This window comes from Salvelinus alpinus, chromosome 18 (genome assembly GCF_045679555.1).
Source record: "Salvelinus alpinus chromosome 18, SLU_Salpinus.1, whole genome shotgun sequence".
Lineage (NCBI taxonomy): Eukaryota > Metazoa > Chordata > Actinopteri > Salmoniformes > Salmonidae > Salvelinus > Salvelinus alpinus.
Window position 1 is genome coordinate 27,737,266 of NC_092103.1, and position 112,940 is coordinate 27,850,205.

Here is a 112,940-nt window from a genome sequence, read left to right on the forward strand (position 1 = left end):
TTTTTTGTGCTGATCTTCCTAACATGTGACCACAATCACTCCTTCATGGGCCGTGGCTAAAGAAGACTATTAGAAACATGATCATGATGTCTATTTGGAAGAGCACAAGAAATACTAGAAGGTTGATGACCGACACAGTGCAAAAATGGTTTGGGAACTTTCTTTCTTTACTTGTGTTTGTTCCAGCAGGAAGTGGATACGGGCTCCATAGCTGACATGCTGAGAGCCACAGCTGAGCAGGCCATGACACAGACTGGCTTTGTGTTTGATGAGACCACAGGGATGTACTACGACCACAGCACTGGCTTTTACTACGACTCGGTACTAAACCACCCACACACAATAACTATGTCATTATTTAACACTCTTTTTAATTGCGTCACTGTCTCCCTCCCCTAGGCCAGTCAGTTGTACTATGATAACAACACAGGGATGTACTACTACTACGATGCAGAGAGTGGCAAGTACCAGTTCCACTCCAGGATAGAGGTTCCTACTGTACAGCCTGTCTCAGAGACCAGCCAGGTGAAAAAGAGCCAAGACAAGAAAGGAAGGAAGTGGAAGAAAGTTCCAGAGAGAACCGCCCGTCAGGATGATAAGGTAGGTGACCGTACCAGAGATGAACCAGAAACACTACAAGAGAATTACAGCAAATTCATTTTTTAAAATAATGATTAAGAAGGGTTTAATTGATATGTTTTAACTAGCTAAACATTTCTCATTGTTGTATACAACTGACCTGTTATCCTTACTGTTTTTGATTTGTGCTGAGACATGAGGCTCCTGAAGCATCTCACCTTCAGTAGTTTAGAGATTGTAATGGACTTCTTAGGATCCATTTTAACCATGATCTATGTGGTCTCAGTTGTCAAATACTTGCAGGGGTGATTTTAGACTTTCTGCAGCAGCTATAGTTTTGTTTTTTTCTGCTGTAGAGTCAGATACATTTTTGTCAAGTACAGGGTTTTGGCTATTGCTTGCAGCTGCTGTTTAGTTGACTGAATGCTATTCCTCTGGTCATAGGTAGAAGACGTGACTAACTCACTGGCTAACATGAAGATTTCCTATTTCTGGAACTCAGCTTCCCGTAGAGGTACACGTCTCACACAGATACTTAGAACAATTCTTTAACAGCAGAAAGACCCCCATGCAGACATGAGGTATAGCCAACACAGCTTTGGTTAAAAAAAAAGGTCAGGTTTCAGAGCTCAGGGATTTGGCAGCTTAGTCTAGTCAAGAGTACGTTTTTGAGGATCACTTTCATTGTATTGCAGCTTGAGTCAATAAATTGACTTTGCTGTGATGCAGTACAGGCCTACTGTCTTTGAGAACTGAGACCCATATCCAAAAAGGACCCCAAAACAATACAGGGAGGTTTTGATGCAGAGAGCTCACTGTCCAAATTCCTAGAAAGCCTCTTATGTCCCGTGTCTGCCAAGGGAGTTCTCTGGAGATGCTTCAGGTGCATCCTCCCCTCTGATTTATTGCCTGTCTGCCGACAGGGCCTTGTAAAAGAGGAGCTGGACCTTGATGAGTGGGTGGAGCGGCGAATCCCCAAGAGGGGTGCAGGCTCGCGCAGGCAGAGGGGCCGATCTCTTACTCCAGATGCTCCTCTGCAAAAAAAAATCTCCTTGAAGACTCGCCAGGCGAAGAGCGCCGAACGCTCGTTGAAGAGGAAGAAGAGGAAAGGCGGTTTGCACTCCGATGATGCGAGCAGCTCGAGGAGGAGGAGGAGAAGAAGAAGGCTAAATCAGATAAACTCATCAAGAAAAAGAAGGCTAAAGCAGCGTCTGCGTCGCGGAGTGATGACTCGAGTGGGAACAATGATCCTGAGGAGGGGGAGATCACGGAGTCGGAGGGAGAATGGAAGTCTACCTCTTCCTCCCCTCCTCCCACCAAATACAGCTCAGAGTCAGAGATAGAGAGTCAGGAAGGTGAGAGGCGAGGACGGACACAGTTTAGAGTTATTCAGCCTGTCAGCTTTCTATGCACTTTTCGCTGGGGTTTCTTTAAAGGTGAAGGCAGAATGAAACAAAGCACTGTGTCAAAAGTCTAACATCACCTGATATTTGTTCATCTGTTTTCCTAAATGTTTCCTGTAGTTAAAATATTGCTCAGCAGAATTGCCATGTCAGTGAATGTGATATTGTGTGTATGCGTGTCCCCAGTTGCTGAGAAGGTGTGGCCGCCCTGTGTGAGGGTGACAGTGGTCAGATCTCCAGTGTTACAGACAGGAACACTTTTCATCATCACAGCTGACTCTCCAGCCACCATTGGCAGGTCAGTACAGCGCTGTAGACTCTGCTTTGTTTCGATTGAATGGCCCATGCGTGGTCAGTTTGTCTATTTAACCACCAGGGGGAATGAGAGCTCAGATCATTATTTCTGAAATGGAAGTTTAAACTACCTGTGGCATTTTGAGGTACTGTTTTAACATAAGTCTATCTTTTCAGGGAGAAGGATATGAACCATGCCATTAGTATATCTGAAATGGGAGTCAGTAAGGTATGACAACTTATTTAATTTATTTGTTGGATTCTGCTACATGCATTAGTAGTCTGCAGGCCATCAAATTAAATCTTAATGGTATTGATGGGTTCTATATATTTTATTTAAATCCCAGCTCCATGCAGAGGTGTACTTTGACCAGGACCAACAGTGCTACATGCTAGTGGACCAGGGAAGCCAGAACGGAACTGTCCTCAATGGCAACCGAATCCTACAGGTGGGTCAGACACGCACTCACTCACACACACACACACACACACACCTTGGTTGGAAAGTGAAGTAGTAACAGTATTGTTTTCCCTCCCATCAGCCCAACGCTAAGTGTGACCCTTGCCCTCTGACCCATGGGGATGAGGTGAAGATGGGAGAGACTGTTCTGTCCTTCCACATCCACGCAGGGACAGACACCTGTGACGGCTGTGAACCTGGACAGGTTATGGCTCACCTCAGCAAACACCAGAGGAACCAACCACTACAGACCGGTAGAGAACAACCTGATTAATTTGCGGACACTAATGTGTTGCATCCGTCTTTGTACATTGTCTGTATAAGACCGAACACTAATGCAATGCTCACACACCTCGCTACCCATGCCACACACACGGCCCAGTCTCTAACTAGCCAGATGTGTTGTTCCTCAGGTCCAGCTCCAACCAAAGAGGACAAGGAGCTGCTCCGACAGAAAGAACTGAAACAGATGAAGGTTAAATATGGCCTGAAGGTAAGTGACTGGTTCTCCACCACCACTACAACTTCATCTGTTGTCCCCGTCTGCTGTTTTATTACTGTTGAATAAGGTCCATTGGTAATCCTTTGTTGGAAATGTACTTGTCAATCAGATCTCCACCTAACATCTCTGTGTATACAAAGATGTTATCTGCCAGAAGTTTTCATCCAATTAAACTGTTCTGTTTTTGCTCAAGCAAGTCTTGTTGAAATGTAAGTTGCTGAGCAGTCCCATAGTTTACCTTCTTTCCTTATCGCTAACAGCAGTGAGTATATTACTTTGTTTAGTAAGTGTCTCCTTTGTCTCCCTCTGTCCCAACAGAGCGCTGAGTATGAGGAGGATAAAGCCCTGAGGAACCCCAGGTATGTGGACCGGGCCGAGTCTCGCCGTCAGACCGTGGGCAGCGAGGGAGTCTTTCAACGGGATGACGCACCCGCCTCTGTACACGTGTACGTAGCCATCTGATTGGTTGAGTCATTGCAAGTGTGTGTGTGCCACGTATGCAATGTATGTAGTAAGAACTAGTGGTTCCCACATCCTAGACTGATCTGAAGTTGTCTTGTCTCTTTTTGTACTTGTTTCCCTCCTTGTCCAGTGAGATCAGTGAAGTCAACAAGGGAAGGAAGATGTTGGAGAAGATGGGCTGGAAGAAAGGAGAAGGCCTGGGCAAAGATGGAGCTGGAATGAAAGACCCGGTAATCTTAACATTTCCCCCTTTCTATTGGGGTTCTCCTAGTATTCCCAGTTTTCAGAGATGGGAGTTTTTCTACAGTTTTTAACTAGGGATTAATGAATAGCTATAGTTTTAAATTGACCGAACCTCAAACCAGTATCCTCCACCTGTTGTGATTTCATCCCAGTTCTTTCTCACTTTACTCACACATCTGATCTGATGTTTCCTACCGTTCTGGTTTTCCCGTAGATCCAGTTGAAGATCCGGAAGTCCCAGTCAGGCTTTGGGGCAGGAGCTGCTGTGTCGGTGGACGAGGCTGGGTCTCTGAGTAGGACCAAGACCCAGAGGAACTGGGAGAAGGCCAGGGAGCGGTTTAATGACACATGCCAGACAGAGACACCCACAGTCAAGAAGGAGCAGAGCCCAGCACCCAAACCTTGGGTTAAAGGAGAAGTGGCTGAGTGACATCCAATGTTTCTATTCTATATCTCAGAAAGGCCAGTCGCCCAATCCACCATGGAGAAGTGGGTAATTGACTGCAGACAGAAACACAGGGTGGTCTAATTGCATTATCTTTACTGACTGAATCCACTTCTTGGAATGAGGATGGAGTGGAGTGAGTATGGTGCTGGTACTCAGATTTTATTCCAACCTGCAATAAAGTGGCATAGCACCATCTGTCCAGTCATTCAGAACTGTGCAGTGTGAACATTAAATGTGTGGGGATTTTATTTTCTCTTTATTTAACTAGGCAAGTCCGTTAAGAACAAATTCTTAATTTCAATGACTGCCTAGGAACGGTGGGTTAAAGGCCTTGTTCAGAACGACAGCTGTTTACCTTGTCAGCTCGGGGATTCAATCTTGCAACCTTTCGATTACTAGTCAAACGCTCTAACCACTAGGCTACCTGCTGCCCAAGAGAGGGATGGGGCAGAAGCAGAATTGGGTTCGGCACAATTTTTTAAAATTGTATTACATTTTTTAATATGCTAAAGAAAGTTGTTCCTGCAAATGTGTGACATGTCTTACTCTTGAAGAAAAACGAATGTAAAGCAACAACAGTTTTTGGAGCAGCCTGTGATATCCACCGAAACTTTTGTCTGCAGTACAAAATGTCATTATTTTAGGCCTTTATTTAATTTGACATGACAATAAATTTAAAAAAGTGAATCAACTCCTTATTTCAGGGGTTGAAGAGCATGCTAGCTAGATAACTAATATAAAAGCACGTGCACTTTTCCATGGCCATAACAAGCACCAACTTCAAATCCGGCGGCACTAGGACTGCATGGACGTACTTCGGTTGCACGCCTAGAAGCGGACCCGAAAAAGTTCCTCTGAAGTTTAACTGACTTCAAAATCGGTAATTTCTCGGGTCCCCGGCCATCCATTCCTCAACTCGATGGAGACAACGACCGAGAACCGCGGATGCAGTTTCGCGCTTTTCTAGACCGAAATTAATAATCCCAACGTTTTACCACTCGCAAAGAACATAACCCAGGTTCAAGAAATGAGTCGGATTTCGACAGTAGAAAGTGAATTGTCCAATGGACCACAAAAGGTAAGGCAACTTGAGTTATTAATGATGAAGAGAACACTATGTAGTACAAGTACACTATTCCAACACTACAACTTGATTAGGCCATTTTTATCATGCGACTTCAACCCATGACTAGGGATTTTTATACAGGCCTACCACGAATTGCCCTTGATAAGAAACTTGGCTGATATGACCTAGACATTAATTTGGTGACTATGTATAGTATTTTATCTAATGTTATTTAGCCTATTTTACTATAGGCATCCATATGCATAATTTACATAGACAAAGCTCCATATGACTGGACTGACGAATTAATCTGTCATGATGGGAAGAATTGTTCCCCTTGGCCTGATTTGGTGTTATACACTGTAGCCTATGAGAAGTGTTTTGCAGGAGATTGCAGCTGAACTAATTATTGGTGCAGAGAGGGGACCCTTAGGCTTGAAGATTATAGGGTGGCTTGAAGTTAAATGCCCCCCATGGTTAAACGCCCCCCTCCTGTAATTCTCACAGAAACCACTTTGTCACCCAAGAAAATGTCAACACTTTCACTGGATTGCTCAACAAAAAATGTAATCTGTCTCATCTCAACTCTTTAAATCAGTCCAACAAAACGATTGTGCTACATTGATCTATATACAGTACCAGTCAAAAGGTTGGACACACCTACTCATTCAAGGATAATCAACACTATGAAATAACACATATGGAATCATGTAGTAACCAAAAAGTGTTAATATTTTATATTTGAGATTCTTCAAAGTAGCCACCTTGATGACAGCATTGCACACTCTTGGCACTTGCCTAGTTAAATAAAGGTAAAATGTTTTTTACCTCAACCAGCTTCATGAGGTAGTCACCTGGAATGCATTTCACTTAACAGGTGTTCCTGTTTAAAAGTTAATTTGTGGAATTTATTTTCTTAATGCGTTTGAGCCAATCAGTTGTGTTGTGACAAGGTAGGGGTGGTATACATTAGATAGCCCTATTTGGTAAAAGACCAAGTCCATATTATGGCAAGAACAGCTCAAATAAGCAAAGTGAAATGACAGTCCAAAACATGAAGGTCAGTCAATCTGGAAAATTTCAAGAACTTTGAAAGTTTCTTCAAGTGCAGTTGCAAAAACCATCAAGTGCTATGATGAAACTGACTCTCATGAGGACCGTCATAGGAAAGGTTGACCCAGAATTACCTCTGCTACTGAGGATAAGTTCATTAGAGTTACCAGCCTCAGAAATTGCAGCACAAATAAATGCTTCACAGAGTTCAAGTAACAGACATCTCAACATCAACTGTTCAGATGAGACTGTGTGAATCAGGCCTTCATGGTCAAATTGCTGCAAAGAAACCACTACTAAAGGACACCAATAAGAAGAAGAGACTTGCTTGGACCAAGAAACACGAGCAATCGACATTAGATCGGTGGAAATTTGTCCTTTGGTCTGGAGTCCAAATTGGAGATTTTTGGTTCCTACCGCCGTGTCTTTGTGAAATGCGGTGTGGGTGAACGGATGATCTCTGCATGTGTATTTCCCACCGTAAAGCATGGAGGGGGAAGTGTTATGGTGTGGGGGTCATTTGCTGGTGACACTGTCCGTGAATTATTTAGAATTCAAGGCACACTTAACCAGCATTGCTACCACACCATTCTGCAGTGATATGCCATCTCATGTGGTTTGTGCTTAGTGGGACTATCATTTGTTTTTCAACAAGACAATGACCCAAAACACCTCCAGGCTGTGTAAGGGCTGTTTTACCAAGAAGGGGGAGTGATGGAGTGCTGCATTAGATGACCTGGCCACAATCCCCCGACCTCAACCAAATTGAGATGGTTTGGGATGAGTCGTATCGCAGAGTGAAGGAAAAGCAGCCAACAAGTGCTCAGCATATGTGGGAACTCCTTCAAGAGTCGTACCACAGTCGTATTGTTGGAAAAGCATTCTAGGTGAAGCTGGTTGAGAGAATTCCAAGAGTGTGCAAAGCTGTCATCATGGCAAAAGGTGGCTATTTGAAGAATCTCAAATATATTTTGATTTGTTAACACTGTTTGGTTTTTCATAGTTTTGATGTCCTCACCATTATTCTACAATGTAGAAAATTGTAAAAATAAAGAAAAACCCTTGAATGAGTAGGTGTTCTAAAACGTTTAACTGGTAGTGTATATATAATCTAATGAAGTTAGATCTTTAACCTTTTTTTCTACTTAAACCAGTAGGGGAGCCTAAAGATAAATAGTCAACTTTATTAGAAATAAATTGTAATCACTTTTTAATAAAGTAGTAACATTTAAAGTGAGTATGTTTGGTGCAAAGCGGGCAAAATGCCCCAGGTCAATCAATGCAAGTCAATTATTAAAATCATCTATAAGTAACTTCTTTGAGTTACACAATTTTGAGATACTTTAGGATGATTTGGACAGGAAGGGCGAAAATAAAAATATATTAATAGTGAGATGTGCAATGTCATTCTATTCCGATGTTTGATTTATTTCAAATAAGATACTAAGACTTTAGCTTTTAAGAGTAAATAACTAAAAAATGCCACAATAAAACATATATAATGGATTTTGACACACTAATCTTCGGGGGGCATTTTTACCCATATAGGGGGGTGTTTTTCCCCCTTTTTAAAGTTTTTGTTTTTATTGAATAACAAAAAACAAAATATTCTGCCCTCTTATTTCCCTTCAAAATGTGTTTGTCTAAGGATAGCCAGATGCACATATCTAAATCTTACCAAATGTAGCTTATTTCTGTCAGAAAATAGACATTTCTCTTAAGGGGGGCGTTTTCCCACCAAGTTACCCTATGGTTGTATCATAATAAGGACATATTTTATGGTCTTTATGGGTGGATGTAACCCCACTGTTACACTTTATAATCTGGATATAATCAGATCATATGACACTATTTGTTTCTAATCAGATTAAGGGAATCATGCAGTGTTTCCCCACTGTGCCAAGAATTTGATTGTTTTGTCCTTGGTATTGTTTGATTTACAGTAGGTCTAAGCTAGTTGCCAGGCAATACGCACTTCTTGGCTCAAAAACAGCAGAGTTGTTTCCTTTCCCTGAACACAAATCAAGTGTGCAAGATGTCGCCAGAGGGGATGGCTGCCGTCTTATCGGCTCTTAACCAACCATGATATTTTGTTTGTTTTTTCGCCTTGTTCGTAACTTGTTTTGTACATAATGTTGTTGCTACCGTCTCTCATGACCGAAAGAGCTTCTGGACAACAAAACTGTGATTACTCACCTCTGATTAGACAAATCATTTTTCTTCCATGAGTCGGACGGGAAGGAGATACTAAGGACACTCAACCATGCCCAGATCCTCAGCATTCGCTGTAGAAGGAAACAGAGATTTTGCGGGTACCATGTGAGGGTACCATGTGAGGATCAGGTAACGAGTGTCTATTCTGCCTTTGCCTTCTGTCCTGCTAGCTAACGTTCAATCGCTGGAAAACAAATGGGATGAACTGAAAGCACGTATATCCTACCAACGGGACATTAAAAACTGTAATATCTTATGTTTCGTGGCTGAACAATGACATTAAGAACATACAGCTGGCAGGATATACACTCTATCGGCAGGATAGAACAGAAGCCTCTGGTAAGACACGGGGTGGGGGCCTATGCATATAATTAAACAACAGCTGGTGCACGATATCTAAGGAAGTCTCAAGGTTTTGCTCGCCTGAGGTAGAGTATCTCATGATAAGCTGTAGACCACACTATCTACCAAGAGAGTTTTCATCTGTATTTTTCGTAGCTGTCTACATACCACCACAGACCGATCCTGACACTAAAACCACACTCAATGAGCTGTATACTGCCATAAGCAAACAGGAAAACGCTCATCCAGAGGCGGTGCTCCTAGTGGCCGGGGACTTTAAAGCAGGGAAACTTAAATCAGTTTAACATAATTTTTATCAGCATGTTAAATGTGCAACCAGAGGGAAAAAAACTCTAGACCACCTTTACTCCACACACAGAGACGCATACAAAGCTCTCCCTCTCCCTCCATTTGGCAAATCTGACCATGATTCTATCCTCCTGATTCTTGCTTACAAGCAAAGATTAAAGCAGGAAGCACCAGTGACTCGGTCTATAAAAAAAGTGGTCAGATGAAGCAGATGCTAAGCTACAGGACTGTTTTGCTAGCACAGACTGGAATATGTTCCGGGATTCATCCGATGACATTGAGGAGTACACCACATCAGTCAATGGCTTAATCAATAAGTGCATTGATGACGTCGTCCCCACAGTGACTGTACGTACATAGCCCAACCAGAAGCCATGGATTATAGACAACATTTGCACTGAGCTAAAGGTTATAGTTGCCGCTTTCAAGGAGGACTCTAACCCGGAAGCTTATAAGAAATCCCGCTATGCCCTCCGACGAACCATCAAACAGGCAAAGCGTCAATACAGGACTAAGATCAAATTGTACTACACTGGCTCCAACGCTCATCGGACGTGGCAGGGCTTGCAATCTATTACAGACTACAAAGGGAAGCACAGGCGAGAGCTGCCCAGTGACACGAGCATACCAGACGAGCTAAATAACTTCTATGCTCGCTTCGAGGCAAGTAACACTGAAACATGCATGAGAGCACCCGCTGTTCCGGACGACTGTATGATCATGCTTTCCGTAGCCGATGTGAGTAAGACCTTTAAACAGGTCAACATTCACAAGACCGGAGGACCAGACGGATTACCAGAACGTGTACTCCGAGCATGCACTGACCAACTGGCAAGTGTCTTTACTGACATTTTCAACCTCTCCCTGTCTGAGTCTGTAATACCAACATGGTTCAAGCAAACCACCATAGTCCCTGTGGCCAAGAACACTAAGGTAACCTGCTTAAATGACTACCGACACGTAGCACTCACGTCTGTAGCCATGAAGTGCTTTGAAAAGCTGGTATTGGCTCACATCAACACCATTATCCCAGAAACCCTAGACCCACTCTAATTTGCATACCGAACCAACAGATCCACAGATGATGCCATCTCTATTGCACTCCACACTGCCCTTTCACACCTGGACAAAAGGAACACCCATGTGAGAATGCTATTCATTGACTACAGCTCAGCGTTCAACACCATAGTGCCCTCAAAGCTCATCACTAAGCTAAGGACCCTGGGACTAAACACCTGGACTTCCATGACGGGCCGTCCCCAGGTGGTAAGGGTAGGTAACAACACATCCGCCACGCTGATCCTCAACACAGGGGCCCCTCAGGGATCCATGCTCAGTCCCTCCTGTACTCCCTGTTCACTCATGACTGCACGGCCAGACACGACTCCAACACCATCCTTAAGTTTGCTGATGACACAACAGTAGTAGGCCTGATCACCGACAACGATGAGACAGCCTATAGGGAAGAGGTCAGAAACCTGGCCATGTGGTGCAAGGACAACAACCTCTCCCTCAATGTGATCAAGACGAAGGAAATGATTGTGGACTACAGGAAAAGGAGGACCGAGCACGCCCCCATTCTCATCGACGGGGCTGTAGTGGAACAGGTTGAGAGCTTCAAGTTCCTTGTCGTCCACATCACCAACAAGCTAACATGGTCCAAGCACACCAAGACAGTCGTGAAGAGGGCACGACAAAACCTATTCCCCCTCAGGAGACTGAAAAGATTTGGCATTGGTCCTCAGATCCTCAAAAGTTTCTACAGCTACACCATCGAGAGCATCCTGATGGGTAACATCACTGCCTGGTATGGCAACTGCTCTGCCTTCGAGAGCAAGGCACTACAGAGGGTAGTGCGAACGGCCCAGTACATCACTGGGGCCAAGCTTCCTGCCATCCAGGACCTCTATACCAGGCGGTGTCAGACGAAGGTCCTAAAAATGGTAAAAAACTCCAGCCACCCTGGTCATAGACTGTTCTCTCTGCTACCGCACAGCAAGTGGTACCGTAGCACTAAGTCTAGGTCCAAGAGGCTTCTTAACAGCTTCTACCCCCAAGCCATAAGACTTCTGAACATCTAGTCAAATGGCTACCCAGACTATTTGCATTGCCCCCCCCCCCCCCCCTTGCCACCTTTTTACACCACTACTACTCTCTGTTGTCAGTTATGCATAGTCACTTTAATAACTCACACACATTTGTGGCCTGCTGGAGGTCATTTTGCAGTGCTCTGGCAGTGCTCCTCCTTGCACAAAGGCGGAGGTAGCGGTCCTGCTGCTGGGTTGTTGCCCTCCTACGGCCTCCTCCACGTCTCCTGATGTACTGGCCTGTCTCCTGGTAGCGCCTCCATGCTCTGGACACTACGCTGACAGACACAGCAAACCTTCTTGCCACAGCTCGCATTGATGTGCCATCCTGGATGAGCTGCACTACCTGAGCCACTTGTGTGGGTTGTAGACTCCGTCTCATGCTACCACTAGAGTGAAAGCACCGGCAGCATTCAAAAGTGACCAAAACATCAGCCAGGAAGCATAGGAACTGAGAAGTGGTCTGTGGTCACCACCTGCAGAACCACTCCTTTATTGGGGGTGTCTTGCTAATTGCCTATAATTTCCACCTTTTGTCTATTCCATTTGCACAACAGCATGTGAAATTTATTGTCAATCAGTGTTGCTTCCTAAGTCGACAGTTTGATTTCACAGAAGTGTGATTGACTTGGAGTTACATTGTGTTGTTTAAGTGTTCCCTTTATTTTTTTGAGCAGTGTATTTTGATTTGTTTAACACTTTTTTACATGATTCCATGTGTGTTTTATTTCATAGTTTTGATGTCTTCACTATTATTCTACAATGTAGAAAATAATAAAAATAAAGAAAAGCCCTTGAACGAGTAAGTGTGTCCAAACTTTTGACTAGAAGTATTTGATACACTGCCGATTTTGCAGGTTTTCCTACTTACAAAGCATGTAGAAGTCTGTAATTTTTATCATAGGTACACTTCAACTGTGAGAGACGGAATCTAAAACAAAAATCCAGAAAATCACATTGTATGATTTATTGCATGACATAAGTATTTGATACATCAGAAAAGCAGAACTTAATATTTGGTACAGAAACCTTTGTTTGCAATTACAGAGATCATACATTTCCTGTAGTTCTTGACCAGGTTTGCACATACTGCAGCAGGGATTTTGGCCCACTCCTCCATACAGACCTTCTCCAGATCGGTTTCGGGGCTGTCGCTGGGCAATACGGACTTTCAGCTCCCTCCAAAGATTTTCTATTGGGTTCAGGTCTGGAGACTGGCTAGGCCACTCCAGGACCTTGAGATGCTTCTTACGGAGCCATTCCTTAGTTGCCCTGGCTGTGTGTTTCGGGTCGTTGTCATGCTGGAAGACCCAGCCACGACCCATCTTCAATGCTCTTACTGAGGGAAGGAGGTTGTTGGCCAAGATCTCGCGATACATGGCCCCATCCATACTCCCCTCAATACGGTGCAGTCGTCCTGTCCCCTTTGCAGAAAAGCATCCCCAAAGAATGATGTTTCCACCTCCATGCTTCACGGTTGGGATGGTGTTCTTGGGGTTGTACTCATCCTTCTTCTTCCTCCAAACACGGCGAGTGGAGTTTAGACCAAAAAGCTCTATTTTTGTCTCATCAGACCACATGACCTTCTCCCATTCCTCCTCTGGATCATCCAGATGGTCATTGGCAAACTTCAGACGGGCCTGGACATGCGCTGGCTTGAGCAGGGGGACCTTGCGTGCGCTGCAGGATTTTAATCCATGACGGCGTAGTGTGTTACTAATGGTTTTCTTTGAGACTGTGGTCCCAGCTCTCTTCAGGTCATTGACCAGGTCCTGCCGTGTAGTTCTGGGCTGATCCCTCACCTTCCTCATGATCATTGATGCCCCACGAGGTGAGATCTTGCATGGAGCCCCAGACCGAGGGTGATTGACCGTCATCTTCAACTTCTTCCATAATAATTGCGCCAACAGTTGTTGCTATTGGGATGTCCTGTAGCCCATCCCAGCCTTGTGCAGGTCTACAATTTTAACCCTGATGTCCTTACACAGCTCTCTGGTCTTGGCCATTGTGGAGAGGTTGGAGTCTGTTTGATTGAGTGTGTGGACAGGTGTCTTTTATACAGGTAACGAGTTCAAACAGGTGCAGTTAATACAGGTAATGAGTGGAGAACAGGAGGGCTTCTTAAAGAAAAACTAATAGGTCTGTGAGAGCCGGAATTCTTACTGGTTGGTAGGTGATCAAATACTTATGTCATGCAATAAAATGCTAATTAATTACTTAAAAATCATACAATGTGATTTTCTGGATTTTTGTTTTAGATTCCGTCTCTCACAGTTGAAGTGTACCTATGATAAAAAATTACAGACCTCTACATGCTTTGTAAGTAGGAGAACCTGCAAAATAGGCAGTGTATCAAATACTTGTTCTCCCCACTGTATATATACACACAACCGTTCAAAAGTTTGGGATTTGGGAAGTTTGGGAAAGTTTGGGATCACTTATCACTTCTTTTTGAAAGAAAAGCACATATCTTGCCCATTAAAATAACATCAAATTGATCAGAAATAAAGTGTAGACATTGTTAATACAGTCTCAATGTCAACCATCAAGAGGTGACTCCGGGATGCTGGCCTTCTAGGCGGAGTTGCACAGAAAAAGCCATATGTTAGACTGGCCAATAAAAGAAAAGATTAAGATGGCCAAAAGACTTGTGAGGCGTCTGTTTCTCAAACTAGACACTAATGTACTTGTCCTCTTGCTCAGTTGTGCACCGGGGTCTCCCGCTCCTCTTTCTATTCTGGTTAGAGACAGTTTGCGCTGTTCTGTGAAGGGAGTAGGACACAGCGTTGTATGACATCTTCAGTTTCTTGGCAATTTCTTGCATGGAATAGCCTTCATTTCTCAGAACAAGAATAGACTGACGAGTTTCAGAAGAAAGGTCTTTGTTTCTGGCCATTTTGAGCCTGCAATCGAGCCCACAAATGCTGATGCTCCAGATACTCAACTAATCCAAAGAAGGCCAATTGTATTGCTTCTTCAATCAGAACAACAGTTTTTAGCTGTGCTAACATAATTGCAAAAGGTTTTCTAATGATCAATTAGCCTTTTAAAATGATTAACTTGGATTAGCTAACAACGTGCCATTGGAACACAGGAGTGATGGTTGCTGATAATGGGCCTCTGTACGCCTATGTAAATATTCCATTAAAAATCAGACGTTTCCAGCTACAACAGTCATTTCGTCAACTTGCACACTATGTCCTTCTCATCAGAGTGCTGCAGGTTGTGTGTGTGTGTGTCTTGACCAATCAGATTCACGGAAATCACAGGTTGCCCAGGTCGGGCATGTCTATAGAGAGCAGAGCACGCTCGCCACTTTCCTCCGATATTCTTTTAGCAAAAGGGAAAAGAACTCACTCCGGACAGACAAAGCAAAAACTCTTTACAGAAAGACATGCTGTATCAGTCTGATCAACTGTAGAACTAGCCTCTATGCGCCCTGTCCCATCTGGCTACGGAAACGAAGCGGTAACGTTATGTATTTATAGCCAATTTGTTTGTTTTAAGAGAAAATGTGAATGTGATCAAATTTGGTTTATATTCAAACTTCGGTTGGCTAGGCTACCTAGGCCTTTTTAAATCAAAATAATTGACTGGAATTAATCAAATCAACAAATAGTGATGACATGGGCAAGACCAGCGCTCTCCGACCCTGTTCCTGGAGAGCTACCGTCCTGTAGGTTTTCACTCCGACCCTGTTCCTGGAGAGCTACCGTCCTGTAGGTTTTCACTCCGACCCTGTTCCTGGAGAGCTACCGTCCTGTAGGTTTTCACTCCGACCCTGTTCCTGGAGAGCTACCGTCCTGTAGGTTTTCACTCCGACCCTGTTCCTGGAGAGCTACCGTCCTGTAGGTTTTCACTCCGACCCTGTTCCTGGAGAGCTACCGTCCTGTAGGTTTTCACTCCGACCCTGTTCCTGGAGAGCTACCGTCCTGTAGGTTTTCACTCCGACCCTGTTCCTGGAGAGCTACCGTCCTGTAGGTTTTCATTCCGACCCTGTTCCTGGAGAGCTACCGTCCTGTAGGTTTTCACTCCGACCTTGTTCCTGGAGAGCTACCGTCCTGTAGGTTTTCACTCCGACCTTGTTCCTGGAGAGCTACCGTCCTGTAGGTTTTCATTCCAACCTTGTTCCTGGAGAGCTACCGTCCTGTAGGTTTTCATTCCAACCTTGTTCCTGGAGAGCTACCGTCCTGTAGGTTTTCATTTCAACCTTGTTCCTGGAGAGCTACCGTCCTGTAGGTTTTCATTCCAACCTTGTTCCTGGAGAGCTACGGTCCTGTAGGTTTTCATTTCAACCCTAATCTAGTGCAGCTGATTCTAATAATTAGCTGGTTGATCAGGTTAGTTACAACTGGGGTTGGAGCAAAAACCTACAGGAGGGTAGCTCACCAGGAACAGGGTTGGAGAACCCTGGGCTAGACTGTGTTAATGTGCCTGTAACGTTTTAATTATATATGTGCTGTATACAGCCTGCACATGGCTGGAATTTAAGGATTTTGGGCACATTTCCATTACTGGGCCTTATGATGCAACCCTGCATAAAGCACGCTCAGCCCTGTTAGTTATATTGTCTTCTATTGTCTTGTCTGTGTAACATAAACCCCCCTGTTAGTCTAGTTTTATATGAACAAATACAAGGTTGCTGCAGTTTGACAGGGTTTTCATCCTCCCTATAGGGCCAGGAATTTTTCCAGGAGTTGAAAACTTTGTTACCTGAGTTGAAAAACTCTGTTCTCATCATAACACATATACAACCGTTTTGCAACTGATTAATCAATAGGTTAACCCTGATTAACCCTACACAGAGATTGACTTTAAAGTCTGAAAGGCACTTACCCATCGGCCAAGTCAGCAGTATTTTTGCGTTGGCCGAAGATTATGGTCACTTGCCCGAAAATTTGAAAATATTTGTTTACATGCAGAAATGCCATAACTTTTCGGTCGCATAATTAAACAGGGAGGAAGCAGACAAAACAGTTTTACTGGCCTGCTACATTGGACGCATAACTTTTGCAGAGTGAGATATTCCTATTCATTTCAACAAAACCTGGGGATACCTTGTTGTTACCCACATAAGGGGGAAGTTAGCGTAGCTAGGAGAAATAGTGTATCTCGGACGGAGCAATAGGATAAAGTGTCCTGCACTCTGCTCGCCCTGACCAAAAGTTACACTTCCAGTGTAGCAATTATTTTGCGACGCCCCTACTGGGATTCTTTGCAGTTTGGTTGTTTTCAGTTTTAACAAATCTCCTGCTTAATGGGACAACCACAGAGCAGGCTCAACTTGCCAGGCTGCCATAAATGCCATAAATCTTTCACTTAAACAATGGGGATGAACCAGAAAGATTAGTTTTAGGCTTCACCTACTAGAATGTCTTACAAACATTTCATTTTAACAATGTAACACTAAAACTAGTGGCAACTGAGCTGCCAACAACGTTAAGGAGACAAAATCTTAACTTTGAAGATTGTCCAGGATAATAATTCATGAGTACAATATTACTTTTTCAAGACATGATTTTGAAGCTTCAAATGCTTTATCTTTTTTTTCCAAATTATTAAATGACAACAAAACATTAACAGATGTTTAACTTTTTTACAATGATAAAGCCAGTTCAAAGATCTGTAAGGTATTTGTTATTCTTCTAAATCTAGGGAAATATAGCATTTTATTTCACATTATCAAAAAATTACCAGCAATGACTGCTAATGTTAGCAGTAGCACTTATACGAACTTATACATGGCAGTGTTGGGCCAGTAACCGAAAGGTTGCTGGATTGAATCCCCGAGCTGACAAGGTAAAAATCTGTCGTTCTGCCCCTGAACAAGGCAGTTAACCCACTGTTCCCCTGTAGGCTGTCATTGTAAGTAAGAATTTGTTCTTAACTGACTTGCCTAGTTAAATATATACACAACTTCAGCCCAGGGTTCAATGCCATCCACCAATCCATCATGCTAATGTCTCTGACCTGAGTCAAATAAAATGTTCATCATCACATGCTTTGTAAACAACAGGTGGGGACAAACAGTGAAATGCTTACTTACACGGGCCTGTCATGCCACATAATGTCTTCCGGCCAAAAAGTGTCACCCTCTGCGTCACAATGGGATTCGATAAACTGTTAGCGTCCGATGCTATATCAACGTGAGAACATTTTATGGTTTAGTGCAGTGTTATATATGGGAGATATGTACTTTTCAACACTTTTGGAAGGTATAGCCTACCTCACGCTGATCCCTCTCCGACTCAGAGCACAGAATATCAGACTGATCCGAACTCACTGGTTCTGGTGTATGGGATACCTCCTGGGGGGCTCGGCCAGTCGAAGGTCCTAAAGTCATTTGGAGAGGTAAATTGAAGAGGTACATTTTTATAAGCTCAGCATAACTACCAGTTCTTGCTTTCTCAAATGTCAACCAAAGCTTAAGCTTAACATACTTTGTCTATTGAGCTTCACTGAAGTGTACGGTGTCAGGGCTTTCAGTGGTCGATCGTCCAACTGCTCCAACTGGAGAAGATTGTTGGCTTCCACCAAGGTAACCCTAGGAAGACAGAACAATATCAGTGTTAGGGAAACTAAAACTAGCTTCAGGTTATTTTCTGTGAAAATGCAAATAGTTATTATATGAGATGTTTTATATTCACCTTAACAGATGGTGACCCCAGCTAGGAGCAGCGTGGTTTCCCAGGTCTCGTCTTCCTTTCGTCCTTCTTGCAAACCAAGTAATTTGCCCGGGTGTCGTAGCACATGGTCCCCTTCGTGATTCTGCTCCGGTAGCTCTCCTTCTGTTTCTCCTGCGCCTTTTCAATGTTCAGTCTCAACTTGATTGATAACAGGAATAAATGCAATTATATTTCATATTACAAATACATTTCTTAAATATCTCTGGGAGGGCCAGAAAATAAATTAAGAGCAGACAATAATTTTTACCTGGTCAAAAACCTCCACATCCTTCTCAGTCCATACTTCAACTTCCACCACATCAGGTGGGGTTTCCGTGATCTGAAAGTACGTGTCAGGACCCGGTGCGAGAAACAGTCACTAATAATCGTCAGAACCCAGAAGATGAGGCAGACACAGCAGTACTAGCGATAGTGGTTTAATAAAGAACAAAATCTCCAGGCAAAGAAACTAAAACCACAATGTCCAAAAATCAAGCCAAAAGGCACAAAAATGGAAATCCTCCAAAATACTAAAGAAACTCCACAAAGTGGTAAAAAACAGCAGGGAAAAACAAACCTCAAAAGACTACTCAAATAATACACAAAACTAAACCAGAGAACCTCTGGAAAATCCAACAAGAGAAAACACTGAATAAAACAAGGCTTGGGCTGGGGCTGGGTGCTAACTTACAAACACAGAGCAAGGAACTAAGGAACACACAGGGATTAAATACTAACAAGGGAATGACCTACAGGTGCAAACAATAATTGGAGCAAGAAAAACAAAAGGTACAAAAAAGGTGCAATGGGGACATCTAGTGACCAAAAACCCGAACAGTCTTGGCCAAAACCTGACAGTACGTTATATATTAATATCAATAGACAAACACCACTAAGTCAATCTTGGGTGAACCGTGGGTTGAAGATGTCCATCATCGCCTTGGAGGTGGCCTCGTCAGTCTCGTCCTTGATGGGTATCATACAAAAAAAAAATATATTTTTTGTTCCAAGCACCCTTTTTAATGGGTTACAGAAGGGAATTTAGAGTTAAGCACGTAGTCTTCATTTACTGACCTTAATGGGTATTGCCTCCACCCACTTGGTAAACTGATCAGTCGCCATCAGAAACCAGCTGTTGCCATTCCTGGATTTCGTGAAGGGTCCGATGAGGTCCACCCCTAACATTCAAAGTGGTCCGATGAGCTCCACCCCTAACATTTGAAGTGGTCCGATGAGGTCCACCCCTAACATTTAAAGTGGTCCGATGAGGTCCACCCCTAACATTCAAAGTGGTCTGATGAGGTCTACCCCAAACATTTAAAGTGGTCCGATGAGCTCCACCCTTAACATTCAAAGTGGTCCGATGAGCTCCACCCCTAACATTTGAAGTGGTCCGATGAGGTCCACCCCAAACATTTAAAGTGTTAGAGAGAAGATTACTTTATTCTTACCCGTATCTGTGTCATACAGTATACAGATTTTCATATTTGTAAGAATACTGACACACATTCTATAATATTGAACTCTGCTGTGGTCAAGTAAAGCAAACATTGCAAAATAACTTTCTCTGTTTCTCTCTCTCCATCTTTCACCATTTCTTCCTCTCCCCCCTCTCTCTCTGTCTAGCAAAGACACCTAGTTAAGGGCATTTGGAAATCCCATTATTTCTTATACCTATCCATTTGATTGATCAGGATTAAGTTATAGCTAGATACCTCAATATGACAGACAACTACAACACTGGAGGCTGCTGAGGGGAGGACGGCTCATAATAATGGCTGGAATGGATTCGATGGAATGGTATCAACCACATGGAAACCACGTGTTTGATTCCAGACATTATGAGCCATTTATGCAATAACCATTGGCATTTCAAAATCATTATACACAGTACAATGATCAAGTACACCGTTTTGTTTTGATGCTACCTTACATCCACTGAAACACCAACAATGGTTTTTACAAGACAAACCCCCCTCCCCCCACCAATATTCAGATTGAAGAAGTACTTTTAAATTAAATCAAATCAAATTGCATTTGTCACATGCGCCGAATACAACAGGTGTAGTAGACCTTACCGTGAAATGCTTGCTTACAAGCCCTTAACCAACAATGCAGTTCAAGAAATACAGTTTAGAAGATATTTACTAAATAAACTAAAGTAAAAAATAAAAAGTAACACAAGAGAATTAGTGTTTCAGAGTACTTCCATTCTGTTTTGAAATACATTCAGTGTATTTTAACACTTACATTGGGTTTATATTCAAACACCAGATATCAGTGTATGTGTACTACACTACATGGCTATACTATTTTAACAGTGTACAGTTTTGTTGTTTTCAGTAAAATAAACTCACCTGGGGCAACTTTAGAGCAGGCTCAACTCACCCGACTGCTCAGTGCAATTGCCCCAGGCAATAGGGCAACCCTTAAGGTCCCTGTTACAACTAGGTTCCAGAGTTTTACCTGGTTACCATTAGGATGCCACCTCTGATGAGATGTGTGTGATGTCTGACGTGTGTGCGGACTATGCACACACACACACACACACACACACAATCTCTTACAACCATATCTCTCTCTTTCTCTCTCTGTCTCTCTCTGTCTCTCTCTCACACACAGACATACACACGCACACACCGTTTTTTAATCAAATTATTTGTCTATCGTCTCTTGTCTGTGTTTGTGTATAATTGCAGTGGCACGTGAAATAGCCAAATTGATGAATAGCCTCTTAGATAGATTGTCAGATAATAGATAATGTCTCTAGTTGACATAGGCTCAATCTTCAAATTTGGAAATGATTTGGATCCATTCACACCGCCAGGAAATGCGAGGAGGAAACTGCTGACCAGTGGTGACCAACTGCGATGAGCCCTGGATTGGATGACAGCAGCCTACGATGATGTGTGGATGAGAGAGAGAGAGAGACCTCAGACAATAAAATGCGATGGCCAGATGAAGAGGAAATGAGCCAGTGTGATCCAGCGATTTCACGCGGCGTTTTTTTAATCCAATCAATATGATGATGAAAAGGATAAGGAGAAGAATAGCGTCTTTGTTACGCCACCAACATAAGGATAGCCTGATGGTTGCAAATGGTTACGTTCGCACAGCCTGGGCTATATAGGCTAGAGAAGATCATATCATTAATCGACATTATTGCGAGCCATGAAATGACATAACGTCTAGGCCTGTATGCTGTAATACATAATAACGTCAATGATGATAATTTTTCACTAAATGGACTGGATTTGAACGCTGCAGCACTAGGGAATATCACAGAGGAAATTACATTCAACTCCAAATAACGGATGGAGGAGCGCATGCATTAATTAATTAACGGAGCCGAGAAGCTCAGCGGCGATATTAAAGAGATGAAACACCTTTCGTTCTCTCTTGATGTACTCAACCGGCCAACGAGGGAGAGGTGAGAGACAACAAGGAGCAGCCGATGATCGGAGAGAACAGCGGCCACAGCGCAGCGGCAGGCATCCGGGACAGTGATAACTCAGAGAGAGCGCTGTTTACTGTCATCTGAGATCTGGCTCCGGACCAGCGGTGAGGCATGGGCTGCGCTCCCAGCATCCACGTCTCCCAGAGCGGCGTGATCTACTGCCGAGACTCGGACGAGTCCAACTCTCCGCACCAGACCACCACTATATCCCAGGGCACCGCGGCCACCCTCCATGGGCTGTTCATTAAGACGGACGCGGCCGACACCATCCCCTCGGTAATCACTTACCAGACCAGGCAGTCCCGGAACAAATCTCACGGAGAGAGGAGAGAGAACAGCGGGGGACACATCTGCATCGAGGCCGAGACACAGACCAGTCACACCAGTGTCAAGGTAGATAGGGGTTTGCTTTTTCACAATCACAAGGAATGAATGAAGCTATTCAGAAGGCCATTATATTCTAGTATCTTATCAAGTATCTGCTTTAAAACCAATTATACACGAATCTCATTCTGTCTTGCATGGGGGATAGCTAGTCTGATATCATTCATGAATAATGTGATTGTTTTGTGTTCATGGAATTTCTTATGATTGTTTGTGATCCATCAGCGTGTTGAGGTAGAAAGATATAAATATCGTGCGCATATCCTAGGTAGCTGGAATGATTAATCATACATTCATAGAAGATAGGGATGGAAGTTCTCATCTGGTGACATTTGTCATCTGGTGTCATAAACACAACTTTCTTTTTGAAGGGTTGGGGTTAGGGTGAGTGAGTGAGTGAGTGAATGAGTGAATGAGTGAGTGAGTGAGTGAGTGAGTGAGTGAGTGAGTGAGTTAGCGAGCGAGTGAGTGAGTGAGCGAGAGTAGCACCATGGTGAAAGTGTAGTCCAAGATAATTAACTTTATAATTTAACTTATAAGAGCTCATTGTTCAAAATAGTTTAGTGACACTTGTACCATCTGGGTCTCAGTCATGCATCATAAAGCACTTTGGGTTGCTGATAAGAACTATGTGACAAATGTACAAATGTATAGGTGTACATACAGCGCTATACAAATAAACAGTGATTGACTAATTGATAAATACAGACAGACCGACCGATTCATTGACTGACTGACTAACAGACTGATATTGTTCATCTCTAATGGCATCAGTTTGAGACAGTGCTATGTAGGCCATATGACAGAGAGGTCCCAAACCTCACACAGTAACATCCCACTATGGCCTAATAACTTAATGGCCTTTATATAACTGTATCATGAGTTGAGGAGAGATGAGGGAGAGGGATAGAGATGTAAGAATGTGGTCTATCTTCCTCTCTCTTTCTCTTTCTCTCTCTCTCTCTCTCTCACACTCTCTTCCTCTCTCACACTTTCTCTCTCTCTTCCTCTCTCTCTTCCTCTCTGTCTCTCTCTCGCTCTCTCGCTCTCTCTTTCTTGATCTCTCTCTCTCTGTCTTCTTGGGATGAGAATGTATCATTGATACTATTGGTCACCAAAACCCGGCTGTGTGTGTCTGTGTCTTGTTGTGTTGCTACAGTGGTTGTTTACCCAGGCGGACAGGGCAGAGCAGGGTTGTGATGTGAACAGTGTGAACAGTCACATGTGAGAGGGCTGATCATGTTGCCCTGTACTCTGTACACTCTCTCCTCCAGGGCTTCTCACACAGCCTGTGTCGTCAGGCCATCTGGCAGTCTTTTTTGTTGCAGGCCAGCACTAACAAACCTAATTCAAGGAAAACGCTGATTAGTTATTTTTTTTAACAGGTGCTGTAGCTCGTGTGTACACAGTGTGTAACACATTTTTGTTTACTTTTCTTAATATCTGCATAAGTAATGACTCTTGGTCTTTTGGGTCATGACCTCTGTCACAAGTACAACATATCACTAACACAAACCCTCCATAGAACTCAGCTAGATCCCCATCACTTTCCCGACACTCTCATTAACTTTTTCATGAATTACTTGTTTTTTTTGTTGTTGCTTTAAAGCATGTTGAGATTATTTATGTAATGAAAAGTGCTATGTAAGTTGAATAAATAATGATGTATTATTATTCATTCAAGAGGCTTTGCAATCCGAACATATAAGCAACTGTTAGAGAGAGGCCAAATTAACATGGTAATCATTCTAGTGTGGACATAGTTGTCATTGTCCACCGGTCAGACTCAGAGGCATGTCATGTGCATCTGCACTTGGAGAGAGACCGTTCCATTCTAGCTTAGTTTCCAGAAGGCTGTTAGATGGAATACCATTACTAGTCATTAGTTGCACTGGAAGCAGAGGGCTTTTTCTCTGAGCAGAAAGCAGAGAGCACCAATGACATGGCATTGATTGGTGCATTTAACCCATTTAAACCTAGACTCGTGTCATGACTCAATGTAGAAGAAGACAAAGAGATTCTTCTGCACGCACGCACGCACACACACACACACACACACACACACACACACACACACACACACACACACACACACACACACACACACACACACACACACACACACACACACACACACACACACACACACACATCCACACGCACCCACACCCAGACACTGGTCACCCCAGTCACAGGGTCTTGTGAACAGAGTGAACAAAGACTAGAACTTCTGAGAAGCTAATTTTATGGGGGGCCCTTCTGGACAAAGTCTACCAACTATATGAAGGCCATTAAATTAGGCCTATTATGAAATAGATGTCCTTTAAGGGGGGTTCAAAGAAATTAAGTTCAATGACCTATACAGAAAAGCAAATCATGTTTATTTATTGGGGTCATATGTGTCATAGAGCAGAGAGTTAGTTGTTTTTTGTGCACTCGAGCTCAGTGCTTCGGCTCCTTCTAACCATCTGGGGAGAGGTTGAGAGGTGGAAAGAAGTGTGCTTGTTGGTATTAAGCTTTAGGTGAAAGATAAACACACACTAATATTCATCTATAGGACTGCTATGGTGATAAGGGTGTGTGTCCGTGCATAGATTTTGTTTGTGTGTGTGTGTGATTTGGTTTTACTATCCTTGTGGGGACCAGAAGTCCTCACAAAGATATTAAAACAAGTAATATTTGGACAAGTGGGGACATTTTGCCGCTCCCCGCAAAGAAAAAGGCTATTTTAGGCTTAGGGGTTAGGTTTAAGGTTAGGGTACAAATTAAGGTTAGGGTTAGAATTAAGGTTATGGTTAGGAGTTAGGGTTGGGTTTGGGGTTAATGTTAAGGTTAGGTTAAGGGTTAGGAGTTAGGGTTAGGTTTGGGGTTAAGGTTAGGATAAGTGTTAGGAGTTAGGTTTAGAGTTTGGGGTTAAGGTTAAGGTTAGGTTAGGTTAAGGGTTAGGGTTAGGAGTTAGGTTTGGGGTTAAGGTTGGGTTAGGGTTAGGAGTTAGGGTTAGGTTTGGGGTTAAGGTTAAGGTTAAGGGTTAGGGTTAGGTTTGGGGTTAAGGTTATGGTTAAGGGTTAGGGTTAGGAGTCAGGGAAAATATGATTTTGAATGGGAATACATTTTTAGGTCCTCACAAGTATAGTAAAACAAACGTGTGTGTGTGTGTGTGCATGCGTCACGTGCGTGTGTGTGCATGTGTTTGTGTGTGCGTGTTAAAATGCCCTCACCCAACAGTAGCAGCAGTCAGATGATTCTGAGTATAACTGGTTGTTCTTTATGGGACAAGACTGTGGAAAATTACTCTGCTGTGTTTAGGGAATTAACCCTCATTGTATTCCCAGTTCCTGGTTCCTCTGCTACTTCACTTCTGTGAATTACTGGTACAATTTATAAACGTTCTTGGTCTCTAATGCTTAATTCATATCGTGGTCTCATTAGATCTTACTACATGTTGATAAGTGTCTTGTATCATGCAGACCATGTAGAGTGTTATCTAAGTCTGTCCAGACCGTGCTTCCCCATGTTAGATCACACTGCATGGTAAGAAGACATTGTATAATGTTACTTCCATAATGGCTCACAGTCAGTAAGTCCCTCAAAGTCTGTTCATCATGATGAAGAACATGAACTGATAATAAGAGACTTTTAATCATATTAGAGTCAAATAGAGATATTCAGTGGTTCATTTCAACATGTGGTGAGAAAAAAGGACATTTTACGAACCAGTTGTTAACATTGTTACAGAAGCGTATTCTCTGCTTTACAGAAGCCTAAGATATTGGTAATATATTTCTATGGAAATGGAAGGTATGGTTGGTTGGTAGCTGATACAGTAGTTAGAGCAGGTAAACCCATAATGAGCAGTATGTATGTAAGTTACTCACTGAGTCTCACTGCATTTGTTTTATGTTGTTCAACTGAATGTTGTCCTGAATGCAGAAAGAGAGAGATGTGTACCTGTTGTTTTGACATGTTATATGTGACCTAGGTATCCCCGTTTCCCTTGACCCTGTTGTACTGCTTATGGACACACACACACACACATACACACACACGTGTACACACACACGTGTACACACACACACACACACACACACACACACACACACACACACACACACACACACACACACACACACACACACACACACACACACACACACACACACACACACACATACACACACACACACACACACACACCCACAGGTAGATGGTACTCTTGTGTTCTCTGTTACAGTATGTACCTGGCCTCTTCTACATTCAGGACAGACGGACAGACAGACGGACAGACAGACAGACAGACAGACAGACAGACAGACAGACAGACAGACAGACAGACAGACAGACAGACAGACAGGCAGGCAGGCAGGCAGGCAGGCAGACAGGTCTCAGCTACCAGGTGGTCTGATGAAAGGCTTTTTTGAAGTGGAAAGGATGCAAGTTTTTTTTGTTTTTGTGTGAGAGAGTGTGTGTGCATGTGTCGTGTAATGTATATGTATGTGTGTTAAGGGGTTAGCTAATGTATCTGAGAGCTTTCAGGGCGCCATAGTCTTTTATCTGAGCCAGAGCTGCAGCATACACAGACACACACACACACACAGCACTGTGGAAGAACATAGGCTAGTGTTAGCTTTGGTGCATACTGAGAGAGGGGAAATGATTGGACACTACATGAAAAGAGAGAGACCGAGAGAGAGGTAAAAAAAAATGACAGGAATGGAAAGAGAGGGAGACATAGAGAGAAGGGAGGGAGAGAGCGAGAGAAGGGAGGGAGGGAGGGAGAGAGAGAGAAGGGAGGGAGAGAGAGAGTGAGAAAGATTTTTTTTAAAGAGAGGTCGTAGAGAGTTTTATGCTCTAAGCCGTCACTGCTTCAGGCTCTCTATACACCCATCTTTGCCCCTCTCCGTCCTGCTACACCTACATAGTTCAGGGACCAGAGGAGGCACAGCGACAGAGACGGGGACAGCGACAGGGACAGAGATGGGGACGAGCACAGAGACAGGCACGGAGACGGGCACAGGGACAGAGACAGCGACAGGGACAGAGACAGGGACAGGGCACAGAGACCTAATGAGCTCATTGTTGGTAATAATCACCATACAACATTGGCCATACATCAGATCCTAACTAACGTCCAACAAACACAAACAACCCCTCATCGATCTGATGTGACCGCAGCAAACCAGAGCTGGCCTCAATCAACTCTGTAAGGGGGGCCAAGAGGGACAATTAACTCACAGCTAGTGAGTCATTGAGCTGTGATGATGATGACATAAGCAGTTAATGACTGATGTCCAAAGAGGCACAGAGACAGATATGGGTCATTTTGACATTCTGCATATGTAGAGACTTGTCAACTTGATCATATTGGGTGAGGTATTGGTGTGAGATGTCATTGCCTGTGATGTGATGTACTGTAGTGTACATGTCATTTTTGAAGCTGCGTTAGCTACAGTCTATCAACAGTGTTAGTACTGCTCCTCCACATGGCATTACTGACATACACCTGTCTGTCTGCATCCAGCCAGTAGAGCCCTTAATACTCTGTAAATAGGCTTGTAATGGATCTGCTCTTGCTGCGTCACTAATATGTTGTGTGCGTGTACGTGTGTGTGTGTCTGAGTGTGGAACGTCCTAAGCCGCTCCGTTAGTCAACAGTTCAGTAGCCAGAAATCCTTCCTGCTAGGTGATACAGTAACAGGGTTCAGTAAGCTAAAGAAGGTTTTCCCGGGAGTGTGGAGCTTTTGTCTTTTCCTGAGGAATACCTGCCTATGGACTTACCTACAGTATGGAGTATTAATTCTTTGAGAGCATCAGAGAGAGAGAGAGGAGGAAAAGCAGTAGCGAGAGAGAGGTGCAGGGCATGTATGGTACTCGAAGGAGAGGGTCAAATGGTAAGCAGTGCTCTGTTTCTCTGTTTTCTACATTTCAGTTTTTACTTCTGCTCTCTCTTTGTTTACTCTTGCTGTTCATTGTTTTGTTGTTTTGTTTGAACATGAACTCATTCTCTCTCTCTGGTTGTGTTCCAGGTATCAGCCACAGAAGAGTGTATAGGACCTATGAGACTGACCCAAGAACCTATTCAGGTAAAACTGCACTCTACATTGTATTTCTCCTGATAACAGCATGCTCCAGTTTAGTGCCCACTCTCTGTCAATTATCAGGAGTCTGCTGTATTTTGTTATGCATTCAGTGAAGTTACATGTTCAGGGGTAGAGCCCATCGTGGGCAGTTTCTCTCTTCTTCAAGCTACAAGAGGCATTGGAGTGGTGGCCATTTTGAATGGCACGGAACAGGATGTGATTAGAAAGCCTAATCAGAGTAATTTGCTATAATGACTTTTGGGTCCTGTAAATTTTAATTTAAATTTCAGTCGTTTGGCATGCTGTTGCTCAGAGCTGCTTACAACCAGTCATTGTTAGTGTTCATAATCCCAGAATAAAGCAAATGCATAAAACAAGCAGACCTGGGTTCAAATAATGTTACTTTCACATACATTTCGTATTAAGTATTCAGATATTTTTTATATGAAAACACAAGTTGTTGAATATTGGAATGTATTTAGAAATACGCTTGGAAAGTATTGGCATGTATATGAAAATACTCAAATACACTCCTATGCATTTAATAACCCAGGTATTTGAAATAATTTTTGAAATAAGTAGTTGAAAATACTTTGAAATAGTAGGCTATTTATAGGAAATTATTTGAAAATACTTCCAATAGAAGTAGTTGATTCCGACCACATTATTTGAAAATAGTCAAATATACAGAAAAAAAGAATTTAAATAACACATAATCAAATACATATATTTGAAGCCAGGTCTGTAAACAAGTCCCACTGGGCACCCACTGGTTAAATCAACGTGTGAAATAGACGTTGAATTGTCGTCTGTGCCCAGTGGAGTATCTCTATCTACATAAAATGTGACTGTGTCTGTATCTCTATGGGATGTGATTTAGCTGTATCTGAATGGGATGTGATCTATCATTGCATGATGTTTTTAGGGACACACCACATGACACAACATGGCATAAGGACAGCGCATTTATATAACACTTTGAACCTAATAGAAGTGTGTGGGTGGAGGTTCTTGTGTCCAGGCCTTGTGTAGAGAGCTGAGACAGGTTTTAGTTGTACAGTGACCAGCTGCTAGCTGGGGTTAATGATGTGGTTGGGGCATGTGTGTCCTGTGGATTGGGATTAAGGCAGTGTGAGCCTTTTAGAAGGCCAGATTAGCTCCCAGGCTCCTTACAGTGTTGTGTAACTAAGGAAAGGGAGAGTTAGTTACTCAAGGTCAGGGGTGTGTTCTGTTTGTTGTGGAACAGTTCATCTAGACATAGGTCTCTGTATTTTGCCTTCTCTGTCATTGCACTTGGTTGAGAAATGGAATAGTCCCAAAAGTGCAAACCTCGCCCACCATCTGGCCGGCTTAATCCAACACTCAAAGTATTTGAAAGAAAGGTCATACTGAAATGCTCTACCCTGCATCCATTCCTCTTTATTGTGCCAAGTAAAACCTCATCCATCCCTACAGCCCTCATTCAAACCTCATATCCAGCCCTCGTCCATTCTTCTTTATCAGGCTGTGTAAGAGCCTCTGCAGGAGGCCCCATACAGCCCTCAACACACGCTCCATAAAAACATTGAACTACTCTCCTAAAGCAGTAGAGGGCACACACACGAAGAGTCACGCACACACACAGACACACGCAAGGGAGCACACGCACACACACAGTCACACACTTTACTGTACTCCCTCCTCCCTTTTTACCTCCCTCCCATTAGAACAGACAGAGAAAAAGAGAGAGAAAAGAGAGATGAAAAGAGAAAGAGAAAAACGCTCTGGAAGAGAGTTCCATGCTAAAAGTTTCCTCCTGACGTTGACCATTTCCTCTGAGCCCTGGAAAGACTGTAACTCCAAATCGATTTATCTCTGGCTCCTTCATTTCTGCACACTGTCACAGTACTTCACCTATATCAGAGAAATGATTTACCAGAGGGCTCAGAGGGTGTACTGTAGTTGACTATAGGCTGTATAAGACAGTAGCCCGTCATTTCCCAAACCATTGGTCGCAACACCATACGGGGTTGCCTTATTTGAAAATGGGATCAGAAGAGAATCTCTGAAAAAAATGACAATAATTGCGCTTGGTTCATAGAACCGTGGTTACATCAGTAACCTCCAATAGCCGGTAGATGCGGTTGTAATTAACAGTGGTTTCTCTTTTATTCCTACAAATGTGGCTCTTCTGAATGGTTTAACTTTTTACTGCAGTTGGTTAAATCAGGGTCACACAGAGTGATTCTTGGTAGTCTTAAACAAATCTACTTTGAAACAAAAGTATATACCTCACACACACGGTTATGGGCTTAAAAAGAAGAAGAGACCTATACCATGTCAGATATAGAGTTGAAATGTACTTTGAGTTTGTATCCCAATATTACACTTTATACTGTACATCACAGAAGACTGAAATATAATACAACCGTTTGACATATAAACACCAGATTTTCAGAGTACATTTAAATAAAATGTTTATTAATTATGAAATTATGAAAAATATGAATAACATTCCACCCATGAGGCCACTAGGTAATTTGACTGCAAAAAAGGGCTACGCTACAACATATTATGACCCCATCACTGAAAAGATAAGACTCTCAGGAACACGTGTCTCTTCTGTTTCCCTCTACAATGACCACAAGCTGTTCAAGACTCATTAGAACAGAGTGGACAGGATCAGCCACTAAATCAGAGGGGGAAAAGAAAATCATCAATGATGACACTGAAGATCATACAAAATGATTGCCTGATGATCTTCTGAACTTCCCAATACCTTTCTGATGCATTTCAGTTAATTCAAACCATACTTCCTTCAGATTGAATACTGTCAAACGTACTGTCAGGCTGATTTGTAATAGACTGTCATAGCCCTAAAGTAAACATTGGCCTTTGATTACATCACTATTTTTACATGGTGGGGTCGCACATTTTTTTAAATCAAAATGGCCAACACATTTGGGACCACTGCAGTAGTGCTCTTACTTTGGACTGGGAATTTAAGAAACCATATCGAGAAACACAGCCACCACTTGAAAACACAGGAGAAGCATTTACATCGTGTTTTGGAGGTGAGGAGTAAACCATGCCTATTAGGAATGATCCATTGATGGATCCATCAGATTGATGACTTGAAAATGAGATGGAGACGTAGTAGGTCACTATAAAGTAGAATCTTAATTTGAGCCAGTTTGCTACAGTAGGAAAATAATCCTGCAGCAACAGGAAATGTGAATTATTGTGTGGATTATAATTAATGGACATTTTTGTATGCCTTGGTTCTACACCAAGAGGAGTCACACTAGCAAGACTTGGTCTAAAGCCAGTAAGCTAGATGTTGCCTACCCCTCTCTCTCTCTCTCTCTCTCTCTCTCTCTCTCTCTCGCTCTCGCTCTCGCTCTCTCTCCAGGAGCCTCAGCCTCCTGTCTGTCTGTTCCGTATGTTCATCCCTCTATCTGTCTGGCCATGGTTGTGCAGAGATGGAGGCTTAACCTCTGAACTGTGATTGGCTGAGTCAGCGTGGTAGAACAGTTAGGAGTAGAGGCCCATCTCTCTGCCTGTCCTGCCCTGAGTGTAACAGTGTATAACAGTGTGTCCTCTTTAGCTTAGTTGATAGAGAGCATTCCCGCTATGTTCGATTCCAGGGAAAGTCCATAAGTAAAATATATACATGCATGACTGTAAGTCACTTAGGGTAAAAGCTTCTGCTAAATGACATATAAACTCAGCAAAAAAAGAAACGTCCCTTTTTCAGGACCCTGTCTTTCAAAGATAATTTGTAAAAATCAAAATAACTTCACAGATCTTCATTGTAAAGGGTTTAAACACTGTTTCCCATGCTTGTTCAATGAACCATAAACAATTAATGAACATGCAGCTGTGGAACGGTCATTAAGACACTAACAGCTTACAGACGGTAGGATATTAAGGTCACAGTTATGAAAACCTAGGACACTAAAGAGGCCTTTCTACTGACTCTGAAAAACACCAAAAGAAAGATGCCCAGGGTCCCTGCTCATCTGCGTGAACGTGCCTTAGGCATGCTGCAAGGAGGCATGAGGACTGCAGATATGGCCAGGGCAATAAATTGGAATGTCCGTACTGTGAGACGCCTAAGACAGTGCTACAGGGAGACAGGACGGACAGCTGATCGTCCTCGCAGTGGCAGACCACGTGTAACAACACCTGCACAGGATCGGTACATCCGAACATCACACCTGGGGGACAGGTACAGGATGGCAACAACAACTGCCCGAGTTACACCAGGAACGCATAATCCCTCCATCAGTGCTCAGACTGTCCGCAATAGGCTGAGAGAGGCTGGACTGAGGGCTTGTAGGCCTGATGTAAGGCAGGTCCTCACCAGACATCACCGGCAACAATGTCGCCTATGGGCGAAAACCCACCGTCGCTGGACCAGACAGGACTGGCAAAAAGTGCTCTTCTCTGACGAGTAGCGGTTTTGTCTCACAAACAGGAGTGATGGTTGGATTCGTGTTTATCGTCGAAGGAATGAGCGTTACACATAGGCCTGTACTCTGGAGCGGGATCGATTTGGAGGTGGAGGGTCCGTCATGGTCTGGGGCGGTGTTTCACAGCATCATCGGACTGAGCTTGTTGTCATTGCAGGCAATCTCAACGCTGTGCGTTACAGGGAAGACATCCTCCTCCCTCATGTGGTACCCTTCCTGCAGGCTCATCCTGACATGGCCCTCCAGCATGAGAATGCCACCAGCCATACTACTCGTTCTGTGCGTGATTTCCTGCAAGACAGGAATGTCAGTGTTCTGCCATGGCCAGCGAAGAGCCCAGATATCAATCCCATTGAGCACGTCTGGGACCTGTTGGATCGGAGGGTAAGGGCTAGGGCCATTCCCCCCAGAAATGTCTGGGATCTTCCAGGTTCCTTGGTGGAAGAGTGGGGTAACATTTCACCACAAGAACTGGCAAATCTGGTGCAGTCCATGAGGAGGAGATACACTGCAGTATTTAATGTAGCTGATGGCCACACCAGATATTGACTGTTACTTTTGATTTTGATCCCCCCCTTTGTTCAGGGACACATTATTCCATTTATGTTGGTCACATGTCTGTGGAACTTGTTCAGTTTATGTCTCAGTTGTTGAATCTTGTTATGTTCATACAAATATTTACACATGTTATGTTTGCTGAAAATAAACACAGTTGACAGTGAGAGGATGTTTCTTTTTTTTGCTGAGTTTATTATTATTATATGTAAACCACTTAGGGAAACCACTGTGACTAATCAATATTATGTGGTTGTACATACACACTACTTAGCACTTGTATGATAAAGGTCATCTTGAACAACATCCACTTTGGAGGCAGTGGGATCAGGTATGTCACGTACTGTATGTGCCTGTGTTGCCAAGCGTGCAACACACACAGAGCCGTGCGTACGTGTGGCGACCCCTGTCTGGCCCGTGTGCGGGTGCAGGGCAGGTCGGCATCAGGTCTGTGTGTGTGTGTGTGTGTGTGTGTGTGTGTGTGTGTGTGTGTGTGTGTGTGTGTGTGTGTGTGTGTGTGTGTGTGTGTGTGTGTGTGTGTGTGTGTGTGTGTGTGTGTGTGTGGAATGTCACACGGCAGCTCCATGGTTACACAGAGCAGAACCATGGTTCCACAGCCCTGGTCGGGATCAAACGGTGTAGACCTTTCACAGCCTCCTACCAATGCCAGCTTCTTGTTCTCCCGCTCTCATCTTCCTTTCGTCTCCTCCATCCTTTGCTCCCTTCTTTTCTTCATGCCCCTGCCAGTCTGTCCTGTCAGCAGCAGCGCATGACTGGCGAGACGGCTCCCTTTAATCCCTTCTCCTCTCTTCTTGCTCTCCCTGTCTCTGTTTCTCTTTATATATCTCTGAGCTGTGTAAACAAGTCCATCCATTCTTCTGTCTTGTCTCTTACTGCTCTTCTAAGTATAGGTAAAGCTTCCATACAAGATGAAGACCAACAGGTTGGTGTATATAGTTCAGGCCAAACACCTGTTGGTGTGAAATACAGCTCTCATCAATCATCAATAAACTATCATCTACCTGGCTCCTGGGTACTCTTCGTAAGGAACAATAGCAGGCTTTCATTGGACGAGGAAATTCCTGGGAAAGTGGTGTGAAGCTGTGTCGCTGAACTATTAAGTGCTGTACCATATATCAGCACTTAACAAGCACTGATAAGCTTATTAGTCTACCGGTCCTAGCTTCATGTTTGTATAATCAGCAATGTTTTGTCAGCAAGCTACCTTTATCAGGTAAGAGATATTTCATACCATCTGCGCTCTCTCTCTCTTTTTCTTTCTCTCTCTCTCTCTCTCTCTCTCTCTCTCTCTCTCTCTCTCTCTCTCTCTCTCTCTCTCTCTCTCTCTCTCTCTCTCTCTCTCTCTCTCTCTCTCTCTCTCTCTCTCTCTCTCTCTCTCTCTCTCTCTCTCTCTCTCTCTCTCTCTCTCTCTCTCTCTCGCTCTCAATTCAATTTAAGGGCTTTATTGGCATGGGAAACATATGTTAACATTGCCAAAGCAAGTGAAATAGATAAACAAAAGTGAGATAAACAATAAAAATGAACAGTAAACATTACACTCACAGAATTTCCAAAATAATAAAGACATTTCAAATAAATAAACATATATATGGGTTGTATTTACAATGGTCACAAATCTTGCTGCTGTGATGGCACACTGTGGTATTTCACCCAGTAGATATGGGAGTTTATCAAAATTGGGTTTGTTTCTAATTCTTTGTGGATCTGTGTAATCTAAGGGAAATATGTGTCTCTAATACAGTCATACATTGGGCAGGAGGTTAGGAAGTGCAGCTCAGTTTCCACCTCATTTTGAGGGCAGTGTGCAAATATCCTGTCTTCTCTTGAGAGCCAGGTCTGCCTATGGCGACCTTTCTTAATAGCAAGGCTATGCTCACTGAGTCTGTACATAGTCAAAGCTTTCCTTAAGTTTGTGTCAGTCACAGTGGTCAGGTATTCTGTGTACTCTCTGTTTAGGGTCAAATAACATTCTAGTTCAGTTTTTTTTTGGTTAATTCTTTCCAATGTGTCAAGTAGTTAGTTATCTTTTTGTTTTCTCATGATTTGGTTTTGTCTAATTGTGTTGCTGTCCTGGGGCTCTGTGGGGTCTGTTTGTGTCTGTGAACAGAAGCCCAGGACCAGCTTGCTCAGGGGACTCTTCTCCAGGTTCATCTCTCTCTCTCTCTCTCTCTCTCTCTCTCTCTCTCTCTCTCTCTCTCTCTCCATCCCAGGTCCTGCTGGTGTTTGCGAAGGAGGATGGTCAGAGCGATGCCTTCTGGTGGGCGTGTGACCGGGCGGGTTTCAGGTGTAACATTGCCCGAACGCCCGAGTCCGCCGTCGAATGTTTCCTGGACAAGAGCCACGAGATCGTGGTCATTGATGGACGCCACTCACAATACTTCGAGGCAGAGGCTATCTGCCGGTGAGCTCAAACTGTTTGTCTGTCTGAGATTATGGTAATACAAACTGTCCGTCTGTCTGTCTGTCTGTCTGTCTGTCTGTCTGTCTGTCTGTCTGTCTGAGACGATGGTAATACAAACTGTCTGTCTATCTGTCTGAGACGATGGTAATACAAACTGTCTGTCTATCTGTCTGAGACGATGGTAATACAAACTGTCCATCTGTCTGTCTGTCTGTCTTTCTGTCTGTCTGTCTGAGATGATGGTAAAACAAACTGTCTGTCTATCTGTCTGTCTGAGATGATGGTAATACAAACTGTCTGTCTGTGCGTCTGTCTGAGATGATGGTAATACAAACTGTCACACAGTTACTCTGACATCCAAGACATTCCTGGACGAAAATGATTCTACAGAATGTATCATGCCTCTGTAGGTCTAACTGTTCGATGTACTGTAAGTGAGATTCCGGCTCAATATAAGTCATTTAATGCTTAATCAACTCAATTGTTCTATTATTGTGGCCCTGGTGGCACAAAGTAATCAAAGGTCTGACTTCACAGAGAGGCTTGGGAAAATGGTCACAACGGGGGACCAGCGTGTGTCTGTTTAAGGGGAAGGGGGTGTATCTGATCTCCATCAGCTAGGACTTGACAATGGTTCATCAAATCTCCCCATTTTTTTCTCAATTTTGCATGCCTTCTGAAACAGCTGCAACTGTATATGCATTCGTAAATCAAGTCCTTTCTTGAGTTTGGCTCAGGGATGGAACAACTGTTCAGCATCTGAGCTTATGGTTGTTTGTGGGGGAAAGGGGTTGAGTGTGTGTGTGTGTGTGTGTGTGTGTGTGTGTGTGTGTGTGTGTGTGTGTGTGTGTGTGTGTGTGTGTGTGTGTGTGTGTGTGTGTGTGTGTGTGTGTGTGTGTGTGTGTGTGTGTGTGTGTGTGTGTGTGTGTGTGTGTGTGTGTGTGTGTATCCCACATCTGTTGCTGATTTTAGGGACAATATAGGATGAAACACAATAAGCTAACAATCCTTTGCATGAACTGCCTACGTTATTCCGCATATTATTTGTTAATTATGGAAATGAAGATACGCAGGGTTTTTAAAATACAGTACCAGTCAAAGTTTGGACACACCTACTCATTGAAGGGTTTTTCTTTATTTTGACTATTTCTACGTTGTAGAATAATAGTGAAGACATCAAAACTATGAAATAACACATATGGAATCATGTAGTAATCAAAAAAGTGTATTTGATATTTTACAAAGTAGCCACCCTTTGCCTTGATTACAGCTTTGCACACTCTTGGCATTCCCTCAACCAGCTTCATGAGGCATGCTTTTCCAACAGTCTTGAAGGAGTTCCCACATATGCTGAGCACTTGTTGGCTGCTTTTCCTTCACTCCGCTGTCCAACTCATCCCAAACCATCTCAATTAGGTTGAGGTCAGGGGATTGTGGAGGCCAGGTCATCTGATGCAGCACCATCACTCTCCTTATTTGTCAAATAGCCCTTAGGAGGTGTGTTTTGGGTCATTGTCCTGTTGAAAAACAAATGATAGTCCCACTAAGCACAAACCAGATGGGATGGCGTATCGCTGCAGAAAGCTGTGGTAGACATGCTGGTTAAGTGTGCCTTGAATTCGAAATAAATCACAGACAGTGTCACCAGCAAAGCACCCCCACACCATCACTCCTCCTCCATGCTTCACGATGGAAACCACACATGCAGAGATCATCCGTTCACCTACTCTGCGTCTCACAAAGACACAGCGGTTGGAACCATAAATCCAAAATTTGGACTCATCTGACCAAAGGACAGATTTCCACCGGTTTAATGTCCATTGCTCAGGTTTCTTGGCCCAAGCAAGTCTCTTCTTCTTATTAGTGTCCTTTAGTAGTGGTTTCTTTGCAGCAATTCGACCATGAAGGCCTGATTCACGCAGTCTCCTCTGAACAGTTGATGTTGAGATGTGTCTGTTACTTGAACTCTGTGAAGCATTTATTTGGGCTGCAATCTGAGGTACAGTTAACTGTAATGAACTTATGCTCTGCAGCAGAGCTAACACTGCCTTTCCTGTGGCGGTCCTCATGGGAGCCAGTTTCATCATAATGCTTGATGTTTTTATGACTGCACTTGAAGAAACTTTCAAAGTTCTTGAAATGTTCCGGATTGACTGACCTTCATGTCTTAAAGTAATGATGGACTGTCGTTTCGCTTTGCTTATTTGAGCTGTTCTTGCCATAATATGGACTTGGTCATTTACCAAATAGGGCTGTCTTCTGTATACCAACTCCTACCTTGTCACAACACAACTGATTGGCTCAAAACGCATTAAGGAAAGAAATTCCACAAATGAACTTTTAACAAGGCACACCTGTTAATTGAAATGCATTCCAGGTGACTACCTCATGAAGCTGGTTTAGAGAATGCCAAGAGTGTGCAAAGCTGTCATCAAGGCAAAGGGTGTCAACTTTTTTGGTTACTACATGATTCCATATGTGTTATTTAATAGTTTTGATGTCTTCACTATTATTCAACAATGTAGAAAATAGTGAAATAAAGAAAAACCCTGAATGAGTAGGTGTGTCCAAACTTTTGAGTGGTACTGTATATAAATATATATTTACAGAAATATGTGGGGGATTGGAAATGATGCAGACTACATTGATGGAAGCTACAATATATCTGCAATAAATAAAAAATAAAATAATAATAATCAATTGGCCTAGCTAGTTTCCCTACTTATAAGGACAAATTGAGTTACTTAACTTTCTCCACTTTCCAATCAGTCACTTCATTATTTATAGGTTAGTGTTAGAGGTCTGTATTAGTCGGATGCTACATTCCACATCACGCACGGTTGATCTTGTGTGTGTGTGTGTGTGTGTGTATCGGGGGCACCCATGACTTGTTGTTAGAACACATTGGATTGAGTCTTTGTTTTAATAACTGCCCACATGGCCTCCCTCCCTCCCTCGCTCCCTCCCTCCCTCGCTCCATCCTTCACCTAACAGCTATTGAACCCTTTAAAAAACCCTTGTTGGTTCCAGGTAGAAACCTTTTGGTTCCACGTAGAACTCTTTTGGGTTCCAAAAAGAGTTCTACCTGGAACCAAAAATTGTTCTTCATTCAAGTGCCACATTATTTTTGGCTTCTCTAGTTACCTGCTGGTGTTGATGTATACATCTGTGTCTAGTACAGTTTCTACAGGCATAGTGCTAGTATCCTCTGATTTCTACTTTTACTCTTATGTACCAGCCACTAACTAGCCTACTATATATAGCCTTGGCGCCTGCAGAATACCCTCTCCCTGCTATTCTACTTAGATACACTCAAAGCTTAAACTGTCCTAATAATCCCACCCAGTATTTATCATGTGGCCAGACCATCATATGCTTCTTCGTATAGTATCTAGTGATTTATGAGTTATTGGTCATGCATGGTAATATTTTCCCAGAAGCAGAGTGAGAGAGAGAGAGAGAAAGTCGCTTTCTCTCTTCTCAATAAAGACCCATCACATGTCGCTGTCTGTCTGTTGCTCTCTCTCTCTCTCTCTCACACTCTCTTTTGCTCTCTCTCTCTCTCTCTCACACTCTCTTTTGCTCTCTCTCTCTCTCTCTCCTTCCTTCCCTCCCTCCCTGTCTCATGCCAGCCAAGAGGCTTTTGCCGTCACTCACAGGGATGCTGGCCCATGTTGATTCCAATGCTTCCAACAGTTGTGTCCTTTGGCTGGATGTCCTTTGGGTGTTGGACCATTCTTGATATACACAGGAAACTGTTGAGCGTGAAAATCCCAGCAGCGCTGCAGTTCTTGACACAAACTGGTGCGCCTGGCACGTACTACCATACCCCGTTCAAAGGCACTTAAATCTTTTGTCTTGCCCATTCACCCTCTGAATGGCACACATACACAATCCATGTCTCAGTTGTCTCAAGACTTAAAAATCCTTCTTTAACCTGTCTCCTCCCCTTCATCTACACTGATTGAAGTGGATTTAACATCAATAAGGGATCATAGCTTTCACCTGGATTCACCTGGTCAGTCTATGTCATGGAAAGAGACAGTGTTCATGTTTTAAATACTCAGTGAATATATAAGTCTGTAACGTCTATGTTTTAAATGTATGGAAATTGTAAAGTATTTTTGCCTGTAACGTCTTTTTCGTTAAGTGCCGGACCCCAGGAAGACTGTCACCATTGGCATCAGGCTAATGGGGTTCCTAATAAAAATCATAAATCAAATCATAAATCGTAAATCTCTCAATCTTTCCCCTCTCTCTCCCTTTTCTCTCCCTATCTCTCCTTCCCTCTCTCGCTCCCTCTCTCTCCTTCACTCTCTCTCCTTCCCCCTCTCTTTCTCTCTCCCTCACTCTTTCTCCCTCTCTCTCTCCTTCCCTCTCCTTCCCTCTCTCTCTCGCTCCCTCTCTTTCCTTCCTTCTCTCTCTCTCTCCTTCCCTCCTTCCCTCTTTCGCCTTCCCTCTCTCTCCCTCTCTCTCTTCTTCCCTCGCTCTCTCTCTCTCCTTCCCTCTCTCTCCTTCCCTCTCTCTCTCCCTCTCTTTCCTTCCCCCTCTCTCTCCTCCCTCTCTCCCCCCCCCTCTCTCTCTCTACCTCTCTCCTTCCTTCTCTACTTCTCTCCCCCCTCCCTGCTTCCCATCGTTCTGCAGTACAGTGTGTCCATGGTGAGCCTGTGTAAAGTAGAGAAATGTTCTCTCCTCTCATATGCCAATGACATCACTCCTCCACTGCCCACATGTTTAGACTGGCACTCATTCGAAAGCCACCGTTCATGTTGTGTGTGTGTGTCAAATGAAACTATCAAGTCAAACTCAATCACACATTACTGTCACACCTGCCTCATGAGCTAGGGAGTTTTTAAGGTAAAGCACAAAAGCACTTCAAGTCCTCATATGTGGTCAAAAACATATACAGTGCCTTCAGAAATTATTTACACCCCTTGACTTTTTCCACATTTTGTTTTGTTACAACCTGAGATGTTGTGTCACTGATCTACACACAATACGCCATAATGTCGAAGTGGAATTACGTTTTTAGAAATGTTTACAAATTAATTAAAAATGAAAAGCTAAAATGCCTTGAGTCAATAAGTATTCAACCCTTTTGCTATGGCAAGTTACATAATAAGTTGCATGAACTCACTCTGTGTGCAATAATAGTGTTTAACATTATTTTTAAATGACTACCTCATCTCTGTACCCCACACATACACATACAATTAGGTCTGAGCAGTGAATTTCAAGCACAGATTCAAGCTCAAAGACCAGGGAGGTTTTCCAATGTTTTAAAAAGCACACTTATTGGTAGATGGGTAAAAAAAACAGACATTGAACATCTCTTTGAGCATGCTGCAGTTATTAATTACACTTTGGATGGTGTATCAAAACAACCAGTCACTACAAAGATACAGGCAACCTTCCTAACTCAGTTGCTGGAGAGGAAGGAAACCACTCAGGGATTTCACCATGAGCATTATGTTTGGGGCAAATCCAACACAACACATCACTGAGTACCACCCTTCATATTTTCAAGCATGGTGGTGGCTTAATCATGTTATGGGTATGCTTGTCATCGGCAAGGACTATGGAGTTTTTTAAGATAAAAATAAATGGAATAGAGCTAAGCACAGACAAAATCCTAGAGGAAAACTTGGTTCAGTCTGCTTTCCAACAGACACTGAGAGATGAATTCTCCTTTCACCAGAACAATTACCTAAAACACAAGGCCAAATATACACTGGAGTTGCTTACCAAGACGACATTGAATGTTCCTGAGTGTCCTAGTTACAGTTTTGACTTAAATCAGCTTGAAAATCTATGGCAAGACACAAAAATGGCTGTCTAGCAATGATCAACCTGCCCAGGGACTGCGGTTGAAAATTAGCCGGCTGGCTAAAACCGGCACTTTTACTGAAACGTTGATTAATGTGCACTGTCCCTGTAAAAATAAAAATAAACTCAAACTCAAACTCAACAACCAACTTTACAGCACTTGAAGAATGTTTAAAGAATAATGGGCAAGTGTTGTACAATCCAGGTGTGCAAAGCTCTTAGATAATTACCCAGAAAAACTCACAGCTGTAATCACAGCCAAAGTCTCAGGGGGTTGAATACTTATCTAATCAACATATATTAGTGTTTTATTTCCCATAAATGTTGAAAAAAAGTTTTCTTACACTTTGCCATTACAGAGTATTTTGTATAGATCGCTGACAAAAAATTACAATTAAATCCATTTTAATCTCACTTTGTAACATAACAAAATGTGGAAAAAGTCAATGGGTGTGAATACTTTCTGAAGGCACTGTATTTTATAATGCTGTTCTCACCACCTGCGGGATTTTGAATGCTTCTTTTTATCAATCTGTTATATTGTGTTTTTCTATTGTGTTGTTGATCCAGGTTGATCCGTGCCACAAAGCCCTCAGAACACACAGTCATTCTGGCCATTGTGCCACAGACGTAAGTATACATCGTAATTGATTGATGGCGTTTATTTGCCCTTCAAGAGGATTTTTTCCCGCAATTCACAACTCAAGTTACATACACAAACACCAAACAACAGTAAACAAACACATATGTTTCCTCACTGATGATGATAATGTCATACACGTGTGTGTATTCTATAATGATATGTGGTGTATATCTTATGTGGGCTGATGATGATAATGTCATAGTGTGTGCTGTTTATGCTGTTCTTTCTCTATAGGCCTTTAGATCAGGAGGAGCCGTCTGTTCGTCCTCTCATCTGCGCTGGATTCAGCAGAGTATGTACTCTTCTCCTTATATGTTCCCTTCTTCCTCCTTATATGTTCTCTATTTACTACAGGAGGAAAAGAGGACATGCCTTTATATGGCATGACATCTGCCACCACCAACTCCTCTGTGACTCTGTAAAGTGAACTCAGCCAGGCAACTTAAAATACTCAACATGCTATCCTATCATCCATCTGCTGAATCAGTCAGTCAGTCAGCTGGCTCATCTTATAAACACATGCAGTGTTTACCTACTGTACTGTACTGTACTGTACTGTACTGTACTGTACTGTACTGTACAGCAGGTCACAGTTCTCATCACGTGCCCTACCTCCAAGCTTTTTAGGGTGAAAGGCCTCAGAGCGCAGAACCCAGGCAGAGATCACATCCGCAGACTACACACTGTATAGTACACTATGTTGCTCATGTTTCTCTCTCTCTCTCTCTATCTATCTCTCTGGTCAGAGGTATGTGGAGAACATTAGTGTCTCTGCCTGCTATAACGAATTGCTCCAGATAGAACATGGAGAGGTGCGCTGCCAGTTCAAACTCAGGTACATTGGTCCTCACACACACACACGTTAAGTTCTTCTATCCTCGTATCCTCGTTTTCCATTCAAAATCCTATTTTCCCTAACACCTAACCCTAATTCTAACCCTAACACTAATTGTAACCCTAACCCTAAACCTAACCCTTAAGATTAAAATAGCCATTGTCCTCATGGGGACTTAGGAAATATCCCCAGGAGGGAGAACTTTCCTTGTTTTATTATCCTTGTGGGGATTTCAGGTCCCCACAAGGATAGAAGAACCAACCCACACACGCAGACACACACACAAATACACACACACACACACAAATACACACACACACACACACACACACACACACACACACACACACACACACACACACACACACATAGTATGATTAAACAGATATACCTCTCTTCTCTCCCTCAGGGCGTGTAACTCAGTCTTCACTGCTCTGGACCACTGTCAGGAGGCTGTGGAGATCACCAGTGAAGACCATGTGATACAGGTACACAAACACACACAAATACACAGTCATTCAGCCACACTGAAACACAATGTATCTCTTGACATTTCTGGGTTGTTTAGGTATTCTGTGAAATAAACAAACAAGAAAAACAAATCATTCTTATCCATCTCGCTCCCTCGCCCCCAGTACGTGAACCCAGCATTTGAGCACATGATGGGATACCATAAAGGAGAGTTAATAGGGAAAGAGCTGACAGAACTCCCCAAGAGTGACAAGAACCGAGCAGATCTTCTAGACACCATCAACACCTGCATCAAGAAAGGAAAGGTGAGCTTCTGACACTGAGCCACAGTGGAGGTGAGAAATCCTGAGAGAGACCCAAAACCTCAACACCTGGTTGAAGACCATCCATCCATTCTTTATATTTGTCTAATGTTTTCTGTCCAGTTGTCTGACTGTCATTTCTTCATTGTATGAATGTTATATTGTTGTCTGACTGTATGTTCCGACTATGTTGTCTCTAGGAGTGGCAGGGGATCTACTACGCCAGGAGGAAGTCCGGTGACAGCATACAGCAGCACGTCAAGATTACGCCTGTGATTGGCCAGGGAGGGTAAGTCACTGACATCACTTCCTCTATAAGGGGCCAGGCATCTTAACTTTATTGCACTGGGGACTGGCAGGCTACTGTATGGTCTTCCACCTTGGATTGATAACTGCTTGTGCAACTGGTAGTTACACAAATGTAACCGATGTGAAATGGCTATCTAGTTAGCGGTGGTGCGCGCAAATAGCCTTTCAATCGGTGACGTTACTTGCTCTGAGACCTTGAAGTAGTGGTTCCCCTTGCTCTGCAAGGGCCGTGGCTTTTGTGGAGCGATGGGTAACGATGCTTCGTGGGTGACTGTTGTCGATGTGTGCAGAGGGTCCCTGGTTCGCGCCTGGGTCGGGGCGAGGGGACGGACTAAAGTTATACTGTTACATTGGTGCCGTGACCCGGATCACTGGTTGCTGCGGAAAAGGAGGAGGTCGAAAGGGGGGTGAGTGTAACCGATGTGAAATGGCTATCTAGTTAGCGGTGGTGCGCACTAATAGCCTTTCAATCGGTGACGTCACTTGCTCTGAGACCTTGAAGTAGTGGTTCCCCTTGCTCTGCAAGAGCCGCGGCTTTTGTGAAGCGATGGGTAACGATGCTTCGTGGGTGACTGTTGTCGATGTGTGCAGAGGGTCCCTGGTTCGTGGTCGGGGCGAGGGGACGGACTAAAGTTATACTGTTACACAAAGATGGTTCCCAATCTAATATGCTTTGCTTTCCATCTCTTTACAGTAAAATCCGCCATTTTGTCTCCATCAAGAGGCCCCACAGTGACAACAACAAACAGGTGAGCAGGCATGGAAGTTATTTTTATGTTTCATGTAATGAGAGCAGTCATGGTGGTCTTAATGATTTGATAGTTACATGATCTATTCTTCAACTGTACTTACATAAGATAAATTAATACCCTGTCAATCAAAAAACATTTATTGTTTCCCCCTTTTTTTCTGTCAAGTATCACATAACTCCAGTATGATGTAACTCGTATGGCCTCAAGGTGTTGTTGATCAATGGCAGCTCTATGCTGTATGGAAGGCATGTGGTGTCTGCTTTGTTTGCCAGAATTGTAGCTTCATGGTAAATATGTGGCCTCAAGTGGTTCAGAGACAGCCCTGTGCTAGCCATGGGAAGACCACTTGTCTTCTACTGTATGATGAATAGTCATACAAGACCTTTTATTTCATGTACAGTATGTTCCGTGCTGAAAAAAACTGTGTAGACCAGCCTAAATTTCAAGCTGGCCCATGCTGGTCCATGATGGTCTATGCTGTTCATACTGGTCGGACCAGCATGGTCTAGCTGGTTAGGCTGGCCGACCAGCTGGTCAAGCTGGTGATGCTGGTGACCAGCTCATGCTGGTATGTTGGTGACAAATGTATGCTGGTGATGCTGGTATGCTGTTATGCTGTTGACCAGTTTATGCTGGTGATGCTGTTATGCTGGTGACAAGTTTATGCTGGTGATGCTGGTATGCTGTTATGCTGGTGACCAATTTATGCTGGTGATGCTGTTATGCTGGTGACAAATTTATGCTGGTGATGCTGGTATGCTGTTATGCTGGTGACCAGTTTATGCTGGTGATGCTGTTATGCTGGTGACCAGTTTATGCTGGTGATGCTGTTATGCTGGTGACCAGTTTATGCTGGTGATGCTGTTATACTGGTGACCGGTTTATGTTGGTGATGCTGGTGACCAGTTTATGCTGGTGATGCTGGTAGTTTGGTGACCAGATTATGCTGGTAATGCTGATATGCTGGCGACCAAACTGGTCCATGCTGGTCTATGCTGGTCCAGAATGGTCTAGCTCAGGGGTCTTCAACCTTTTCTGGCCCAGGGACCCCCTCCCAGGCAAACAGGCGATCCAGGAACCCCCCATCATACGTTAGCAAAAAAATACACTGTCTTGTCTTATCATCAGGTGAATGATAATGGCAAGGAGAAGTAGTCAACATTTGAAAATGAATCGATTTGGTAGATCGTTTTTCATTATTTTGAACACCCCACATTATAATTGGAAGAGGAAGTGTAAATTCTAACATAGCCTATTAGCTAGAAAGTTAACTCCAAACACATTTTTGAGAAGAGCAGCTGTTTAGCTGGTAAACAAAAGTTAGCCATGTGTTGGCAAAAATGTATGTCCAAGTCAAGAAAGCTCAACGGCACTTGCCACACTGGTAGCCTATTCACAGGTGATTTTTCAAAGTCTATGTCAGATACTCCAGTGAGTGTAATTTGCTCAATATTAGGAGTTGAGAAATAAAGTTGACATCATTAGAAATAAGATTCTCATCTTTTATACTGTATTATATTATATATTCATAATAAAACACTTCTTTATATATATATATTTCTGCGGACCACCTGCAGTACTAGGCTCCGCGGACCCCTTGTTGAATACCTCTGGTCAAGCTGGTCATCCAAGCCCATCATTATCATATTTCCCAGCATGCTCTAATGCAGTTTTTTGGGGGGAGTTTCAATATATTTTTTGTTTGTTGTGTTTTTGCATGTACATTGATTGATTAATTAATCTTATGCTACACAAAGTTAATAACATATTTTCTTCTAAACTAATCCAATCTGTTTGTTGGACTTTACTGAATTACTGAAATGGTTGTTCCAGTTCAAATGATTTGTCAGAAGTGACAAATTCCCTGGCATTGGACATTGAATATTAGTTATATTTCCTCGCCGTCCAAATTTTCAAAAAATTGTCCTCTATCTTTCGTTTCTGGAATATCCAATGCTCCCTGATTGTCTAGCTGTCATAGTGAGCTGGACACAGTGAAGAAATGGTATTAATGTAGGTCCATTATTATTTCTACACAGTTTCAAGTACATTGAGTCTGTAAAAAAAAGTATATATATATATACACTGCTCAAAAAAATAAAGGGAACACTAAAATAACACATCCTAGATCTGAATGAATGAAATATTCTTATAAAATACTTTTTTCTTTACATAGTTGAATGTGCTGACAACAAAATCACACAAAATGATCAATGGAAATCAAATTTATCAACCCATGGAGGTCTGGATTTGGAGTCACACTCAAAATTAAAGTGGAAAACCACACTACAGGCTGATCCAACTTTGATGTAATGTCCTTAAAACAAGTCAAAATGAGGCTCAGTAGTGTGTGTGGCCTCCACGTGCCTGTATGTTCTCCCTACAACGCCTGGGCATGCTCCTGATGAGGTGGTGGATGGTCTCCTGAGGGATCTCCTCCCAGACCTGGACTAAAGCATCCGCCAACTTTCCACACCTGGATTGTGCAACATTTGCCCATTCATCTTTTCAACATTCTGCAAGCTATGTCATTGCTAGATAACAATTTTCAAGTCTTGCCATAGATTTTCAAGTATATTTAAGTCAAAACTGTAACTCGGCCACTTAGGAACATCTTCGTGGTAAGCAACTCCAGTGTAGATTTGGCCTTGTGTTTTAAGTTTTTGTCCGGCTGAAAGGTGAATTAATCTCCCAGTGTCTGGTGGAAAGCAGACTGAACCAGGTTCTCCCTCTAGGATTTTGCCTGTGCTTAGCTCCATTCCATTTATTTTTTATCCTGAAAAACTCCCCAGTCCTTAACGATTACAAGCATACCCATACCCTGATGCAGCCACCACTATGCTTGAAAATATGGAGAGTGGTACTCAGTAAGGTGTTGTATTGGATTTGCCCCAAACATAACACTTTGTATTCAAGACAAAAAGTTAATTGCTTTGCCACTTATTTGCAATATTACTTTAGTGCCTTGTTGCAAACAGGATGCGTGGTTTGGAATATTTTTTATTCTGTACAGGTTTCCTTTCTTTTCACTCTGTCAATTAGCTTAGTAGTGTGGAGTAACTACAATGCTGTTGATCCATCCTCAGTTTTCTCCTATCACAGCCATTTAACTCTGTAACTGGTTTAAATGAGTTACTTTCCTCTCCGGCAACTGAGTTAGGAAGGACGCCTGTATCTTTGTAGTGACTGGGTGTATTGATACACCATCCAAAGTGTAATTAATAACTACACCATGCTCAAAGGGATATTCAATGTCTGCTTTTTTTTCTTTCCATCTACCAGTCTTTGGTCTTTGTCCCAAGTCCCAGGTCTTTGTGGTTGAATCTGTGTTTGAAATTCACTGCTCGAATGAGGGACCTTATAGATAATTGTATGTGTGGGGTATAGATATGAGGTAGTCATTCAAAAATCATGTAAAACACTATTATTGCAAACAGAGTGAGTATGCGCAACTTATTATTTTTTGTTATTTAGTATTTTATTAGGATCCCCATTAGCTGTTGCAAAAGGAGCAGCTACTCATCCTGAGGTCCACACAAAACATGACAGAAATTGACAAAACAGCTCAAGGACAGAACTACATACTTTGTTTTTAAAGGCACATGTAGCCTACATATCAATGCATACACGCAAACAATCTATTATGTGACTTGTTAAGCACATTTTTACTCCTGAACTTATTCAGGCTTGCCATAACAAAATGATTGAATACTGTACTTGACCCAAGACATTTCAGCTTTTCAGGTTTTATTCATTTGTAAAAAAATAAAAAATAAAAAATAAAAAAAAATATGACATTATGGGGTATTGTGTGTGGGCCAGTGACAAAAAACTCTATTTAATCCATTTTAAATTCAAGCTGTAACACAATTTTTTTTTTGAAAAAGTCATCGGGTGTGAATACTTTCTGAAGGCACTGTAAATATATTTTTCATTTTTTTACTCAAACCACCCACGGGGCGGATTGGACCCCCCGGGCCGTATTTTTGATACCCCTGATTTAGGTAATTTAACCCTGGCAGTCATTCTGAATGCAGATTGTGGGTAAATATAACTTCAAATTATTAGATATTCCCACTCTGGCTAGATTCCAATAGGAATTAAACATCACTTTACAAGCCAGCATAATGTGACTTGCAGGCCTGATGTAGCCACTGTATTAGGGAAAAATTAGGCCCTCAAAGTAAGGCTTATGATATACAGTGAGCACCATAATTCATTGGACAGTGACAATTTTTGTTGTTGTTTTGGTTCTGTACTCTAGCACTTTATGTTTGAAAGGATACAATGACAATGAGGGTGAAGTGTAGACTGTCAGCTTTAATTTGAGGGTATTTTCATACATATCGGATGAACCGTTTAGAAATTATAGAAGCTTTTGTACATAGTCCCCCCCATTTTCGGGCATCAAAAAACATTGGACAGTTTAGCATAATGTAGAATAAAGTAATCATTGTTAATATTTGGTCGCATATCCTTTGCATGCAATGACTGCTTGAAGTCTGCGATGCATCGACATCACCAGACGCTGGGTATCTTCCCTGGTGATGCTCTGTCAGGCCTGTACTGCAGCCATCTTTTCAGCTTCTGCTTGTTTCGGGGACTTATTGCCTTCAGTCTCCTCTTCAGCATGTAAAATACATGTTCAATTGGATTCAGATCCGGTGATTGACTCGGCCAGTCAAGGATTTTCCACTTTTTGGCCATCAAAAACCCCTTCGTTGCTCTAGCACTATGTTTAGGGTCATTGTCTTGTTGCATGATGAAGTGCCGTCCAATGAGTTTGGAGGAATTTGGTTTTATCTGAGCAGATAAAATATTTCTGTAGACTTCAGAATTCATTGTTCTACTTCTGTCTGCAGTCACATCATCGATGAAGACAAGTGAGCCTGTTCCACTGGCAGCCATACAGGCCCAAGCCATAACACGCCCTCCACCATGTTTCACTGGCAGCCATACAGGCCCAAGCCATAACACGCCCTCCACCATGTTTCACTGGCAGCCATACAGGCCCAAGCCATAACACCCCCTCCACCATGTTTCACGGATGAGGTGGTATGCTTTGGATCATGGGCATGTCTTTTTCTTCTCCACACTTTCCTCTTTCCATCACTCTGGTACATGTTAATCTTTGTCTCATCTGTCCACAATACTTTTTTCCCAGAACTCTTGGGGCTCTTTTAGGTGCTTTTTAGCAAACTGTAATCTCGCCTTTCTGTTCTTCAGGCTTATCAGTGGTTTGCATCTTGTAGTGTACCCTCTGTAGTCCTGCTGGTGTAGTCTTCTACGTATGGTAGACTTTGACACATCTACACTTGCATCCAGGAGTGTTTTTGATCTGTTAGGCTGTTGTCAGGGGGGTTTTACTTCACCATAGAGAGTATTCCCGGTCATCCACTACAGTGGTCTTCCTCAGTCTACCGGGTCTTTTGACATAATTGAGTTCACCGGTTGTTTTTGTCTTGTTAATGATGAACCACACTGTTGACTTGGGCATGCCCAGGGTTTTTGCAATGTTCCTGATTGATTGATTTTCATTTCTGAGCCTTATGACGGCCAGCTTCATTTGCATCGACACTGCTGTCTTACTCATGTTGTCACACCCCAACAACAACCTCCAAAGACAATAGCAAAGTCTAGAATCAATACTATTCATCAACAGCTCTCCTGCATTCACTAACGACACAAATGAATACACCTGCCTAACGACACACATCTGTGAAGACAATTCAACAAATACTTGTAGTACCTTAAAATGGGGGAACATGTACAAAAGGTGCTGTCATTTCTAAACGGTTCATCCGATATGTATGAAAGAAATGGTCACTGTCCAATGAATTATGGTGCTCACTATATGTAATGGACTGTCTTAAATAATAAAGCACTTTGATGCTGGTATGCTGGTCACCAGTGTCCAAACACATACTGGTATGCTGGTCACCAGTGTACAAAACATAGTGAAGGCTTGTCACCAGCAAAAACATAGTGAAGGAACCAGCAAAAACACAGTGAAGGCTGGTCAATTCTGTTTTTTTTCAGCAGGGTTGGCCCCCAGGGTTCTGTACCAGTGCGACAGACAACACTATGCTATGTGGTAAACATTGATTGTCCACTCTACTCTGTATGTACAGTGCCATGTAAAAAGTTGTCTGCTGTCTGTGGACCTACTCTAAGTTGCTTTGGCATTTATGGCATCTGTAGTCTACAGTGGCCTGTTTGTTTTGGCTTGCCTAGGAGCAGGTGTGTGGTTCTCAGTAGGATTCCAGGCTAACAGCTAATGTTCATGCTAAGTTAGTGCTAAGCTATAGGCGCCGCCAAAGCTATTAATACCTACAGCGCAAACTAGCTGCACTCTGACAGACACTACCCTAAGCCAGCTAGCTGCTGCTGCCTTTCATCTGAGTCAAAGCCCAGCTATCACTGTCCTGTTCGATCTCTTGACTCCTAGCCTTGGAAATCTCAGCGTTGTTGCTGGTTCCTGTGTGTGACAGAATTCCTGATGCTATCTGTATAACTTTATACAGTTTAAAATACATTTTGAATAAATAGAAGTAGAAATGAAGTGAGGTGCTAAGTACTGCTGACTAACGGAAAGTCAACTTAGGGAAAGTGCTGAAAGAGGCACACCCCTCTCCTCTTCATTGCAGTGTGATTTATGACATTCCCCTATCAGTCCTTACAGTACCTTTTCTCATTTACAGTCCTTGTGGCCAACTGTTGTCAAGACAGCAATGTTGTAGACTACTGTTTCTGTCTGGGAATGGTTGCTTTGAGTATTAAACAGAATCATTCCTGTTGCTTGTCTTTCCCACCGCAACCCTTGGCCAGTGTCCCTAGTTTCCATTTTAAATCTAGTTGTTGAGTTAGCAGCAGAATCTCTAAGTAGACCTTCACCATGTAGGACTCTGACCTATTTCTACTTAACTGTCTCTCTCTCTACTCTCCCCACCTTCTCTCTCTCTCTCACTTTCTCTCTTTTCCACTCTTTCTCTGCCCTCTGTCTCTCTTTCACTCTCTCTCTTTCACTCTCTCTCTTTCTCTCACTCTTTCTCCCTCCCCGCTCTTCCTTTCTCTCCACTCACGGTCATCATCCATATTGCTGAATGATTCCCTTGCAGCTCCAGCCAGTGCAATGTGCTGTGTTTTAGTTCATATCTGTTGTGTGTTACAGCCCCAAGAGGCCATTAAGATACAAGCCAGCTAAATCTGGCAACCTCCTGTGTCATCAGCAGTGTTTACACTGATTTAATCCTATTAGAGAGAGAGATGGGGAACAAGAAAGAGAGAGAGAGATTGATTGTTGTGAGTGAGCTGAGAGCAGTTGACTTGTGTCCTGATCGGTCTTGTTGTGCCTGCTGACAGGAGCAGATTGACATAGAGCATGCTAAACTGTAAGATACAAGTCTGCTGCTGTCTTTTTAACGAGCAGTGCAGGGACATTAGAGTGTGTATCACCGCCCAGCTGGCAAGCACTTATCAGACCACTGCTGGCTCTGATCCAGCACACCACTGTAGACAAGCTCATATCAAACTATCAGACGTGTTGACAGCTGATGCCACTAGCAACCCAACAGTGAACTAACTGTAGCTAATGGACAGTCTGCATAATGCTGTTAGTAGTGCCTGCTAGTTACCTACTGCCATTATCCCACTATAGAGCCGATGAGTAACTTAGGCAGTGCTGACTTTGCCTATGTCAGGTCACATGTTTGAGTCCTGAGTAACGGTGTGTGTCATGGCCAGAGGTAGTCCTGAGTAACGGTGTGTGTCATGGCCAGAGGTAGTCCTGAGTAATGGTGTGTGTCATGGCCAGAGGTAGTCCTGAGTAACGGTGTGTGTCATGGCCAGAGGTAGTCCTGAGTAACGGTGTGGTGTGTGTCATGGCCAGAGGTAGTCCTGAGTAACGGTGTGTGTCCTGGCCAGAGGTAGTCCTGAGTAACGGTGTGGTGTGTGTCATGGCCAGAGGTAGTCCTGAGTAACGGTGTGGTGTGTGTCATGGCCAGAGGTAGTCCTGAGTAACGGTGTGGTGTGTGTCATGGCCAGAGGTAGTCCTGAATAACGGCGTGTGTCATGGCCAGAGGTAGTCCTGAGTAACGGTGTGTGTCATGGCCAGAGGTAGTCCTCAGTAACGGTGTGTGTCATGGCCAGAGGTAGTCCTGAGTAACGGTGTGGTGTGTGTCATGGCCAGAGGTAGTCCTGAGTAACGGTGTGTGTCATGGCCAGAGGTAGTCCTGAGTAACGGTGTGTGTCATGGCCAGAGGTAGTCCTGAGTAACGGTGTGTGTCATGGCCAGAGGTAGTCCTGAGTAATGGTGTGTGTCATGGCCAGAGGTAGTCCTGAGTAACGGTGTGTGTCATGGCCAGAGGTAGTACTGAGTAATGGTGTGTGTCATGGCCAGAGGTAGTCCTGAGTAACAGTGTGGTGTGTGTCATGGCCAGAGGTAGTCCTGAGTAACGGTGTGTGTCATGGCCAGAGGTAGTCCTGAATAACGGTGTGGTGTGTGTCATGGCCAGAGGTAGTCCTGAATAACGGCGTGTGTCATGGCCAGAGGTAGTCCTGAGTAACGGTGTGTGTCATGGCCAGAGGTATTCCTGAGTAACGGTGTGGTGTGTGTCATGGCCAGAGGTAGTCCTGAGTAACGGTGTGTGTCATGGCCAGAGGTAGTCCTGAGTAACGGTGTGTGTCATGGCCAGAGGTAGTCCTCAGTAACGGTGTGTGTCATGGCCAGAGGTAGTCCTGAGTAACGGTGTGGTGTGTGTCATGGCCAGAGGTAGTCCTGAGTAATGGTGTGTGTCATGGGCAGAGGTAGTCCTGAGCAACGGTGTGTGTCATGGCCAGAGGTAGTCCTGAGTAACGGTGTGTGTCATCGCCAGAGGTATTCCTGAGTAACGGTGTGGTGTGTGTCATGGCCAGAGGTAGTCCTGAGTAACGGTGTGTGTCATGGCCAGAGGTAGTCCTGAGTAACGGTGTGGTGTGTGTCATGGCCAGAGGTAGTCCTGAGTAACCGTGTGTGTCATGGCCAGAGGTAGTCCTGAGTAACCGTGTGTGTCATGGCCAGAGGTAGTCCTGAGTAACGGTGTGGTGTGTGTCATGGCCAGAGGTAGTCCTGAGTAACGGCGTGTGTCATGGCCAGAGGTAGTCCTGAGTAACGGCGTGTGTCATGGCCAGAGGTAGTCCTGAGTAACGGCGTGTGTCATGGCCAGAGGTAGTCCTGAGTAACGGCGTGTGTCATGGCCAGAGGTAGTCCTGAGTAACGGTGTGGTGTGTGTCATGGCCAGAGGTAGTCCTGAGTAACGGTGTATGTCATGGCCAGAGGTAGTCCTGAGTAACGGTGTGTGTCATGGCCAGAGGTAGTCCTGAGTAACGGTGTGTGTCATGGCCAGAGGTAGTCCTGAGTAACGGTGTGTGTCATGGCCAGAGGTAGTCCTGAGTAACGGTGTGGTGTGTGTCATGGCCAGAGGTAGTCCTGAGTAACGGTGTGGTGTGTGTCATGGCCAGAGGTAGTCCTGAGTAACGGTGTGGTGTGTGTCATGGACAGAGGTAGTCCTGAGTCTGTGTGAGGATGCTTCAAGTGGATTAGCGGGCACTGGTTATATCAATCCTTACAGAACATCACACATCTATTCCTCTCTTTATCACTCTCCATCTTTCTCTTTAGTTTGTCTCCCTCCCTCCATCTCTCTCTCATCTCTGTATCTGAAGGGAAGCATTAGGGGTAATCTGAGCTGACCCTTACTTTATCACATCCCCAGTCCCCTGTGGTTTTGGTTTGATTCTCATTCTTCCCCATCCCCCCACACACAAAATCACTACTCACCTTCCCTTTCCCTCTCCTCCCCACCTCCTCTCACCATCTCCTCATCTCCCCTCACACCTCTCCCCTCATCCTCCTTATAGCCCATCAGCTCCCCAACCATACCGTCCTCACCTCACCTCTCCCCTCATCCTCCTTATAGCCCATCAGCTCCCCAACCATACCGTCCTCACCTCACCTCTCCCCTCATCCTCCTTATAGCCCATCAGCTCCCCAACCATACCGTCCTCACCTCACCTCTCCCCTCATCCTCCTTATAGCCCATCAGCTCCCCAACCATACCGTCCTCACCTCACCTCTCCCCTCATCCTCCTTATAGCCCATCAGCTCCCCAACCATACCGTCCTCACCTCACCTCTCCCCTCATCCTCCTTATAGCCCATCAGCTCCCCAACCATACCGTCCTCACCTCACCTCTCCCCTCATCCTCCTTATAGCCCATCAGCTCCCCAACCATACCGTCCTCATCTCACCTCTCCCCTCATCCTCCTTATAGCCCATCAGCTCCCCAACCATACCGTCCTCACCTCACCTCTCCCCTCATCCTCCTTATAGCCCATCAGCTCCCCAACCATACCGTCCTCACCTCACCTCTCCCCTCATCCTTTGCCAGCTAGCCAATAGAAATCAATGGAATATTGAACATATACTTACTGACACCTTAACACACATGAACACAGCTGAATACAGTAGGCCTACATGTTTCAGGCCTATGGATTGACCCTCCTGTGCTCAGTAATGTGTAGCTCTATGGGCACAGTAGTTAGGTAATGTTGAGTTCCTGTTGAGTCTGTGTTATTAGTGTGTTACATGCTCTCACTGTGTTACATGCTGTCACTGTGTTATATGCTGTAACTGTGTTACATGCTCTCACTGTGTTACATGCTGTCACTGTGTTACATCCTCTCACTGTGTCACATGCTCTCACTGTGTTACGTATTGTCACTGTGATACATGCTCTCGCTGTGTTACATATTGTCACTGTGTTACATGTTCTCACTGTGTATCATGCTCTCACTATGTTACATGCTCTCACTGTGTTACATGATACCACTGTTTTACATGCTGTCACTGTGTTACATATTGTCACTGTGTTACATGTTCTCACTATGTTACGTATTGTCACTGTGGTACATGCTCTCACTGTGTTACATATTGTCACTGTGTTACATGTTCTCACTGTGTTACATGTTCACACTGTGTATCATGCTCTCACTATGTTACATGCTCTCACTGTGTTACATGCTGTCACTGTGTTACATGTCTCAATGTGTTACATATTGTCACTGTGTTACATGTCTCAATGTGTTACATGCTCTCACTGTGTTACATGCTCTCACTGTGTTACATGCTGTCACTGTGTTAGATGTCTCAATGTGTTACATGCTCTCACTGTGTTACATGATATCACTGTGTTACATGCTGTCACTGTGTTACATGTCTCAATGTGTTACATATTGTCACTGTGTTACATGTCTCAATGTGTTACATGCTCTCACTGTGTTACATGATATCACTGTGTTACATGCTGTCACTGTGTTACATGCTCTCACTGTGTTACATATTGTCACTGTGTGACATGCTCTCACTGTATTACATGCTCTCACTGTGTTACATGTTCTCACTGTGTTACATGATATCACTGTGTTACATGCTCTCACTGTGTTACATGCTCTCACTGTGTTACATACTCTCACTGTGTTACATATTTTCACTGTGTTACATGTTCTCACTGTGTTACATGCTCTCACTGTGTTACATACTCTCACTGTGTTACATATTTTCACTGTGTTACATGCTCTCACTGTGTTACATGTTCTCACTGTGTATCATGCTCTCACTATGTTACATGCTCTCACTGTGTTACGTGATATCACTGTGTTACATGCTGTCACTGTGTTACATCCTCTCACTGTGTCACATGCTGTCACTGTGTTACGTGTTCTCACTGTGTATCATGCTCTCACTATGTTACATGTTCTCACTGTGTTACATGATATCACTGTTTTACATGCTGTCACTGTGTTACATATTGTCACTGTGTTACATGCTGTCACTGTGTTACATATTGTTACTGTGTTACATGTTCTCACTGTGTTACATATTGTCACTGTGTTTCATGCTCTCACTGTGTTACATGCTCTCACTGTATTACATGCTCTCACTGTGTTACATGCTCTCACTGTGTTACCTGCTCTCACTGTGTTACATATTGTCACTGTGTTACATGCTGTCACTGTGTTACATGTTCTCACTGTGTATCATGCTCTCACTATGTTACATGCTCTCACTGTGTTACATGATATCACTGTGTTACATGCTGTCACTGTGTTACATGTCTCAATGTGTTACATGCTCTCACTGTGTTACATGCTCTCACTGTGTTACCTGCTCTCACTGTGTTACATATTGTCACTGTGTTACATGCTGTCACTGTGTTACATATTGTCACTGTGTTACATACTCTCGCTGTGTTACATATTGTTACTGTGTTACATGCTCTCACTGTGTTACATATTGTTACTGTGTTACATGTTCTCACTGTGTTACATATTGTCACTGTGTTACATGCTGTCACTGTGTTACATATTGTCACTGTGTTACATGTTCTCACTGTGTTACATATTGTCACTGTGTTTCATGCTCTCACTGTGTTACATGCTCTCACTGTATTACATGCTCTCACTGTGTTACATATTGTCACTGTGTGACATGCTCTCACTGTATTACATGCTCTCACTGTGTTACATGTTCTCACTGAGTTACATGATATCACTGTGTTATATGCTCTCACTGTGTTACATGCTCTCACTGTGTTACATGCTCTCACTGTGTTACATATTGTCACTGTGTTACATGCTCTCACTGTGTTACATGCACTCACTGTTTTACATGCTCTCACTGTATTACATGCTCTCACTATGTTACGTATTGTCACTGTGTTACATGCTGTCACTGTGGTACATGCTCTCACTGTGTTACATATTGTCACTGTGTTACATGTTCTCACTGTGTATCATGCTCTCACTATGTTACATGCTCTCACTGTGGTACATGCTCTCACTGTGTTACATGCTCTCACTGTGTTACATATTGTTACTGTGTTACATGTTCTCACTGTGTTACATATTGTCACTGTGTTACATGCTGTCACTGTGTTACATATTGTCACTGTGTTACATACTCTCGCTGTGTTACATATTGTCACTGTGTTTCATGCTCTCACTGTGTTACATGCTCTCACTGTATTACATGCTCTCACTGTGTTACATATTGTCACTGTGTGACATGCTCTCACTGTATTACATGCTCTCACTGTGTTACATGTTCTCACTGAGTTACATGATATCACTGTGTTATATGCTCTCACTGTGTTACATGCTCTCACTGTGTTACATGCTCTCACTGTGTTACATATTGTCACTGTGTTACATGCTGTCACTGTGGTACATGCTCTCACTGTGTTACATATTGTCACTGTGTTACATGTTCTCACTGTGTATCATGCTCTCACTATGTTACATGCTCTCACTGTGTTACATGCACTCACTGTTTTACATGCTCTCACTGTATTACATGCTCTCACTATGTTACGTATTGTCACTGTGTTACATGCTGTCACTGTGGTACATGCTCTCACTGTGTTACATGCTCTCAATGTGGTACATGCTCTCACTGTGTTGCATGCTCTCACTGTGTTACCTGCTCTCACTGTGTTACATATTGTCACTGTGTTACATGCTCTCACTGTGGTACATGCTCTCACTGTGTTACATGCTCTCACTGTGTTACATGCTCTCACTGTGTTACATGCTGTCACTGTGTTACATGCACTCACTGTGTTACATATTGTCACTGTGTTACATGGTCTCACTGTGTTACATATTGACACTGTGTTCCATGCTCTCACTGTGTTACATATTGACACTGTGTTACATATTGTTACTGTGTTACATGCTCTCATTGTGTAACATATTATCACTGTGTTACATGTTCTCACTGTGTTACATGCTCTCACTGTTTTACATGCTCTCACTGTGTGACATGCTCTCACTGTGTTACATATTGTCACTGTGTTACATATTGTCACTGTGTTACATGCTCTCACTGTGTTACATGCTCTCACTGTGTTACATGCTCTCACTGTGTTACATGCTCTCACTGTGTTACATATTGTCACTGTGTTACATGCGCTCACTGTGTTACATATTGTCACTCTGTTACATGCTCTCACTGTGTTACATATTGTCACTGTGTTACATGCTCTCACTGTGTAACATGCTCTCACTGTTTTACATGCTCTTACTGTGTTACATATTGACACTGTGTTACATGCTCTCACTGTGTTACATATTGACACTGTGTTACATATTGTTACTGTGTTACATGCTCTCATTGTGTAACATATTGTCACTGTGTTACATGCTCTCACTATGTTACTTATTGTCACTGTGTTACATATTGTCACTGTGTTACATGTTCTCACTGTGTATCATGCTCTCACTATGTTACATGCTCTCACTGTGTTACATGATATCACTGTGTTACATGCTGTCACTGTGTTACATGTCTCAATGTGGTACATGCTCTCACTGTGTTGCATGCTCTCACTGTGTTACCTGCTCTCACTGTGTTACATGCTGTCACTGTGTTACATGCACTCACTGTGTTACATATTGTCACTGTGTTACATGGTCTCACTGTGTTACATATTGACACTGTGTTCCATGCTCTCACTGTGTTACATATTGACACTGTGTTACATATTGTTACTGTGTTACATGCTCTCATTGTGTAACATATTATCACTGTGTTACATGTTCTCACTGTGTTACATGCTCTCACTGTTTTACATGCTCTCACTGTGTGACATGCTCTCACTGTGTTACATATTGTCACTGTGTTACATATTGTCACTGTGTTACATGCTCTCACTGTGTTACATGCTCTCACTGTGTTACATATTGTCACTGTGTTACATGCTCTCACTGTGTTACATATTGTCACTGTGTTACATGCTCTCACTGTGTTACATGCTCTCACTGTGTTACATATTGTCACTCTGTTACATGCTCTTACTGTGTTACATATTGACACTGTGTTACATGCTCTCACTGTGTTACATATTGACACTGTGTTACATATTGTTACTGTGTTACATGCTCTCATTGTGTAACATATTGTCACTGTGTTACATGCTCTCACTATGTTACTTATTGTCACTGTGTTACATGCTCTCACTGTGTGACATGCTCTCACTGCAGGGGAGGCAGTGGGTCGAAACATTGCACAATAAAACTGCAAGAGCAACTCTTTCTTTCAAAACACCAGCCAGATCTACTAATTCTCTCTCCCTCTCCCTCTGTTTGTTTTTTAACGGTGCCTTTCTTCTCTTTGTCTCTCAGGTCCATAAGATCAACAGAGATGGAGACCATTCCCAGTCAGGTAAGCTACAGTACACTCCCTGTCTCTTTGTTGTTTCACTGTGTCATCATAAGGACACTGACGTAACTTTCAGGAGACAAATCACTGAGCTTTTTTCATATAAGGATATCAGACAATTTGTTTAAACTGGAAAGTTCAACACTAAACAACGGAAGAGAAGTGAGGCAGTTGTCTGTCTGGGTCATACAGTCCGTCATCCTGTATTTTCTTTTCCCAGAAAGCCATTCCCTGCGTCACAGAGACAGGAGGAAAGAGTCTGTTGATGCCAGGTCAATCAGCTCACGTGGCAGTGATGGTGAGTAAATGAACACCAGGCTACTGTGTGTGTGTGTGTGCGTGTGTGAGTGTGTGTGCGTGTGCGCATGTGTGTGTGTTAGTATGTGTGTGTTAGTATATGTGTGTGTGTGTGTGTGTGTGTGTGTGTGTGTGTGTGTGTGTGTGTGTGTGTGTGTGTGTGTGTGTGTGTGTGTGTGTGTGTGTGTGTGTGTGTGTGTGCGTGCGTGCGTGCGTGCGTGCGTGCGTGCGTGCGTGCGTGCGTGCGTGCGCGCGTGCGTGCGTGCATTCGTGCTTGCATGCATGCTCGTGTGCTTGTCTGTAGTTGTGAGAAAGGATAAGAGATGGGGGTATGGGAAGACTGAGTGAGGGATCCCAAGGGAGATGGAGGAAGACAGAAATATAAAAACGAAGGGACAAGAAGAAGGATATAGAGAGAGGAGAAGATAGAAAGAGAGAGGAAGGAAGTAAAGAGAACAGGTGATGAGGAGAGAGGGAGGTTCAGAGAAGAGACCTCAGAGAGCCGTGTCGGGCTCTGATGACATCACTAAGCCCCCCCTCCTCACTCTGACGCAGCTGCTACTATTTTCATCAGCTGGGCTGAAGTGGTGCTTCTCCTGTCCTCTACCTCTCGCTCTCCTTCTCTCTCTCTCTCTCTCTCTCCCTCTCTCTCTATTTCCTTCTTCTTCTCCGTATTTTCCCTTCCCCTGTTATTTTCTCTCTCTCCTCTCATGTCCTCCCTATTTTCTCTTTTTTCTACTCTTCCTTTTCCGCTGTTCCTTCTCCTTTCCATTCATAAGGAACATACATATTACATCATTGTACAGGGCAGCTTGCCACCACAGCCCCAGTGGTGTGTTGAGTTACATCCGTTACACATTATTAAGTTAGTTTAATATAAACTAGAATTACATATTTTACTGTAAGAGCAGCATGTCACAGTACTGTAAGAGGAGCATGTCACAGTACTGTAAGAGCACCATGTCACAGTACTGTAAGAGGAGCATGTCACAGTACTGTAAGAGGAGCATGTCACAGTACTGTAAGAGGAGCATGTCACAGTACTGTAAGAGGAGCATGTCACAGTACTGTAAGAGGAGCATGTCACAGTACTGTAAGAGCACCATGTCACAGTACTGTAAGAGGAGCATGTCACAGTACTGTAAGAGGAGCATGTCACAGTACTGTAAGAGGACCATGTCACAGTACTGTAAGAGGAGCATGTCACAGTACTGTAAGAGGAGCATGTCACAGTACTGTAAGAGCACCATGTCACAGTACTGTAAGAGCAGCATGTCACAGTACTGTAAGAGGAGCATGTCACAGTACTGTAAGAGCACCATGTCACAGTACTGTAAGAGCACCATGTCACAGTACTGTAAGAGCAGCATGTCACAGTACTGTAAGAGGAGCATGTCACAGTACTGTAAGAGGAGCATGTCACAGTACTGTAAGAGCACCATGTCACAGTACTGTAAGAGCACCATGTCACAGTACTGTAAGAGCACCATGTCACAGTACTGTAAGAGCACCATGTCACAGTACTGTAAGAGGAGCATGTCACAGTACTGTAAGAGGAGCATGTCACAGTACTGTAAGAGCACCATGTCACAGTACTGTAAGAGGAGCATGTCACAGTACTGTAAGAGGAGCATGTCACAGTACTGTAAGAGGAGCATGTCACAGTACTGTAAGAGGAGCATGTCACAGTACTGTAAGAGGAGCATGTCACAGTACTGTAAGAGGAGCATGTCACAGTACTGTAAGAGCACCATGTCACAGTACTGTAAGAGGAGCATGTCACAGTACTGTAAGAGGAGCATGTCACAGTACTGTAAGAGGAGCATGTCACAGTACTGTAAGAGCACCATGTCACAGTACTGTAAGAGCACCATGTCACAGTACTGTAAGAGCAGCATGTCACAGTACTGTAAGAGGAGCATGTCACAGTACTGTAAGAGGAGCATGTCACAGTACTGTAAGAGGAGCATGTCACAGTACTGTAAGAGCACCATGTCACAGTACTGTAAGAGGCAGCATGTTCACAGTACTGTAAGAGCGACGCATGTCACAGTACTGTAAGAGGAGCATGTCACAGTACTGTAAGAGCAGCATGTCACAGTACTGTAAGAGGAGCATGTCACAGTACTGTAAGAGCAGCATGTCACAGTACTGTAAGAGCAGCATGTCACAGTACTGTAAGAGCAGCATGTCACAGTACTGTAAGAGGAGCATGTCACAGTACTGTAAGAGCAGCATGTCACAGTACTGTAAGAGCAGCATGTCACAGTACTGTAAGAGGAGCATGTCACAGTACTGTAAGAGCAGCATGTCACAGTACTGTAAGAGCACCATGTCACAGTACTGTAAGAGCAGCATGTCACAGTACTGTAAGAGCAGCATGTCACAGTACTGTAAGAGCAGCATGTCACAGTACTGTAAGAGGAGCATGTCACAGTACTGTAAGAGGAGCATGTCACAGTACTGTAAGAGCAGCATGTCACAGTACTGTAAGAGCAGCATGTCACAGTACTGTAAGAGGAGCATGTCACAGTACTGTAAGAGGAGCATGTCACAGTACTGTAAGAGCAGCATGTCACAGTACTGTAAGAGGAGCATGTCACAGTACTGTAAGAGCACCATGTCACAGTACTATAAGAGGAGCATGTCACAGTACTGTAAGAGGAGCATGTCACAGTACTGTAAGAGCACCATGTCACAGTACTGTAAGAGCACCATGTCACAGTACTGTAAGAGGAGCATGTCACAGTACTGTAAGAGCAGCATGTCACAGTACTGTAAGAGCAGCATGTCACAGTACTGTAAGAGGAGCATGTCACAGTACTGTAAGAGCACCATGTCACAGTACTGTAAGAGGAGCATGTTACAGTACTGTAAGAGCACCATGTCACAGTACTGTAAGAGGAGCATGTCACAGTACTGTAAGAGCACCATGTCACAGTACTGTAAGAGGAGCATGTCACAGTACTGTAAGAGCAGCATGTCACAGTACTGTAAGAGCAGCATGTCACAGTACTGTAAGAGCACCATGTCACAGTACTGTAAGAGGAGCATGTCACAGTACTGTAAGAGGAGCATGTCACAGTACTGTAAGAGCAGCATGTCACAGTACTGTAAGAGGAGCATGTCACAGTACTGTAAGAGCAGCATGTCACAGTACTGTAAGAGCACCATGTCACAGTACTGTAAGAGCAGCATGTCACAGTACTGTAAGAGCAGCATGTCACAGTACTGTAAGAGCAGCATGTCACAGTACTGTAAGAGCAGCATGTCACAGTACTGTAAGAGCAGCATGTCACAGTACTGTAAGAGGAGCATGTCACAGTACTGTAAGAGCAGCATGTCACAGTACTGTAAGAGGAGCATGTCACAGTACTGTAAGAGCACCATGTCACAGTACTGTAAGAGGAGCATGTCACAGTACTGTAAGAGGAGCATGTCACAGTACTGTAAGAGCAGCATGTCACAGTACTGTAAGAGCACCATGTCACAGTACTGTAAGAGGAGCATGTCACAGTACTGTAAGAGCAGCATGTCACAGTACTGTAAGAGGAGCATGTCACAGTACTGTAAGAGCAGCATGTCACAGTACTGTAAGAGGAGCATGTCACAGTACTGTAAGAGGAGCATGTCACAGTACTGTAAGAGGAGCATGTCACAGTACTGTAAGAGGAGCATGTCACAGTACTGTAAGAGCACCATGTCACAGTACTGTAAGAGGAGCATGTCACAGTACTGTAAGAGCAGCATGTCACAGTACTGTAAGAGGAGCATGTCACAGTACTGTAAGAGGAGCATGTCACAGTACTGTAAGAGCACCATGTCACAGTACTGTAAGAGCAGCATGTCACAGTACTGTAAGAGGAGCATGTCACAGTACTGTAAGAGCAGCATGTCACAGTACTGTAAGAGGAGCATGTCACAGTACTGTAAGAGCACCATGTCACAGTACTGTAAGAGGAGCATGTCACAGTACTGTAAGAGCAGCATGTCACAGTACTGTAAGAGGAGCATGTCACAGTACTGTAAGAGCAGCATGTCACAGTACTGTAAGAGGAGCATGTCACAGTACTGTAAGAGCAGCATGTCACAGTACTGTAAGAGGAGCATGTCACAGTACTGTAAGAGCACCATGTCACAGTACTGTAAGAGGAGCATGTCACAGTACTGTAAGAGCACCATGTCACAGTACTGTAAGAGGAGCATGTCACAGTACTGTAAGAGGAGCATGTCACAGTACTGTAAGAGCAGCATGTCACAGTACTGTAAGAGCACCATGTCACAGTACTGTAAGAGGAGCATGTCACAGTACTGTAAGAGGAGCATGTCACAGTACTGTAAGAGGAGCATGTCACAGTACTGTAAGAGGAGCATGTCACAGTACTGTAAGAGCAGCATGTCACAGTACTGTCTTGTTGTCTCCAGCTCCCAGTCTGCAGAACCGGAGGTACTCCTCTGTAGCCAGGATCCACTCTATGACCATAGAGGCCCCCATCACCAAGGTACAGTACACACACACACACACACACACACACACACACACACACACACACACACACACACACACACATCACCAATTGCCAACCGTGCCAATTTATCATCCAAACACCGGCTTCTCAGGCATTATCACGTAAATCTGATTGTAGTGCCATTCTTCCATCTAATTCTCTAATGAGAGTTCTGGGATAAGGCTATAACTGAAATCCTCCCCAGAGTCTAGTCTTATTCTTGGCTTTATGATGTTCCTTTATACTCTGACTAGCTGCTTTATCTATTTGGCCCCAGACAGGATTTCTATGGCATCACATGCAGAGCTCCCTGACACTGGCTCAAAGAAAGACACTTTTTGTCTGAAGAGGGACATGTCCCTTAGGCGCGTGTGTGTGTGTGTGTGTGTGTGTGTGTGTGTGTGTGTGTGTGTGTGTGTGTGTGTGTGTGTGTGTGTGTGTGTGTGTGTGTGTGTGTGTGTGTGTGTGTGTGTGTGTGTGTGTGTGTGTGTGTGTGTGTGTGTGTGTGTGTGTGTGCGCGTGCGTCTTTTATGTTCCTAAATCTATTGGATATTTGAGGGTTGGATTTTGATCTCTCTAACACAGGATGGTAAGGATGCTAGGGAGAATTGTCATGCACGGAGAAACAGCTGTGCTAATAGCGCTCTATCTATTCATACGTACAGCCAGTGAGACAGACCTGCCCACCATAGAGATAGAATTATATTTCTATGCTGTCCACATTGCGCAGCGCCTCAGACTTATTTGCATAAGACAACACATGGCCAATGATATGTTGAAAGAACACTTGGCCCCTAAGCCCTTTATCGAGTGGCCACTTGGCGATGTGTTTGATAGGGACCACTCGAGTCTGCCATTGTTTTGGGCAAAATGAGAATTGATATGATGCGCACAATATTCCAAAATGAAAACCCAATGGCGAGCCTCATGTGTCCAGCGGCGACTCGTTTTGAACATGATTCCCTATGAACATTGCCAGACAGACGCACACTCTGATAATAGATAGTGAGAAAGTTGTCCAAACAAAATGTCACTGAAGCACTTTGCCACTCGCCAGTGACTATGCTGATTTAGCTAACGTGGCCTACCTGCTCAATGTGCCTGCTAGCTACTAGCAAGCTTCATTGACAAACACAGAGATGGAACTAGCTAGTGATTTTGGGTACTAATCAACAGTGTATGTTGTGTTTTATTTACAATAGTTTGACAGTTTGCTGAAGTTGTAGACATGTTCTCAGAAATTAGTCCAGAGCGTAGCAGCAGCTCAGCTGACTCTGCAGCACTGCCAGAATGAATGCAAAAATGTTACTTGAGAAATACTGCACCAAACCCAAACCCCTTAGTAAAATTGCGTGACTAAGACCTCCTCAGCAAAAACTTCTAAATTAATTACAGATTACTTGATTTATCTATGACTATTTTGAGGGTGAAATGTTGCTACCGTGATTCAAGGGGACAAACAACATAACACACCCACATCAAACCACACCCCCAAGACCCAAATCTGTTTTTTTTCTTAATGGGCAGCAGAAAAACACATGTGGAATCGCAGAGTTCAGCCCCCCTTTAAATAGAATGTAACTGTATGCTCTATCTCTCTCCGCCTTCCTCCATCTCCAGGTGATCAACATCATCAACGCGGCCCAGGAGTCCAGTCCGGTTTCGGTAGCAGAGGCGCTGGACCGGGTCCTGGAGATCCTGAGGACCACAGAGCTCTACTCTCCTCAGCTGGCCTCCAAAGAAGACGACCCACACACCAACGACCTCGTCGGGGGGCTCATGAGTGTGAGTCAGAGGCTACACACACATACACACACGCACACACACTCCTTCACAGGCCCTATTTAATCAAAATCTAGAACCAGTTTTTAGGATACTCCCCTTCACCCACACACCAACGACCTCATAGGGGGGCTCATGAGGGGCCACACACACACACACACACACACACACACACACACACACACACACACACACACACACACACACACACACACACACACACACACACACACACACACACACACACACACACACACACACACACACACACACATACCCCTCCTCTCCCCTCTCCTCCTCTCCCCTCCCATCTCCTCCTCTCCTCTTCTCTCCTCTTCTCTCGAAACACTCAAACACGAGAGTTCCTGAGTTATGTGGGATGTCTCGTTGTATGAATTATAATGCTGATGTCATTGTATAATGTGAAATATGTTGTTATTAGCCAGATTGAGATAAACCAAAAGGGTATTTTTTAAATGTTTTTTCACAGCATGGATGAAGAGAGTGCTGTCTTTTTCCTTCTGCAGGATGGCTTACGGAGACTGTCTGGGAACGAGTATGTCTTCTCCAAAAGTACCTTTCCAAGTAAGCATCAGTCTGTTTCATTTTATTTTTTTATTTTTTTATTTCACCTTTATTTAACCAGGTAGGCTAGTTGAGAACAAGTTCTCATTTGCAACTGCGACCTGGCCAAGATAAAGCATAGCAGTGTGAACAGACAACACAGAGTTACACATGGAGTAAACAATAAACAAGTCAATAACATGGTAGAAAAAAAGAGAATCTATATACAATGTGTGCAAAAGGCATGAGGTAGGCAATAAATCAAATAATTACAATTTAGCAGATTAACACTGGAGTGATAAATCATCAGATGATCATGTGCAAGAAGAGATACTGGTGTGCAAAAGAGCAGAAAAGTAAATAAATAAAAGCAGTATGGGGGGTGAGGTAGGTAAATTGGGTGGGTAGTTTACAGATGGACTATGTACAGCTGCAGCGATCGGTTAGCTGCTCGGATAGCAGATTTTTAAAGTTGTTGAGGGAGATAAAAGTCTCCAACTTCAGAGATTTTTGCAATTCGTTCCAGTCGCAGGCAGCAGAGAACTGGAAGGAAAGGCGTCCAAATGAGGTTTTAGCTTTAGGGATGATCAGTGAGATACACCTGCTGGAGCGCGTGCTACGGGTGGGTGTAGCCATCGTGACCAGTGAACTGAGATAAGGCGGCACTTTACCTAGCATAGCCTTGTAGATGACCTGGAGCCAGTGGGTCTGACGACGAACATGTAGCGAGGGCCAGCCGACTAGGGCATACAGGTCGCAGTGGTGGGTCGTATAAGGTGCTTTAGTAACAAAACGAATGGCACTGTGATAAACTGCATCCAGTTTGCTGAGTAGAGTGTTGGAAGCTATTTTGTAGATGACATCGCCGAAGTCGAGGATCGGTAGGATAGTCAGTTTTACTAGGGTAAGTTTGGCGGCGTGAGTGAAGGAGGCTTTGTTGCGGAATAGAAAGCCGATTCTTGATTTGATTTTGGATTGGAGATGTTTGATATGAGTCTGGAAGGAGAGTTTGCAGTCTAGCCAGACACCTAGGTACTTATAGATGTCCACATATTCTAGGTCGGAACCGTCCAGGGTGGTGATGCTAGTCGGGCGTGCGGGTGCAGGCAGCGAACGGTTGAAAAGCATGCATTTGGTTTTACTAGCGTTTAAGAGCAGTTGGAGGCCACGGAAGGAGTGTTGTATGGCATTGAAGCTCGTTTGGAGGTTAGATAGCACAGTGTCCAAGGAAGGGCCGGAAGTATATAGAATGGTGTCGTCTGCGTAGAGGTGGATCAGGGAATCGCCCGCAGCAAGAGCAACATCATTGATGTATACAGAGAAAAGAGTCGGCCCGAGAATTGAACCCTGTGGTACCCCCATAGAGACTGCCAGAGGACCGGACAACATGCCCTCCGATTTGACACACTGAACTCTGTCTGCAAAGTAGTTGGTGAACCAGGCAAGGCAGTCATTAGAAAAACCGAGGCTACTGAGTCTGCCGATAAGAATATGGTGATTGACAGAGTCGAAAGCCTTGGCCAGGTCGATGAAGACGGCTGCACAGTAATGTCTTTTATCGATGGCGGTTATGATGTCGTTTAGTACCTTGAGCGTGGCTGAGGTGCACCCGTGACCGGCTCGGAAACCGGATTGCACAGCGGAGAAGGTACGGTGGGATTCGAGATGGTCAGTGATCTGTTTGTTGACTTGGCTTTCGAAGACCTTAGATAGGCAGGGCAGGATGGATATAGGTCTGTAACAGTTTGGGTCCAGGGTGTCTCCCCCTTTGAAGAGGGGGATGACCGCGGCAGCTTTCCAATCCTTGGGGATCTCAGATGATACGAAGGAGAGGTTGAACAGGCTGGTAATAGGGGATGCGACAATGGCGGCGGACAGTTTCAGAAATAGGGGGTCCAGATTGTCAAGCCCAGCTGATTTGTATGGGTCCAGGTTTTCCAGCTCTTTCAGAACATCTGCTATCTGGATTTGGGTAAAGGAGAAGCTGGGGAGGCTTGGGCGAGTAGCAGCGGGGGGGGCGGGGCTGTTGGCCAAGGTTGGAGTCGCCAGGAGGAAGGCATGGCCAGCCATTGAGAAATGCTTGTTGAAGTCTTCGATTATCACGGATTTATCGGTGGTGACCGTGTTACCTAGCCTCAGTGCAGTGGGCAGCTGGGAGGAGGTGCTCTTGTTCTCCATGGACTTTACAGTATCCCAGAACTTTTTGGAGTTAGAGCTACAGGATGCGAATTTCTGCTTGAAAAAGCTGGCCTTTGCTTTCCTGACTGACTGCGTGTATTGGTTCCTGACTTCCCTGAACAGTTGCATATCGCGGGGGCTCTTCGATGCTATTGCAGTTCGCCACAGGATGTTTTTGTGCTGGTCGAGGGCAGTCAGGTCTGGAGTGAACCAAGGGCTATATCTGTTCTTGGTTCTGCATTTTTTGAACGGAGCATGCTTGTCTAATATGGTGAGGAAGTAACATTTAAAGAATGACCAGGCATCCTCAACTGACGGGATGAGGTCAATATCCTTCCAGGGTACCCGGGCCAGGTCGATTAGAAAGGCCTGCTCGCAGAAGTGTTTTAGGGAGCGTTTGACAGTGATGAGGGGTGGTCGTTTGACCGCGGACCCGTGGCGGATACAGGCAATGAGGCAGTGATCGCTGAGATCTTGATTGAAGACAGCAGAGGTGTATTTGGAGGGCAGGTTGGTCAGGATAATGTCTATTAGGGTGCCCATGTTTACGGATTTAGGGTTGTACCTGGTGGGTTCCTTGATGATTTGTGTGAGATTGAGGGCATCAAGCTTGGATTGTAGGACTGCCGGGGTGTTAAGCATATCCCAGTTTAGGTCACCTAACAGAACAAACTCTGAAGCTAGATGGGGAGCGATCAATTCACAGATGGTGTCCAGGGCACAGCTGGGAGCTGAGGGGGGTCGGTAGCAGGCGGCAACAGTGAGAGACTTATTTCTGGAGATATTAATTTTTAAAATTAGAAGTTCGAACTGTTTGGGCATAGACCTGGAAAGTATGACAGAACTTTGCAGGCTATCTCTGCAGTAGATTGCAACTCCTCCCCCTTTGGCAGTTCTATCTTGACGGAAAGTGTTATAGTTGGGTATGGAAATCTCAGAATTTTTGGTGGCCTTCCTAAGCCAGGATTCGGACACGGCAAGGACATCAGGATTGGCAGAGTGTGCTAAAGCGGTGAGTAAGGCAAACTTAGGGAGGAGGCTTCTGATGTTGACATGCATGAGGCCAAGGCTTTTTCGATCGCAGAAGTCAACAAATGAGGGTGACTGGGGACATGCAGGGCCTGGGTTTACCTCCACATCACCCGAGGAACAGAGGAGTAGTAGGATGAGGGTGCGGCTAAAGGCTATCAAAACTGGTCGCCTAGAGCGTTGGGGACAAAGAATAAAAGGAGCAGATTTATGGGCGTGGTAGAATAGATTCTGGGCATAATGTGCAGACAGGGGTATGGAGGGGCGCGGGTACAGCGGAGGCAAGCCCAGGCACTGGGTGATGATAAGAGAGGTTGTATCTCTGGACATGCTGGTCTCAATGGGTGAGGTCACCGCATGTGTGGGGGGTGGGACAAAGGGGGTATCAGAGGTACGGAGAGTGGAACTACAGGGTCCATTGCAAACCAAAACAATGATAATGAAAACTAGCCTGAACAACAGTATGCAAGGCATATTGATATTTGAGAGAGACATACAATAAGGCATAAAGTGATTGCAGGTCTTGATTGGGAGAGCTAGCTAAAACAACAGGTAAGATAACAGCAGCAATAACAGGGTGCTAGTCTAACACAGCAACAACAGGTAAAAATGGCGACGACTAGGCAGAGAGGGTCGGATTAACTACACACAGATCCTGAGTTAAAGCACAGAGCCGACAGATAAAACACAAATAAACAGAATGGAGTACCGTGAATTAATGGACAGTCAAGCATGCATCAGCTATGTAGCCAAGTGATCATAGTGTCCAGGGGGCAGCCGTAGATGGAGCAGGGAGGCCTCGCGGCGTTTAAAGTTAGTAGCCCGGGGGGTGGTCTGCTCAGACGGAGGGGGTCTGCTCAGACGTGGTCGTGTCGACAGAGAATCCAAGCCAGATGGCGATGGCGAAAGAGAGGTTGTGAATTGTAGAATTGTGTTTGCTAACTGGTGCTAGCTTCGTGGCAGTGGCGCTAGCTGCGCTAGCCGCAAGCTAGCTGTGAGGATCAGAAGCAGTGGCTCAGGGATTACGGCAGGAATCCGGCGTTGTTGTCGAGAGACAGTCCGATGCTGGTAAATTGGTGAGTAATATCCAGGCTAATAACAGGGCTGGTGTCTGTGCAGAAGGTAAAAGCTACTAGCAGCGGCAAAAAAAAAAATGGCTAAATTAGCTTGTAGCTGGTATTGTAGCCCAAGAATTCGCTGGTAGACCTCTTCAGCTAGCCGGCAGATGGGCCTAGCTCGAGGCTAGCTCAAGGCTAACTGGTGCTTGCTTCGGGACAGAGGTGTTAGCCAGTAGTAGCCACTCGGTTGCAGCTAGCTAGCTGTGATGATACGGTGTAATTGTCCAGAGCTTGCGTCAGGAATCCGGTGATGTGGTAGAGAAAAAGCAGTCCTATATGCTCTGGGTTGATATCGCGCTTGCAGACTGGCAGGTATTGGCCCGGTATTGAAGCTGGCTGTGTCCGAGTTGAGGGTGAAGACCGCAGCAGTGGCTAACTGACTACTAGCTAGTAGCTAGTTATCTGGCTAGCTTCTGATTGGGGTTACGGTTCTAAAGTATAAAAAAAATAGCAGGTCCGTACCACATTGGGTGAGGCGGAATGTAGGAATGTATATTCAGTTCCTAGATGGAAAGTGAAATTAAAATATATACGAAATGTATACGAAAAATACGAAGACTATTTACTATTTACTATTTACATGCGACAGGACAATACAAACACACGTCCGACTGCTACGCCATCTTGGATTCCATGACATCAATATTATCTTTATTCATTATCTTACCAGAATACTACTGCTACTTACAACTAGGGTCCTAGAATTTACACTAATTAGGTCACATGACCCTAATTACAACACAAACTGAGTTGAATTATGTTTTCAATTGTGTTATAGCACGTTTTAGTGGTATATTTGTGTAATATTTCATCTAATTAAATTACACTGGGAACTTAATGCACTCATTCGCATTACACATAATTGGGGGCTTATGGAGTTTTGATGAAACCATTACTTTTCATGTATGGATCTCTGTCTGTCTGAAGAGTGATAGAAAATGTCTCAGAACATTTAATCAGTTGGAGTCTACAAGTGCATCCATCGGCAGTCATTGCGCGTGATCCCCTTGTATTTGTTCAAGTCATGATGAATCATGGACGAAACAGAGAGAGATAAATGAGAGGATGTTCTGGGCGGTAATGACAAATGATATTGACATGTAGTTAATGACAAACTGTATACAGAAGTAATGGATGTACTTATTCTTTCTGAGAAGTGGAAGGGTACTGCTGAGAAGTAGAAGGGTACTGCTGAGAAGTAGAAGGGTACTGCTGAGAAGTAGAAGGGTACTGCTGAGAAGTGGAAGGGTACTGCTGAGAAGTAGAAGGGTACTGCTGAGAAGTGGAAGGGTACTGCTGAGAAGTGGAAGGGTACTGCTGAGAAGTGGAAGGGTACTGCTGAGAAGTGGAAGGGTACTGCTGAGAAGTAGAAGGGTACTGCTGAGAAGTGGAAGGGTACTGCTGAGAAGTAGAAGGGTACTGCTGAGAAGTGGAAGGGTACTGCTGAGAAGTAGAAGGGTACTGCTGAGAAGTAGAAGGGTACTGCTGAGAAGTGGAAGGGTACTGCTGAGAAGTGGAAGGGTACTGCTGAGAAGTGGAAGGGTACTGCTGAGAAGTAGAAGGGTACTGCTGAGAAGTGGAAGGGTACTGCTGAGAAGTGGAAGGGTACTGCTGAGAAGTGGAAGGGTACTGCTGAGAAGTAGAAGGGTACTGCTGAGAAGTAGAAGGGTACTGCTGAGAAGTGGAAGGGTACTGCTGAGAAGTGGAAGGGTACTGCTGAGAAGTAGAAGGGTACTGCTGAGAAGTAGAAGGGTACTGCTGAGAAGTAGAAGGGTACTGCTGAGAAGTAGAAGGGTACTGCTGAGAAGTAGAAGGGTACTGCTGAGAAGTGGAAGGGTACTGCTGAGAAGTAGAAGGGTACTGCTGAGAAGTGGAAGGGTACTGCTGAGAAGTAGAAGGGTACTGCTGAGAAGTGGAAGGGTACTGCTGAGAAGTGGAAGGGTACTGCTGAGAAGTGGAAGGGTACTGCTGAGAAGTGGAAGGGTACTGCTGAGAAGTAGAAGGGTACTGCTGAGAAGTGGAAGGGTACTGCTGAGAAGTGGAAGGGTACTGCTGAGAAGTAGAAGGGTACTACTGAGAAGTGGAAGGGTACTGCTGAGAAGTGGAAGGGTACTGCTGAGAAGTGGAAGGGTACTGCTGAGAAGTAGAAGGGTACTGCTGAGAAGTGGAAGGGTACTGCTGAGAAGTGGAAGGGTACTGCTGAGAAGTGGAAGGGTACTGCTGAGAAGTAGAAGGGTACTGCTGAGAAGTAGAAGGGTACTGCTGAGAAGTGGAAGGGTACTGCTGAGAAGTGGAAGGGTACTGCTGAGAAGTAGAAGGGTACTGCTGAGAAGTGGAAGGGTACTGCTGAGAAGTAGAAGGGTACTGCTGAGAAGTAGAAGGGTACTGCTGAGAAGTGGAAGGGTACTGCTGAGAAGTAGAAGGGTACTGCTGAGAAGTAGAAGGGTACTGCTGAGAAGTGGAAGGGTACTACTGAGAAGTGGAAGGGTACTGCTGAGAAGTGGAAGGGTACTGCTGAGAAGTAGAATGGTACTGCTGAGAAGTAGAAGGGTACTGCTGAGAAGTGGAAGGGTACTGCTGAGAAGTGGAAGGGTACTGCTGAGAAGTAGAAGGGTACTGCTGAGAAGTGCTGAATACATTGTCCTCAGTGCAGCCCCCTCAAATCTAATTGTATTTGTTACATGCTTTGTAAACAACAGGTGTAGACTAACAGTGAAATGCTCACTCTCCTGATAGTCTGTAGGACGCAGCATGTGTTTTTTTTAGTAGACCTGAGAGGCTGAGCCTGAAGTGAGTTTAGGTGAACAGGATTCTGAACCCACTTGTCAAGCTACCTTACCTTCTCTGACCATAGAATTAGGAATTTAAAGTAATTTAATATGATCTCTATGTATCTCACACTCTACCACAAGGACCATGTTTGCAGTCGCAAGGAAAGAAGCAAATAGTAGTGTTGCTGACAGACTTTCACATGCTGTTCCTAACTGAAGTGTATAGACTTTCACATGCTGTTCCTAACTGAAGTGTATAGACTTTCACATGCCGTTCCTAACTGAAGTGTATAGACTTTCACATGCTGTTCCTAACTAAAGTGTATAGACTTTCACATGCTGTTCCTAACTGAAGTGTATAGACTTCCACATGCTGTTCCTAACTGAAGTGTATAGACTTTCACATGCTGTTCCTAACTAAAGTGTATAGACTTTCACATGCTGTTCCTAACTAAAGTGTATAGACTTTCACATGCTGTTCCTAACTGAAGTGTATAGACTTCCACATGCTGTTCCTAACTGAAGTGTATAGACTTCCACATGCTGTTCCTAACTAAAGTGTATAGACTTTCACATGCTGTTCCTAACTAAAGTGTATAGACTTTCACATGCTGTTCTTAACTAAAGTGTATAGACTTCCACATGCTGTTCCTAACTAAAGTGTATAGACTTCCACATGCTGTTCCTAACTGAAGTGTATAGACTTTCACATGCTGTTCCTAACTAAAGTGTATAGACCTCCACATGCTGTTCCTAACTAAAGTGTATAGACTTTCACATGCTGTTCCTAACTAAAGTGTATAGACTTCCACATGCTGTTCCTAACTAAAGTGTATAGACTTCCACATGCTGTTCCCAACTAAAGTGTATAGACTTCCACATGCTGTTCCTAACTAAAGTGTATAGACTTTCACATGCTGTTCCTAACTAAAGTGTATAGACTTCCACATGCTGTTCCTAACTAAAGTGTATAGACTTCCACATGCTGTTCCTAACTAAAGTGTATAGACTTCCACATGCTGTTCCTAACTAAAGTGTATAGACCTCCACATGCTGTTCCTAACTAAAGTGTATAGACTTTCACATGCTGTTCCTAACTAAAGTGTATAGACTTTCACATGCTGTTCTTAACTAAAGTGTATAGACTTTCACATGCTGTTCCTAACTGAAGTGTATAGACTTTCACATGCTGTTCCTAACTAAAGTGTATAGACTTCCACATGCTGTTCCTAACTAAAGTGTATAGACTTCCACATGCTGTTCCTAACTAAAGTGTATAGACTTCCACATGCTGTTCCCAACTAAAGTGTATAGACTTCCACATGCTGTTCCTAACTAAAGTGTATAGACTTCCACATGCTGTTCCTAACTAAAGTGTATAGACTTTCACATGCTGTTCCTAACTAAAGTGTATAGACTTTCACATGCTGTTCCTAACTAAAGTGTATAGACTTTCACATGCTGTTCCTAACTAAAGTGTATAGACCTCCACATGCTGTTCCTAACTAAAGTGTATAGACTTCCACATGCTGTTCCTAACTAAAGTGTATAGACCTCCACATGCTGTTCCTAACTAAAGTGTATAGCCTTTCACATGCTGTTCCTAACTGTAGTGTATAGACCTCCACATGCTGTTCCTAACTAAAGTGTATAGACTTCCACATGCTGTTCCTAACTGAAGTGTATAGACTTTCACATGCTGTTCCTAACTAAAGTGTATAGACTTCCACATGCTGTTCCTAACTGAAGTGTATAGACTTCCACATGCTGTTCCTAACTAAAGTGTATAGACTTCCACATGCTGTTCCTAACTAAAGTGTATAGACTTCCACATGCTGTTCCTAACTGAAGTGTATAGACTTTCACATGCTGTTCCTAACTAAAGTGTATAGACTTCCACATGCTGTTCCTAACTGAAGTGTATAGACTTCCACATGCTGTTCCTAACTAAAGTGTATAGACTTTCACATGCTGTTCCTAACTGAAGTGTATAGACTTCCACATGCTGTTCCTAACTAAAGTGTATAGACTTCCACATGCTGTTCCTAACTGAAGTGTATAGACTTCCACATGCTGTTCCTAACTGAAGTGTATAGACTTCCACATGCTGTTCCTAACTAAAGTGTATAGACTTCCACATGCTGTTCCTAACTAAAGTGTATAGACTTCCACATGCTGTTCCTAACTGAAGTGTATAGACTTCCACATGCTGTTCCTAACTGAAGTGTATAGACTTTCACATGCTGTTCCTAACTAAAGTGTATAGACTTCCACATGCTGTTCCTAACTGAAGTGTATAGACTTCCACATGCTGTTCCTAACTAAAGTGTATAGACTTCCACATGCTGTTCCTAACTAAAGTGTATAGACTTCCACATGCTGTTCCTAACTGAAGTGTATAGACTTTCACATGCTGTTCCTAACTAAAGTGTATAGACTTCCACATGCTGTTCCTAACTGAAGTGTATAGACTTCCACATGCTGTTCCTAACTAAAGTGTATAGACTTTCACATGCTGTTCCTAACTGAAGTGTATAGACTTCCACATGCTGTTCCTAACTAAAGTGTATAGACTTCCACATGCTTTTCCTAACTAAAGTGTATAGACTTCCACATGCTGTTCCTAACTAAAGTGTATAGACTTCCACATGCTGTTCCTAACTAAAGTGTATAGACTTCCACATGCTGTTCCTAACTGAAGTGTATAGACTTCCACATGCTGTTCCTAACTGAAGTGCTATAGACTTTCCACATGCTGTTTCCTAACTGAAGTGTATAAGACTTTCACATGCTGTTCCTAACTGAAGTGTATAGACTTTCACATGCTGTTCCTACGAAGTGTATAGACATCCACATGCTGTTCCTAACTAAAGTGTATAGACTTTCACATGCTGTTCCTAACTGAAGTGTATAGACTTTCACATGCTGTTCCTAACTAAAGTGTATAGACTTCCACATGCTGTTCCTAACTAAAGTGTATAGACTTCCACATGCTGTTCCTAACTAAAGTGTATAGACTTCCACATGCTGTTCCTAACTAAAGTGTATAGACTTTCACATGCTGTTCCTAACTGAAGTGTATAGACCTCCACATGCTGTTCCTAACTGAAGTGTATAGACTTCCACATGCTGTTCCTAACTAAAGTGTATAGACTTCCACATGCTGTTCCTATCTAAAGTGTATAGACTTTCACATGCTGTTCCTAACTAAAGTGTATAGACTTCCACATGCTGTTCCTAACTAAAGTGTATAGACTTCCACATGCTGTTCCTATCTAAAGTGTATAGACTTTCACATGCTGTTCCTAACTAAAGTGTATAGACTTCCACATGCTGTTCCTAACTAAAGTGTATAGACTTCCACATGCTGTTCCCAACTAAAGTGTATAGACTTCCACATGCTGTTCCTAACTAAAGTGTATAGACTTCCACATGCTGTTCCTAACTAAAGTGTATAGACTTTCACATGCTGTTCCTAACTAAAGTGTATAGACTTTCACATGCTGTTCCTAACTAAAATGTATAGACTTTCACATGCTGTTCATAACTAAAGTGTATCGACTTCCACATGCTGTTCCTAACTAAAGTGTATAGACTTCCACATGCTGTTCCTAACTGAAGTGTATAGACTTCCACATGCTGTTCCCAACTAAAGTGTATAGACTTCCACATGCTGTTCCTAACTAAAGTGTATAGACTTTCACATGCTGTTCCTAACTGAAGTGTATAGACCTCCACATGCTGTTCCTAACTAAAGTGTATAGACTTTCACATGCTGTTCCTAACTAAAGTGTATAGACCTCCACATGCTGTTCCTAACTAAAGTGTATAGACTTTCACATGCTGTTCCTAACTAAAGTGTATAGACCTCCACATGCTGTTCCTAACTAAAGTGTATAGACTTTCACATGCTGTTCCTAACTAAAGTGTATAGACTTTCACATGCTGTTCCTAACTAAAGTGTATAGACTTTCACATGCTGTTCCTAACTAAAGTGTATAGACTTTCACATGCTGTTCTTAACTAAAGTGTATAGACTTTCACATGCTGTTCCTAACTAAAGTGTATAGACTTCCACATGCTGTTCCTAACTAAAGTGTATAGACTTCCACATGCTGTTCCTAACTAAAGTGTATAGACTTTCACATGCTGTTCCTAACTGTAGTGTATAGACCTCCACATGCTGTTCCTAACTGAAGTGTATAGACTTCCACATGCTGTTCCTAACTGAAGTGTATAGACTTTCACATGCTGTTCCTAACTAAAGTGTATAGACTTTCACATGCTGTTCCTAACTAAAGTGTATAGACTTCCACATGCTGTTCCTATCTAAAGTGTATAGACCTCCACATGCTGTTCCTAACTAAAGTGTATAGACTTCCACATGCTGTACCTCCTGCTGTTCCTAACTAAAGTGTATAGACTTCCACATGCTGTTCCTAACTAAAGTGTATAGACTTCCACATGCTGTTCCTAACTAAAGTGTATAGACTTTCACATGCTGTTCCTATCTAAAGTGTATAGACCTCCACATGCTGTTCCTAACTAAAGTGTATAGACTTCCACATGCTGTTCCTAACTGAAGTGTATAGACTTTCACATGCTGTTCCTAACTAAAGTGTATAGACTTTCACATGCTGTTCCTAACTGAAGTGTATAGACTTCCACATGCTGTTCCTAACTAAAGTGTATAGACTTCCACATGCTGTTCCTAACTAAAGTGTATAGACTTCCACATGCTGTTCCTAACTAAAGTGTATAGACTTTCACATGCTGTTCCTATCTAAAGTGTATAGACTTTCACATGCTGTTCCTATCTAAAGTGTATAGACTTCCACATGCTGTTCCTATCTAAAGTGTATAGACTTCCACATGCTGTTCCTAACTAAAGTGTATAGACTTCCACATGCTGTTCCTATCTAAAGTGTATAGACCTCCACATGCTGTTCCTAACTAAAGTGTATAGACTTCCACATGCTGTTCCTAACTAAAGTGTATAGACTTCCACATGCTGTTCCTAACTAAAGTGTATAGACTTTCACATGCTGTTCCTATCTAAAGTGTATAGACCTCCACATGCTGTTCCTAACTAAAGTGTATAGACTTCCACATGCTGTTCCTAACTAAAGTGTATAGACCTCCACATGCTGTTCCTAACTAAAGTGTATAGACTTCCACATGCTGTTCCTAACTAAAGTGTATAGACTTCCACATGCTGTTCCTAACTAAAGTGTATAGACCTCCACATGCTGTTCCTAACTAAAGTGTATAGACTTCCACATGCTGTTCCTAACTAAAGTGTATAGACTTCCACATGCTGTTCCTAACTAAAGTGTATAGACCTCCACATGCTGTTCCTAACTAAAGTGTATAGACTTCCACATGCTGTTCCTAACTGAAGTGTATAGACTTCCACATGCTGTTCCTAACTGAAGTGTATAGACTTCCACATGCTGTTCCTAACTAAAGTGTATAGACTTCCACATGCTGTTCCTAACTGAAGTGTATAGACTTTCACATGCTGTTCCTAACTGAAGTGTATAGACTTTCACATGCTGTTCCTAACTAAAGTGTATAGACTTTCACATGCTGTTCCTAACTAAAGTGTATAGACTTCCACATGCTGTTCCTAACTGAAGTGTATTTTTACACTGCTGCTACTCGCTGTTTATTATCTATGCATAGTCACTTTTCTTAACTCTATTTATTGAACTGCATTGTTGGTTGAGGGCTTGTAAGTAAGCATTTCACGGTAAGGTCTACACCTGTTGTATTCGGCGCATGTGACAAATACAATTTGATTTAATTTGAAGTGTATGGACTTTCACATGTTGTTCCTAACTGAAGTATGTGTGTCCAGCGAATATAAACACACATAAAACCACTTCAAATGGAAACAGCTGTGTCCGCGTTTGTGTGTGTGGTGACAAACAAGAGCACAGTTATGGGCCTTAAGATCACGTTCTTACAGAACAACACTATAGTGGGCAGATCTTAGTGAATCACTAGAAGTTACTAGCAGGTGAGGGCATATGCAGCCAACAGCCCAAACAAGCTCCAGCTAGCCGTTTTTTCAATCTGTGCGTGTTTGTGTGTCTCCAGATATGAGTCAGCTGGTCATCCCAGTAACGCTGAATGACATCCCTCCGGCCATCGCTGAGATGCTGGATGACGAGGACCAATGGGACTTTAACATCCTAGAGCTGGAGGCTGCCACCTGTAAGAGGTATGGAGGGAGAGGGAGGAGAGGGAGAGGGGGGTGGCGAGAGAGAAGGAAAGAGAGAGAGGACAGGAGCTGGAGGCTGCCACCTGTAAGAGGTATGGAGGGAGAGGGAGGAGAGGGAGAGGGGGGTGGCGAGAGAAGGAAAGAGAGAGAGGACAGGAGCTGGAGGCTGCCACCTGTATGAGGTATGGAGGGAGGGGGAGGAGAGGGAGAGGGGGGTGGAGAGAGAGAAGGAAAGAGAGAGAGGACAGGAGCTGGAGGCTGCCACCTGTAAGAGGTATGGAGGGAGAGGGAGAGGGGGGTGGCGAGAGAGAAGGAAAGAGAGAGAGGACAGGAGCTGGAGGCTGCCACCTGTATGAGGTATGGAGGGAGAGCGAGGAGACGGAGAGTGGGTGGAGAGAGCGAGAGGACAGGAGCTGGACAGTTGAGGGAAGTGGTGATGAGTAAGAGAAGGATAGGTTGTTCGGGGGTTAAGGGAAATGGAAGATAGAGGTTACTATACACTCAGTGTACAAAACATTATGAACACCTGCTCTTTCCATGACATACACTGACCAGGTGAAAGCTATGATCCCTTATGGATGTCACCTGTTAAATCCACTCTAATCAGTGTAAATGAAGGGGAGGAGACAGGTTAAAGAAGGATTTCTTAGTCTTGAGACAATTGAGACATGGATTGTGTATGTGTGCCATTCAGAGGGTGAATGGCCACGACAAAATATTTAAGTGCCTTTGAACAGGGTATGGTGGTAGGTGCCATTTTGTGTCAAGAACTGCAGAGCTGCTGGAGTTTTTCATGCAACTCAATATTAGGAAGGTGTTCCTAATGTTTGGTGTATTCAGTGTACACCAATACAGAAGGGAAAGAACATCCTCCTTCTATCACTCATCTACCTCCCTGTCCTCTCTCTGTCATCCCCACAGACCTCTGACCTACCTGGGCTTGAAGATCTTTGCACGCTTCAGTGTGTGTGAGTTCCTGAGCTGCAGTGAGGCTACGCTACGCTGCTGGCTGCAGGTCATAGAGGCTAACTACCATGCCTCCAACTCCTACCACAACTCCACCCACGCCGCTGACGTCCTACACGCTACTGCCTACTTCCTACGCAAGGAGAAGGTCAAGGTATACCAAACACACATACCAGCATACACACACACACACACACACACACACACACACACACACACACACACACACACACACACACACACACACACACACACACACACACACACACACACACACACACAAACACACTCCTACCACACACCAACCCGAAGAAAACCTTCTGGTTGGACAATTGTTGGATATGCGTACACCACTTATGAACACAAATGAAATTACTAAATTACAATATTTCGCCTGCCATATCAATGTGCTGATTGATTGATAAGTTGATCTACTACGTAATTCACTGTGAAGGGTTTTCAATAGTGTGTGTGTGTGTGTGTGTGTGTGTGTGTGTGTGTGTGTGTGTGTGTGTGTGTGTGTGTGTGTGTGTGTGTGTGTGTGTGTGTGTGTGTGTGTGTGTGTGTGTGTGTGTGTGTGTGTGTGTGTGTGTGTGTGTGCGCGAGTAGAGTAGAGTATCAGTTTTCTTTGCTTGGCAGGAGGTGAATGTATGTCAGTGACCAGTGAGAGTTGGAATGGGGATGTTTTTATAGCTTCGGTCTTGTTCTCATATTTGACTCAGTCAATAAGTGTTTTGCCTTGAGGGCATTGAGATCCTCATACTTTCCCTCTCTTTTCTCCCTGCTTCTCCCCTCCAATAAATATCTCCTCTCCTTGTCATAAAGTGAACATTTGCTAGTGATTATTATTATTACTTGTGCTTGCATGGCGTGCATTATTTGGTATTATTCATTTGTTGAGTATGAGGTTATGCTGAGAGTGTCCAAGTTGTGCGCTACTGGTACGAAATCAGGTGCAGGAGAGCAGTGAGTTGTGATCAGGCGCACTTTTATTTGGCAACAGCACAAAAGACAGACGCAACTGCGTCCAAAATCCTCCAGCCACAGGTAAAAGTCAATAAGCGCGAAAACACTATGACAAATACATACAACGGGTCAAAATACGATACCCGGTGGAAAAACCAGTCTGGCACATCACACTAAACACGTAACAAAACAATTTCACACAAAGACATGGGGGGGAACAGAGGAATAAATACATGCAGTGTGATTAGGGAATGCAAACCAAATGTGCAGGGAACAAGACAAAACAAATGGAACAATGAGAAAATGGACTGGCGATGGCTAGAAAGCCGGTGACGTTGACCGCCGAACGCCGCCCGAACAAGGAGAGGAGCCGACTTCGGCGGAAGTCGTGACAGAGAGAGACTAGGCAGTATTTATATTTTATGCACAATTTCAACAACAAAAAACTGGTCTAAAAGTCTAACTCCCAAAAGTATTTTGCTGTCTCAGTCCCATCACTGATTCATAGGTGCATATGATTTTCTATTAAGAGAAACCGTAGATTGTAAAAGTGGTAGGAAACTGAGCTCCCTACTACATTTTTTCTATTATCTGTGCTTCTGTGGAAGTTTGACACTGATGTCACTTCCTGATTGCTATATGTCCCCCGGGGCTCATGGGAGTTTTAGTTTACTAACACTACTTCCTGGTTGTGTCGTGTTCTCAGGGCAGTCTGGACCAGCTGGACGAGGTGGCTGCACTGATCGCGGCGACGGTCCATGATGTGGACCACCCAGGGAGGACCAACAGCTTCCTGTGTAATGCAGGAAGTGAGCTGGCCATCCTGTATAACGACACTGCAGTGTTGGAGAGTCACCATGCCGCCCTCGCATTCCAACTCACCGTCAGGGATATCAAGAGCAACATCTTCAAAAACATCGACAGGTACAGTCAGGAGAGAGTCTAGGAGAGAAAATAATGGTTTCCACCTGGAGCTTTGAGTGCTTGCTAGCCTGGTCCCAGGTCTGTTTGTGCACAGACCGATCTGGTGTGCTTGTTAAAATAATGAATTAACATGCCTTCCTCTAAGCCATCAGAGAGACCACATAACTACTGGCGACAGATATGGATCATGTTGGGTTATTACCCTGGAACATATCATGTGATGTGATTAACTTCTAGGTTTTTATGGACCTAGAACTTCTTGGAAAACAGTGAGGACAGTTGACTATCCTGGTCCTGTAAGTTCCTCTCTGTGTGTTTATATTAGGACTCAGTTCAGGACGTTGAGGCAGGCAATCATAGACATGGTGCTGGCTACAGAGATGACCCGTCATTTTGAACACGTCAACAAGTTTGCCAACAGCATCAACAAACCAATGGCTGCCATCGAGGAGTCCAGTTCAAATGTAAGACACAGCACCTTGTCTGTGTATATGTATATGTGTGTGTGTGTGTTTGTGTGTGTGTGCTAGCGTCCATGTGCATGTGTAGTTTATTATTACATAATAAAGATGGTTGTTAACATTAGCCAATTGAGTGGGAACAGAAGAGATAGAAACAGTTTTAGTTCTTAAATACAGTATATTCAATGAGCATTAATGAGAAAATAGGAATAAAAGGCTAAATATTTTGACATTCAACAATGGAGAGTTCTAGTGGAAAATACTCTATTCAGAGCATGTGACTCCAGTTTGAAGCCCCTATCTGAGATTTGCAATCATTGGCCTCGTGGGCAGTAGCCTGTCTGGCCGCTGTGTGTGTGTGTGTGTGTGTGTGTGTGTGTGTGTGTGTGTGTGTGTGTGTGTGTGTGTGTGTGTGTGTGTGTGTGTGTGTGTGTGTGTGTGTGTGTGTGTGTGTGTGTGTGTGTGTGTGTGTGTGTGTGTGTGTTTCTGACTGATTGTGTGTGCATCGAAACGTGTGTGTGTGTGTGTCTTTGACCTTGTGTGTGTGTGTTTCTCTGTAACAGAGTGAAGGCAGTGACAGCGAGGGTCCAGCCAGCATCAGGAACAGCCCAGAGAACCGGCTGCTGATCAAGAGGATGATGATAAAGTGTGCTGATGTGGCCAACCCCTGTAGACCTCTGGAGCTCTGCATAGAATGGGCCGGACGCATCTCTGAGGAGTACTTTTCCCAGGTGAGCGGGCTGACAGGGATGGAAGGAGGAAGAGAGGGCTGCTGGAGGAGTGGATGGCTATATGTTAAATGTGGGATTAAAGGGTAACAGGGCAGAAGGTAAAGGAATGGAGAGGGGGAAGGGGACAGCGAGGGGTTAGAATGAGGAAAGGGGAGTGTGTCATTGCAGCTCAGACTGTTCTGGTGCTATAGGAGTTTGCAGCTGGCAATCCTGACCTTAACAACTGCCTACTCAGCTACATTATATGTGCAAAGGTATGTAGACACCCCTTCACATTAGTGGATTCGGCTGAAAGGTGTATAAAATCGAGCACACAGCCATGCAATCTCCGTAGACAAACATTTGCAGAAGAATGGCCTTACTGAAGAGCTCAGTGACTTTCAACATGGCACCGTCATAGGATGCCACCTTTCCAACAAGTCAGTTCGTCAAATTTCTGCCCTGCTAGAGCTGCCCCGGTCAACTGTAAGTGCTGTTATTGTGAATTGGAAACGTCTTGGAGCAACAACGGCTCAGCCGCAAAGTGGTAGGCCACACAAGCTCACAGAACGGGACCGCCGAGAACTGAAGTGTATAGCTCATAAAAATTGTCTGCCCTCGGTTGCAACACTCACTACCGAGTTCCAAACTCTCTCTGGAAACATTGTAAGCAAAATAACTGTTCGTTGGGAGCTTCATGAAATGGGTTTCCATGGCCAAGCAGCCGCACACAAGCCTAAGATCACTATGCGCAATGCCATACGCTGGCTGGAGTGGTGTAAAGCTCGCCATCATTGGACTCTGGAGCAGTAGAAACACGTTCTCTGGAGTGATGAATCAAGATTCACCATCTGGCAGTCTGACGGATGAATCTGGGTTTGGCGGATGCCAGGAGAACGCTGCCTGCCTGAATGCATATGGCCAACTGTAAAGTTTGTTGGAGGAGGAATAATGGTCTGGGGTTGTTTTTCATGGTTTGGGCTAGGCCCCTTAGTTCCAGTGAAGGGAAATCTTAACGCTACAGCATACAATGACATTCTAAACGATTCTGTGCTTCCAACTTTGTGGCAACAGTTTGGGGAAGGCCCTTTCCTGTTTCAGCATGACAATGCCCCTGTGCACATAGCAAGGTCCATACAGAAATGATTTGTCGAGATAAGTGTAGAAGAACTTGATTGCCCTGCACAGAGCCCTGACCTCAACCCCATTGAACACCTTTGGGATGAATTGGAACGCAGACTGCAAGCCAGGCCTAATTGCCCAACATCAGTGCCCGATCTCACTGATGTTCTTGTAGCTGAATGAAAGTCCCCGCAGCAATGTTCCAACATCTAGTGGAAAGCCTTCCCAGAAGAGTGGAGGCTGTTATAGAAGCAAAGAGGGGACCAACTCCATATTAATTCCCATGATTTTGTAATGAATAGTTTGACGAACAGGTGTCCACAACCTTTTGGTCATGTAGTGTATCCGTGTACACCTATAAATCTGCTCTCTCTCTCTCTCTCTCTCTCTCTCTCTCTCTCTCTCTCTCTCTCTCTCTCTCTCTCTCTCTCTTTGTCTCTCTCTCTCTTTGTCTCTCTCTCTCTCTCTTTGTCTTTCTTCCTCTCTGTCTGACCTTGTGGCACTATCTTTTGGCATCCAGGAAATGCATGTGTGTTGTGAGTATGTACATACTGTAAATACTATAGTGTGTGTGTGTGGGGGGGGGGGGGGGGCTGTGTGTAAATCTATGTGTGTGTTAACCTGTGTGTGTTAGCCTGTGTGTGTGTGTGTGTGTGTGTGTGTGTGTGTGTGTGTGTGTGTGTGTGTGTGTGTGTGTGTGTGTGTGTGTGTGTGTGTGTGTGTGTGTGTGTGTGTGTGTGTGTGTGTTAACCTGTGTGAATCTATGTGTGTTTCAGACTGATGAGGAGAAGAGAGAGGCTCTACCGGTGGTCATGCCTGTATTTGACAGGAACACCTGCAGTATCCCCAAGTCTCAGATCTCCTTCATAGATTACTTCATCACAGACATGTTTGACGCCTGGGATGGTAAGAACACACCCACGGTGCCGAGGTTAGAAGGGCACAGGGGATCCACTGGGAGGTGGAGGGAACACGGATCACAGGCCTTTCCTCCTCTCTTCTACTTCCTCCATCCCTGTAAAGGAGGTAGAGCCTCCCTTTTCCCGTCACAGTAGAGCACAGTAGCCCAAAGGAAATAGAGAGGGAGGGAGAAGGGGAGGGGAGCCAAACGAAGGGGTGAAGAGGAGGGAGGGAGGATAGGATATAATAACTCCCATCTCCCCGTTCCCATGAAATTAACCCTGATCTCTGGGGTGTTGCTGGGGGTTACCCCCCCAGAGAAGAGAATACATGTGTTTACAGTGAACAAAGCTGGTGATGTCACGGAAAATTCCCAGAGGCCACTGGGAAAGGGTGGAGGGGCAGGGGTGGGTATCCGGGGGGCCGGAGGGGTTAAGTCGAGATGCACTGAAGCAGAACCTACTGTACACACACACAAAAGCACACACATTCAGATGCAAAAGTGCACACAGAAGCACAAAGATGCACACACACACAAGCATAACGCACAAACACACTCACACAGCAGGTTTTAATTCGCCAGGGTCAAGGCTGGGTTGTTGTCGGGTGGTTGTCAGGTCAGGCTCAGACAGAGGGGCAACCAATGAGTTGGAAACTAGGAAGTAAACAACACCCACACAAACACAAACTGCTTGAGACCTAATTGCCCTAGCTGTCATTTCCTTGTGTGGAAACTACCGCTGGCTCATGTGTTTGTGTGCATGCAGATGTGTGTTAACCTCACACTCTCCTCTGTCCCCCAGCCTTCGCCAGTCTACCTGGCCTCATGGAGCATCTGTCAGAGAACTACAAGTACTGGAAGGGTCTGGACGACATGAAGTGCAAGAGCCTGCGTCCGCCTTCTCCTCCGTGACACCTCCATCCCTCCCTCTCTCCCTTCATCCCTCCATCCATCCCTCCCTCTCTCAGGGCAGGGGGAGACAGCGAATGTAGCCCAGCACTGGAATTAAGCCCCTCCCACTGTGATTCTACCCAGCTCCACACACATTGGACTGTACTACAGTCTGCAGACCTTAGAGCCTGCAAACATCAGTCTGTAGCTTGGAGCCCTGAGAAGAAACTAGGGGACTGTCATACTGGCTGACATAATGACACCCTATCCCCTATGTAGTGGACTACTTCTGACCAGAGCCCCAACCCAAACACATTTCCCATCTTTGGTTATCTGATGTTGCCTCAAACTACAAAAACAGATTTCATACAGAGAATCATTATGATGCCCCTTGCCAAATTTAGCATGGGGGGCTCTGGTCAAACATAGTGCACTACATGGGGAATAGGGTAACATTTTAGATGTTGGGCCCCTAATTGGACTCTACAGTCCTCCTTACCATCTGTCCCGGCCTTTGGGTAAGGACCAACCAATCAGTCCCAGCCTGAGGGGTGAGGACCAACCAATCAGTCCCAGCCTGAGGGGTGAGGACCAACCAATCAGTCCCAGCCTGAGGGGTGAGGACCAACCAATCAGTCCCAGCCTGAGAGGTGAGGACCAACTAATCAGTCCCAGCCTGAGAGGTGAGGACCAACCAATCAGTCCAAGCCTGAGGGGTGACACCAACCAATCAGTCCCATCCTGAGGGGTGACACCAACCAATCAGTCCCAGCCTGAGGGGTGAGGACCAACATGCTACAAACCAACCAACTGCACTTTAGCAGCTCAAAGTCACTCTCAAAATCTTTTATTTTTCCTGTCTGTTTTTCTGCTCTCTTCTCTCAGAAAAGAGTCTGCTGTTTCTTCTCATACTGTACCTTTCTGTCTCTCTACTGTAGTATGTAGTACTGCTGAGATGGGTACCAAAGCTTCATTATACTGTAACTTCTACAGCTAAAAGAGGAGAGATCACGGAATGATTACAGAACTAAAGCATGTAGAGAGAAATCAGTCCACTCCAGCACATGTACACTGTACTCACTCTTCCAACCAAACAGACAACTGTAAATTGTAACTCCGCTTAACTTGTTCTCTCGCCAGCTGAAAGTATTAAGTAATATTGAGCTCTGATAAGCCCTGTCAGGCAGAATCATACTGTGTGTGTGTGCGTGCGTGCGTGCGTGCGTGCGTGCGTGCGTGTGTTTGGCAGCAGCCCCAGTGCAGTAAGAGGTCTGTGTTCGCTCCATACCTAGGAGGTTTGTAGAGCCCAGCTGAACTGACTGCTGTAATATCTCTCTCTATGGGGGAGAACCAGAGCTCTGTGCAGAGAGCCATGCCTCACATGCAGCTAGCTCACCATCAGGCTCCCCTCTGGGGCTAGAACCAGCGCTCACTCAGCCCCCTCTGGAACTCTGCTCCACATGGCTCTTAAAAGAGAACTATCCTGTCAACACTGGGGCTTAGTGGAAACAGTATTAGAACAGAATTACAACACTATTAGCGACAAGTGGGAGAAAATAGCACTATATTAAGTACTGTTGATCTTCACTTATAAACCAAATAAGTTGTGAATTATCTGACCTACAGGAGGCTAAGTGTAATATTTATGACAGCTTGCATTGAAGCTAATCATAATTCATTACTTAAAAAAGGTCATAAAGTTCCAGTGCATCCATTTAAATATCAAAGGCACATGTTTTATTTATTTATTTTATTTAACCTTTATTTAACTAGGCACATTGATGTGGACACATACTGTAGATAATTGTAATCTCCAAATATGAAGGAAACTAATTATAGTATCGCAACATGAGAGCAGTGGCTAAGCAAGTTAATATTCCAAGCACAACCAACCCATTGATTTCTAACATTCCAGTTATTCTCTGGTGTGCAGTGCAGTTGTACGTAGGAGTACATTTTATTTTCCAACTGCTTTTTGTCCCTCCTGTGTCCCCATAGCGTGTTGCTGGTCCGTTATGATGTAGCATGGCAGTGTGGTCTGAGCAGAGAGCCACCTCACAGCAGCCTGATGAAACCACCATGGGAGAGACACAGCATGAAAGACTTGGATGGCCCTGGCTCAAACTATTCCCTATGTAGTGCACTACTTTTGGGGCAGAGATGTATGTGGTGAGAGACACTGGCACACTTAGCTTTTGGGGCTTACACAGTTGCGTCTTAAATGCACCTATTACCTATAAAGTGCAGTACAGAATGGTAGTGCATTCTATGGGGAATATGGGGTCATTCTAGATTGACCCTGTCTTTGGATCCTCTCTAGGAAAAGAGACCATCAGGCCAGCTCCCAGTACCCTGTACTGCTGCTTGGTTCTGTTTGGTTTTCAACTCCGACTCTGCTATTAAAACAAGATTGAAAATGACATTATCATCCCCTTCCCGTCATCTAAAACACATTACTGTGTAGCTGTCTCCCTCCATTGGTTGGCAGTGGGAAATGCAGTTCCAATAATGTCCTTTATTTTATTTATTTTATTTTCTTCCCCCCAATAATTTCCTTGTGCAGCTACACAGTAGACATACAAGACAGGCAGTCAAAGGCATAGCCTGCTGGAAGTAGGGGTTCTGAGGGTGCTGGTGTCTCCCCTGAAAAATCAGATATTTGATTTTTTTTTAATTACAGAAGTAGTGCACTGGGCATTTACTAGTCCTCTATTATCAGACCGATATATAGCCGTCTGTAGCGCGTGCCCCCAAAAAATATTATATGACACCCCCCCAAACATCTTCCTGCAGCTATGGTCAGATGTGTTATGAATGGGTGGTAAGTTCTGAGTTCAAAGTGCTTGCGCATGCGTGCATGTGTGTAAATTCAACCAAGAGAAACTAAACTGGGGTACGTAGTTAACCGAAGGAACAGTGATCTTCTTCAAGGTGCCTTACTTTGCTCCTCTCCTCTGAAACAGTGTTCCTTCAGCTTCAAATGGTTTGTTTGGCTTCAAATGGTTTGTTGAGCTTTAAATGGTTTGTTTGGCTTCGAATGGTTTGTTTGGCTTCATGTGGTTAATTTAGCTTCAAATGGTTTGTTTGGTTTCATGTAACGGTTTGTTTGGGTTAGTGAGCAGCTGAACAAAGCCACTAGACTAAGCCAGAGTAGGCCTATTTTACTTTAGAATTTTAAGCTGGCTCATGTCTCACATTCCTCAACTCCTCGTTCTCTTGTTGGTCAGAGTATCACAGTATATTAATGTCCTAAATGGCACCCTATTCCCCATATAGTGACAAATGAAGTGTGCTTTGTGGGGAACATGGTGTCATTTGAGACTGACCCTCGACAGGTGAATACTACAGGTATTATGGAGAGAACAGTCTGTTTGACAATGACTGTATGCTAGTTTCAGAACATGGTAAGACAAATGCCTTAAAACCTCTTCCCATTGCTCACTCTGTCAAGGCTTTGATAGTTTCACTGATATACGACACTGGATACTACCTAGCTACTGCTGACTTCAACAACCCACTATGTAGTGTCCCATGGACTGTTCTCCATTGAGCTTCATCTATTTTTAATAGAACAATGTTTTTATTGACTTTTGTTTCAGTTGTCCAGTGAGATGTGGTCAAATCTGATGTCACCCTCATGCTTCACCTCCTTTCCTCTCTTTTCCCCCCAAAACAAACCGTTTCTGCTGAGGTGAGAGCATGGCTGACATCTCCTGTGATGTCATGTTAACCAGGCTCTGTCATTGGTCAGAGACTGGCATCAATGGATACAGAGAACGTGCCAATCCCTTTCCTTCAGAACAACCAATAGAAACTCCACAAGCGTTAATGTATACAAGCTCTATTTTTTTAAGTAATTATTCATTGTTTTGTCATTATTGGCCGTGAAAAGGCAACTGTAAAGTATAATGGTAATGTTTTATGTATTTTGGAAGGATTTTATGGTTTGAGGCTTTAGTTGTTTATAAAGCTGTTCTGGTTGGATCCTCCAGAGTTGAGTGGATATGATTTCAGTCTTTTCTGGTCTCTGTCAGAGGACGTCTGATTTTGGTTATCTTTGTCAATACTTTTTAAATGTATTAGTGAGAAACAATAAACATTTAAAAAATATACATATCCTGCAATATGGTGTTTGTGACCAGTTGTATCTTTAATTTGTGACATTATTTTTAGGCTTTAAAAAACAAGCAACTGTGGGGTAAAAATAGTTCAAATAACCATACAGACATTTGGCAAATAAATGTGTGACCAACTTGAAGACAGGCATATATAAGAACATCAGATTAAAATTGAAGACTTGAAACACACAGAATTTCACACGTTGTAAAATCACTGAACCAACAAACATGTTAAAGAAATATCCATCACATTGTACATATATATATAGACACATCCATGAACCTCAGAGACAGTGAAATAACAACACCTAGAAACAAATACTTTAAAACCTTGACTTCCAGTAGAAAGTGTCTGTAAAATCAGAAATAATTGTGTTAATGACTGACAGGTGGGGGGGGTCAGAGCCCCCCGTTGTCCTCCAGTTTTCTGAAGAGGGCGAGACTGCGGAGGTGAGACTCTCTCTCTCTGTTCTTCCATGCAATCAGCAGGTGGTCTGTAGAACATGTTACCAGACCCTTCTCCCCAAAACTCACAAACATCTGGAGAGGACACACAAGCAAAAACACACAAATACACAGAAATGGTAACATGTATAAATAGGATATTTGTCTAAATGTTGTCCGTTGATTATTACGTGACATCATACCTGCACGGCCCCTGAGTGTCCAATCAGGTCGCCCGTCAGTTCCAATGTTCTGAGACTGGGGAGTTCAAGAACCTTCTTCACCGGAGGCCCCGCCTGCTTATTGGACCTGCCGAAAGTCCACATCCCAAAGAACCCTGGAGGATGGAGACAGAGAGAAGAGAGAGACAGAGAGAGATTTTAATAGAAAGCTGATGCTGTGACTTTTCAGATGGACTCGGCAACCAGACAGGTTTGGCACATGGACTCTATCAGCCACGACGTCATCACCACGAGACGTCAAGCAGTGGGCACAGCTCTGGGATGAGAAACATTCCACAACCATCCAATAAGACGTGACTGTAGACCGCCTGCCCCTAGGGGCTTGTCACATTTTTTCACATGAAAACATTTATCTTAATATGGACAATAAAAAGGCAATAAAAATCCCAAAAGACCAAAATGTATATTTTCCCTTCCTTATAAATTATAGTGGAAGTGCAAAAAGAAAAACCAACTCAGGAAATGTGATTTGGCTGAGTGTGTGTGTTCGCTGACTGATGACAGTGCTTCAAGAAGGAGGCATCACACTGACAGACTCTGAGCTCTGAGCTGTGGTGAAGTGATGGATGAACAGAACAAGAAAGAGAGAGAGAAAAAATAAAGAGACAGAGAAAGGGAAAGAGAGAAAGGACCACAGCTACACAGACTCAGAGGAGCGCTCCAATCCACTTCAAAGCCAAAGGCAGCTGTGTAGGATTAGTATAGACGCTAGCCTAGGCTAGTGACATCACTGCCATAGTCTGTCTAGCCAAGCCCTCCTCTGATCCCACCACTACACTGACTGCTCTGCGTCTCTCTGTGTGTGTGTGTGTGTGTGTGTGTGTGTGTGTGTGTGTGTGTGTGTGTGTGTGTGTGTGTGTGTGTGTGTGTGTGTGTGTGTGTGTGTGTGTGTGTGTGTACGACTCACCTGCAGAGGCTGGTTCTGCAGGTAACAGGAGGTCCTGCATCTCCCAAATCCTCACACTGCCATCCTCGGAGCACGACATCAGCCCCCTGCAACACACACACACACTATAAGAAATCTATAAAAACACTGCAGTGTGACACACATGTACCTTACAGAAGAGAGAACGACACAGGTGACGTGTGAAACCTGATAAAGACCATTATGTTTGATAACATTGTTGTGGCTGAGATAAAGAGCTTGGGAACAGCAAACAGTGGGTCTCTTAATAAGAGCAGGTGTGATTTGATTACCCATCAGGCAGCAGCATGGTGTGTAGTATGTTGGAGTCGTGGGCTGTCTTCCTGTAGGCCACAACACTCTTAGTGATGACGCTGTACACATACAGACCACTGCCCACTGCAGCCACCATCAGCTAGGGAGAAAGAGATGATAAAAGATTAGATCATTCATTTGTAGTGTATTGAGACCTTGTGATAATGCACTTTAAATACCAGTTGACTTGACTTGATTAACAACACTGACTTTCAAGCTAAAATAAGCTCACCATGTCAAAACACTTTGGGTACTCACCTCTCCATCGGATGTCAGCTGTTGGATGGACATCTCACTGGGTTTCGGAGCGGCCAATCGGATCTCAGCCTGGGTGTCGGTCTGAGACTCCTCCCACAGGATGTGCTCATAGGCCATAATCGTCCAATCAACAGCGTCCCACAGGATCAGCTCGCCAACATGGGACCCACTGGCAAATAGGCCATCTGAAAAAGAAGAGGTAGAGGAGGAGTAGGAGGAAGAGGGGAAGGAGGAAGATACCATAGAGTTAGAATTTGTGAATTAGAACCTCAGAAATTCAAATCCCAGACTGCCCGGTCAAGGTTTAGCTTCAGTTTAAGTTAAACCATGTCAACCTGAAATATACACTGTACAAAGCATTAAGGACACCTGCTCTTTCCAAGACATACTGAAGACTGACCAGGTGAATCCAGGAAAAAGCTATGATCCCTTATTGATGTCTCTTCAATCAGTGTAGATGAAGGGGAGGAGACAGGTTAAAGAAGGATTTCTAAGCCTTGAGACATGGATTGTGTATGTGTGTCATTCAGAGGGTGAATGACCAAGACAAAATATTTAAGTGCCTTTGAACAGGGTATGGTGGTAGGTGCCAAGAACACCGCTTTGAGTGTATCAAGAACTGCAGCGCTGCTGTATTTGTCATGCTCAACAGTTTCATGTGTGTATCAAGAATGGTCCTCCACCCAAAGGACATCCAGCCAACTTGACACAACTGTGGGAAGCATTGGAGTCAAAATGGGCCAGCATCCCTGTGGAACACTTTTGACACTTTGTAGAGTCCATACCCTGATGAATTGAGGTTTTTCTGAAGGCAAGAGGGAGGGAGAGGGGTGCAACTCAATATTGGCTCTATAACAAAGAATAAAGAGCAAAAACATATACATGATCAAATACAAATCCTAGAATCAACTATTAAAGACTACCAGAACCCACTGGATTCTCCAATTACCTTGAATGAGTTACAGGACAAAATAAAAACCCTCCAACCCAAAAAGGCCTGTGGTGTTGATGGTATCCTTAATGAAATGATCAAATATACAGACAACAAATTCCAATTGGCTATATTAAAACTCTTTAACATCGTCCTTAGCTCTGGCATCTTCCCCAATATTTGGAACCAAGGACTGATCACCCCAATCCACAAAAGTGGAGACAAATTTGACCCCAATAACTACCGTGGAATATGCGTCAACAGTAACCTTGGGAAAATACTCTGCATTATCATTAACAGCAGACTCGTACATTTCCTCAATGAAAACAATGTACTGAGCAAATGTCAAATTGGCTTTTTACCAAATTACCGTACAACAGACCATGTATTCACCCTACACACCCTAATTGACAACCAAACAAACCAAAACAAAGGCAAAGTCTTCTCATGCTTTGTTGATTTCAAAAAAGCCTTCGACTCAATTTGGCATGAGGGTCTGCTATACAAATTGATGGAAAGTGGTGTTGGGGGTAAAACATACGACATTATAAAATCCATGTACACAAACAACAAGTGTGCGGTTAAAATTGGCAAAAGACACACACATTTCTTCTCACAGGGTCGTGGGGTGAGACAGGGATGCAGCTTAAGCCCCACCCTCTTCAACATATATATCAATGAATTGGCGCGAGCATTAGAACAGTCTGCAGCACCCGGTCTCACCCTACTAGAATCCGAAGTCAAATGTCTACTGTTTGCTGATGATCTGGTGCTTCTGTCACCAACCAAGGAGGGCCTACAACAGCACCTAGATCTTCTGCACAGATTCTGTCAGACCTGGGCCCTGACAGTAAATCTCAGTAAGACCAAAATAATGGTGTTCCAAAAAAGGTCCAGTCGCCAGGACCACAAATTCCATCTAGACACCGTTGCCCTAGAGCACACAAAAAACTATACATACCTCGGCCTAAACATCAGCACCACAGGTAGCTTCCACAGAGCTGTGAACGATCTGAGAGACAAGGCAAGAAGGGCATTCTATGCCATCAAAAGGAACATAAATTTCAACATACCAATTAGGATCTGGCTAAAAATACTTGAATCAGTCATAGAGCCCATTGCCCTTTATGGTTGTGAGGTCTGGGGTCCGCTCACCAACCAAGATTTCACAAAATGGGACAAACACCAAATTGAGACTCTGCATGCAGAATTCTGCAAAAATATCCTCCGTGTACAACGTAGAACACCAAATAATGCATGCAGAGCAGAATTAGGCCGATACCCACTAATTATCAAAATCCAGAAAAGAGCCGTTAAATTCTACAACCACCTAAAAGGAAGCGATTCCCAAACCTTCCATAACAAAGCCATCACCTACAGAGAGATGAACCTGGAGAAGAGTCCCCTAAGCAAGCTGGTCCTAGGGCTCTGTTCACAAACACAAACACACCCCACAGAGCCCCAGGACAACAGCACAATTAGACCCAACCAAATCATGAGAAAACAAAAAGATAATTACTTGACACATTGGAAAGAATTAACAAAAAAACAGAGCAAACTAGAATGCTATTTGGCCCTAAACAGAGAGTACACAGTGGCAGAATACCTGACCACTGTGACTGACCCAAACTTAAGGAAAGCTTTGACTATGTACAGACTCAGTGAGCATAGCCTTGCTATTGAGAAAGGCCGCCGTAGGCAGACATGGCTCTCAAGAGAAGACAGGCTATGTGCTCACTGCCCACAAAATGAGGTGGAAACTGAGCTGCACTTCCTAACCTCCTGCCCAATGTATGACCATATTAGAGAGACATATTTCCCTCAGATTACACAGATCCACAAAGAATTTGAAAACAAATCCAATTTTGATAAACTCCCATATCTACTGGGTGAAATTCCACAGTGTGCCATCACAGCAGCAAGATTTGTGACCTGTTGCCACAAGAAAAGGGCAACCAGTGAAGAACAAACACCATTGTAAATACAACCCATATTTATGCTTATTTATTTTAACTTGTGTGCTTTAACCATTTGTACATTGTTACAACACTGTATATATATAATATGACATTTGTAATGTCTTTCTTGTTTTGAAACTTCTGTATGTGTAATGTTTACTGTTAATTTGTATTGTTTATTTCACTTTTGTGTATTATCTACCTCACTTGCTTTGGCAATGTTAACACATGTTTCCCATGCCAATAAAGCCCCTTGAATTGAATTGAATTGAATTGATGAAGAGATAAAGGCTGACCATTGATGTTGATGAGAGCGTGGATGCTGTCCTGGTGGTCAGATAGACGTCTGACCTCTGCCACAGACAACTGGGACCCTGTGGACATGGTCAGCCTGAAAATCACTACACAGAGGGAGGGAGAGGGTGTTTACCTTAGTTCAAAACAGATACAACGCAAAGGTTCATAAAGAATACAGGACTACAACCATGGTTACTAGTACTACTCACCTATCTCTTTGTCCATAGCTGCTGCTATACAGTTCTTAGGCAACTCCACCGTGGCACTGATTCCTTGAGACGCAACACAAGACTAACATTGAATCGACAGTAATCGACAGTAATCGACAGTAAGCGACAGTAAGCCTTTTATCAAATGGAGTGAAAAGGTGGGGCTAAATGGACAAGATCAGACAGTACTCCCTTCCTTTAAAAATGTTTCCTCCCTTTTGTGGCAACTGAACCGTAATCCTGGTTTCTCTGTGTGTACCATGAGGGTAATGTGTGAATAGTGCATTATGAATGAATGTATCCTAATATGATCTCTGTGTTATTACCTGTGTCGTCGTGGTGCTGGCTCTGACACTGCAGCTGGAAGTCTCTGTTCCACACACACAACTCATTTCCTCCCGACACCCACACACACAACCGCTCCAACACCAGCAGACACTAGCAGAGATAGAACGATAAGAGTACACACATACCCACCCACCCACACCCACACACGCTTACAGTGGGGCAAAAAAGTATTTAGTCAGTCACCAATTGTGCAAGTTCTCCCACTTAAAAAGATGAGAGAGGCCTGTAATTTTCATCATAGGTACACTTCAACTATGACAGACAAAATGAGGGGGAAAAAATCCAGAAAATCACATTGTATGATTTTTTATGAATTTATTTGCAAATTATGGTGGAAAATAAGTATTTGGTCAATAACAAAAGTTTATCTCAATACTTTGTTATATACCCTTTGTTGGCAATGACAGAGGTCAAACGTTTTCTGTAAGTCTTCACAAGGTTTTCACACACTGTTGCTGGTATTTTGGCCCATTCCTCCATGCAGATCTCCTCTAGAGCAGTGATGTTTTGGGGTTGTTGCTGGGCGACACGGACTTTCAACTCCCTCCAAAGATTTTCTATGGGGTTGAGATCTGGAGACTGGCTAGGCCACTCCAGGACCTTGAAATGCTTCTTACGAAGCCACTCCTTCGTTGCCCGGGCGGTGTGTTTGGGATCATTGTCATGCTGAAAGACCCAGCCACGTTTCATCTTCAATGCCCTTGCTGATGGAAGGAGGTTTTCACTCAAAATCTCACGATACATGGCCCCATTCATTCTTTCCTTTACACGGATCAGTCGTCCTGGTCCCTTTGCAGAAAAACAGCCCCAAAGCATGATGTTTCCACCCCCATGCTTCACAGTAGGTATGGTGTTCTTTGGATGCAACTCAGCATTCTTTGTCCTCCAAACACAACGAGTTGAGCTTTTACCAAAAAGTTCTATTTTGGTTTCATCTGACCATATGACATTCTCCCAATCTTCTTCTGGATCATCCAAATGCTCTCTAGCAAACTTCAGACGGGCCTGGACATGTACTGGCTTAAGCAGGGGGACACGTCTGGCACTGCAGGATCTGAGTCCCTGGCGGCGTAGTGTGTTACTGATGGTAGGCTTTGTTACTTTGGTCCCAGCTCTCTGCAGGTCATTCACTAGGTCCCCCCGTGTGGTTCTGGGATTTTTGCTCACCGTTCTTGTGATCATTTTGACCCCATGGGGTGAGATCTTGCGTGGAGCCCCAGATCGAGGGAGATTATCAGTGGTCTTGTATGTCTTCCATTTCCTAATAATTGCTCCCACAGTTGATTTCTTCAAACCAAGCTGCTTACCTATTGCAGATTCAGTCTTCCCAGCCTGGTGCAGGTCTACAATTTTGTTTCTGGTGTCCTTTGACAGCTCTTTGGTCTTGGCCATAGTGGAGTTTAGAGTGTGACTGTTTGAGGTTGTGGACAGGTGTCTTTTATACTGATAACAAGTTCAAACAGGTGCCATTAATACAGGTAACGAGTGGAGGACAGAGGAGCCTCTTAAAGAAGAAGTTACAGGTCTGTGAGAGCCAGAAATCTTGCTTGTTTGTAGGTGACCAAATACTTATTTTCCACCATAATTTGCAAATAAATTCATTAAAAATCCTACAATGTGATTTTCTGGATTTTTTTTTACAGGCCTCTCTCATCTTTTTAAGTGGGAGAACTTGCACAATTGGTGGCTGACTAAATACTTTTTTGCCCCACTGTATATCTCCACCTAAACAATAGAATCACTTGGAGAAGGGTGTCATTATCAACCTATGGAGACTAATTACCATTCTACCATTGTTGCATATACCCCACCCCCAGTCACCTTTTACCTAAATAGCCCATCCAATCTACATACCTCATCCCCATATTGTTTTTATTTACTTTTTGCTCTTTTGCACACCAGTATTTCTACTTGCACATTATCATCTGCACATCTATCACTCCAGTGTTAATTTTCTAAATTGTAATTACGTCGTTACTATGGCCTATTTATTGCCTACCTCCTCACGCCATTTGCACACACTGTATTTAGACTTTGTTTTTTCTATTGTGTTATTGACTGTATGCTTGTTTATCCAATGTCTAACTCTGTGTTGTTGTTTTTGTTGCACTGCTTTGATTTATCTTGGCCAGGTCGCAGTTGTAAATGAGAACTTGTTCTCAACTAGCCTACCTGGTTAAATAAAGGTGAAATAAAATAAAAAAGAAATTGCAAATATTTCAATTAATACTTGAACCCCCTCCCAAATGAACATTTAAAGACGCACACTTCATGAACTTCTCTTGTTGAAAAATAATATCCCACATATAAATACAGCAATGTACACACTTAAGGGTACAAAAATATATATCATTTTTTTGACAACTGCAAACGTACAATTTTGGAGAACTCTTCCAATTTAATTTCCCTGCTCGGAAGAATTAATGCCATTAAAATGGTCTTCCTCCCACAACTGCTTTACCTATTCCAGAACATCCCGGTATTCATACCTAAATCCTTTCATAAACAACTGGACTCAATTATCAATCCATTCATCTGGGATTATAAAACACACAGGAGTGGTAAAAACACCTCTGGAAGTCCAAGATGGAAGGACTGTCTCCCCCAAATGTTATATTTTACTATTGGTCAGCTAACCTCTGTGCTCTTATGTTTTGTCTGGATGACGCAGCTGGCTTAGTATGGAGCGTGAGGATAGCCGCCCTTTTTCTATTGACGCTGTGATTTTGTCCCGTCAATTTGGAGATGTCACATTATGGTAACAATCCTATTATACATAGCACAGTCCGTATCTGAAGCAAACTAAGTTCCATTTTGACCTTGTACCAATATTTCTGCTCCCTACTGCGAAGAATGCGTCCTTTGTCCCCTCTAACCTTAATAACACCTTTGAGCGATGGGGAGAACTAGGGATCGATACCATAGAGGATTTTTATATAGAAGGGACCTTTGCCTCCTTTGATTTGCTGAGGGAAACCTATAATCTTCCCAGAAGTAACTTTTTCAGATCCCTACAGATTAGAGACTTTGTTAGAAAACATCTTCCTACATTTGGAAATGCTAAACCTTCCATGTTGGACGGATCCATGAAAATGTGTCCCACCTCAGACAAACTGATATCTCGTCTATATGACACTTTTCAATCTGTTAGCACACCTTCTACAGATGCCATTAAGGAAAAATGGGAGGAAGAGCTAGGTCCTGACATTTCTGGAGCAGACTGGGAAGATAGCTGGGAGTATATCCACACCTGCTCCATTACCTCCAGACATTGTCTTACACAATTCAAGATCTTGCATAGATTACCCTATTCCAAAACTAAACTGCATAGAATATTTCCTGATACCTCCCCTGTGTGATAAATGTCATGCTGCGGAGGGTACACTATTCCACTGCTGTGCCCTATGCTCTAACTTGCATGGTTATTGGTGTGTAATTTTTAGGATCCTCTCTGAGGTTCTGGAGACTTTAATTGACCCAGACCCGCTTCTGATCATCCTGGGAGTGTCAGAAACCCTAAACAGATTAACCAAGCCCCAAAAACAACTAATCTCTTAGTCTCATTTCGGCAACAAAAAAATATCTTGTTGTTTTGGAAAAGGAAGGAAGTTCCCTCTACCAAATTATGGGGGGTGGCATCTGCCCTCTGCTTTCTGTTACTTGTTCTGTATATCTTATTTTGTTTCTTGTATGTGTTCAATAAAAAAATATTTGAGCAACAAAACGTTCATCACTTTCTTTTGAAATGACTGAAATTACAAGATATTTTAGACACTACATGTTAAAGGTAATTACATAAGACATTACGTGGGGCGGCAGGTAGCCTAGTGGTTAGAGCGTTGGACTTGTAACCGAAAGGTTGCAAGATCAAATCCCCGAGCTGACAAGGTAAACATCTGTCGTTCTGCCCCTGAACAAGGCAGTTAACCCACTGTTCCTAAGCCGTCATTGAAAATAAGAATTTGTTCTTAACTGACTTGCCTAGTTAAATAAAGGTAAAATAAAAAAATTCAAATGACTTTCATTGGGACTCAGTAACAAATATAGCTTCTATCCCCAAGCCATAAGAGTGCTAAACAGCTAACAAAATGGCTACACGGACTATCTACATTGACCTTTCAATTTTTTTTGCACTTTCTCTATGTACATTCTACACGCTCCAACACACTCACACTCACACACTTCATTTGCTCATACACACACACACTCATATGCAATCATCATATACACTGCTGCTACTCTGTTTATCATATATCCTGATGCCTAGTTACCTTACCCTTATACATATCTACCTCTATCGATCCAGGATCCCTGCACAATGTAAATATGCTATTGGCACTGACCCTGGAACTGACCCTGTATATAGCTTGCTTACTTCTCTTGTTCTTCTTACTTCTATTTCTTGTGTGTTTTAGTTCTACTTGACTGTTTTATAGTACTACTAATATGTACTACTGCATTGTTGCGAAAGAGCAAGCAAGAAAGGCATTTCACTGTACTTGTGCACATGACAATAAAAACTTAACTTGAAAAAGCACACAGCACTAGGTAACATATGGTAACGAGTTGCATTCTTTAAAGTGGAAACAGTTGGGTAAAATGAGGTGTTGCCAACAGATGAAAAGCAGATGAACATACCTTGACAGAGGACTGGAGGTCTGAGACGGTCTGAACCCTGTTGCCTGTCTCTGGGTCCCACAGCTGAACCACAACACTCAGGAAACACAACAACAGGGTTTTACGTGTGTGTGTGTGTGTGTGTGTGTGTGTGTGTGTGTGTGTGTGTGTGTGTGTGTGTGTGTGTGTGTGTGTGTGTGTAAAGATACACTGAGGGTGCGGTCCGAGGAAGCTGTGATGAGGGAGGTGTGTGTGTTCTCTCCACTGGTGTGTGTGTAGGCTGTCATGGCCGTTATCTGCTGGGAGTGACCCCTTAGTTCCAGCAGCCTCTCTCCTGTCTGAGAACACACACACAAACACACAACAATTCATATTATTCAAAATATATTCACAACACTGCCACCTATTGGTGTTACTAAAACACTACTACCCTTTATTCTTGCTTTATCGTTTCAAATAGTCTACCCAGCTATTGCTCAAAGCCGTTGGATGTTTATATGTTCCTACATCCCCCCTCGATCTCCCCTCCCAGACAAATGGCTCACCTCAACGTTCCACACCAACACCAGACCATCGTCTCCTGCAGACGCAAACCTGGGAAACAACAATGTCTACTTATGACATGACAAAACACTGGTCCTGTTTACAGTCCTGCTATTCACCTAAAAGCACAGCTAAAAACAAAGCATGATGGTGATAATTACCTAATACTCTTCAGTTATGATGAGAAAAAACATGTATCAACTCCAAATGACTGAACCAGAAGGATGTGTTTCAGTGAAACAGAGAGTAAGCTACTGTCCACAATATCCACTAACTCCCCTGGGATCTTAAAAACACCTGTCCTCAGGCTTAGCTCCTTCCCCTGACCTCTGACCCATACCCATCTACAACCAACCTACAGGATGAGAGGATCAGAAAGAGTAAAGGATGAGATAGAAGAAAGAAGAGAAAAGGAACTGTCTTTCCAGCAAACGAGGGCTGGAAAAGGATACATTTTGGGACTTGAAAAGCAATCTGGTGAGAATGTTCCGGCCCCTGCCCTCGGCTGCTGGCCTGTCTGGAGAGGACGAGGCCCAGAGGAGGGGGTCATTACTGAGGTAGACGAGGCGTGAAGCTCTGCCGGACCCACCCAACTCCACACACACACACACACACACACACACACACACACACACACACACACACACACACACACACACACACACACACACACACACACACACAGCTCAGATCAGCTAGAAAGCACTTATGAGACCACTTATGCAAACCCACTGTACCATAGTAGCACGCAGCATGCTTCCACCAAGCAATGCATTACCTGTGAAGGCTGTTAACTATGTATTCAGTGGTCAGTGGGGGGTGGAAGAGCAGGTGGGGTAGCAGGTGTGTAGGAGGCGGGGATTAAGAAAAGGGGTAAACTATAGAGTAACCGCACACATACAGTATAAAATACACACAACCCAGTAAAGATTTGTTGAGGAGAAGATCATACACACACACACACACACACACACACACACACACACACACAGTCCAGCAGTGGTGATGATTAAGCTCTTGTCACGCTCTGTACGTTTGCTTTGGAGAGGATCTGCTGTCAATCACACTGAGAGATAGAGTCCAGCAGATGGTAGAGAGCAGAGGCAGAGAGGCAGAGAGAGAGAGAGAGAGAGGAGAGGTGCTTACCTGAAGTCATCAATCTGCACCAGAAATCGAACAATGTCAAAATGTCCTTTTAGCACCTGCAGTTCAGTGAACCAGTTTTTGGGCTGTTCCTCCCCAATGAATAGCACAGGGTTTTTCTGCACACATAAGGGATAAAAATGAGACGAGGAGAGACAGCAGGTTGAAAAGCCACTCAGTGAATTCAATCACATAAGAGAAGGTGAGAAAAGCGTGGAAAGGATCGAGAAAATAAATGATGTATATCTCTGCACAAATTATTGTAAGAATTATGGCCAGTACAAGACCACATTTGCTTAGAGATACCGTAGAGAATGGTTGTCAACCAGGTAACTATAGCATTAACGTCACACAAAACAGTTAGCCAGCTATTACCTCGACAGACCCCTGTGCTTCCCGACCACCGAGTATCCATCGCAGCATGACTGGCTAATGGCTATGCAGGAGATTCTGATGACAAGGAGAAGACAGATGTCAGAAGTTGCACCATGGCACAATATGCAATTGCTGTTGTTGATGACAAACAGCTGACCTCTGCATGTAAACAATTCTGACAAGCTAATTCAGGTTAGCAAGCAGAGAATGTGATTATATCTTGCCTTAACAATCATTTGGCGTGAGACGTTCCCAGATCACGGTCGTCTTGACGCCTTTAAAATAGCTGTCGGGGATATCTCGTTGTTATTTAGTAGGGAAATCTGCCACTTGAGATCCAGCTGGCAAACCAAGACCCGTGAAATTTGACATGAAACTGTCAAGCTGAGCTTTCGCAACAAAACATTCATGTGACAGTAGCTAACTACGGAAGCGCAGAATGGACACATTAATGAAAACGTGAAAAACGGAAACGCAACTTCGCAAAGACCTGTCGACAAACTGATATTATTGTTCTGCCTGTTCCTTATCCTTATTACCTCAGGGGTCTGACGAGGTAGTAGCTGGCTAACTGTTTTGTGTGATGTTAATGCTATAGTTACCTGGTTGACAACCATTCTCTACGGTATCTCTAAGCAAATGTGGTCTTGTACTGGCCATAATTCTTACAATAATTTGTGCAGAGATATACATCACTTATTTTCTCGACCCTTTCCACGCTATAAAATAATCGATATGGGAGGAATTTTAAAAATGAAATAACATTTTATAACATGTATATGCACCATATAGCTAGTCTGTTTGTTACCTTGGAATTACACAATCATCTGTGACAACTAGATGGCAGTGTACAACAACTCGAAGCTCTGGAGAGAAGCACATCCTTCAGTGGAAACAGATACTGAAAGCGTTTGGGGAATTATGGCTGAACCAACATGTTTGCCTTGCTATTTACCCATGCAGTGTTTAGACAGGTAAATCTGTCTTGAAATAGAAAACACAGAATGTGTTTATTCATCTCATTCAAAATATTGTGCCTCTCTGGACATTGAACTAAAAACAACACTGTCAAAGACTGCACTATTAGTCTCTTATTATTTTCTCTGTGATAGTGTTAATGTGACTCAGTAGTATTTGTAGATTACCATAGCATGACAACCACTGGCCCAAATCTCCCCCTGGCCCTCTCCTCCTCTACCCTCTATCTCCCTCTTTATACGCTCTCTACCTTCCCTCTCTCCCTCTTTCCTCATCTCTCCCTCTGTGACTGCTGGCTCTGCTGTGCTCTAGCTGTGTCTATATTCCTGCTCTCCCTATCTACCTCCCCCTCTCCCTATCTACCTCCCCCTCTCCCTGTCTACCTCTCCCTCTCCCGTCTACCTCCCCCTCTCTCCGTCTGCCTCCCCATCTCCCCCTCTACCTCCCCCTCTCTCCGTCTGCCTCCCCCTCTCCCCGTCTACATCCCCCTCTCCCCCTCTACCTCCCCCTCTCCCTGTCTACCTCTTCCTCTACCCTTCTACCTCCACCTCTATGCTTCTACCTCCCCTTCTACCCCCCTCTCCCCTTCTACTTCCCTCTCTACGCTTCTATCTTCCCCATCTACCTCCCCCTCTACCCTTCTACCTCCACCTCTACGCTTCTACTTTCCCCATCTACCTCTCCCCATCTACCCCCCCCTCTACCTCCCCCTCTCCCTGTCTACCTCTTCCTCTACCCTTCTACCTCCACCTCTACCTCCCCCTCTACCCTTCTACCTCCACCTCTACGCTTCTACCTTCCCCATCTACCTCCCCCTCTCCCTTTCTACCTCCCTCTCTACGCTTCTACATCCCCCTCTCTCCCTCTACCTCCCCCTCTCCCTGTCTTCCTCTACCCTTCTACCTCCACTTCTACCCTTTTACCTTCCCCTCTACCCTTCTACCTTCCCCTCTACCTCCCCCTCTACCCTTCTACCTCCCCCTCTCCCTGTCTTCCTCTACCCTTCTACCTCCACTTCTACCCTTCTACCTCCCCCTCTACCCTTCTACCTCCCCCTCTCCCTGTCTACCTCTTCCTCTACCATTCTACCTCCACCTCTACCCTTCTACCTTCCCCTCTACCTCCCCCTCTACCCTTCTACCTTCCCCTCTACCTCCCCCTCTACCCTTCTACCTCCCCCTCTCCCTGTCTACCTCTTCCTCTACCATTCTACCTCCACCTCTACCCTTCTACCTTCCCCTCTACCTCCCCCTCTACCCTTCTACCTCCCCCTCTACCCTTCTACCTCCCCCTCTCCCTGTCTACCTCTTCCTCTACCCTTCTACCTTCTACCTCCACCCTTCTACCTTCCCCACTACCTCCCCCTCTACCCTTCTACCTCCACATCTACACTTCTACCTTCCCCATCTTCCTCCCCCCTCTCCCCTTCTACCTCCCTCTCTACGCTTCTACATCCCCCTCTCCCCCTCTACCTCCCCCTCTACCTGTCTTCCGCTACCATTCTACCTCCACTTCTACCCTTCTACCTTCCCTCTACCTCCCCCTCTACCCGTCTACCTTCCCCTCTACCTCCCCCTCTACCCTTCTACCTCCCCCTTCTACCTCCCCCTCTACCCTTCTACCTCCCCCTTCTACCTCCCCCTCTACCCTTCCACCTCCCCCTTCTACCTCCCCCTCTACCCTTCTACCTCCCCCTCTACCCTTCTACCCCCCCCTCTACCCTTCCACCTCCCCTCTCCCATTCTACCTCCCCCTCTACCTTTCTACCTTTCTACCTCCCCCTCTACCCTTCTACCTCCCCTTCTCCCCTTCTACCTCCCCATCTACCATTCTACCTCCCCTTCTCACCCGTCTACCTCCCTCTCTACACTTCTATCACCCTCTCTACCCAACTACCTCCCTCTCTACCTCTCTGTCGGGTGTCTGTGTGCTCTAGTTGTGTCTGTGTTCCTGCTCTGTTCTCCAGATTGAGATGCCGCGGCGGATGGTCTGTGACCTTCATGGTGCCTCAGATCGGCGGCTGGCACTGATTTCTGATTTAGTGTCGATCCGCTGCGCTTGTCAGGGGCTGCGAGGTGCTTTCCATGTGGTAATAGAAAAGCTCAAGGGCAGCTGGAGAAGGGAGGAGGGAGACAGAGCGAGAGCGAGAGAGAGAGAGAGAGAGAGAGAGAGAGAGAGAGAGAGAGAGAGAGAGAGAGAGAGAGAGAGAGAGAGAGAGAGAGAGAGAGAGAGGGAGAGGGAAGGATTGGTGGCAGTGGTGGAGGGAGTGGGTTGAAGGAGTGGAGGAGGGAGGAGAGGTGAATAAGGCTTGAATGTGCAACTATTTGTCGACTATCAGAGCTGAGTGGGTTAGATGTACAGAGGTTTGGGTAGGGGTGAGAGAAGAGGAGAGCAAGGAAGAGGAAAATATGAAGGAGAAAGAGGAGAGAGAAGGAAGTTGGGAGACATACTGTAGGGGGAAAGAGGAGGGGTCAGGAAAGCTGAGAGGAAAATAAAGGAATAGGAAGAGGAGAATTGAGGGAGAAGGACACAGTGTCCACACATAATATGTCAACATGAACAATGGAAGGAATCAGCAGCATGAGGAAATAATGAAACGAATGAGGACCACCAAACACTACCACTACCACTAACGAGAGAGAGAGAGAGAGAGAGAGAGAGAGAGAGAGAGAGAGAGAGAGAGAGAGAGAGAGAGAGAGAGAGCACCGAGATCATAGGCAAAGTGTACCTCCTCTTCCTCCTTCCCTCCTGTTCTGCTCCCCTCCCATCCCATCCTCCCTGATAGGAAAACAAATGGTTATGATGATGGAAAAGGATTTAAGGTGTGATTTAACCGAGAGCTGGCTACAGCATTCGATAAGAGCCACTCCCACCTTTACCCGGTGCTAGCTGTGCTGTGACTGTAAAAGCCTTGTAGTGGAGAGAGGCTCATTCCTGACCAACACACCTCACTGTCCCTCCGCATTACCTCCTCACTGTGTCCTGCTTTACCCACTCATACCACTGCATCCTCCATGCCCATACACACTACATCTCCACTGACAACATTCACACTATACTGATACACACTACATTCACACTGATACACACTACATTCACACTGATACACACTACATTCACAACTGATACACACTACATTCACACTAATATACACTACATTCACACTGATATACACTACATTCAAACTATAATGATACACACTACATGTGTGCATAGAGTCAGTGCATGAGAGTTAGTTCACGAAAGGGTCAATGCAGGTTGTCCAGGTAGCCATTTTATTAGCTTTTTAGCAGCATTGTTTTGTAGTCTTATGGCTTGGCAGTAGAAGCTGTTCAGGGTTATTTTCGTTCCAGAATTAGTACCGCAATGGTACCACTTGCCGTGCTGTAGCCGAGAGAACAGTCTATCGCTTGGGAGGCTGGAGTTAAAAAAAAAAATGTTGGGCCTTCCTCAGCGCATGCTCTGAGTATGCATCCTGTTATTCCATCTGGCCCCGCGGCCTCGTAAATTTTAACCTGTTTAAAGGTATTATTTACATCGGCTACAGAGAGTGAGATCATACAGTTGTCAGGAACAGCCGTTGCACTCATGCATGGTTCAGTGTTGCTTGCCTCGAAGCGAGCATAGAAGGCATTTAGCTAATCTGGTAGACTCACATCGCTGTGCAGCTCGCAGCTGAGTTTCTCGTTGTAATCTGTGATAGTTTGCAAGCCCTGCCACATCTGTTGAGAATCAGAGCCGGCGTAGTAGAATTCGATCTTAGTCCTGTATTGATGCTCTTTGCCTGTTTGATGGCTTACCCGGATTAGGTCGTAGCGGGATTTCATTTAAGCGTCCGGATTAGTATCCCGCTTCTTGAAAGTGGCAGCTCTAGCCTCAAATTCAGTGCAGATGTTGCCTGTAATCCATGGCTTCTGGTTGGGCTATGTACGTACGGTCACTGTGGGGACGACGCCGTCAAAGCTATTGATGAAGCTGGTGACTGATGTGGTAAACTTCTCAATGTTATTGGATGAATCCAGGAACATATTCCAATCTGTGCTGGTGAAACATCCACTTCCTTGGACCACTTCCGTATTGAGTGCGTTACTGGTACTTACTGTGTGAGCATTTGCTTGTAAGCAGGAAGCAGGAGGATGGAGTTATCATCTGATTTGCCAATGGGAGGGTGGGGGAGGGCCTTGTATGTGTTTCTGTGTGTGGAGTAAGGTGATGTAGAGTTTTGTTGCAGAGGTGACAAAATCAGCTAAACGGATTTCAGTTTCACTGCATTAAAATCACCGTCCAAGAAACAGCACCTCTGAATGTGCATTTTCTTGTTAACTTATAGCCCTATACAACTTGTTGAGTGCGGACTTAGTGGCACCATTGCTTTGTGGTGGTATGTAAACAGCTATGAAAAGTACAGATGAAATCTCTCTTAACAAAAATAGTGATGATAATTAATAAATACATAGAGGGATGAGACATGAAAAGAGAACAGAGACAGCCGATCTGCAGCTTATCATGAGGTATTCTAACTCAGGCGAGCAAAAACTTGAGACTTCCTTAGTATTAGAGATCGCTCACCAACTGTTGTTAACAAAGACACACATCCCTCCTCCCTTTGTCTTGCCTAAGTCTGGCATCCGGTCTAGACGATACATAGAAAAAACAGTGAGATGTATATCCATGTCCTTGTGCAGCCACGACTGAGAAAAATAGGATATTACAGTTTTTCATGTCCCGTTGATAGGATAGTCTCGAACGGAGCTCATCCAGTTTGTTCTTCATTGATTACACATTCGGCAATAGAACAGAGGGAAATGGTGTTCTACTGTATTTGTTCACCGACATAGTCTCGTCAGGGTGCCTCCCCTCCCCTGCCTGTCTTTCGCCACCGCTTCCTATTTCGAGGATTTAGGGCCTTGTTCGGAGTAACGTCCAGAGCTGCCGACTCGTTGAAGTAGACATTTCCGTCCAAATCGAGGTTAGTAATCACTGTTCTGATGTCCAGAAGTTGTTTGCGGTCATAGGAATTAATGGAGAGACATTATGTACAAAAGAAGTTACGATCAGCGTAAAAAATACACACAAAATATTAGAATTTGTCAGGAGCCCATAAGACAGATGCTATCCACTGCAGGGCCATGTTTTACATTCACACTGATACACACAATATTCAAACTGATACACACAACATTCAGAGCTGTCACGGCCGATGCTGGAAGAACTGGACCAAAGCGCAGGGTGGTGAGCGTACATTACTTTTATCTTGGAATGACGCCAACAAAACCAATAAACAATACAAAACGACCGTGAAGCTTAAGGGCTATAGTGCCACAAACAAAGACAACTACCCACACTGAAAGGAGGGAAAAGGCTACCTAAGTATGGTTCCCAATCAGAGACAACGATAGACAGCTGTCCCTGATTGAGAACCATACCTGGCCAAAACATAGAAATAAAGAAACATAGAAAACACAACATAGAATGCCCACCCCAAATCACACCCTGACCAAACCAAATAGAGACATAAAAAGGCTCTCTAAGGTCAGGACGTGACAAGAGCGTTGGACTAGTAACCGAAAGGTTGCAAGATTGAATCCCCGAGCTGACCTGGTAAAAATCTGTCGTTCTGCCCCTGATCGAGGCAGTTAGCCCACTGCTCCTAGGCCGTCATTGAAAATAAGAATTTGTTCTTAATTGACTTGCCTAGTTAAATAAAGGTAAAATAAACATTTAAAAAATCTAACTGATACACACAACATTCAAACTGATACACACAACATTCACACTATACTGATACATACTACACTCACACTACAATACAAGAGGTGTAAAGGCAGGGTTAAAGGCCTGTATCTCACGACTGATAAGAAGAAAGTGTTGTATACAGATGTATTGTTGTAACAGTAATATTAATGTACAATATACTGCAATAACACTGTTACAACACATTCATACTGTAATATAATAGACAGTGACTGGAATAGTGTGGTCAGAAACTTTAAGAGCAGACTAAGGAGCATGCATGACCAGATTCAGGCCTCTGTCACTCCAATTTGTCACATGAGTAAAACTGTAATTGCTGTTTATCCATCAGCATAGGTTAATTATCCAACATTGACCTATCACACACACACACACACACACACACACACTTTGAGTGCTCTGTTCTCTCTAATGTTTTGCAAAAATGGATGTGGGATGGTGATATCAAAATGTCAAATATTACAACTATCTTATCATTAAAATATCTTTAAGTGTTCTGTGGGGTCCAGTGGTTACAACCGATGTACATGTACATACACATGTATGCCAGAGTCGGCAAAGGGTTCAAATCCGGCCCACTGCCCTTTGACTCGACCCCCCTTTAACATCCATGTCTATCCGACACTTAACTATCCATTCAATACAGCAAAAAAAAATGAAATAATATTCTTTAAAAACTGCAACAACAAAAAAAGAACATATTTAATTCTCACTCTCTGTCTCTCTCTTTCTCTCCCTCTCTCTCTGACCCCAGTGATGCTCCGTTCATTTGCTCTTATGGATAGATAATGGGCACAAAATTGAATCTCTTCATTTGCATGTAATATAATTAAGACATTCTCAAACGATGACGGATGGTGGGAGCTGCTAGGTGTCAGTCAGTCTGGTCAGACTGGACCAAACACAGCCAGAGCCAGACTCTTCACTACTTAGACTGGAATGAATAAAACCTGGAGATGGAATTCTTCACCATGCGTCATCTGGAACAACAATCACCAGCCAAGATATTCTCCTGTCTGTCAGACCAAATGATGTCTCTCCTCCATTATAACCATGCCTTCCCATCATCGTCAGACATATCCAGAGTTGTATCACACCATTAGTAGAACAGAGTAGAATGCAAAGATTATGTTTTTAAGAGTGATCCAACCAATTTTACCAATGGTTGTGATAATGATTTAAACATCTTTACACACTGTGCATAGTACAACATCACTAGTATTAAATAGCTATGTTATTTTTTGTGACCAGAGTTGCTGTTGTGTTCTCAGTTATTCTCATCTATTTTTGCTGAATGGTAGTGGTAGACAATGTTGCATTAAAAACATAGGACATACTGATGTGCTAGTTAGAATATTGGCTATAGCAGTTGTAATGATATCTGTAATCTTCTGCAGTGACATTTTCCAATGAATGGGTAGGTAAATGAGGGTGGAACAATGCAGTCTGGCAATATATGCATAAACAGCTATTGTACATCAATGCATAAACACACACTCTCTCAGGAAGCTTTCGAACACATTCTCTCACCCTTTTAAATACACACGCAAGCACTCACGTACCCCTGCACACACAAACACATACGCACACACACTCGCACTCGCACGCACACAGAGCCTGAGAGAAAATTAATGAGCTCTCATTCATAATCCTGGACAAAGAGAGCCATATTCACCCTTGGATGGTTTATTGACTGATTTCATTTATTTGTGTGAAATAAATAGGAGGTAAACATTGGCTCGCTCCCACATTTTCCGCGACACACTCGCTGCACAGAATTCTGGGAGAAATGATCCCACCAACAGCGGGGTCACTGATTGGCTCTCGCGTCAGTGTGTGACAAATTACCCAATGAGAAATGGGTTACCCATTTCCACAAAGTAATTAACCTGGGTGATAGTGAAACAAATTATTACATTTATGTAATATTATTTCGCATCTGTCGCCAGGACTGGGAAAATCTTTATCCCTGTGCACGCCTCCCCAACCCTCCTGATTGTCTTGTGATGCTCTGTGAATATTAACACATCCAGACGTCGACACATGCGCGCACACACACACTGGTGTTCACTCGGCTATTGAGTGCCAGTTGTTGCACTTTTTGTAGCTTTATTATTTATTTATGCTAGTTTGTATGGAGGAGAGCATCCAGATCAACAGTGATACTCTACATCATGTGCTGGATGTTCCGATCCAGGTAAAGAACAAGCAACAATGGGTAG

The 112,940-nt window shown here is 43.9% G+C and overlaps 3 protein-coding genes across 4 annotated transcripts in view; 2 read left to right on the forward strand and 1 right to left on the reverse strand.

Annotated features, from left to right (window-relative positions):
* Positions 1-4,624, forward strand: part of aggf1 (angiogenic factor with G patch and FHA domains 1) — a 12,606-nt gene extending 7,982 nt beyond the window's left edge. Inside the window, 12 exon segments of the mRNA XM_071350871.1 lie at positions 190-321; positions 400-600; positions 1,503-1,731; positions 1,734-1,934; positions 2,169-2,280; positions 2,454-2,505; positions 2,624-2,725; positions 2,819-2,990; positions 3,150-3,229; positions 3,557-3,684; positions 3,831-3,930; positions 4,158-4,624. Of these exon segments, the coding sequence (XP_071206972.1) occupies positions 190-321; positions 400-600; positions 1,503-1,731; positions 1,734-1,934; positions 2,169-2,280; positions 2,454-2,505; positions 2,624-2,725; positions 2,819-2,990; positions 3,150-3,229; positions 3,557-3,684; positions 3,831-3,930; positions 4,158-4,373 (1,725 nt within the window). The 3' untranslated portion in view covers positions 4,374-4,624.
* A 16,245-nt stretch (positions 4,625-20,869) lies between these two features.
* Positions 20,870-91,394, forward strand: LOC139544110 (high affinity cAMP-specific and IBMX-insensitive 3',5'-cyclic phosphodiesterase 8B-like). Its single transcript, XM_071350872.1, has 22 exons — positions 20,870-21,977; positions 27,992-28,048; positions 35,286-35,476; positions 41,873-41,932; positions 42,180-42,237; positions 42,692-42,780; positions 43,190-43,268; positions 43,416-43,556; positions 43,754-43,842; positions 44,557-44,611; positions 59,834-59,873; positions 60,091-60,168; positions 64,593-64,669; positions 66,296-66,460; positions 66,985-67,042; positions 80,220-80,343; positions 81,265-81,463; positions 82,982-83,199; positions 83,525-83,663; positions 84,224-84,391; positions 86,269-86,398; positions 87,196-91,394. Exons 1-22 carry the CDS (start codon positions 21,696-21,698, stop codon positions 87,303-87,305), a joined length of 2,607 nt encoding a protein of 868 aa, XP_071206973.1. The 5' UTR covers positions 20,870-21,695; the 3' UTR covers positions 87,306-91,394.
* Positions 91,395-91,413: 19 nt separating this feature from the next.
* Positions 91,414-104,487, reverse strand: wdr41 (WD repeat domain 41). Of its 2 annotated transcripts, none has more exons than XM_071350874.1 (14): positions 104,211-104,487; positions 103,987-104,061; positions 103,615-103,730; positions 102,471-102,519; positions 102,135-102,263; positions 101,947-102,009; positions 97,287-97,398; positions 96,961-97,023; positions 96,751-96,855; positions 93,566-93,750; positions 93,286-93,407; positions 92,996-93,081; positions 92,050-92,183; positions 91,414-91,942 (listed from the first exon to the last, which is right to left on the reverse strand). In XM_071350874.1, the coding sequence occupies exons 2-14, from the start codon at positions 104,032-104,034 to the stop codon at positions 91,802-91,804; spliced, it is 1,353 nt and encodes a 450-aa protein (XP_071206975.1). In that variant the 5' UTR covers positions 104,035-104,061; positions 104,211-104,487; the 3' UTR covers positions 91,414-91,801. The 2 variants fall into 2 exon arrangements, with proteins under 2 accessions (XP_071206975.1, XP_071206976.1); XM_071350875.1 differs by having other exon boundaries at positions 102,471-102,985; positions 104,211-104,422.
* Between the last annotated feature and the right edge of the window lie 8,453 nt (positions 104,488-112,940).

Bases quoted from the DNA above. Each gene is read 5' to 3' on its own strand.
- LOC139544110 (XM_071350872.1), top strand. From the start codon at position 21,696: ATGGGCTGCGCTCCCAGCATCCACGTCTCCCAGAGCGGCGTGATCTAC. The intron at 80,344-81,264 runs GTATGGAGGGAG...TCATCCCCACAG, and splicing joins GAGGCTGCCACCTGTAAGAG to ACCTCTGACCTACCTGGGCT. The intron at 83,200-83,524 runs GTACAGTCAGGA...TGTTTATATTAG, and splicing joins ATCTTCAAAAACATCGACAG to GACTCAGTTCAGGACGTTGA.
- wdr41 (XM_071350874.1), bottom strand. From the start codon at position 104,034: ATGCTGCGATGGATACTCGGTGGTCGGGAAGCACAGGGGTCTGTCGAG. The intron at 102,264-102,470 runs GTGAGCCATTTG...GTGTGTTCTCAG, and splicing joins TGTTGGTGTGGAACGTTGAG to ACAGGAGAGAGGCTGCTGGA. The intron at 91,943-92,049 runs GTATGATGTCAC...TGTCCTCTCCAG, and splicing joins GACACTCAGGGGCCGTGCAG to ATGTTTGTGAGTTTTGGGGA.